The 144179-nt window shown below is 36.5% G+C and overlaps 1 protein-coding gene and 1 long non-coding RNA gene across 2 annotated transcripts; one reads left to right on the forward strand and one right to left on the reverse strand.

Annotated features, from left to right (window-relative positions):
• The first annotated feature begins 50949 nt into the window (after window positions 1–50949).
• On the forward strand, window positions 50950–94383 carry LOC144302232 (uncharacterized). Its single transcript, XR_013369072.1, has 3 exons — window positions 50950–51171; window positions 92759–92819; window positions 94243–94383. It is a non-coding gene; the product is annotated as an uncharacterized LOC144302232 (long non-coding RNA).
• Window positions 94384–94787: 404 nt separating this feature from the next.
• Window positions 94788–104745, reverse strand: GMNC (geminin coiled-coil domain containing). The gene is made up of 5 exons (XM_077879515.1): window positions 104628–104745; window positions 103921–104073; window positions 102189–102277; window positions 100607–100723; window positions 94788–98848 (listed from the first exon to the last, which is right to left on the reverse strand). The coding sequence occupies exons 1-5, from the start codon at window positions 104743–104745 to the stop codon at window positions 98228–98230; spliced, it is 1098 nt and encodes a 365-aa protein (XP_077735641.1). The 3' UTR covers window positions 94788–98227.
• Window positions 104746–144179: the final 39434 nt, after the last annotated feature.

The following is a 144179-nucleotide window of genomic DNA, read 5'->3' on the forward strand; positions in this document are numbered from 1 at the left end:
CAAATGACCAAAAATAATTGTAATTTCAGTAGTGATTTTCCTAGGAGGGTTTATTTTCTCATCTTAGTTTGAACTGAACAAGGGCACTTTATTTTTTTTTTTGAAGATTTTATTTATTTATTCATGAGAGACACACACACACAGAGAGGCAGAGACACAGGCAGAGGGAGAAGCAGGCTCCATGCAAGGAGCCCAATGTGGGACTTGATCCTGGGTCTCCAGAATCACACCCTGGGCTGAAGGCAGTGCTAAACCACTGAGCCACCTGGGCTGCCCAACAAGGGCATTTTAAATCTAGTTCTTAGAGTTAGGAGGCTATGGGTCGGTGTAATATGGAGATTGCATTTATATAATAGGATGGTGGAAACAACACTATTGAGTCAGAATATCTGATTAGAAGTCCTGAACTCTCTTAACAGCTTTCTGTGTGACCTTGAGTAAAAAATATCTATATAACAGTCTCCCAACAATAGCATACTCTGATTCCTGAAAACAAAATTTTACATTCTTGCTTCTACTTTTGGTCCCAAGTCTGTTACTTTTCTTTCATTCTAGGATATTACCTTGCTATCTAAGAGTTCCTCTCCCTGGAATCAAAACTTCAAGTTTGAAAAGAAAACAATCTAAAGGTGAAATAGCCTTTTGTGTTGTAAAGAGCTCTAGAGTCTCAGGAGATATCTAGTTGACTGTACAATAAATGGTCTTGGCAGCTTGGGTGTCAGACAGTTAACCAGGTCAAAATGGGTGATTTGGATTGATGCTATTTACCTATTTTCCTGTTGTACAATTTTATTTACTTTGGATAAGTTATTCTTAATAAAGTCACTCAAATCAGAAATTGGGTGCCTTACTCCCATCTCTACCGCTTAATTCTGTGTTATGATGGGTAAGTGACATGTTATCTTTGAACATTAGCTCCCCATGTATAAAATAAGGGTCATAATACCCACCTAATAGAATCATCATAAATCTTAAATGAACATTTATCTAAAATACTTACACCTTACTAAATATTTATTCATTCATTCATTCATTCATTCATTCATTCATTCATTCATGAGAGACAGAGAGAAAAAGAATGTTTCTGTTTCTACAGAAACATAGACCAAGAGAGAATCAGGCTCCTTGCAGGGAGCCCAGTGCAGAATGGATCCCCGGACCAGGATCATGCCCTGAGCCAAAGACAGATGCTCAACTGCTGAGCCACCCAGATGTCCCATGTTAATAATTATTTTCAAATTTGAGGGATGATAATGATGACACTTTGCAGAGAATGAACTAAAGATTTGAGGGAGATGCAGTTACTCCTTTAGATGTTTGTCCTTAAATAGATACATAGTGTTCTAAGTAAAATACCAGCAGTTCTGAAACTAAAGTAGCTTTAAAACTGTATGAGCTTATTCTTAAACTTGAACCTTCAACTAAGATTTGCCTTAATATTCACCTGAAATCATTCACCTGAAAGGAATCATTCACCTGAAAACAGCTTATTTGCTCTGTAAAAAATTATTAATACTGTTGTAACTGCTCCCACTATCATTATAATGATAATAGTAATTTTGATAATGTTGATATCATATTTCCAGAATGATCAACCTCTAAATTTTATAAACTGATGAAATCATTTTTTTCTAAGAGTCTGGCTTACTACATTGTGGGAATTTTTTTTTTTTTTTACCTCCATCTTTTCTTGAGGATGTTGTGATGTGGTCTAGGTAGAGCAGTTCCTTTTTCCATGCAAAGGACATTAAGAATAATTCAGATCAAATACATACTTATTGGGATGGGAAAAATAGAGAAGAAATATTGGTACATATGGGAAGAGAGTTCCCTTTTTAGTTTGAATGGAAAACTGTTTTCCCTCCAAAAGGAGAATCTAGCTCATGGTTTTAAACAGGAGCTTAGCTCAGAATCTGAAGTGTTATACTAGATGTTTCCATACCTGCTCAGAAATTCCACAATTTCAAGAATTAAAGTTGAGCAATAGAACCCCAGTACTAGGGACATCTGGGTGGCTCAGTGGTTAAGTGTCTCCCTTTAGCCCTGGGCGTGATCCTGGAGTCCTGGGATTGAGTTCTGCGTCAGGCTCCCTGCATGGAGCCTGTGTCTCTCTGCCTATGTCTCTGCCCCTCTCTCTCTGTGTTTCTCATGAATAAATAAATAAAATCTTTACAAAAAAAAAATACTCCAGGATTGGTATTTTTATAGCCCAGCTTGTTCAAATCCCAATACTTCTGAACCATGTACAACCAGAGAGCATGAGTCTATTGCCTATCTGGAAAGCCCAACAGTCACATCATCATAATATAGGGATTTGGCAGCAGCCTGTCTTCATGAGCAACCTTCACAACTGAAATGTGTGACTTCATTTTCAAGTCCTTTGAGAAGCAAAGCATTCAAAAATAACTAGGGATATTGAAGATATTCATTGAGGAAGAACTAATTATTTCCAATTTTCTTTTGGAGTTAGCCTGAGACATAGCCATTGGTATGTGGCTACTCTAGGGTTTGTGGTTAGAACCAGTAAGGTGCATTAACAGGAGTAAGCAATGCTCACAGGTACACACCCTGGGGTCTGTGGTGTGTATTTATGAGCTATGATTCACTGCAAAAAAATAGGGGCAGAGGAAAATTTACAGAGAAGTAAAAGATATAAAAGAAAAAAATCCAGCTACTGACTGGTAAACAAAATTATCTCATTTTACTGAGGATCTCATTTCAAAAAATAAAATGTTTTAATCTCATCAAGTTCTTTGGAGTATTTTTCATATGAACTAATTAAATCTTTAAAAATTACAGATGGCATGATGAGGTAGGGAGTTTGCCTTTATATGAAAAACTCTATGTGATTACTTATCTAACGTGAACATGCGGGGAACAAGGGGAAGAATCATCAGAATTTAAGGAGACATGTCCTAGATAATAATTGGCCAGATAGGTAGACAGTCTTATCTTTGCATTTTGTTTGTTTGTTTTAATGGGAAAATGATTTTGTCTCACCTAGCAACTTATTACATTGAATATTAGTTTTCAACTGGGTAAAACATATATTAGGATCACCTGTGAAGCAAAAACAAATGGTAGGCAAGGCTCTGCTCCACAAAACTAGGATTCAAACATTTGAAAAGACCCTAGAATTGTGCCTAGTAAAGCCAACTCTTCCTTTCACAGAAGATATATCTATGTAAAAATACATTTCTTCTGGGAACCTTGGTGGCTCAGTCAGTTAAGCGTCTGCCTTCAGCTCAGGTCATGATCCTGGGGTCCTGGGATTGAGCCCCACATGTCAGGCTCCCTGCTCAATGGGGAGCCTGCCTCTCTCTCTCCCTCTGCCTGCCTCTCCACCTACTTGTGCTCTCTCTCTCTGTCAAATAAATAAAATCTTAAAAAAATACATTTCTTCTGAATTATTCTTGACCAGATATTAATTTTAATTACCAATATTCTTTCAAAACAATTAGTTTTCACTCCCCTACTTCTCTATTAGACTATAAGAAAATCAATTGGGATCAACAAGTATTCTGAACTGAAGTTTTGTGTACAACAAGCTTTTCTGTTAATCTATTTGCAAATAATTCTAATCAATAAACATTGTCTGGATGGCAGCTAGAGGTCAGACACTGGGCTAGGTTCAAAAATTGGAAGGTTACTTGACAGGATGAGCACTGGGTGTTATACTATATGTTGACAAATCGAACAATAAAAAAATATACAAAAAATAATTGGAAGCTGAATAACACCCAGTTCCTGACCACAAGCCACTCACAGTTTAACTGCAGAGACACCGACCCAGTGTATAAGTAGTGAAAATCAATGCCTTTCTCCTTGGGCTACATTGTACTTTATCCTGACCCCATAATCTCATTGCATTTTTCTTGTGTCACTGTATCTACATACATCATTGTAAGTGGGTTAAAAGTCAGCTAAGGGTAGAGAAATACCTACAGTCCTACATGTCTGTTGGTACTTAGAATTTAACAGGAATAAATAAATAAATAAAAATAAATAAATAATTGATTTTAAAAACCCAGAAAATGGAGTAGTACAAATTTGCTTGTTGAAAATCATCAGTCAAGTTGTCTCAGTCTTGAATAATGTTGTGGAAACCACTTGTTTCCAAACTATAAAATTCAAGGTCATTTGCTTGCTCTTCACAGTCTTCACATCCAAATCCAAAAAGACTTGTACCAAAGAGCACAGAAACTGAGCGATTATATTATATTTTCACTTTGATCAATTTGCTTAGGAAAAAAAAAGATCATTTCAGGACCTCTGAAAAGAACATTACATTGAATGAAATACGTTTTCCCCTCTCTGTCTTCTGCTCTTTCACCAAAGCTATCTTCCTAAAGAGCAGATTTGGTCTCTTTTTCCTGTGCTCAACAACCTCTTTTGGCATCCCAATGCTTATAAGATAGAATCCAAACATATCAGCAAATGAGCTTATTACTTCTTTTTGCCTCAACTTCTATCTTCAGGACTATCTGCAACGATGCTCCCAAATCTACCTCAAGTATATAGGACATCTCTTCAAACAACCTTCATCTTGCCACATGTTCTTATTTTCTTTTGAGAGGTCCTCCCTTATTGATATGCCTGATAAAATCCTAATCAGGCTGCAAATCAATCTTCACACCATGTTTATGAAGCTTTCTTGAATTACCCTTCTAAAGTTAGTATTTTTCGGGGGCCTCAGTCCATTAACTATTTTCCTCCAGCTCAGGTCATGATCCGAGGGTCTTGGAATCCAGTCTCACATCCTGCTCAGCAGGGAGCCTGTTTCTTTCTCTACCCCTCCCCTCCTGCTTGTGAGCTCTCTCTCATGCTTTCTCTCTCTCAAATAAATAAACAAAATCTTAAAAAAAATAAAATTAGTATCTTTTTGGTCTATATGGTGAAGTTCACTTTTCAGACTACTACTTGGAGTCCAGTTCTAAGAATTTTGCTCCACTAGTCTTGCCTCTGGACCTAATATTTGTGAATCTTTAAAGTGAGGCCATTACAACTATGGGAATTCTTTCTAAAACATGGATAACTTTGGAAAAGCTAATACATTAACCATCCCTGGAATTTACCTAACACTTCACAATTTACAATAAATTTACATATTCAATTTCAAACCAGGAAGACAAATATTTCTACTCAATAATATTCAAACCAGAGAGCTAGCCTTTGTTTTTTTTTTTTTTTTTTTCTGCAGCTAAATGTTTTTCTAGACCTTTTGAATTTGTCAGGTGTATGTATCACTGGTTAAGTCTTCTTCTAGTAATTTCTGCTATTCTGGCTACTGAACAGACTGAGTCTCCTGAAGAGAGGCTCAGCTGAGGGTAGCAGAGGACCTCATGGAATCCAATGCTGAGAACAGTTGCTTTTCTCAGAAACACTCTGAGCTCTTTATTTTTTCAATACATGCACACACACATGTGCACACGCACACACACACGATACTTGTAGAACACTGTACTTTCAGACTAAATTTATAATATGCAGTTAATTTTTAAAGGAAGAAATAATATAGATATGAAATAATTTCCATTATCTAAGGCTAAACATTATTCTGATTGTTATCTTTACTGTCTTTTTAAATTATTATCAAAAGGTACACATGCAGATGACACGGCCTGTGTTTGTCATGAAGAGTGTACTTTGAATATTTTCATATCTTTGATACTTCTTTGTAGCTGAAATTTATAAAATTCTCATTGAAGTTTGATTGAAAACTCAGAGAATATTTACTACAGAGGTAAGGCCAACCAACCATTAGAAGGGAAAGTGGAGGATGATACCTGTCCAAGGAATTTGTGGGGAAGACAGTCTGTTCTAGACAGTTCAGTTATAATTCCCTGGGACAGCTATGCCACATGGCATGACTAAGCCTTATTTTCCTGCAGAGGATGATCTACTTTAATTCTCAATTCTTATTCTTAACTCTTAATTCCCTGTGATATATTTTGAAAATGCAACCTCTCTCTCTTTCTCTCTTTCTCTCTTTCTCTCTCCATACACCCTTAGACAAATGTCTGTAGGGCCTCAGTTTCTCCCTGTATAAGACAAATGTGTCAACCAGATGTTTTTAAAATCTTTATTCAACACTAATATTTCCCCTTTCTGAATCAATTTTCTAGGCTTCTATTTAAATATAATCAACCTGGTATCATTAGAATCACAACAGTCATTCTAGATTTTAAAAACTTTATAGTCTCATTCACTTAAATTCCCAGTAGTCTGTAGGTCTATGACTTTGCAAACACAGTGGGTAGTTCCTGACTTTCAAACAGAGCCTCAAATTCAATGCAAAGCCTAAAACTGTGTTACTTATTAATACACTCTGTTCCCTTTAACACTACATTCTTGGACACTGGTTTGTGGCCAAGTGATCTACTCTGATTTTCTTAGCTTCATTGCTAATGCAATTCAAATTGTGATCTGGCTTTGCCCAGTTCACAACTATAGAGTAGCTTCCAAACTTTCCAAGCCTATAAACTCTGACCTGAGCTGCATCTTAATTCTCACTTTTGAACGTATGAGAGGGTCGAATGTGTGGTAAGGCAGCGCTGTAGAGAGTGCCAGGTCTCCTACTTCCTACCTCAGGCCCCTTCCAACAGTATCGTGCTGCCTTTATGATGTTAGTTTGTCAGAGTGTCTCTTTTGATAAGCACTCAAAAATGTTCCTTTATTTAACACTAAAGGAAACGGTGGTGGGTAATCAGGTTGCTACCTTCCATCCTCCCGACCTTTAGATTTTATGCTAAGTGATTTCCTGGAAGTGAATCTTACCACATCAAATACATTTTTTTTTTCTTCTAAAAGTCATTAACTTGCTCTACCTTCTGAATTCATCATGACTCACAGGTGTAACGGCCCCTAGAGGAATTGCTAAATGTCTCAGACATTTCAGAGATGTTCTGGGTCAAATTACCATTTAGAAAGAGGACACTTAAATTAGAGGTGAATAAAATAGTTGAAAATCAACCGATTTACTCCCTGAAGGAAGCAGGAATGTCTCAATTATATGCAGTATCAGGTCAAGCTTCCCTGGAGATTTTACAGTGATATATGCTTCCAGTGTCCCTGAAAAATCAAACCTTTATGGATGACCTAATTTAGTTATAAAAATAATTGCTGTAAAGGGTAATATTCACCTTACAGTAGACTAAAACATATGCCTTTTAAAATTCATTACTGCATTTGATTCACTTAGAAAGAAGATTACTTATCTATTATTGGGCCTCAATTCCTCTTCCTCATTTGTTTTTTTCTTCATTCAAACTTGTTCAAGTGAGCTCACAAAATCTTCCTTAATAAAAGCTGCTCATTCTAATGCAGGAAACTTTATGGCACTTAATCTCTTTCTAGTGACACCTAGCTTTTGTTTTGAGTGGTAATAAATTATGCTTCTTTCTTTTCTCCCTTACTTTGTAAGCAATTTCATGGAAGAAACTAGGTTTATTCTCTTTCCCTAGATAAAGAGGTGTATCCCTCTTTCCCAGCATAGGTCCTGGAGTCTAGTAGGAGTTCAACAGATACCTAAATTGTGCTGAAGAAAGCTGATACGAGTTTTGTTTTACTCGCTGTGCCATGCACAGAAATGCTTGAAAATGTATGGGTTAATGGTAATTATAAAAATAAGTGTTTTCCTAAAATCTGTGGCAAGAGACTTAAAATTGTTCTATTTGTGTTCAAAAGAATAGTTTTTAGTTTTCAGTTGAAAGCCCAGAAAATAAGCTGATTTTGTATGTGAGGAAAACAAAATTCATAAGCCATTTAAACCACCCAACCGAAACACAAATAGGAGTGGGCTGTTAGGTATTTACATTAGATTTAACTTTCATTTTTTTAAAATAAGGAACTAGTGTTAGCTCAGTTTCCAAAAAGTGATAATTTACCAGCGAACGGTCAGGTTTGTCTGCATGGCAACAGGATTGGCAGTACTTAGAAAAGGGACTAAACAAAGAGAAATGAACAAATTACCCAAAGTGTCAACCCCAACCTATTTATTTGATTTAATCAATCTCACAGCACTTTAAACTTCCTCGACAAATAAAGGCACAAAAGCGGAGTTAGGTCAGTCATCCTTCTTTGAGAATTTATTCTGCTCAGAAGCAAAAGAATGTAAAGTTGGCTTTTCCAACTTATACTAAAGCATTTAACAATGTGAAGCAAATCCAAAACATCAACTGAAACTATTAACTTTAAAATGAGCCCTTTATTTAAATAAAGGCTGCATCCCCAAAGGATAACTTACATTATAGTTACAATTTAACATCTGCCAAAAAAATGCCTAGGAAACTAGGAACTGAAATAATGCAGTCATGAGAATGATGATTTACCATATTTTTTAAATATGGCATGATATTTATTCCACATTCAAGATAATCAATATGAGGGTTTTGTCTACTTCGAAATATATTCATCTCAATTATGCACTGAGATTAGGGAAATGACCAAAAAACGTGTCCATACTCTCTGTGTCTTTTTACACCCATAATGAGATGTATTTGGATCATAATTCCATTTATCACCTGTCTTCCATATGTCTATCCTAATAAGGTGGTGGAGGCAGAGTGCATTTCAGAACCCAGGATTTATTTATTTTTATTTTTTAAAGATTTTATTTATTTATTCATGAGAGACACAGAGAAAGAGGGAGAGAGGCAGAGACACAGGCGGAGGGAGAAGCAAGCTCCTTGCAGGGAGCCTGATGTGGGACTCGATCCTGGGACCCTGGGATCACACTCTGAGCCAAAGGCAGACGCTCAACCACTGAGCCACCCCGGAGTCCCAAGAATCCATGGTTTAGATCAGTTTGGCTTCTGAAACTGTTATAGAAAGATCTGGGTATTCCCTTTTTTTGAATGAATTGTTTTATTTTTGTAAATGACTATTGGTTTCTTTGGACAAAAATGAAGAAGGTATTGATATTATATACATGGGGTAGGATTGTAGAGTTCTTTCTCCACAAGATTCTACCTCTTTTTCAATGGATAGATTCTGGGTCTAAGAATTGTCTAATATAAAGAAACTGGATAAAGGATCACTATTTTCTTTTGCAATTGCTGACATAAGCTTTCTGCTCACCATTGAACTTTTTCTGGTTATACATTTATAGCCCATGTCTCATCCTTGGAATCACTATAGTCACTGGTCATCATCTCAGATCCCTAATATTCTAGATAGCCTTATTGTCATGCCAACCTTATATGTATTTACAGGTTGCCTCTGATGATTAAATGCCATCCTCTGGCCTTTCCTATATTCCCACATCCAATCATCCCTATTGAAACTAAAGATCCCATGTCCATCACCATCTCCTAATGTCAACACTGGTTTAATGAGAACAATCAGCACTGACATTCTCGCCAGGAGTCCCCGCACATAGGCATCCCTTACTGTCTTAGTGTAGACAGTGTCATCTGGGTCTTCTCAAGTTACACAAGGAAGTGGTTGGTTCTCTAGTCTCACAAATTAAATCCAATCTAACTTGTCCATCTTGCCAGACCTTCTGATCCCTTTTACAACATTCTGATAAAACAGTTCTTGTTCAAGTACTAATTGTCATGTTTATTGTGTCCAAGATCTAAAGAACCATTCCAGCAAAGAACCACCTCTGAATGTCCTTGCTGTGACGTTAAATCTTGAGTCATGGGAATGTTCTATATTAATAAATATTCTCTCATGCTGCCTTATATGCAACCCTTCCCTCCTGGCCCACCATTCTCAGGGGCCTCATATGTTGTCTTAGTTCCCTCTCATACAGATTAGCTAGAACTTAAAAACAGTTTTGAAATAAAGCTATCCACTTTCCAAGCAGAGAATATATTTCCTGCTCAGTCTATGCTGAAATCTGATCCTAGTTATTGGTCTACAGGCAATTAGGAAAGACTGGGACAGATTTTAAGAAGGAAAAGCAGCATCTTGCACGATATCCACCTCAGATAAGATCTTCATATAATCTCCAGGCAAACATCAAAGCAAGCATCTTAAATCCCAGGTTCAGAAATGGAGTGGGAAAAGTGAGACAAAGGAAGGGGAAAGTTGGTTACCATTGTGCGGAATCAGGGCTTAATTCTTCTGAGCCTAGGGACACCTGGGTGGCTCAGCAGTTGGGTGCCTGCCTTCGGCTCAGGTCATGATCCCAGGATTTGGAATCAAGTCCTGCATCAGGTGCCCTGTGAGGAGCCTGCTTCTTCCCCTGCCTGTGTCTCTGCCTCTCTCTCTCAGTCTGTGTCTCTCATGAATAAATAAATAAATCTTAAAAAAAAAATTATTCTGGGCCCAAATAAGAGCCTATGCTGAATGTACTTCAGAATTGCCCTTAATGTGGATAAAAATCCTGGGGGCATTGATTTACCCATTCCTATGATCTATTTGATAATGGTTTCCCTCAACAAATTCCCCTGTACTTTAAGGTTGGGTCTGAACATGACAGAGCAGGGAGTATTTGAGGCATATTCGTGATCAGGAGTGTAGGAAGTAACATAAATTATTCAATCACAGTCATACTGAAATCAAATGAGCAGAGGGAGGGTATCTTGGCACACCACATACATTCAGCTAAAAGTAATGACTATTATGTCAATCCCACTTTGACTCACAATTTCTGCAGGACAAACTATACTCTTAGAAAGTCATACAATTCCCTCTTTAAATTAACTTGTGTTTATTTTTCAAGACTCACACACATAGAAATCTACTCTCTAATTACCTCAGTGTCTATTCATGTAGAACTTGGTGTCTACAAATTTGTAAACATTTGTAACTTCCTCATTTTGCACATGGTATCTATTCTGTCTGACATATCATTAAATCTCACCACCCTTTCTACACAGAATAAACTAAAAGTCCTTAGTGTGGCATTCAAAGCTCTCTACAATGATTGTCTCTTCTGACTCATCAGTGTGATATTATTTTCCAAATACTTAGAAAATCTTTATTACTTATTGTTTTAAAGTCTCAGTGCAATGGTCCCATACACTATGAAGCATCATGAAACTATTCATACAACCCACCACCCACTGAGTTGACCTCATCCTCACTAAATGATTTTATATGTTACTATTATGGTACTTGTATTATTACATCATGATTATCTATCACCTGCATTAGCATGTAAGCTGCTTGAAACAAGACACATTGTCTGATTTTCTAGTACTAGCTCAGTAATTAAATATTGAATCAATAAAGCAAGTGAATGTGAGGTTTTTTAATCTTTTAAATTTTATATAAAAAGTAAAACCAGCTCTTTGGTGGCTACTCTGACTTAACAGCATTTAAAACTAAGTAAATATAGATTTTAAATACAAATTTTATTTCCATTTATACCTTAAGTTAGAGTTAACAAATGCGATTAAGTTATACTTTATAAAATATCTTACTGAAAATACAGATAAATTTAAATAGACATTTGGAGAGTAATATATATATAACTGTATTATATCTTTTTTTAAAAAGCAGGAAATTAAGTTAAGGTATTTGGATAAGGAAGCAGTAGACAGAAAGTTAAAATAGCTTTAAGAAATGAATTTCATCCATCAAAACTCATGTAGAAAATGTTATGAATAATTTAAGAATATGATCAATAAGGGCTGTTGATATTTTCATAATTTTGAAAAGACTCACTATCTGTCAAGTGCTGGTGTATTGTAGAAACATAAGATTCAGTTGGTGGAGAACAAAAGTCTTTATTTCCTGAAAGTTAACAGCAATTTTTGGCAGCTGAATTAGAAAAGAAAATTAGAACAAATCATGTCAACTTTTGGATATTTTTTTGTATTTGTAAAACAAGGAGATGGAATTTTGTAAATTGAAGTTATCATTCAGGTAAATAAAAGTTATAACTTCCCTCTGCCACTAACTTCAACTCACCTTTTATTTATTTTTTCTTTTTTAAGAAAGCTACCACACTTGGCTCCCTCACCATTTTACTGTCTCTTCTTCTATCAGGATCCATACAAAATTTGCATTAGACCAAGATATAAATTACCCAGAAAGGTAAACTTCCACGCCTACTTACATATTTATTTACTTACAGTCCATTTCTCTTCCATTAGTCTCTAAGAGTCATGAAGTTTGGTACTTGTTTTTATTCACTTCTGAATTGCTGTTACCTTGAACAGTATGTGGTAGGATGTGAAAAGCCAATAAATCTTTGTTAAATCAGTGAATAGTTTAACTTTCAGTTAATCTGGGGTTAGAACAATTTGTTCTTTTAGTTAGGACTTAATAGATATACAGTTAATTATCCTCCCAATAAAATAAAATAAACAATGGTTTTTAAAATACAAATTTTAAGTAGTCTTGCAATAAGGTAAGACATTATCAAAAGCCCAAACCAAAGGCAAGAATCAAAAGAGGTAAGAAATCTCAGGAGATAATTTTGATCCAGAGATACTTCATCTACCATTTTGAGGATTTCATGGAGTGATGGAGACATGACATGAATTCTAAAGGCTGCTTAGGTTGACACTCAAATAGGGTACATCAGTATAAGGTTAGGACTACAAATGATCATAGCTTTAAAGAAAGAGGGGAAAAGAACTTGCTTTTGTGGATCTTGAATTTTGAGAAAAAAAATCTGAAAAATTCACAAACATAAGTTGGCTCTCACATGGTTATGTGACTAAGAATTGCACACATATATGGACCAACAAAACTTAAGCTCAGATTTTTATTATAAAGGATCCCAGGTTGAAAATTCTGAGTCACCTGGCATGAAGCAAACATAAATCCTCTTTGGAAGAATACAAAATCAGAGCATGACTTTTCAATCTAAAAGTGTTCTCTCCTTTCAATTTTTTGGAAGAGCTTAAGACAAATTAGTGTTAATTCTTTTTTTCAACGTTTGGTACAATTCACAAGTGAAGACCTGGTCCTGGGCCCTTTGCTGCTAGGTTTAGATCACTGATTCAGTCTTCTTGTTATTGGTTAAGATTTTCTGTTTTTTTTATCATTCGGTCTTAATAGGTTGTAGGTTTCTAGAAATTTATCCATTTCTTCTAGATTATCCAATTTGTTTGATTTGTATGATTATTTACAGTAGTTTATATAATTCTTTGAATTTCTGTGCTATCAGATGTAATGTCTCCATTTTCATTAATACTTTTATTTGAATTTTTCTCTCTTTTCCTCAGTTCAGCTAGCTAGAGTTGTCAATTTCCTTTATCTTTTCCAAAACAAACAAACAAACAAACAAAAAACCCCCAACTTAGTTATTTTCTATTGTTTCTCTAATCTTTATTTCATTTGTTTCTGGCTCACATTTTTTTTTAGTCCCTTTTTTCTGCTAACTTTGGGCTTAGTTTCTTCTTTTCATTGTTCCTTGAGGTATACAGTTAGGCTGTTTATTTGAGATCTTTTTTTCTTAGTGTAGGCATTTCTCATGATAAACTTCCCTCTTAAAAATGCACACTGTAAAAAAAAATGCTCACTGTTCACCATTTTTTTCCTTGATAGAGACTGTTATTGACACTATAGCAATTTTTTTCTCATTCATTGTATTCTTCAGTTCCACAATTTGTTTGGTTCTTTTTTATGATTTCTTTTTGTTGAACTTCTTTGTTCATGTATTGTTTTTCTGATTTTGTTGTGTTGTTTATCTGTGTTCTTTGTAGTTTTCTGAGCTAACCTAAAACTATTGCTTTGGTTCGTTATCAGGCAATACATAGATCTCCACTTCTTTGGGGTTGGTTACTTGTAACTCTGTGTTCTTTTGATGGTGTCCTCTTTCCTTGTTTCTTTTTCCATGTTCCTTGAAGTCTCAGGTTGTTGACTTTGATATTTTGTAGCCTTTGAAGAAATAGCCACTTCCCCCAGTCTTATACTGACTGCCTTCAGGAGGGGAAGATCTTCACCACAGGTAGAGATTTTGTAGTCTTAGCTCTTTTCTATAAATGCACCTACTCTACTGTTTTCCCCTTTGGGAAGGAAGTATTTTTTCAACTCTACCAAGCCAGACTGGTTATGACCGCTTCCCATTTATTTTCTCTAGGGCAGAGCTCCAAAATGTTTGGAGTAACACACCTTCTCCCAATTCAGTAGAATTGAGCCCACTGTTTATGCTCATGTATAATCTACAGAGGCTTCTCTGTGTCATCTATAGGAGCATGCAACAGCAAGAGGGTGCTCAGAGTCCTGGGATTGCATGTGGACTAGTTTGGGGGTCCACAGGTAATGCATCCTATGAGGTTGTGGTAGCTATCTTGGTAGAGCCTGCCAGGCAGTTAGTAGAAACCATCTGCCTCTGTTGAGTTTACCCTGGCTGTTGGGAGTCCTTGTCCCCTTTCTCTGTTCCTAACGACCCTCAGACTCTTCAGCTATGCTGATGCCTTAAGTGTTCTGGGTGAAGCAATACAGGAATGGTTCCTTGAGCAGTCTCCCACATAGCTAGAGAAGCCAGGTACTCACTCCCTATGTTCTCTACTTTCCTCCATGAGAAAAATCATTGGCTAAAAAAAAAGTCTTTCTTGGTACCTGCTGCTTTGGGGGAAGAATGACACAGGTAAAGTGAAACTTGTCTTATTCTCTTCAATGCATCTATTTTTAGATATTATTGACTTTAATAGGGTGCTGGGGCCTCTCCACTGGACTTCCCAGCTTCCATAAAATCATTCTCTTGGTTGTTATCCAAATCAATGTTTCTGTGTTAGAGGTGAGTGCTGAAAATTTTTTCTTCCATCTTGCTCTACATTCATTCTCTGGTGCCATTTTTTTGTGTTGGATTCAACCCAAAGCTGGGTTCTATGGAGGTAGAAGCATTCAACTTTCAGCTACCAAATAGATTGATAATAGTAATAATTTAGAAAATGTTTTTTTAATTTATTTTTTATTGGTGTTCAATTTACCAACATACAGAATAACCCCCAGTGCCCGTCACCCATTCACTCCCACCCCCCGCCCTCCTCCCCTTCCACCACCCCTAGTTCGTTTCCCAGAGTTAGGAGTCTTTAGGTTCTGTCTCCCTTTCTGATATTTCCCACACATTTCTTCTCCCTTCCCTCATATTCCCTTTCACTATTATTTATATTCCCCACATGAATGAGACCATATAATGTTTGTCCTTCTCCGACTGACTTACTTCACTCAGCATAATACCCTCCAGTTCCATCCACGTTGAAGCAAATGGTGGGTATTTGTCATTTCTAATAGCTGAGTAATATTCCATTGTATACATAAACCACATCTTCTTTATCCATTCATCTTTCAATGGACACTGAGGCTCCTTCCACAGTTTGGCTATTGCGGCCATTGCTGCTATAAACATCGGGGTGCGGGTGTCCCTGCGTTTCATTGCATCTGTATCTTTGGGGTAAATCCCCAACAGTGCAATTGCTGGGTCGTAGGGCAGGTCTATTTTTAACTCTTTGAGGAACCTCCACATAGTTTTCCAGAGTGGCTGCACCAGTTCACATTCCCACCAACAGTGTAAGAGGGTTCCCCTTTCTCCGCATCCTCTCCAACATTTGTGGTTTCCTGCCTTGTTAATTTTCCCCATTCTCACTGGTGTGAGGTGGTATCTCATTGTGGTTTTGATTTGTATTTCCCTGATGGGAGAAAATGGTTTATTTCATTCTTGAAATACCAAAACATCCATTTTTAATAGTGAAAACAATATTTATTAAAATTTTGAGTTTAGGTCAAACATCAACCACCAGAAAGTTATAACTAATCTGAACTGTGCAGATCCAGTTAGATTTCACATGGGAACAATCCTGTTTCTCATTAAAACTAATACATAAACGATTATCCAGTGTCATCATCAGCCCAAGGAATCAGAGCTACTTCCATTCAGCCTGAAGTCATGAGGAGGGCAAATTCAGAATAAACAAAAACAGTTTTCTAGATGTGATGCATATAATATTAGATCAAGACAGGATACCTGGATGCTAATTCTAACTCTGCTTTGGACAAGTTTCTTCCCCTGCCTTGGCCACAATTTATTTCCATGTAAGTTAGTGGGTTAAAATAAAACTTAAGGATTGAAAATATGATCTAAAGGACTAATGTAATTGGGGTATGGAATCACCTGATATTTTTAGCACATCTTAGAAGTCTTAATTTGCTGGTATTGCTCACCTAATATGGAACCTGATTTGATTAAGCATTTAGGTTTTAAGTTGCTGCCTCTGAAAAGTAAAAGAAAAGAGAAAGAGCTCTAGGAATTAACATGTCTCCAAAGGAAATATGTCTTCACCTCTCATGCAACAGTATGTAGATTTCTCCCACAAAAAGAGGCTTAAAATACCATTTTTTCTTTCACAGTGGAAGTAGAATGCTGATTTTACAGTGAAGAAGTAGACAAACAGTGGTCAGATAAGAGAAACAAAGAGCCATATATGGTTCAATTAAGATGATATTATATACTAGTTGAAGTATTTTACCATTTGTAACTTGGAATATAATTATAGAAGAGGGTTGAAAATATTTCCTCAGTTAAAACAATCTCAGATTTTTAAAAATTGCTTTCCTTGTCATATAGCATAAACCAAAAAAGAAAAGCAAGATACATTCTTAGTATTTTTTTAGCTAAAGTTAGGAAGGTGATTCATTTTGGACATTTAAAAGCATCTTACATTTTAAAGTTTTAGAAAATTAAATTTATGGGTACTATTTTGTTCCCATATAATTCAGCTATTTCTGAGGGTCAAAGAAGTCAAAGACTTAAGGAACAACTTGCTCCTTAGGTTTAATTTTTGATGTTGCTTGTTTGGAATGCAAGCAAGGGCTAGGATTACTTTTGAACCAGCTCATACCAATTTCACAATCTCCTGCTCTGGCACATGTCTAACGAAAGTGGTTTTATTAGATATAAAAAAGCTACTCATCCAACTAATCATCTAAGACTTATTCCTGAAATGTAATGGGGGATGTTGAGTATGAACTTAAAAAGATTTTGAACTCCCATAACATTTTGAAATCAAAGAATATTTGTTGAAATGTTGCTTTCCTTAGAGATACAGCATTTAGGGGTTTCTTGAGGAAAAGCCGTATTTTTACTCATTTCTTTTGAGTGCAGTTTGGAAAATATGTTATTTAAATTTTTTTTTGAAAAAATTTCAAACTTGAGAGTTCCAAAAATTAAAACATTACAAAGAACATGCATATAAACTTTACTCAGATTCATCAATTAGCATTTTATCTTATTTGCTTGATGATTCTGTCTCTGTCTCTGTCTTTCTCTCCCTTGTCTCTCTCCTCCTGAAATGAGGGCTTTATTCTCTGGCTCAGATTGACTTTAGTATTATGAAAGCGACAAAGAGGGACATGGACGTTTCTGATTTAAAAAACAAAAGGACAAACCCAAGGTCTTATGTGGCAACTACCTCTGGTGTCCTTGCAGAAACTCCAGGGGATGAAACATCTTTTCTGTTTTAAGGGAGAAGGAGACTGTTTCTGGTGGGCCTGAGAACTCAGAATAATCTTGAAGTTCAAGGCCCTCAGCTCATTCAATTAAATGTCCCCATTGCAGACCTCAGATCTCATTTTTTTTTCTATTAGCACCTTGTCTTTGGCATAAAAGACCTATCAAGTTTATAGAATTAGTCATAATTGGGATCCCTGGGTGGCGCAGCGGTTTGGCGCCTGCCTTTGGCCCAGGGCGCGATCCTGGAGACCCGGGATCGAATCCCACGTCGGGCTCCCGGTGCATGGAGCCTGCTTCTCCCTCTGCCTGTGTCTCTGCCTCTCTCTCTCTCACTGTGTGCCTATCATAAATAAATAAAAATTTAAAAAAAAAAAAAAAAAAGAATTAGTCATAATTGTGCTACCTTTATAATTAAATCTTGGACCTCTGCCTTATAGCTGCAGGAGATTAGGGTCTTTTTAAATGTTGCCATGGAGGCTTTCTTATTTTCAAACTACAATTACCTGAATCTTTCATTTTAGTTTTTAAAGCTTTTGAAGCTGTAAATAAGAGTCGGCAAAGTTGCCATCTTTAGAATTACTTTTGTCCTATATAATTTAAAGGTGAACTTTTAAAAGTACCTCAGAAGTTGAAGATTCACCTTCTACCTGCACCCTATTACAATCTATTGTTGGTGAAATCTTTAGTGAGTATAAGCAAGGGTTATCACTGGCTCACTTCCCACCCACGGCACAATCCTTACAGCTAGCTTACTGGTGAGTGTTCGAGCTTTACAAAACTGTTCTGAAGGTGTGATCTCCAGGGTCTTTTCTGTTACAAACCAACTTAAGCCAGTTTGCTGAAAAAGCAAGTGTGAGATATAGGTCTCCATGCAGATAATTTATTTTTGAAAATGATCCCATGAAATAGGAAGGGGAGTGGGTAGGGTATAAAAGGGGAGAAAGGCCAGTCTAAGAGTAAATTGTCAAACCAATCACCACAGAGGGAAACTAGATATCAGTCTTATGAGATACCTTGGAGGAACCATGTAGAAAGTGTTGGTGTATTACCCCTGAATTTCAGAAAAAGGAAGTATCCTCTGGCTCCCATTGCTCATTGGCTACAAGTAGCCACAAAAGATTTAACCCTCTCAGAATTTGAGATTTTCTCCATGTCAGAATCGCTGACAATTTTCTGGCCATTCTCCCACACTGCAGTGATAGAGAAGATCAAGAAGAAAAGTGAAGCTATTCCATATAGCTGATGTGAGCTGTGGTGGATAACACTTGCACACAGTAGTTTGACACTATAAAAATGAGTAAAAAGTAGGGCTGAAAAAATGTGAAGTCAGATGTAAGTGAGTCAGTTACACTTGTCATGTAAACAAGGGAGGAGGTATTATCTAAAAGAACATGTGTTAGAATAAGAGTATTTTACTTTGGAGATAAGTATTAGTTTCCCATGGCTGCTATAACAAATTATCACAAAATTAGTGGCTTATAATAACACAAATGTATTCTTTTACAGCTCTGGTGACCAGAAATATAAAATTGGATTCACTGTGGCTAGATTCAGTGTATCAACACAGCCAACTCTACTTTCTTCCAGAAGCTTTGGAGGAGAACACGTTTCTTTGTCTTTTCCAGTTTCTAGAGGCCATCTATATTTTTGGTTTATGTCTCTTTATTATAGTTCTACAGAGAAACAAATTCAGTGTGTATGTATATATCATACATGTACATCATTGGTCTCTGACTAACGATGATTTGACTTATGATTTTTCAACTCTATAGTGGTGTGTGATATGCATTCAGTAGAAACCATACTTTAGATTTTGAATCTTGATCTTTTCCTGGGCTAGCCATATGAAGCACAACATTTCCTTGTGTTGCTGGGCTACAGCATCAAGCTACAGCTCCCATTCAGCCACTTGATCATAAACAACTATGACACTTATAACCATTTTGTATTTTACTTACAGTATAGTATTCAATAAATTACATGAAATATTCAACATTTTATTATTAAATAGGCTTTGCATTAGATGATTTTGCCTGACTGTAGTCTCATGTGAGTGTTCTGAGCACATTTAAAATAGACTAGGCTAAGCTAGGCTATTCAATAAGCTAGATGTATTAAATATATTTTCAACTTACAATATTTTCAACTTATTATATGTTTATTGGGATATAACCCCATCATAAGTCAAGGAAGATCTAGAGATCTATATCTACCTTATCTATCTATATCTATATTTGGAGAGACATAAAAGGAGATTTATTCTAAAGAATTGGCTTGTGGAATTCTGATGGCTGACAAACTTGAAACTTTCAGAGCAGGTTGGAAGGCTGAAATCCCAGGCTGAAACCCCAATGTAATGATGTTATGTTATGTCTGAAGGCCATCTAGAGGCATAATTCCTTCTCCCTTTCAGATCTTGGGCTTGTTTCTTAGACCTTCAACTGATTGGATGAGGCCTACCTCAATTATGGAAGGTGATCTGCTTTACTCAAAGTCTAACTGATATAAATCTTAATCACATCTAAGGAATACCTTTCCAGCAACATCTGGACTGGTATGTGACCACTCATCTGGGCACAGTAGCCTAGCCAAGGTGACATATAAAATTTTCCATCACAGTTCCCTTTTCCCATCTTCATTTTTTTTTAAAAGATCTTGCTTATTTATTCATGAGAGACACAAAAAGAGAGAGGCAGAGACATAGGCAGAGAGAGAAGCAGGATCCATGCAGGGAGCCCCTTGTGGGACTCAATCCTGGTACTCCAGGATTACGCCCTGAGCCAAAGCAGACATGCTTAACTGCTGAGCCACCCAGGTGTTCCCCTTCTTTCATCTTCAAAATTCCTTACTCCAATTTCTACTTCCATTATCATATGATCTCCTCTGTGGTTCAGATTCCTCCTGTATCTTTCTCATAAGGATCCTTGTTATTATATAGGGCCCATAGAGATAATCCAGGATCTTTTCTTTATCTCAAGATCATTAATTACATTATATCTGGAAAGTCTCTTTGTCATATAAAATAATATTCATGGGTCCTGGTGATTAGAGTGTGGGCTTAGTGGAATCTTATTCAGGGCATCATAGTCTTCCACATGGCCCCTGAATATTTGTGCACATCCCACACACAAAAGATATTCTAAGTCAGGTATCGTTGAGATTCTGTATATGATTTATGTGTACAACATTTCTTTCCATTTGTGGATATGTGAAACTAGAAAACAAGTTATCTGCTCTCAAAATACATTAGTGGCACAAGCATAAGACAACACTCACAGATTTTCCCATTCTAAGAGGAAGAAAATGAAAGGAAGAAGAAATGATGGCTCCTAAGAAATTTTGAAAGCAAATCATATCAACTCCATGAGGTCGCAAATCCTGGAAATAATATCCTGTGGTTTCTGGCTTCACCTTTGGAGTCATCCTTCTCTTTCTTTTTTAAAAAATAGACTTTCTAAAAAGAGCAGTTTTAGTTTCACAGTAAAATTCAGTAGGAAGTACAGTGAATTCCTATATATTTACTACTCCCAACATATGCATAGCCTTGCCACCATCAACCTGCTCTTACTGGAGTGGTCCATTAATTACAATCAATTAATGTAATTGACACATTATTATCATTAAAAGTCCATATTTTATTTAGATTTTACTGTTGGTATTGTGCATTCTACGGGTTCTCACAAACACATAATGACAAATACTCGCCATTATAGCATTATACGGAGTAATTCCACAGCCCTAAAAATCCTTTATCCACCACCTATTCATCTCTCCTTTCCTCCTAATCTCTGGCCACTACAGATCTTTCTGCTGTCTCCATAGTTTTGCCTTTTCCAGAATGTCTTATAGTTGAAATCATACAGCCTTTTCAGATTGGTTTATTTGGCTTAGTAATATGCATTTAAACTTCTCTGTGTCTTTTCATGGATTGCTAGCTCTTGTCTTTTTAAAATACTGAATAACAGTCCAATTGTTTGGATGTTCCACAGTTCATCCATTTATCTACTGAAGGACATCTTGGTTGCAAGTTTTGGCAATTATGAATAAATCTTCCGTAAACATCTGTGTGTAGTTTTTTGTGTGGACATAGATCTTGAACCAGTTAAATACCAAAGAGCCCAACTGCTGGATTATACCGTAAGAGTATGTTTAGTTTTGTAAGAAACTGCAAAGCTAGACTTCTGGTCTCTGCTTCCACATGTGAGGACCTTGGAAGTTATCATTCTATTGCAGCAAATAAAAAGCTGAATGGACTAAAAAATCAATGATATTTCTTGAAACCATAAGAAAATGGAGGACACAGGGCATACTGCTGCCCATAAAATTGGAGATACCCACCTGAGAATACAGAGAATCATACTGGAACAGACTTTCAAGAGGAAAGCACTTTGGGAACCAGTGCCAGGGTGGGGAAACCTGCACTATAATTGCCAAATTTCTGGAGGCTCATTACTGACAATTCTGAATTGGGGGGCAGGGGTAATTCAGGTAATTCAGGGGGCGTGGGGGTTGTGTTATAGGGAACTTCTCAAAGTATTGTGAGATTTATCTCCAGGAGCTTGATCACATTACCACAGTAAATATTGTAGAAAAATCTCTTTTGGGTTTTCAGCAGGGAGTAGGGGAAAGGAACCATTCTGAAACATATCAGAACACCTCTTCCACTGGGTACTTGGGTGGCTCAGTCACTTAAGTGTCTGCCTTGGGCTTAGGTCATGATGCCAACAACCTGGGATCGAGTCCCACATCAGCCTCCCTGCTTAGTGGAGTATCTGTTTACTCTTCCCTCCTGCTTGTTCTCTCTCTCTCAAACAAAAAAAAAAAAAAAAAATTCATTCTACTTAACAAGACCTGCCAGCAGAGGAAACCAGTTAACCAGAGACTAAACTGGTTAATTGGTGTACTATCAGAATCTGACTGTGAAAGGGAAATACCACTCAGTCCATTCTAGCTATTATGGCCTACCCAAAGGAGGGAAAAACAGAAACATTTGTGAACTTCACAGTGCAGAAGGCTTACTACAGGACCGAGATTTAATAATAAGGCAATAAAACTTTTTCCCTCTCCTCAGACCTTCCCACCGTTATTACTGAAGGCCTATTTACAACAGTTCCTTTTCTTAAGTATGTCATATCTGGCTGTCGAGAAAAAGTTACAAGGTATATTAGAATGTAAAAACAACATCATTTGGAGAGACAGCAAACATCAGAACTGAAATGGCAGGGATGTTGAAATTATCAGAACGGGAATTTAACATAACAATGATGAATATGCTGAGGACTCCAATGGATAAAGAAGATAGCATGAGACAACATATGGGAAATGTAAGCTGAGGGATGGAAATCCTAAGAAAACATCAAAAAATAAGTAATACCAGAGTTAAAACATACTGAATCAGAAATGAAGAATGTCTTTGGCTTATTAGCAGACTAGACCCAGCTGAGGAAGGAATCTCTGAGTTAGAAAATATATTATTAGCATCCTGAAAAAAGCAAACAAACAAACAAAAAAATTAAAGAACAAAGACTTGATGGAATATTCAAGGACTATGGGACAACTGCAAAAGGTATAACAAACATAGGAATACCGTAAGGAAAAAAAAAAGAAAAGAAGAAATATCTGAAATAATAATGAATAAGAATTTCCCCAAGATTGGTGTCAGACCACAAATCAGGAAAGCTCAGAGAACACCAAGCTGCACCAAACAACAGTAACAACAAAACCCTACACACAGGCATATGATTTAAAGTATATATACGAATGGCACCATGCAGTATTTGTCTTTCTCTGTCTTATTTCACTTAGCATAATGCCTTCAAGTTCCATCCATGTTGTTTCAAATGGCCAAATTTCCTTATTTCTCATGGCTGAATAATAATCTAATACATACACACATTATGTGTATACCATTGTACCATCATATGTGTATGTGTGTATACACACCATATCTTCTTTATCTATTCGTCTGTTGATGAATAATATGTAGTTTCCATGTCTTGGCTATTATGAATAATGCTGCAATGAATATAGGAGTACAAATATCTCTTTGATATACTATTTTCATTTCCTGTGGATATATACTGAGAAATAGAATTGATGGATTGTATGGTAGTTCTATTTTTAATTTTTCAGAAAACACCATAGTGTTTTCCATAGTGGCTGCACCATTTCACACTCTTACTAATGCCACATGAAGGTTCTCTTTTCTCCATTTCCTTGCCAACACTTGTTATTTCTTGTCTTTTTAGACAAGAATAGCCATTCTATTCACTTGCATGTAACAAGTTGTTTTTCTTTTGGTTTTAAGATTCTCTCTTTGTTTTTAACTTTTGACAATTTAATTATAATGTGCCATGGTGTGGGTCTCCTTAGATTCACTTTACTTGGATCTCTCTGGGCTTCCTGAATTTGGACATCTGTTTCTTCTTTTAGGGTAAGGAAATTTTCAGCCATTATTTCTTTGAATAAGCTTTCTGTCCCTTGCTGTCTCTTCTCCTTCTTGGACCCCAATAAGGCAAATATTTGTTGATTTGATAGTGTTCCATAAGCCTCCTAAGATATTTTTACTATTTTTCATTTTTTCCTTCTTGCTTCCACTGCCTTGTGGGACCCACAAACACAAATTCTACTGACCACCACGGCCAGGTATTCAACATATATATGCTCCGGGTAGCAGCCCCATAAGCCAGAGTGTTAGTCATATGCACGAGCTTCTTCCTGGGTGACACCAGTGACCTGGAACAGGCCAAAGGAATAACATGGAGATGGTGCCTGCTGCCTTTGCTGGTTTCCAGGAAGGATCCCAGTCAACCCCTAGATATGTGCTAAATTAGAAGCCTGATCCTCAGGCAGTGGCTTTTATTTATTTATTTATTTATTTTTGGCAGTGGCTTTTAAAGTGTTCAAATGAAGCCTCTTTCAGGAAAAGAGTGGGAGCTGGAGTTTCTTTCTGCAACATCTGCACTGAGCACTGGGGAGATAGCCATAGTGAGTCTTCATGCGACTAAGAAGCCTTTCTTTGCTATATAGTCTTGTGGGTCTTGTGTATGAAAGCCCTATTAATGTTCAAAGCTAGTGTTTGGGGGGCCCAAATCCAAGACAGAAGTCTTAAAATTTGGGATACTTGATGTTGGCTGCAAATCTTTTGCCCTCAGAGAGAAGCTGGGAATTATGTATTCTCTCCTGATTGTATGTTGCCATGGTATGAGAGGGGTCTATGGATAGAATGTGTCTCAGGCTTTCCTTTTTATTTTGTTTTGAGTAGTTTCCTGTTTGATGGATATATAGAAGTCATTTTGCTAGTTTCTGGATTTCTTTCAAAGGGAATTGCTCCATATGCAATTATAGATTTCATGTGTTCAGGGCTGGAGGTTAGTTCAGGAGCCTCCTTTTGCACCATTTTGGACTGGGTCTCCCCAAAACACCTAATACAAGTACTCACCTGTCTACTCATTTTTCCTTTTATCTTAGGTTTTGCTGGTTTTTTTTTTTTTGCACTGAATGCTTTTATAAAACATACACACTTTTTAAAACAATCCTCATTTTTTAGAAATCCACATCATAATTATATATGAATATGATGACAATAAAAAGAGATTATGCATTTCTTCTAAATTATAATTTATCATTTAATTTACAATGTAATGTGACTATGCAGCTTTTTTTAAAAAATTAAGGATAAATTTAAAATACATTTTATATTTTAGTAAAACAAAAAATCGAATACTAAATTGACAGAGAAATATATAAAAAGTCTTGTAGCCTGGGTTCCATAGAAAGCAGAGACTGAACTAAAGTGTTTATTTGAGACTGTGTTATGGGGAAGTGCAATACCAGAGAGCAGGTGTGAGGGGAAAGGTGAATGAAGCAGAAAGAAGAAAATGCCAGTTACCAGGACATGTTATTGATTTGGCTGATGCCAAGTGCAACTGACTGCTGACATCCCAGCCACCAGTAGGCTGTATAAACTTTATCCCTAGACAGCCTATCTTAGGGATGGTGGGGGAGGAGAATTACTCACTAGTTCCTGTTTCCTCTTTTTTTTTTTTCAGATTTTATTCATTTATTCATAAGAGACACACACAGAGAGAGAAAGAGAGAGAGAGAGGCAGAGACACAGGCAGAGGGAGAAGCAGGCTCCATGCAGAGAGCCCGATGTGGGACTGGATCCCTGGACTCCAGGATTACGCCCCGGGCCAAAGGCAGGTGCTAAACCTCTGAGCCACCCAGGAATCCCCTAGTTCCTGTTTCCCATTCGTCAGTATTTCACCCAAGAATGGGTAATCCACAGTTGTATTTCATGGATGCTTAGTTGGGTACCATCGCTTCCCAAGCCTTTCAGGCAACAGGAGAATCATAGGACAGGAAACAAGAGATGTATGACATAGAGAGATGGAACATAATTCATAATTCATGCAAAGCTGGTACCCACAGCAGACAATATAAACAAAAGACAAATGAGGCCAAGAAACTGTGAAGAAGTACATAAAGAGTTATCTTAAAAAAAAAAAAAAAAGAGTAATCTTTTACAGGTCTCAAAAGTACAAATATTGATTGTGGGATTTGTTCCTAATTATATAATAAAAATGTGTAAATAATTTTTAGGTGAATATTTCACATGTAGCACACGTGTTTTCTTAAATATTTACATCTCCTCACTATTGGCCAAAATCTGGAATTATTAGGTTTGTGCAAAAATTAATCATTAATCTTTTTACTTCCACTTTCCCTGCTGAACAGATATAATTAATATTTATGATAAATTATACAAAAGTACTAGCTGAAAGATTTTGGAATTCATATCTTTTCCATTTAGATGTCTAGCACCAAACAGTCTTGGCATCTGCATAAAATTTGAAGAAAAGTGATCTGAGAATTTGTTTAACTGAAAGTAAGATGGGATTTATCCCCATAGTTGGGTGGGTAGGTGGTTATGCAAATACCTTTCCATGCAGCAAAGATTATCCTTATACCACCTGAAAAAGCTGTTGATATTTACATTAATGTCTATATTCTCCTCAATCTTTTCCCTACAAGACATCACATACTTTTGCTGAATGTTCAAACAGAAAATACTTTATCTTTGAAAATAAGATTTCTACTTAAAGCTTTTACTTTGTAAATTTTTTAAAGCAGCTTGTTTTAAAAGTATTTAAACAGATCTGCAGATGGCAGAGATTTAACATTTTGGTAGATGACATATGCGGCTTTTTCAGTAGGAAAATCTTGTGATGATATAACTTGTTTTACATGTAGTATGTATGAATTTATTCTACAAAACTTGTGTGTGAGAATCACATTTACATTTTTTTTCCCCTAGGTTAACTTAATCCTAGCATGAGACCCTATCTCCCAACCAAGGAGAATATCCAGTATTACTTATTATGGTGCCTCTCAAACTTACTTGGTGTCAAGATAATGAGAAACTGTATAGTCCTTTTGCTACTGCTGTCGCTATGGTGTGCTTCTTGCCCTATAAAATGCTACTGTGAATGCTAATCTTTGGTGGAGGTTTTTATCCCCCCTCCAAAGCTAAGCCCAGAGGAACAATTATTGGAACTCTGAAGGAGTGGTATTGAAAAGGCATCCTGCAAGTGGGTTGGCCTACCTTCCCCCAGTTATCCAGCCAGTTCTCTCCACAAGCTCCTGTTACCTGTAAGTGCTCTGACACTTCCATAACTCTGCTTGGGACACCCAACTCTTCCTCCACGTCTGGCTGTCTCTGTCTCTCACTGCCCAAATACATGTCTCTTTCCTCCCTTCCCCTTTAGTGAAATCAGCTGAATTTCTTCCTCACAGAGCAGGATAGGGATTTTTCTTCAACAATTACAACCCAGAGAAAGTCATTAATTTTCCTGAAGCAAAAAGAAAGAGTCTGACATTATCATTTCAATGGAAATTCTGACACCAATGTAATTCTATGTCTTCCCCATAAAAATGTTTATGAGTTCAATTTAATGCTTAATTATAGTAACTATTGTTAATTTTTTCCATACCTGTATTCTTTCCCTAGCCTCAGCAGCCCCTTTCTCCAAATTATTTTAGTATTTAGCTTCACTGTGTAATGTATCCTTTATTATAAGATGCTTCTAACCTTTTCTGTAACAATATGGGGTACAAGGGAGGAAGGATTACTTTAAATTATTTTTTAAAACAATAGTACAACTTTTACATACATTTAGAAATTTCTCTTAAAGGTCGCCTTGCAGGAATTCTCTGAAAATGTGAATGATAACCTCTTTCATTTTCTACTTAGTCATTTTTGGCTTCCATTCTCAGTATGCACTCACACATGACCTGTTATATGTACATGAAATGATTGCATGGAACTGCACTAAGACTAGTGGGACATCCTGCATTTTGGATGAAGCCTAATGAGGTGAAGAGATTTTTAATTTCAGTTTATATTATATATTTAAGTTTCTGTTCAACCGTCATATATTTTTCTTTTGATAAAATTTGAACTCCAAACTGAGACTTCTTTGAAGCAGAGAAGGATCATTCAGTTTCAAAATGAGCAATCAACAAAAAAGAATATATACCACAGACACAGGCAGAAAAAGCTCATGGTAGTAAAATAAAAACTTTCTCATCGTCTTCAGAGACACAGCATATCACTTAGACATAGCCATTAATGTCAAGGCTTGTAGGAGAAAAACAAAGCCTCCCACAGAAATATTATTTATCCTGCAGTATAAAATCTGAGATATTGACGTTTAAGAGACAAATTCATTTATAAACTGACCTTTAACCACTAAACTGTCTTTACCTTTAGTTCCCTTACTCACTGACATTATAAGTCAGAGAGATTATAGGAATTGTCCAAACTTACACAGCTAGCTGACTGATGGAATAATGATTTAGCCTAGAATACTTCTACTCTAAAAAGTATGTCGTTTTCATTTGTAGAAGACAGAGCATTTACTTAGCACTGATATTATTACTGCATCCTTGGGAATCTTACAGTATGGGCAGCAGGACTGGGCAAGAGTGAACCTACCCTCTTCAGCTAAGGTTAAGTTATAAGTAGAAGATCTTATCTGTGTTGACATTTGGGTTTACTCCATTATTGAGAGGCAAGAAACCTTTGCTCTCTTATTAAATGATGAGTGCCTAGTGTATAAAATATGGTTAGGTGAAATAGGAGTAGAAAACATGAGGAAGACAGAAAGCCCTAAGAGAAAACCCATAAAAGAGGCTCATCAAAGGGATAAAATGTATTGCAAAATTGTATTTATTTTTCCAGTTAGTCACTATGATTTAGAGGGCTACATTTTATAGTTAAGAGACAATACGAAAAAAATCTAATCAATTATCTATCTCCTGATTTTAACTTTGTAAAAATTTAATTTAAAATGACATAACTTGAATCAATCCTGCCTATATGAGTTGTTCAGTTTGGTTTTGTTCACTTGTCATTTCCATCTGGGATTGAAATACATGCTGCCAAAGTAGGCCTAGGAAGGAGGGTTGTATGGATTTCCCATCTGGGATCTCTGATACGGGGCCAGCAGTCTCCTGGGAGACTTTGCATTGGGTCATAGCCAGATTTAGGGTTGTTATTTTGAGTATTTAATGTTAGCATGGAACCAACAGGATATTAAGTTAGGTGTAGAACATCCACAGGAAGATGGTGCCTTCTCCAGTGGGTGAGCAATATGACTAAGAGCAGAGCTTTTGAAATCAGGCACTTGACACTGGATTTAGACATTTATTGTATATTTGATCTTAGACAAGTGATTTAATTTCTCTAAATCTCATATCATATGCAGTTATTGTAAGTATTATAGAAGGAACTATTAGTAAAGCATTTACCATGATACCTGTTACATAATAGAGCTCAAAAAACTTAAGGCCAATGGTTTGAATAATCGTTAGTCATCATTTATTTTTTTCTAAATGATATTGCCTAAACAATATTGTAGAACTAACACAAATAAAAAGTGAAAAAAGTCACCTAAAATTTTACTCACTACCTTAAAAGTCAGACACCAGGTCTTCTTTTCCTTTTTAAATCTTTAATCATTAGTACATATGCGAGCAATGTTTACATGGTGAAATCACACTATAGATATAGTTTTATAAGCCAATATAATTTTAGCTCCCTAAGGAAAAGAATAGTATTTGTCTTTTTCACTGCTATATATTCACTACGTAAAATTGATTTTACTGAGTTGAATTGAATATGAATTTTAAGCATAGTCTCCATAGCCATTGCTTCAAATAAGTAGAATATAATTTACCTAACTAAATTAATTGTTTCTCTAACCATAGTTTCTAGTTTTCTAGGGATAATCCTAACACATGACTGTTACAGATCAATAAATACTTATTTATTTTTAGTGCCACTTTTCTCTCTAAATCATGTCCTGATTTGAATGAATTATATAATTTTGGTTACCAACTTTTTGACTTACTTTATAAATAATGCTATGCTAGACATCTTTCAATATATAGCTTTTTACTCCTGTGATGTTATTCCTGTAGGAAGAATTAATAAGATTAGGATTTAGTCAAGTACAGATATTTAAAAATAAGTTGTAAATCCTTCATTTTTGCATTTGGTTGACTCTTTTAGAAAAGATATTCAATTTATTTTTTATAATTTCTTATTATATAAAATTATGTAATTTCATCAGTGTTTTGATGGATTTCAACCATATGGTCATTGTTATTTCTCTACCAATAGATTTCCAGATTAATAAAAAAAAAAAAAAACCCAAATAAGACAAAAATGTTTTCTATTCTCTATAAACCTTTAAGTAATTTATAAATGGCTTCCAAACTGTGTTTTGATTAATCAATTGACTCATTAACTCTAATGGGTTTTAAATGTTCAACATTTCCTTATTTTTGTAAATCAAATGATAATTTCATATATACTCCCAACTTGTTAAGATTGGCAATAACTTGATTATCAATTTTTGATATCCCCTTTGGAACTTACATGGTCCTAACAAGTGTGTTTATGCAGAGAAGTCTTAAGAATCTGGTTGTTTCCATCAGTATTGTTTTCTTTGGTTTCTCAGTCACTGTGTTGTGGAAGACCTTGATGGTTGATGTCTTCAGAGAATAGTGAGGTTCTCAACTTTCCCAGTGCTGAAGTCCTTTGAGCATAGACTTTGAAGGAACCCATATGGCTATTTTCCATCTATTTCCAAGGAGAACATACCTTGCCAGATTCCAGGGTTACCATCTTTTTTAGTTAATTCCAACTTCTATAGCAAATCACCATGGACTGGGTAGTTTGAAAAATAAACATTTATTTCTCACAGTTCTGGAGCTGGGAAGTCCAAGATCAAGGTGCTGGCAGATCCAGTGTCTGGTGAGGGCTCGCTTCCGGGTTTGCAGATGGCCATCTCTCCATATGGTGCAACGCAAGAGAGAGGGAATGAAGTCTTCTGTCTCTTCTTTTATTTTTAAGATTTTTAAAAGATTTTATTTATTTATTTGGCACACAGAGAGATAGCGAATTAGAGAGCTCAAGCAGGGAGGGGAGAGGGAGAAGCAGGTACCCCAACAAGCAAGGAACCCAAATCAAGGCTCAGTCCAGTCCCAGGACCCCAAGACCATGACCTGAGCTGCAGGCAGATGCTTAACTGACTGAGCCACTCAGGAACCCCTCTCCTGTGCGCAATAATCACATTCATGAGGTCTCCACCTTTATGTCCTAATTACCTCCCAAAGGCTGACACCATCACATTGGAGGTTAGGACTTTAATGTATTTTGGAGGGTTGGACACAAACATTCAGTCTATGACCTTTTCCTTTTGTACAGTCTAGGGTTTCCTGGTGGATGGTTTTATCTAATCCCCTCAAAGGCCTAAGCCTTCCAAAACACTGCTTATGTATGTTGAAAATGTTTTCAGAGATACACCTCCAGTTTGAGGGCATGAAACACAAAATAGTTATTAATTACTCCTAGAGGGGAAGATAACCTAGAACTAAGGAACTTCACAGCCTATTTGGTCTCCATTCCTTGGAGGGGAAAGGATAGAAGACATGAGAGATGTTTTAATTTTTTGTTGTTGTTGAGATAACATTAATGGGACACAGTAGTTTCTTCTTATCCACAGATTTACTTTCTACTGCGTTAGTTATCCATGGTCAACTGCGGTCTGGAAGTATCATCAAAAGGTCAATAGTAGCCTAATGCTACATCACAGTACTTGTCACTCACCTCACTTCCTGTCATCACGTAGGCATTGTATCATCTCACATCATCACAAGGAGAAGTGTAGGTACAGTACATTAAGTTATTTTGAGAGAGAGAAAGGCCACATTCACATAATTTTTATCTTGGTATATTGTTATAATTGTTTTATCATTAGTTACTATTGTTAATCTCCTACTGTGCCTAATTTATGAACTAAACTTTAACATAGTGTATATGTTAAAAAAAACAGTGTATATTGAGTTTGATACTATCTATAGTTTCAAGGCATCCATTGGGGGCCATAGAACATAACCCCTTTGAGTAAGGGGGGACTACTACAATAATAATAATAATAATAATAATAATAATAATATTGTCTTCAAATGATAGTTGAAGCTTCTTTTTTCTTTTTACTTTCCACACCTTAGCTTATTTACTGGCTCTATGAAGCTCTGTGAGGTGCTACGAGGAATCGGATGTTTATGTGGGGTGGGGAATAGGATCAAGGTAGAAATTGGTGAACTGATGACAGGCAATCACTTGCTCTCAAGTAACTCAGAATCTGGTAGCAAGACTGGTAGCTCAGCACTAGTCCAGTGGTTAGGAGCAGGTACTCAGGTTCAAATCCCAGCTATGTCACTAGCTCTGGTCAAATTAGTTGATTTCTCTATACCTTAGTTCTCTCATATAGAATGGCTAATAATACTCTTCCTGGGGTTGTAGTGAAGATTATATGAGTTTATATATAATATTATAGTAACATTAATGTGATAACAAAAATGACTTAAAAGAATGCCTGATGCCTAGTGTTTAATAAATTTTAATTAAAATTGTTAAGGTAACATAGACTATAATACAATGTAAAAGACACAAATGATGTGTTAAAAAAGATATGAAAGAGAAAAATTAGATTCTCCTGGTCGGATCAGTGATGTCTTCACAGAGGAGACTTTAAACTGAGCTTTAAAGAATGAGTAGGAATCCAACAGCAGAGAGATAAGGAGAAGATCATTTCATGATGAGGAAAATGTGAGCACTTACAAAGGCTAGGAAATTTTATTTGGGAAATGTCAATTAGCTTCATGTGTGTTCCACACAGGCTGCAGGAGGTTTTCAAGTGGTGTATCATTCTATTTCATTGGAAATATGTGTTGAAGCAATACATTAAGAAGTCTTATATACAAATTAAAATATTAAAATTTTCTTCTCTTAGGCAATAAAGCATGATCAGAGGTTTTCTAAGCAAGTAATTAATTTAACTAGACTTTTTAAAAAATGTAAACAACTGATAAGAAGTCGTTAGTATGGGTTAGAAGAGACAGACTGGAGACAGGTACGTTTCTGGAAGAGTTCCTTAGTGATGATGGAGAGGGTAGAGTTAAAGATAACTGTGTCTTTTTCACAAGTGAGAGACTATTTATGCTATTAACTGAGCTAAGAAAATGCTGTACATGTTGGGAATAATCAGTAAGGGAAGTCTGGCCTTTAGGGCTGTCAATCCTGGATGTTTCTACCACTCTAAATTTGGCATGCAGATGGTACCCGTTATTATTGTTGTTGTTTAACATTTACTGAGTGTCGACAGCGAGCTAAGCCTGGAGTGGAACATTGGCAAAGCATGCATACCTCCACATTCCCACTCCCACCTCCGTCTGGTCCCTTACTTTGTTATTGTCATATTTTCTGGGCACTTGTAAGTTGGTCACTGGTTATTCATTTAACAATTATCAATTACATGATAAATAGCGAAAACATCAAAAAGTTTTGGAAGTGCATTTATTTCTCAATACTTCATGGGAAATGGGTATATGATCTTGCCTAAAACTTTGTTTAAATAAGGGTTATATGTCTTACTAGTACTTAGTGCTTTACAATGTTATGACACATTTTGCACTTACTGGCTTATTTTGATCGTAAAAAAACAGGAAATTACTGTTTTATTTCAAAATATTTAAAATCACAGAAAATGCTTAGAATGATATTATAAATATCAGTGTTTCATGCACACACAAACACACACATATTTTTAAAGTAAAGTAAGAGATCACTACAGATAAATTCAAAATCTCTTTTGTCTTCCAGCCCAGTATTGTTTACCCCTCTTGTCTCTCCCAGAGTAACCACCATGATAAATTTACTATATTTGAAATTCTTCCATCCAATGTCATTGCATTTTTATTACATCTTTATAGAATATGATATTATGGTTTTATCAGCCTCATAAAATTAGCTGCACACATTTTTTTTTGATTCTTTGCAATACTTAGTCTAAGAAATATTATATAATTATATTTTATTAATTTATGATTTTATCTTTACTATGTTTTTTCATCTATGTATTTTAGGCTTAATCTATGTTGGTTTTGTTCCTAATTCAAATTTTTAGCCCTCTAAGTTTCAATTTTTCTTATTTTTGAAAACTGATCATAGAATATCTTTGTCTGCTATCAAGGGTTTGAAAGTTATTAAAAGAATTTCTTTGTGGCCCGGTAAAAATACAATTATAAATCCTCCATGTATCATACATATGCCAAAAATATTATTCTTGGCATATGTATGATATGTATAATTATATGAACATTATAAACTATATAAATATTAAATAAAATAATATAAATGTTTGTATAATTATAATTGTTGTAGACATATTTTTATATCATTACTATCTTTATCTTTTTAAATCTACCACAGTGTGATATTGGCTTACAGATAGACCCATAAAATAATAATGAACCCAGAGGGGATCCTTGGGTGGCTAGGTGGTTTAGCACCTGCCTTTGACCCAGGGCGTGATCCTAGAGTCCCAGGATCGAGTCCCACATCAGGCTCCCTGCATGGAGCGTGCTTCTTCCTCTTCCTGTGTCTCTGCCTCTCTCTCTCTCTCTCTCTCTCTCTCTGATTCACATGAATAAATAAATAAAATCTTAAAAAAAAAAGAACCCAGAGATGGACTTAACACATATATGTTTAACTGAATTTCATTAGGAACACCAACACAGTTCAATGAGGAAAGGATAGTCATTTAAGCAAATAGGGCTGAAACTCTTGGACATTCTTATGCAACGCCTCTCAGTTTCACCTTGTACCATGCAAAGTTTAACTTGAAGTGAGTGATGCACATAAATATCAAACTTAAAATTATAAACTTTTAAAAAATTATAAATATTAAAAATTATAAAACTAAAAAAATAGAAACAATTGAGAATACCAAATACTGGCAAGAATGTGAAGGAGTTGGAATGTTTAGACATTAATAGTGGGAATTCAAAATGGTACAAATATTTCAGAAATTGGTTTGGTAATTTCTTATAAAATTAAACACTTCTGATTTGACCCAAGATATTTACCCAAAAGAAATGAAATATATGTTTACAAAACAACAACAACAAAATTGTGTGTGGGAAAGTTTATTGCAGTGTTATTGGTAATTGCCCAAAACTAGAAACAACTCAAATGTCAATCAACTGTCAATCAACTGTCAATCAAGTAAATGGAAAAGTAATGGAAAAACTAACTGGAACACTATGGAATGGGATTTTATTCAGCAATAAGATCAAGGGATTTGATGCATGCAACATCAGGGATGAATGCAAATACATGATGCTAAGTAGAAGAGGCTGATAAAAAAAAATCCCACAAATTATATTATTCTATTGATATCATGTTCTGGAAAATCCAAGACTATAAAGATATTAAAAACAAACAAACATGGTCAGCCCGGGTGGATCAGCCGTTTAGCGCCACCATCAGCTCAGGGTGTGATCCTGAAGACCCAGGGTCGAGTCCCATGTAGGGCTCCCTACATGGAGCCTGCTTCTCCCCCTGCCTGTGTCTCTGCCTCTCTCTCTGTGTCTTTATGAATAAATAAAATCTTTAAAAATTTTTTAAAAATCTTCTAAACAAACAAAAAATGGTGGTAGCCAGGGACTGGATGTGGGGAAAGTAAATGGGTAATGAAAGAACATGTGGGAATTTGAGGGAATAATGCAAATGCTATCTTGATTGTGTTAGGGGTTGCGTGACTATGTGCATTTGTTAGAAGTTATAGAACTATACTCAGAAAAATGGTAATCTTATGCTATATAAATTAAGTTATAATTTAAATGTTTTATATTTCTTTCATATGGAGATCTTATACATATTTTATGGGGCATTATTCTTAAATGCTTTATAATTTTTTAAAATGCTTTATAATTTTGATAGTATTTTAGATGGTATGTGTTTTTTTAAGTTCAGTCTTGAATTGTTTGTAAAATATTAAATTATGGTTAATTTTATTATATTGGTCAAGTTCCAACACACCTGCTGAGCAGTTTTATTAATTTTATCTTTAAAATGCTTTTGGATTTTTCTCTTTTATCCCTTTAGTGGATTATAAGCATTTTGTTTATTCCTTCAGAAAGTTTCGCAGAGCTCATGTCATTTACTCAAGTCCACAGGGTTTGAAAGTGGCAGAACCATAACTCCAACTCCACGGCATTATTTGTTCATTCTGTACTTTTATTATTTAATTGTTTTGATTATTTCTTTTTTAAGATTATTTATTTATTCATGAGAGACACACAGAGAGAGGCAGAGATTTAGGCAGAGGGAGAAGCCGGGTCTCTGTAGGGAGCCGGATGTGGGACTCGATCCTAGGACCCGGGATCACACCCTCAGCCCAAGGCAGACACTCAACCACTGAGCCACCCAGGCCTCCCTGCTTTGATCATTCCATGTAAGGTCTTTATGTTGGGTATGTATTGTTTGCAAAGCTGCAATGGATATCTCATTTATGCCAGCCCAGTATGTATTTCCTATTTTCTAGTAATAGAGTCTCAATTTCCATTAAGAAAAAAATCCAATGCCACACACTCCGGTAAATCTAGGTAGACATCCAATCAAACACCATGTATCCCACCTGTGGTAAACGAACTAAGAATCAATAATTGACTCACACCAGGTTTATCATCAGTTTATGAAATCTAACTGGATTTATTGGAGGGAGGTGCACTCTTTCCATTAGGCTTACAGTGTATAGAATGTATGTATGAGGCTTTAAGGAGCTGCTTTGTGGTGGAAGCCTCACAAGAGAACAGAATTAAGGGGCAGAAATAGAATTCTTGTATTTCTGATTCAATTTTTGATTCAATCTTCCTAAGACCCTAAGCTGGTCCTTGGACTTTTCAGTTATGTGAAATAAGTTAATTTTTTTTTTTTTTTTGCTTGAACTGGTTTGAATGTGAGAGTATCCCCTGATACTGACAAGTAGAATAGAATATGAGTCTGAAAACTATGTCTCATAGGTAAGGCAAGCATCTCACAGATCTTTAAAGAGGATAAGGAATGCACATAAATTTATTATGATAGTAGCTTTTCTATGTTGCTTCAGTGTCTGATAACCTCACTTTGAGACCATTTACAAAAAATAATTTGAATTAGATAAATGTGAGCCATTCCTTCTATCAAGCCAAGAAGCTGATAATAGTTTCAATTCCACCAAACACAGGTAAAGAGAAAACAATAAATAAAGTAAATCCTTACTTGAGTAGAAAGATGTAGTCCAAAGAAAATCAGATTTAGATTTTATTTAATGCACCTGGCAGATTTTTGGACTTTATCTTAAAGATCCAAATTCCTTAATCACTGTGAGGTTTGAAAATCAAAAGAGAAAGATGTAATTCCAAACACTTAAAAACAAATGGTTTTACCATTCATGGAAAAAAAAAAAAAAACACTTGAAGATGACCTCAATATTTACAATCAGAAGTTGGGAATAAAATCGGAGATTTGCTCAAGGTTCACCACTGTCTACCATTTCATTTATTAAACTATTGCTAAATAAAAAGTTGAATCTCAAAATCTATGCATTTAAAATATTGTCATATAACATTTTTTTAAAATACAGTAAGTAAATTGGAAATCAGTCAAAATCTACAGGCTTCTTAATCCCAAATGATATTTCATTAACATTTTCAACCTAGCAAAAAGTTAATTAAATAATTTTTAAGACATAGTAATGGGGGAAATTTAATGACATTAACAGAATTAAATTGTGGAAATTTATGTCTTTAAATACATATAAAATGTCAATCTCTGTGTACAGGTACAATATATAAAGTGCCTAATCATCAAGTATGTCTTCACACACACACACACACACTCACACACACACACACACACACACACACACATTTTAACAGGATTTCATTAAACCTGTAAACAATTTAGAGAGAACCGACATCTTTACAATGGTGACTGTTTCAATCTATGAATGCGAGTCAACGAATCATGAATCCATGAAGTTTTTATTTGATTTCTTTCATCAATATTTCATAATTTTTAGGATACAGTCCTCTATATGTTTTATCACATGATACCTAAGAATTTCATCTTGGAGTAATTGTAAATGGTATAGTGTTTTAAATTTTGATTTCCATGTGGGTTTTTAAAATTATATATATAGTAGCCTTTCAGATTTTCAATGCATTCATAACATATGTAAACAGGGACAGTTTTATTTCTTCATTTCCAATGTTTGCCTTTTCTTTTTCTCACCCTATTGCACTGATTAGAACTTCCAGTTTCATAAAAGTAGTGAGAGCAGGCATCTCTGCCTTCTTTTCAATCTTTTTTTTTAAAGATTTATTTATTTGAGAGAGGGGTCGGGGGAAGGGGCAGAGAGAGAGAGGATACCCAAGCAAACCCACTGAGTGCAGAGCCCAACATAGGGCTCCATCTCAGGAGCCATGAGATCAGGACCTAAGCTGAATCCAAGAGTCCAATGTTTAACCAGACTGAGCCACCCAGGGCAGCTCTTATTCCCAAACTTAAAGGTCAAATATTCAGTCTTTCACCCTTAGGTATGATGATAATGGAAGTTTTGGTAGATACTCTTTTTCAGGTTGAGGCAATTCCACTGTATTACGAACGTGCTTATACTTTTTATTATGAATTAATGTTGAATATTTTAAAAAGTTTTTTTCTGTGTCAATTAATATAGTCATCAGGTTTTTGTTTTGTTTTGTTGATATGGTGTTTTAAATTGATTGATTTTTCAAATGCTTCACCAGTCTTCCATATCTGGAATACATTCTATTTGGTAATGATGGATGATTCTTTTTATACATTGCTGGATTCAATTTTCTGATATTTTGCTGACAATTTTTAGGCCTGACCTCATGAGAGTTATTGGTGTGTACTTTGTTTTTGTTTTGTTTTACTTTTTACTTCTTTCTTTCCTTTTTATTTTGTACTATTCTTGCCTGTTTTGGGTGCCTTGGTAATCTGAGCCTCATACAATGTGTTGAAAAACGTTCTCTCCTCTTTTATATTCTGAAAAAGATTGTGTAAAATTGATGTAATATTTTATATTTGGTAGAATTCTTCAGTAAAACATCTAGTTCTGTCTTTTTTGTTTCTTGAAATGTGTAAATTACACATTCAACTTTGGTGAAGGTAAAGGGACTATGTAAGTTGACCATTTCATCTTTATTGGGCATTAGTAGTTTGTGGTTTTTGATAAACTTATTCATTTTTTCTAAATTGAATTTATGAATGCAGAACTGTATGTAGTGTTTTCTTATTATCTTTCTAATGCTACAAGACCTATAGTGACGTCTCTTGCCTCATTCTTTTTATTAAGATTTTATTTATTTATTTATTTATTTATTTATTTATTTATTTATTTATTTATGAGAAACAGAGAGAGTATGAATAGGGAAGAGAGGGAGAATCAGGTTATCCACTGAGTAAAGAGCCTAATGGGGGATCCATCCCAGAACCCTGGGATCATGACCTGAGCTGAAGGCAGTCACATAACTGACTGAGCCACCCAAGTGCCCTGCCTCATTCTTTTTTTGTTGTATTTGTTTTTTGTTTTTGTTTTTTGCTTTTTTTGGTCTCATTCTTGATATTGATAATTTATGTCTTTGCTTGATTTTTTTTTCTTTGCCAGTCTGAGTATAGCTTTATCAATTTTATTGTATTCTCGCCCCTCTCCCAAGGAACCAGTGGCTTGTTCCATTGGTTTTTTTTACCGGTTTTCTGTTTTCAATTCTATTGATTTCTGTTTGCATCTTTATAATTTTCTTCCTTTTTCACTTTGGGTGTTTATTTTCTTTTTTTGAAGTAGAAACAGATCAATGATTTGAGGCTTTAGTTGCATGTCATATATTTGATATGTTGTATTTTCATTTTATTCCTTTCTCTATATTTTTTATTTCCTTTGAGACTTCTTCCTTGACCCATGGATTATTAAGCATTTCTAAGTGTAAAGATTTTCCAGTGGTCTTTCTGTTACTTATTTCTAGTGTGATTCTATTATGTTCAGAGAACATACTCTAAAACTTACCAGTATCTGAAATTTGTCAAGGTTTGTTTTATGGTCCAGAATATATTCTTTTTTGGTGAATATTCCACGGAACTTAAAACTCTGCTATTGTTGAGTCAATGCATGTTTTTGAGTGACTGACAAGTCTAAATGATTTGAGGTAAATGTATATGCATAGAACTTGGTATCTATTCTTGGTAGCTAATAAATTTTTCAAGAAAATCAATGTACAAGAGTAATTACAAAATGATGAGAATCAGGGATTTCCAATTAATGGAGTTGAGAAATTTTTTAATAGAAAGAGTAGAGTCTGTCAGTCATTAAAGAATGGTAAAGCTCCAACATGTGAGATTTGAAGGACAGATATCTTGACTTTGTTTATATGGTACCTGGAGGCTGAGAGAGAGAAGAAGGGAAGGAGTTAGTTTGACTACTACATTTTTAAGATACAGAATTCCACTAATTGTATGTTAAACAAGACCACACCAAAACACTGCAGGATATAAAAGGAAGATCTCATTCCACTGGTGTTTTGTTTTTACTCCTTGGGAAGTTCTCTTCTAAGACTATTAAAAATCAGTGATTTACAGGATACTTTGGGGTATTTAGAAATCTACGTCTTGTGATTGTTTCACAACAATAAGTTAATTTTCACTTGAAACAAAAGAGAAAGGCCTGTTGCTAACTATATAAACTATAAGATGCCAGAACAGGTAAGAACTCAAAATGTAAGTCTTTGGGTTAAAAAGCAAGATATAGGACACCTGCATGGCTTATTCAGTTAAGTGTCTGCCTTAAGATCAGGTCATGATCCCAGGGTCCTGGGATTGAGCCCCATCCATATTGGGCTCCCTGCTCAGCGAGGAGCCTCTTCTCCCTTACCCTCTTATGCTCTCTTGCTCTTTCTCTCAAATAAATAAATAAAATCTTTTAAAAAATATTTCTTCTGATAAATAAAAAAGAGAAAACATAGTTGCTCTAGAAGTTAAACATGTAGTGACAAATTAAAGAGCATAATAACCATATGATGTTTTCTACTATTGCAAACACACTGAAATATGATAAATTATTAGAATTATTTACTGTAGGCAGGAGAACGGAAAAAGATAGGTGATTTTAGTCAATTGATAAAAATAAAATTTATTATTTGCACACATTTTACATGTTTATTATATTTTGCAGATGTAAAATGGAAGGTTAAAGATTTATAAATAACTTGACCAGCCTTATATAGTTGGTTAGAGGTGAATTTCTTTTATTTTAAGCCAGGTCTTTGGCCTTCGTAGTTCTTGCTCTTTTTTGTAAAACAAACCACAGCTCTCTGCTAATAATGAAAATCTTCCTGAAATGGCAAGAGGGTATGTTAAAGTTCCCAAAGAGAATGTTAACTATACATTCCCTGATAATGTTCACATCTCAATATCTCGGTTCTTCTCCTAACTCATAGGTGATTCTTTCTCAGTCTCATCAGCTGATGTTTACTCTTTTCCATATTGACTAATGTGGAAGAAACTGAAGGTGTAGTCCTTGGTCCTCTTCTCTATCTTCACTAACTCTCTTGATGATCTCATCTTGTTTCACAGATTCGAATACTATCTTAGTGCTGATGATCACCACGGGCGTTTCCCAAGCTCAACTTTGTATATGCAACTGTCTTTAACATCTCCTCTTGGGTAATAGTATTTCATGCTTGACATATTCAGGTGATTCATCCTATGTCCTAAATGTGCTCTAGCTTCGTCTTTTCCTTCCTTAATTGACAACAACTCCATCTCTTCATTTGGTCGAGCAGAAAACTTTGGAGATGTTGTTGATTCTTATCTTTGTCTCATATCCTATACTCATTCTGTAAGGAGATCCCATTGCCTCTACATTCAACATGTGTTGGTAGCTGACCACTTCTTTCCACTTGTCCTACTATCAAGCTGATCCTAGTGAACATAATCTTTTGCCTAGATTATTGCAATAACCATTAACTATTTTCTCCACATCTATGTTTGTTAAAATACAGTCCATTTTCAACATAGCAGCCAGAGTGATCATTATAAAATGTTCTCGGGAATTATCACTGGCCTGCTTCCTGCAGTGGGTCCCCTATTTCAATTTCACTCAAAATAAAGGCCAATGTTCTTTGATTGCCTAAATAACCACATAAAATCTGAATATTTTTCCATATTTTTCCCTCTGACCTCATCTGTTACTACTCTTCCTCCTTGTTCACTGTGGAGCCTCAAAAGCCTTCTTGCTGCACTTTAATGTTCCAGGTATGCTACTGACTTAGACCCTCTGCTCTAGCTATCTCTCTCCTTGAAACCCTCTTCTCCAAGTTATATAAAGCTGTAACTTTCTCTTTTCCTTCAAGTTGTTGCTTAAATATCATCTTCTCAATGAGATATTCTCTGTTACCGTATTTGACTACAACCTGTTTCCTGGCCTCAATACTCTGTATTTCCATATCCTATAAAGATAGTCCCTCTATATAAGGATATTCCTAAATATAGAGAGAGTCAAAGTTACCCCAAAACTGTTATCCCAAAACTGAAGAGCAACTGCACAGGAAAAAACTAAAAATTGTATTTTACTCAGTCTATATTAATTAATTCCAGTTCCTCTTACTCCTTCAATAAAAACATTTACAGTTAAAGAGTAGTTTCTTAAATATTCTAACAGTATTTGGGACATAGCAAATATATCACCAGAAAACAAAAATTCTCAAATTAAACTTTTTTAGTTTTGATTTTTTAATTTGGGTTTCAAATATGCTAGCTTCATTTAGTATAAGATACTATGGGACATATTATACACTATTATTGCAAAAGAAGGAAACTCCTGACAATCTGCAAGATTCAGCTCCAACAGTGCTTTTGGTATAAAACCACACCATTGCTTGTGTTCTCCCTCCCTTTTAATTGTTATTCCCCTAGTGAAATGTATTGTACTTTCTCACTTATACCAGTACCTTCCAGTACTTATTTATTATTATATTTATTTAACATCTACTCTAGGTTCTGTACTCCTTTACATACACGATTTCATGTAATTCTTATATCAATGGGAAGAAAGTTTTATGATTACTATTTTACTGGTAAGAAACTGATGATTAGAGCAGTTAAGTAAATTACTACTGATTAGGAGAACTGGGATTGGAACTCAGGCCTGAGGCCAGTCTTTCTTATAGCCATATTACCTTTAAATCATTGGTTGAAACTATTTACTGTTAATGTTCTTCTTCACATTAATCTGCCTTCCTGTAACATCCATTGATCTTGGGTTTGTTTTCCAGAGTGAAACAGCATATCTTATTTTCGTTCTGATAACAGTTTTAATTATTTCTTCTTGATAAATTAATTCATTTATCACTACAAAATGACCATCTTTATTCACTGTAATTTTCTCTGGTCCAAAGTCCACTTTATCTGATAATAATGTGGTCAGTCTAGCTTCCTTCTCTTCCTCCTTCTTCCACTTTACTTTTTTTTTTTTTTTTGATGCTGAATTCACATAATGTAAAACTAATCATTTTAATGTATACAATTCAGTGGCCCTTAGTACATTTCAATGCTGTGCAACTACCACCTCCATGTAGTTCCAAACTATTTTAATCTCCCTAAAATAAAACTACCGGCCCATTAAGCTCTTCCTCCCCTTCCCCTTGCCCCTGGAACCATCTTTAGAAATAGAAAGAAGTCTGGATTTTGCTGTTTTCTTAAAAAAGGAATGGATTGGTTTTCATGGGATCTTGATATTAAATTTAATAGATTTGATCTTAAATTTTGTCATGGCCGTTATAGAGTAACCTTTGCTATAAGAAAAATTCAGCTGGGGCACCTGCGTGGCTCAGTGGTTGGGCGTCTGCCTTTGGTTCAGGTCCTGATCTCAGTGTCCTGGGATCAAGTCCCCAGGCTCCCCACAGGGATCCTGCTTTTCCCTTTGCCTATGTCTCTGCCCCTCTCTCTCTGTCTCTCATGAATAAATAAATAAAATCTTTTAAGAAAAAAAAGAGAAAAATTCAGCGATACTGCTCTAATAATTCAGAAGGACCAACCCTATAGGGTCCTTAATGAATGTCCCAAGTGATCAACAAGATGCTTCAATCTGGATGGTGGAAATCTGGACAATTTCTGTCCTGTGAAGGCTCTTGGAAATATCTGCTCACAGCTTCTCCAACCTCTGTTTTTCAGCATTGTGGAGATTCACCCAAGACATGCATATCACTGTAAGAATCACAGGGAACCTAATTAGATTTCTAGAGCTTTTTCTGAGTAAATCCTTTTTTATTTATAATTCTGCCCTGCAAATTCCAGTTAATCCGAACTTCTCAATTCTAATGGGTGTCTTCTCAAATCAGTGATACCTTTCCTGGTACTTCCTTTTGTGATGGTTAATTTTATGTGTCAACATGGCTGGGTTAGTACCCAGATATGTGATGAAATATTTCTCTGGATGTTTCCGTGAGGGTGTTTTTGGGTAAGATTAACTTTTAAAAATATTATTTTTCATAGACATTATATATATAAAGAATTAATAAGAATTATATAAAGAATTAAGGTTCATAGCAAAATTGAATAGAAGCTGCAGAAATTTTCTGCATGCTCCTTGCTCCCATACATACATAGCCTTCTTCATTATCAACATCACTTATCAGAGTAGTGTAATTGTTACAATTGATGAGCCCTCATTGACACATACAATCACTCCAAGTTCATAGTTTTCCTTAGGGCTCATTTTGGTGGTTCACATGCTACAGGTCTGAGCAAATGTAAAATGACATGTATCCACCATTATAAGCCATGAAAAGAAATGGAAGAACCACAAATGCGTATTGTTAGGTGGAAGAAGCCAATCTGAAAGGTTCATACTATATGATATTCTGGCAAAACTATGGATGCAGTGGAAAGATTACTCATTGCTAGAGGTTAGATTCTGTACTCTGCTTATTTACCTTCCCCCTGCCAACCCCTGGCAATGAACATACTGTTGGTTCCATTCCTCTGGAAAATTCCTTTTTTTCTTAAAAAAAAAAAAGATTTTATATTTATTCATGGGAGACACAGAGAAAGGCAGAGACACAGGCAGAAGGAGAAGCAGGCTCCCTGTAAGGACCCTGATGCAAGACTTGATTCCAGGACCCTGGGGTGACGCCCTGAGTCAAAGGCATATGCTCAACCACTGAGCCACCCAGACATCCATCCCTCCTCTGGAGAATTCTAATACTCTATCCCTGCTCTATGATCTGGAAGTCTGTTGACATACTGCTGACTTTTATTTGTTTCCTTTTTCTCAAAGACCATAATTCTGTGGTGTCTGTTGTCTAATGTTTAAAAATTGTATTTTATATATTTTTACCAAGTTTTATTTTTTTCTTTCTTTTTTTCTTTTTCAGTGTGACAGTTAAATCTAGTCCCTGTTATTTTACTATGGCCAGAGCTTGAAGTCCAATATAAGTATTTAAACAGAAAACAACTCAATTTCCATGCTCTTTATAATCTCTTATTTATCTATTTTCTAAATGTTTATTAGTCCTTTATTAACTTGTCTATTAATGAAAATATGACTGATTTTTAAAAAAAGATTTATTTATTCATTGGATAGGGAGTGGCTGGTGGAGAGGGAGAGAGAGAATCTCAAGCACACTTCCTGCTGAGCATGGATCTGATATGACTCTGGGGCTCGAAATCATGACCTGAAGATCAAGACCTTAGCTGAAATCAAGAGTCAGACACTTAACTGACTGAGCTACCCAGGTATCCCAAAAACATGACGGATTTTTATTTAACTTGAAGAAAGACATAAAGATTTGTTTACAGTCAAATAAATATGAATTCAAGTGATGGTTCCAACCGCTCACTAAGTTCCATGAGCAGTTAATAACCTTTCTCAAAGCTTTAATTTCTTCATCTGATAATGTGGATAATAACTGGGACATCAAGCACCTGGAATTATGTGCCCTCAATAATTGCTAGTATACTGAGCACATTTTTTTGGACAGTTCCCTACTCTTCTCTTCCATCCAAGTGGTTACAGAAAGTTAGCATTTTATATGTATGTCTATGTTCCCCAAGTCACATTCTGCCAGAGGGGTAGACACCTGGTGGTTGTAAGATTTAAAGTTCAGAAATTGCATGCAGCAATCATGTTTCCTATTTTAAATACCAGAGACAAGTAGAAGACAGAGAAAGAGGCACAGTCAAAATTCTCAAGGTGCAAAATATTTATAATACTCAATTCCTTGGAATTGACTCTTTCTAAGACTCAGATACCAGCTGCATTCTATTCAGTGAATTCTATGAGACACCTCACTACTCTTACAATAAACTTTTATTTTGGTTTAAGTTTGATTAAATTTGGTTTTTGGCCTTTGCTACCCAAAGATTCCTTACTAGTGATATGTATCATCTCTCCAACCATGATTTTTTTTGTTGTTGTTGGTTTCCTTGGAAACATAACTTACTAGTTTTCCCTGTTGTAATGACCCATATTATGGTTCACCCTTCCACTCTCTGATATTGGATGAGATATAAAGAGAGATAGAATTTTTACAAAATATGTTGAGTTTTTAAAAATGACTTTCAGTGTAGCATGTTGCATAATTAGAAAGTGAGCAGAAAACTTCCTCAGATGAATATATTTTATAAGCCATTCAATGTCCCCACTTGTACAATACCTGTAATTATAATTGACTTTAATTATAGTCCAGCTTTTTGCATGAAGAAAGCAATGAAATATGACGTTTGGTCAAACTTACACAAATTCAGAATTGTAACAATCAGTGTAAAATATGTAAGTACAAGCAGATTTTCCATGTAACAAAAAGTGTAATAATGAATCACAGAAACAGGTGTACCTCTATTATGCCTAAATAAACATTGCAGGAAGTACTGCTCAATGTTACTTTGTGTCTTGAATATCTTACTGTAATAACAGAAAGTCCCAGGGAACCCTTTGGCATACCAGGAAGTACCTTCAGGAGAAACTCATACTGGTTTATACATTCAAAAATCCAGAAGGAATCCTCTTTTCAAATGTTAAGATTATCATCAGCCATTATTTTATACATGGACAACTTTGACCTTAAAAATGCAAGATATTGGGCGGCCTGAGTGGTTCAGCAGTTGAGAGTCTGCCTTTGGCTCAGGGCATGATCCTGGAGTCCCGGGATCGAGTCTCACATTGGGCTCCCTGCATGGAGCCTGCTTCTCCCTCTGCGTCTGTCTCTGCTTCTCTCTCTGTGTGTCTCTCATGAATAAATGAATAAAATCTTAAAAAAAAAAATACAAGGTATTTTGGTGAAGGTCACGCTGTTTTCCAAAAATAAAATCACAGCAAGAATCTACTGCTTATCTGTTCATACATTTATTCATTCAATCATTTATATAGTGAATAGTTATGTTGTGAGTACTTACTGTGTGCTAGTCTCTGCAGTAGTTGCTATGTAAAAGTCGCAAATAAACCTGACAGATTATTAGGCTTTGTAAATTTTATTTAAAAAGTTTTTTCTGTATGTATCATTTTTAAAAAAACATTTGTTTCATTTATTTATTTGTAATGGACTCATGGATTCTTATTTTAATCAATAGTTCATTATTATTATTGCTTAAATCCTCTAATTTTCATAGATTTGTCCATTAAAAGCTTGTTAAAACTGGATTTTGTGTTCTTTTGGCTTGTAATCATGATTATTGAAGAACTTCCTTACCTTCTGGCGTAACAAATTGTTCCAGAGTTATTCTGAATATTTCCAGACGCAGCGCTGAAATTAGGCATATCTCCAAGGAGACCTGGTTCATTTTAGTGGAGAATAGTTTTTAGGAACCAATATCTAGGTGATACTAGGTGTGCTGATTATGAGGTGTTTCCTGATAGGATGCACTGAGATGTATAAAGTATTGCATTTATAGTATCTTTGCCAAAATGCACATGAATCTAATCATGTTCATGAGTAAATATCAGACAAGCCCAAATTGAAGACACTCTACAAAATACATACTTAAAAATATGTCAAGCCAATGAAAGAAAAGAAAAAAGGAAGACCGAGGAATTATACTATATAAAGAAAAACTAAAGAAACATGATAACCAAATGTAATAATGTGCTTATGAATTAGATCCTACTGCAGAAATAAAGTACATAACTATTTATGTATAATTACCATTAGTGCTAATATGGAAGAGTGTGAGATGAATGTTCTAATGATATTAATATGGGAAAGAAAATATGTTTGATACGATATGGTAATATAAGGAAATGGACAAAGCTCAATTTATAGCTCTGCCAATTTACTACATCCCAGCCTCCTTATCTTTGAGTAAGTCACTTATTTACACTGACACTTACTTAATATAAGATCATTGTGTGAAAGTATTTTAAAGACTTAAAAGCATTTTACAAATAATAATCATTGTTAAACCTAAATTAGTTCAGGTTTTTTTTTTTTTCTTTCTATTTCTTTGACTTAATCCTGGTATCCTGAGGCCACAGCTCACATTGCTACCCTGTCTCACCCCCCACTGCTGCTCCATACTAACTGGTAAATATCTTCTTCATGACTTTACACTGCTCTACAAAGCTTACATTATTTTCTGTATGTCATGATGTGGACTGCAAGCAAGTTGACAGCAAGGAGTCTATCCTCATTAGCCTTATCTCTTCCCAGTCAAAGCCCAATATCTGGAACAAAAGATGGAGTTGGAAATATTTGCTGAGTGAATGAATGATCATGGATACCTAGGAAACTGCAATGGATTAGGTCTCCAAATTATGACTATCCTATTTTAGGAATGTCAACACACCACTGGATTCGGCTCTTTTTTTTTTTTTTTTTTTTACTTGTAACATCAAGACAACAGTGTACTTAAGTCACTCTTGTGAGTCAATGAAAATAATTGTCTTGAAAAAGCTTAGCAGGACACTTGGGTGGTGCAGTGGTAGAGCATCTGTCTTTGGCTCAGGTCGTGATCCCAGGGTCCTGGGATTGAGTCTCACATCCCTGCAGGGAGCCTGCTTCTCCCTCTGCCTATGTCTTTGCCTCTCTCTGTGTCTCTCATGAATAAATAAGCAAAATCTTAAAAAAAAAAAAAAGGAAGAAAAAGCTTAGCAAGTGTAACATACCAAATGTATTAGTTTTCTAGGCTGCCATAACTAATTACCACAAACTTCATGGCTTAAAACAACAGATACTTATTCTCTTATAATTATGGAGTTCAGAAGTCCAAAATCAAGGTGCTGGCAGGATTGGTTCCTTCTGGAGCCTCTAGGGGAAAATCTGTTCCATGCCTCTTGCCTCACTTGTCATAACTTCAACAATCCTTGGTGTTCCTTGCCTTGTAGATGCATCACTCCAATCTCTATGTTCATCTTCCATGGCTTTCCTTTTGTGTCTGTCTTTCTGTGTGTCTTTTTTTTTTCTGTCTCTTTATTTGATTTAGAGTTTAAAAAAATGGGGAGGGGGGGATGTAAAAGGAATTCTCCCATTTCCTGAATGGAATGGAAAGTGCCTTCTATGCTTCTATGCTTATGTATTAGCTGATGATGACAATGTCCCAAGCATTTGGATGGAGTTGATATAGTATTCAGTGCCTCTGGTGGTACCCCAGATGGGTTCTATAGATAATAGCTGGCACCCAATTCTATGTGATAGCAAACGGTGGTGCAATTGGTGGAAGTAGGTGGTGGCAGCTCTCAAATTGCAGCAAAAAAAAAAAATTATATATTGTCCGCCAGAAGAACTTAAAAATAGAACTACCATATGATCCCACAATTCCACTTCTGGATATATATCTTAACGAAATGAAATCACTATCTGCACCCCCATGTTCAAATAAAGGAAGAAAGAAGGCTAGAAGAAAAGGAGAGGAGGAGGAAGGAAGGATGAAAGGAAGAGAGGAAGGAAGAAAAAAAAAATATGTGATGTCAACACACTCTTAGTTATGCCATTAGGTGTTTTTGCTCAAATGGTGTAAATTGGAAAATCATACCATTGCTTTAGACAATACTTAAAGAAGACACAATTGACTTTAAGTAGTTTTTGTCTGAAAATACATCTATAAAACTAGGAAAGTGGAATAGTGCTAATTTTTCCTCATCTTTTTAGAGGATTCTAGCTTTGTGGTTGAAAGAAAAATCAGTGCTATTGATAAAAGAATTTCATGACATTAAAAAATGAGTTCAGACTGGTAAGAATTCATATTAAATTTCTTCTTAGGTGTTAAGTAATTAGGTTTCTTGGAAGTTGAGTCACTTTTGCTTTTGACTGATCATTTCAGCTAGTTCTTAAAAGCCTGTATATTCTGTATCTTCATATGAACACCTTTTAAGAGCTCCATTCATTTGGCAGTCACATATTGTATTAGGCTATCTCCTTCTCTGAACTTATCCTCCTGTTTCAAGGTCTTAGATGGTCATTCCAAGGCCACAATGTTGACAGTAACATTTTCCCAGACTATGTCTATGTTTTCTGTTTTCTGGCCCAAATGCTCAGCTATGTCTGCATATATACATAAATACAGACATGTATATATGTATATATACCTGTACTCATATATACCTACATATGACAAAAAGTGACATAGAAATTAAGCTTCAGTGACTCATTAAAAGAGAAAAACTTAATTTTCTTTTGTGTTTTTTTTCTTTTTTTAAGATTTTTATTTATATTTATGAGAGACACAGACAGAGAGAGAGGCAGAAACACAGGCAGAGAGAAAAGCAGGCTCCACGCAGGGAGCCTGACATGGGACTCGATCCCAGGTTTAGCGCCGCCGTCAACCCAGGGTCTGATCCCGGGACTCCAGGATCATGCCCTGGGCCAGAGGCAGATGCTCAACCGCTGAGCCACCCAGGCCTCCCAAGAAAAACTTAATTTTCTATTAGAAAAATTAATGATTCTAATACCTGCATTGAAGAGAATACAATAATTAAGATTTTTGCCATGTAAAGAAAAGAAAAACTTATCCACACTGGATTAATTTGTGTTTTATAAAGATAAAAAAAAAAACTCATACTCAGAATATTCTTTTTTTCCTAAAAAAAGACTGAGCAAAAAATATGATATTTTAATTCTTACCTGTATACTGGACATATGTTAAGTGATATCTTCAATCATGTTTTCACTGTTTTTTTCAGACTCTCTGGAATGTTGCCTTACTATCATTTCACATCTGACCTCCAAAATATTAGTACCATGAAAAAGTTGAAGCCAACAGAATGAGGAAATAGCACTCAAACCTTTCAACTCTGCCTTTACAAAGACAATGTATCTGAAAAGAAAGACCTATCACCAAGGAAACCTGAAATCACCAATCTTTCCATTTCCCAGAATGTACTTGCAAGCCAGTACCCACTTTTCAGGTTTGTTACAAAATAAGCTATTGACAATTACTAATGCAATCTTCTCTTTCAGATTTTTAGTTGGGTTGATATTCACTATTTCTTTCTATATTCTATTTTTTGATTCCCTTTAAGAAATAAATAAAAGATATGTGGATTGAATGAATGATGCCCTTTTGATCTGTATATTTATAAGAATCCAAGTATTTGTCACCCACATCATGAGGTAGGTATTTTATCATGAATACTTGCTGCAATAATATTAGTTACCCAGGGGCTGCTACATAATTTATAGTGCTGAGTGCAAAATGAAAATGTGTTTTCAAAAAGCAGGGAGAAAGTGTTATCAAAAGTACTGACATTTTTCCTTTCTTCCACAGCTTTTTTCTTGACTTGTCATATATATTTTAAAAAATTTGATATTGGGATGCCTGGGTGGCTCAGCGGTTTAGTGCCTGCCTTTGGCCCAGGGCATGATCCTGGAGTCCCAGGATCGAGTCCAACATTAGGCTCCCTGCATGGAGCCTGCTTCTTCCTCTGCCTATGTCTCTGCCTCAATCTGTGTGTGTATCTCATGAATAAATAAATAAAATTAAAAAAATTTTGATATTATGTCATTCTAAGTAAAGAAAATTAAAATTTTATATTTTTAGTATGTATTTTACTGTACATACAATTTCAATTTTTTTTTAAATTTTTAATTATTTATGATAGGCACACAGTGAGAGAGAGAGGCAGAGACACAGGCAGAGGGAGAAGCAGGCTCCATGCACCGGGAGCCTGACGTGGGATTCGATCCCGGGTCTCCAGGATCGCGCCCCAGGCCAAAGGCAGGCGCTAAACCACTGCGCCACCCAGGGATCCCTACAATTTCAATTTTAATGCCAATATATAATCATTTAGAATTGTATGTAGAATTCATTGAAATTACACAATTTGTAATTTGTAGTTTGTGCATGTGCAAATATTTCTTTCTTGCTAGGACAATGAAATGCTGCACAAAACTAACTCAAGTACTTTTATATAGCTTCTTGGTTCTTGCACATCCTGTCAACACACTCTACTTCTAGCTTACTGTTGAGTAGGGAAGGACTGAAACTGAAAAGAACTATGAGTTAACAATGTTTCTTTTTCCTTTTATTTCATTATTTTTAGGGCAATTGGCTAGTACAGGGTAGTAACATAAGTAAGAAAAATATGGTGGGGTTCTTGGTCATCTATGTGTCTTAAAACACAACAACCTGTCTTAACTTCTTTATTCATTCAAATCAAGTTTTGGTTTGATTACAAAGCAAGATTTTGGGGGGTTGTCAGTATCACTTTTACTCATTTGAAGACATAGCACATTTATCTTGTACATACTTTGGCCTTGCTAAATTCCCATGTATCTTGAGTCCACCAGAATTCTGTGCTCACACAGCATCACCAACACCCCCTGTCAATGGAAAAGAGTGCATGTGTATTCTTTATAGTTCATTGTTGCCTTAGGACATCACTTACAAGATACAAATTCAAAGTTCATAGATTATTTAGATTTTCAAGATAGTGATTACAGAACAATAAACCAAATATTGGACCACATTGAGCTTTGGGCCCTATGTGACTGCATAGTTTGTGTGTTTGTGAAGCCATCCTTGTAATGAATATTTATTGAATGCCTCCATACGCCCAGTGCTCTACATGCATTTTCTTTCTCAGTCATGATAAGATTGTTATCTTGTAGATAGCAAATATGTTACAGAGGATGAAATTAATATTTAAGAGTAATTGATCAACTTACTCTGTATGTTCCCTGCTCTACAAAAAGAATCAATTTATAATTAAGTCAAAGATCAAGCTATAACTGAACATGGTAATTTTAACTAACCCTTTCACATTACTATAATATATAGTCAATTATTGTAATTGATTTTGTTGCATGGCTTATAGAAATAATTTTAATGATTTTATAATCATACTATAGGTAGTCTTTGCTTGATGCTACATTAACTGAAACTTGTGAATATCAGTATGGTGTCATTGTCCTCCATTACCATGGAACAGTGCAAAACAAGAATTACCTTTTATAACTCATTGTGTTTGTATAGTGATTTACAGTTCACAGTCTTTTCTTTGTTTTTTTGTTTGTTTATTTTTGGTTAATTCAGTTGTTGTAAGAGTCAATTCCAGCAGACCCAGAATTGGCCTGAGCTGTGTTAGTGAAGTACTTGTATAACACTGAATTGTGATCAAGGCATGGAATATATGAATTAATACCATCATTTTATAACCAGATGTCCAAGAAGTTTAAGGATGGTTTGTACCAGTTTATCAGCATTGTTTAATCAGTAACAGTAGGTTAATAATTTTTGCCTGTTCTTGTTGAAATCCCCAGAGAGTCACCACTGGGTTTGGTTACATATCAAGAATATGCTGATGTGGTCAACAGAATATAAATCAAGACTCATCACAGATTCCATGGCTCCAAGGTGTACTGTGCATACATTAGTAGTACCTGAATCAAGAGACAAAACATCCACATAGCCCTTATACACAATCTAAGCACTCACTTGGACCTTCAGGACCTCTTGCTGGTGAGGTCTTTGGCTCTGGTGCATATTCTTACTTTCATATTTACTGATTGTACTTGGAGCACATTGCAGATTGGTATGCATTGACATTTTGGGTACTATCACCTCCTTTGACAATCAGTCCTAGCTACCATCATTAGTATATTTTCATGTAATATATTCAGTAATCTATGTGTACAATATTATGAATTTTATTATCTCTAAAAACTTGAATAAGTAACACTATAGTGAAGATATAGATCCATTTCTTATCCTAAAATGTTTCTTTGTTCCCTATTGCACCCAATCCCCACTCTAGCCAATGGGGCTTAAAAGGTCCAAGTTCACTTTTCTGCTTTAGCAAGGCAAAACAGAACATGGTTCCCAAATCATGTACCTGTGTGTTCTGGGACACTGCTGCCCATTCACAGGGGCATATAGATTCATTTTACATATTTGAGGGAAATGTAGATACCACATGAATTACAATTGTTAAATTGTTTGGCTCTAACTACTTCAATAGGTGGGGGTTCTAGATATTTCTTTGTCTAGGGCATTATGAAGAAGTCACAAACACATCAATAAGTTCTGTGAACAAAAAATGTTTGAGAACCTTTGATATGTCTCACTATGAAGAGGAAGACAGTTGTTACTGATACCTGAATGGTGGCGTCAGTAGATCAGTCACAATTATATTAGAAGAAAATGACAACAACAATAAGTAGCAATGGCTATAATAGAAGATTTTTTTTTCAAGGATCAAGAATTTCAGAAGAAAGGATTCATCACTGAAACAGCTGCTCAAGTTATCATCAGGGATCTAGACTGTCCTGATCCACCATCAGTAGTCTATGGCCTTCATTTCATGATCACAGTATGGTTGTGACATTCCCAGCATCACACCTACTATCTAGGGAAAAAAAAGGCAGAAAAGCTGAGAGGTGGACTGACACAAACATCCTAACAATTTTGTATGAATTTAAAACATAAAACAAAAAATTATAAAAACACCTTTCTTAGAAACTAGTCCAGAAACAACTTCTTGCGTCTTTGTCCAAGAGTGTTACATGGTCATGCTTAACTTCAAAGAAGCAAAGGAAATGGATTTTTTTTATTTTATAGATTTTAAAATAGAGGAAAACAATTGAAAAGGGGACCATGAATGAATGGCTTTTGAGTGCAAATCAACAGGAAATTTCAAAATCTTAGTGTTTTAAAATATTATTCCACTAAATGCTATAAGAACCTATTTGCCTCTAAATCTGCTAAGAGTCTATAAGTTAGCTGCTTTGGTGCAGTAAAGGAAGAAGCTACAAAATGTTATGCTTCTTTTGTCGGGTAGAAAACATCTAGATTTAACACTAAAATAAATTTCACCTAGAGTTAGGAGTCTTTATGTTCTGTCTCCCTTTCTGATATTTCCCACACATTTCTTCTCCCTTCCCTTATATTCCCTTTCACTATTATTTATATTCCCCAATTGAATGAGAACATATAATGTTTGTCCTTCTCCGATTGACTTATTTCACTCAGCATAATACCCTCCAGTTCCATCCACGTTGAAGCAAATCGTGGGTATTTGTTGTTTCTAATAGCTGAGGAATATTCCATTGTATACATAGACCACAGCTTCTTTCTCCATTCATCTTTCATTGAACACCGAGGCTCCTTCCACAGTTTGGCTATTGTGGACATTGCTGCTAGAAACATCGGGGTGCAGGTGTCCCGGCGTTTCACTGCATCTGAATCTTTGGGGTAAATCCCCAGCAGTGCAATTGCTGGGTCGTAGGGCAGGTCTATTTTTAACTCTTTGAGGAACCTCCACACAGTTTTCCAGAGTGGCTGCACCAGTTCACATTCCCACCAACAGTGTAAGAGGGTTCCCTTTTCTCCGCATCCTCTCCAACATTTGTGGTTTCCTGCCTTGTTAATTTTCCCCATTCTCACTGGTGTGAGGTGGTATCTCATTGTGGTTTTGATTTGTATTTCCCTGATGGCAAGTGATGCAGAGCATTTTCTCATGTGCATGTTGGCCATGTCTATGTCTTCCTCTGTGAGATTTCTAGGGGTGGTGGAAGGGGAGGAGGGCGGGGGGTGGGGGTGAATGGGTGACAGGCACTGAGAGGGGCACTTGATGGGATGAGCACTGGGTGTAATTCTGTATGTTGGTAAATTGAACACCAATAAAAAATAAATTTATTAAAAAAATAAAATAAATTTCACCTTTATATAAAGGTCTTGTGTCTTGTGATTGTATCTTATATCATCATGTAAAATCATGTTGATTCCTCCTAATAGTGTAGTAAAAACAATATCTTTGGGGGGGTAATTTTTGGAGTACTTACTAGAATGTTGTATGAACAACATCATACTCAATCATGCAGCCTGCCCCATCCTTCCTCTCTATCGTATTGGTCAGACTCCTGATATAGAAGATATTGATGGAAACTTGTCTTAATGAACATTTAATCTACAACTGGAGTTGGCAGTGCTAGCTTTGAGATAACTAATAAATTTAGAAACTACTGATAGTTGTCAGAATTTTGTAGCCAAATTCAATAATTTATAACTAAAATGTTATGAGCACACCAAATTTTATAAATATACTTGCATGTTTAATTCACTCTTTGGACATTAGATGACACCATGAAGGGAATTTAAGGCAGTGCTTATATATTAAGTTTGATGCCCAATATTTTATGGGACATTTATTATTTTGTTAGATAAATATCCTTTTAAAGAATTTGAAATAAACACTATCAAGCGCTCATTGTATGCTAGCAGCCAATAGCTGAATAGATTATATGAAAGGGAAAGTGGTAAATAGGGAAGGTACCCAATAGTTAATGTCATTTTTAACACATCATAATTTTTTAAAACATTTCTAAGGTATTTAACTTCAACCTGGAATTGAAAACAAATTTAGGTATTGAAATGCCAATAATTCTGAAAATCTTCAAGAGATTTTGAAAGTGAACTTTGATTCTAGTGAACTATATAATAATACAGGACTCATCTTCTCTACTCATTTTTTATAGTATTATTGACCAGGATACATACATGAAGTTTCAGTTCATTTTGTGTCTTTCGAATAATTTAAATGCAAGCACTATAATTGAGGCACGTTCTTTTGATCTCCTAAAGCAATGGTTTTGTCCCATATAAGCCTATTTCCGGACTCAGAGATACTTATAGATCTCAACAGTAAATAGGATACCCATTTTACTATTAATGTTGAACCTGGAGACTTGGTGTCCTAGGAAGAAAAAAGATATACAGAAATAAAAAAAATATGTCAAAAGAAAGACATATATAGCTTGACATTTCTGCCCTCATGGGATATGAAAAAAATGGAGACAGAGCTAGATGGAGGAGGTCAAATGTCAGGATCATTGCCTTCCCACACTACTTCCCTTGCAGCTAGATAGGAAGAATTCAAAAGTATATAGAAAAGTATCAGATAATCTAAAACCTGTTGGCCCACAGTAAGAAGAATAATGTGAAGAGATCAGTATTAGGAAGGGAGAGGACAAGTAGATGAACCTAGGGTAGGAACATAGGGGTTCACATAATAGCACCTGCAAGGTTCCTCATGGTCTGGTGAGAGAATAGAAAGTTACTGAAGGGGCCCGTGGGCCAGCAGATGCCAGGTTGGAGAAAGAGTGAGGGAACATAACCTTCCTGTGACTATGTGTTCAGGTGAGAATATCGTCTTCTACAACAGCTCCCTTTGCTAAAGGCATATCTTACATTGAAGGGTATATCAAACTATTGAGATACTGGTCATGATTTTGCTCCATGTGGTTACATTAGGAGCTATAGCCTCAACTACTTACCCAATAAAATGTTGTAACTGAGTCCACTGGAGGCGTGTTCTTTCCTAAAGGTTTAAAATTAACTCTATTCTAGGGAATAGTTTCCACAGAGGATTGCTGGTCTAGTATTGTCAGATTTTCTCATTTGAGCCCACCTAAAATAATTCTAAAAAGTGTTTAAATCAGTAAAAACAAAATTTACTGTAAACATGATAATATTTAGCTATTTAAAACAGCAAACAAATAAAATAAAATAAAACAGCAAACATAATAGTGACTATATAAAACAGCAAATGTAATATCTGGTTAGACTTAAATAAATGGAGAATTAAAATAATAGTATACAATGCAGTTGGGAGAAATAGAAAAAAAGGGCTTGAAGGTCCTGGTTATAAGGCAGAAGTAGTTAAAATAATCTATCAATATTAGACTTCGTTAAGAATGTATGCTGTACTTTCAAAAACTTCAAAACAGGAAGTGTACAAGATGTAATTGACAAAAAAAAGAGATGTAATTGACAAACAAAAATAGAGGAAAAATATTTTTCAATATTTAATCATTTCAGAGAAGGCAAAAAATAGAGGAAATTGGATAAGGTAGCAATAGTGAAACAGTATATATGAATAAAAATTAGAAATAATCCCATTACATACAAAAAGGACCATTGCCCCCTGTAACACACACACACATAGACAGAAGGGAGAGATGTAGTGACATAAGTGGGGACTGAGGACTGTCCATGATGGACAATGCAAGCCTAGTAGGGCCGGACTAAAGAACTACAGAGTCGAATTCTAATCAATGGAATATTTTTTTCTCTTTTCTTTCTTTCTTTTTTATGATTTTATTATTTATTCATTCAGGGAGAAAGAGAGGCAGAGACATAGGCAGAGGGAGAACCAGGCTCTCTGCTGGGGAGCCAGGACCCTGGGATCACGACCTGAGCCAAAGGCTGATGCTCAACCACTGAGCCACTCAAGTGTCCCTAGATTTTTTTTCTAAAAGTAAAAAGGATCCAATGAGTTTATTTGTTTGTTTGTTTAAACAGAAAATAGTTATGATCAGACCTGTGATTTGGAAAGATCAGTCTTGTCAGAGTGTATTGGATGCATTTAAAGGAGCTATTGCAGGCAAGGAAATGACCTACAAAGTCAAGGCAATCGTCAGGATGAGAAAATACCTGTCATTTTGATGTTTTGTGTATATCCTAAAGAGTTGTCTGTGTGTGTAAATAGAAAGGATGATAGCATATATGCAACATTGGCTTTAAATTTAAATGGAAGAATTAAATTTAAATTTAAATGGAAGAATTACAGCTATGATACAGTATAATTACCTCTGAACTTTGAAGACTCCGCGCTCCTGCTTTTTAGCTATGTAGTCTTGGCAAAGTTATTTAAAGTTTAAGTACACGGATATCAATTGTCTCATTTTACCTCATCTTTAAAATGCATGATTACTATGATAATTAAATGAAAGTAATTAAATAGCATTGCATATATTAAAAGCTCTAGTTACAGTGCTTAGTACACATAGAAAATAATTACTGAGTAATAGAGTACTGAGTAACATGCTCAACTCTGAGCCTGTTAGAACAACTTTCATGTGATGTAGAGGCTCACACATCTATGTAGCCTGATACCTTATACTAATCGTGGGCTTTTGCAAGATGTTCTTTCTTTCTCTGCTACCATGGACCTAATCATGTTACTTAACACTTTACACAGTATTGTTCACAAGGTTGATGTCGTTTTCAGAAAACTCTAACCTTCTAATTAACAAGAAATCTAATTTGAGTCAACAATTTGCAGCTATCAGGCTGCATAAATATAAGCAAAGTATTCAGAGCATAAGAGTCCTTTCTATTAGACAGAACACAGAGGACTATAACTTCAGTTCTGAGCCTTACTGTTCTACATTTTCTGCACAGTCTTGAACAAAGAAAATTAGATTTTTAAAAATATTGTTAAATACTCTGATCTAGGATCACTGGGCTGAAATAAGGATACAATTTGATCCTGACATTAGAATTTCCTAATGACTAAAGCTTCCAGACAACAGAATGAGCTGTGTTAGTATTTTTTAAAAAAAGATTTTATTTATTTATTCATGAGAGACACAAGGAGAGAGAGAGAGGCAGAGACATAGGCAGAGGGAGAAGCAGGCTCCATGCAGGGAGCCCGATGTGGCACTCAATCCCGGGACCCTAAGATCACGCCCTGGGCCGAAGGCAGATGCTCAACCGCTGAGCCACCCAGGCATCCCATGCTGTGTTAGTATTTAATGATTTCTCTGCCAATGGACTCTGCTCAGCTATAATCTGGCCTACTCTTGAGGACTGGATCAGAGGAAATATCAACCACTCTAAGGCCACTGATTTTTAGTCCTTTGATCCTCAGCAAAACTCTTCTGCCTCCTCCTCTTTGCAGATATAGATTTGAAAATTTTAAACGGAAAAACAATTTCATGTTGATTAGATTCTAATTATTAGAAATTAGCATAATATTAATGATTATCTTTGTCAAGTACCATTGTAGAAACTTCCACATTTATTTATTTAATACTTATACCAACTCTGAAAGATATTATTTTTATAATTTTACAATTTCTGAGTGACTACAGATGTATTATTGAATGAAAAAAATTATGAAATACAATGTGAAGTGTGTTACAAATTATGGAAACAGTGATTCTCCACACCTCACTTGGTGTTCAAGATACATATACTTACATCACACACATAAAAATGATCAGAATAATATACACCAAAATGATATCATGGTCTTGGCCGGGTTATGGATTATGAAAGCTTCTTAATTTCTTTCTTAGACACTTTAGCTTTTCTAAACTATCTACAAAGATAACCATTACTTTCATATTCAGACATTAATATTTGTATAGCTATTTAGAAAAATACATAACTCAAGATGACATAGAGAATAAGCAGTAGAACCTGGCCATGTTTCCTGATGTAGAAGCAGTTGAGATAAGGGAGTTCACTCTTAATTTTGAGCTGTTCTTTGTCCCGCTTTTTTTCCAGGCAAGTTTCACTGCCATTGATTTGAGGGCAGGAGGAAGAAGAATGGCCCATTCATTTAATGATGACAAATAGCAGCTTTGGTCCTTACCTGAGAGGCTGTGGTAACCTGGACCTGCCTTTTGTGTGTGCCCATGGGTGGCTAGCAGGAATTCAGTGAGGTAGCTGGAATCTGGCTGGGCTTCAACTTGGCGTGTGTCTAACATTGTTTGGGGAGCACTTTGTGCCTGCTGAGGCACACTCCTCTCCCAGGGACTGGACCTAAGAAAACAAAAGCTCCTGGTGCCAACCTACCGGTCTTATCTGTAAATCACTTATTCTTTTTTTCCTGTCTCCTCAAGGATATTTAGACCTTAGCCCAGAGCCCAAGCAGGCACAACTCATCAATTTTTCACAGACAACTTAAGAGACCAATTAGATTTAGCTTCACTAATTGCTGAAACATTGTCAGGTCTGTATTTGAGTATCTTTTTAACCTAATGGTGACTAGTACTATCAAGAATGTGTGTGAGTGTGTGTGTGTGTGTACCTATATTTACAACTATATATCCATGATCATTAATCAAAAATGTAAGTGTATGAGATTAATTTTACTTCTTGTTTTTTGAAATCATAATTCTGACCTTAGCTGTTTTAATCCTTTCTATATCTGTGCATGCCAGGGTGAAAATATTGAAACAGAGAAAAAGAGGAAAATAAGACTTTATTTCTAATGTTCATTTTTAGTGGAGAGGGCCATGAATGATTGTCTTGCTCTAGCTGCACATTTATAGAGGTGAAGATGAAGACTATGGGGTCTTCAGAGAATCCCTCAAGGTCAGAAGCTAGTTCACTGCAGAATTAGACTAAAATCTGAGTCTTCCAACTTTGATTCAGTAGTCTTTTCACCAAGTCTCTCAGGGATAGCTGGAGTAGCATCCAAGAAGCAGTTGGAAAATATAATTTATATCTCTCTCATGATAATAACTACGTGAGGAAAAATGGCTGAGAATGTTAAGAGGGATTATCTTTGTGACATGAGATTGGTGATGATTTTATTATCTGTGATGCTACTTGAATTTTCTAAAATTTCTACTTAAATAGGTGTTACCTTAAAGATATGTATTTTAACATATATATTAGCCACAGTGTTCTGAGTGCTTTGCTAGGCACTCCTCGCATCAGTTTTGTTGTTTAATTCTTACAGCTTATCTTGAGAATAGGTTCTTATAAATGTCTTTTGAGTATAATAGAATTTAAAATTAACAGTGCCCAAAGGTTATTCTAAAAAAAAAAGTAGTAGGTTTCCTCCTAGATTCTTCTTGGGATGCTTGCCTGACTTCAAGCCCAACATTATCCTTAATAACAGTGAGTGATTCCAGATCAGGCTCAAATTTTCATGTTTTCCTAAGAAGCCATTTAACAATCTAAAGAGGAAGGTTTCTATTGTGAGTGAGTTAGTCTGCTCCCAGGTCACTGACCAGGAATATTTACCCCAGCAGGGTCAACAGACAGGCAGCTGAGTCATCACTTTTAAAATCTGTGCAAATAAAGACTTAACATGATCAATTATACCCATACCCATTAAACATTAAACAAAGTCTCCAAAATGAGTAGCTGAAACAGAGGAATTTTGTGCCATGCTTCAAGCCTCCTTTTACTTATTATGATGCCCCCATCCTCCTTGGCTTGCCGTCTGACACAGGGCCCAAGGTTGTAATTTAAACAACAGTAGAAATCCACTATGCTCTGTGGGGCCCTGAGCGTGCTGCCAATGTTAATAACTAACCATGCAGACTGAGTGTCACTCATACTGACCTTTAAAAGTAATTGTCTTCATTTTGTCTAGGATAGGAAGGACCAGGACTCCCTGTGTTTGGCTCTGCTCAAGCTCATGCTTTGCAGTGGGCTCTTCTGTGTCTAGCAATCATGTGCTTTCCTTATTTCCTGTAGGTGAAATTTAGATGCCTCCATTGAATACCTTTTCTAAGTTGAATAAGATTTAAGAACACCTGAAAGAAAGAGGTTTCTTTTCCAGAATTTGCACCTGTGGCATTCAGGATGCTCAAACCTGAATGCATGTGTAAGTTACTAGCTTGTTTCTTGGTCTGCTGCTTGGCTTCTACAGCCTTTAGACTCAGAAACAGAGATGATTACAGAGAATTGAAGAAGAAAGAAGAAAAGAAGAAGAAGAAGAAGAAGAAGAAGAAGAAGAAGAAGAAGAAGAAGAAGAAGAAGAAGAGGAAGGGGAAGGGGAAGGGGAAGGGGAAGGGGAAGGGGAAGGGGAAGGGGAAAGGGAAGGAGAAAAGAAGAACTTCCAGAGACATATGAGATCATTCCCCAAAGTACCACGATCTGTTTCCCCAGCTGGAATCAGTCCAATGATGGTTTGGCCCATTGAGGGTTGAGCCCTGAGTGAAGAAGGCTGCTGCTGAACCTATAAAGGTCTTCTCTGCACCTGATCCCTGAGGACCCTAGCTTTCTTCTAGATCTTGATCAATAAAATTCCAGCTCTGCCCTCAAATAGGTCAAGTATGTCAGGGTTAGCAACCACTGTGATCATCACTGTCTGGAGCCAGAGATTGTAAGAGTTGCTCCTAGTTCAGAATCAAATTCAGGGGTCCTGCAGACTGTGTGGGGGTAGTTTGCAGAGATTAAGAGGAGATGACTCCACCTCTGATAAGCAGCCAAGATCCCCGGTCCTTCATGGAGAAGATTTTATTTATTTATTCATGAGAGACAGAGAGAGAGAGAGAGAGAGGCAGAGACATAGGAAGAGGGAGAAGCAGGCTCCATGCAGGGAGCCCGATGCGAGACTCCATCCCGGCGTCCAAGATCGTGCCCTGAGTTGAAGGCAGACGCTCAACTGCTGAGCCACCCAGGCGCCCCGGGTTGTTTGTTTTGACTTCTGCCATCATGGTTCTGGTTTTGCTGCCTAACAACTAAGAGTTCCATTGCATTCCTGGGCCCAGACCCCTGGCCACTGCCTGCTGACACACTTGGTCATTAACTGGATTATCTCTTCCTTGACTTTCATGATAGCAAACATCTATGTGGGTGGCCAACATTCATTCGCCTGTCTCTAGACTCCATTTTCAGCCTTACTGGCCTTTCTTTATTTCATGTAGCTCAGCTTACCTTTCTCTGCTGCCTCTTTCCCATGGATATCCAAGTACTTCACTGGATATTGCACCACTGACAGAACTTCTGATCCATGTTTGTGCTCTGTGTTTGTAAGCCAAGACGTAAGTATTTGGTCATCAGATGCTATCATTTTATAATGTTAACAGTCAATAATCAAAATCATTTTTGGAGTATATATAAAACGATCTACAAAGCTAGGACAATACCTGGTACTTCTAAAACCAAAACAAAGAAAATACCGTTTGGTAGTTTAATGTATCTGGGTACCTACCTATCCAGCATCTTTGTGGTGTCAGGAGGAACTTTTTGTTGTTTCTACTGTGGTTATCAGTTTTCTCATCTGTAAAAGAAAATACCTAGACTCATTATTCTCTAGAGCCCTAAGCATAAATCCTGCCCAAACCTTCATTTTTAAAAGGACAAAATGTGCATTAACAGGTAATTCTTAAAAACAGTGTGTGCAGTTGTGGCCTAGGGATGAAATGAAGAGCTGTCCCTAGTGCATCCTGTGGGACCTATCTGTATGGACATAGGGTAAAGGCAGAAGATAAAGCTGTACTGACCATGTGTGGACCCTCACATAGGATTTTTGACTACTCTGTGATGAAGCCATCTTTTTCCAGGAGAGGATAGGCTCCTTAACTGAATCGCCACCCATTCTTGTTGAATGTAGCAGTCAAGGGAATGAGAATATTATCCTTGGAGAGATGGATTGTCTGTTTTTCATCAAACCACAAGGAAACTTATGAATAATCTTTATGCTCCATTTTTCTCTATTCCATAAGACATTATAGCTGTGATCTCTGTTTGAAATGGTATCAAAGCTCAGACTGAATTGTGTCCTGAAGCTGTAACCCAATGTCAATAACTAACCATGACTATTAAATATGTCACTTCATGTGTTTATCCTTTAACTAACATTTTTCACATCAATTTCAATCACACTATATTCCCAGAACAGTACCCTAAGACAGTTGGAAGAAATTGAATAAGGAACCAGAGACTCACAAAAAAAAGAAAGCACTTGTTCAAATTCACACAGCTGAAATACAGATTTTTTTGACTCCATGTGAGTGCTTTTTCCTCAGACTCAAGTACATTTTATATTATTCCTGATGTCAGAGTAGGAGTACTATCAACATTCAGTATTTGTTGACCATATATTGCAAATGCATATATTATAACTCATTATGTATTTTGTAATGGCACACACAAAAGCAAAGGCATCACCTTCTCCATAATCCAAGTCATACAGTTACATCTCTAATAAAAGGGATGGTTTTTCCACAGTGGGTTTTGCTTGCTTTTCCTAATATCATTAAGTCAGCAAAAATCTACCCATACCAAGGGCTAAACAAGTCTTTCCACAGGAAACAAGCCTCAATCTTTGTGCAAATCTGCTGTTGGTTCCAAATTACTGCCAGAAGATGGCGCTGTGCATTAGCAAACATCCTGCTTGGGAACTCAAGGGGGAAAAGATGAATGAGAAAAGTACTGTCTGGGGAAAATGTTGAATAGCTAATACAGCAAAGAGGCACAGTCATTACTGTGATATAGAAAAAGGGGCACAAAAATGTAAGTTAACCTTCATATAAGTCATTTGAAACAACTCCTATTTAGCTTTTATCTATTAGAATAGTGCTTGTGTGTCAAGTCAAATAGAAATTCTATTCACCCCATTGGATAGTTGTTCACTAACACCGGACAATGTTTGCAAGCCGTTGACATCAACCTAGCTCTTGAAATGTTAAATAAATGTCCAATTATTTCCTAATATGAGAACTGTGTTCTCTTCCTCTTATTCTTCCCCATTCCTATATTCTGTTCCTCCTTAGAAAACCTGTATTTCTATTATTCAAGAACCAGATCTACCTCAGATTTTTCTTGGAATTACCTCTGACAGCAGTGATAGCTCAAAGGACTCTGTTTTATCTCAGCATTTCTAGCACTTGGTTATTGTTCAATAAATGTTTATTTAATGTTTTAAAATAATTGATCAGTGAACCATGCCATGGCCTAGGGATAGAGTTTTCTATACACATGTTCACTCATATTTTTGAAAAATATATTTATTGAGTACCTGTTAGGATCTTGGTCACAGAGCTGATGATCTACAACAAGAAATAAGAGGCAGTTAACTGATTAATATATGATGTGGTAAGTATACGATAGTGGGAAGATTGGGTTGGGAGATGGTTTTAGAAGTTAAGAGAAACTTCTCAAAAAAGATGAAGTCTCATTTTGTATCTGAATGATGAGTAAAGAATTGCTATTTCTTAGGAATGTTCCAGGACAAGAAAACCACATTTGAAAAAGGCCAGATAATATAGTATATATGAGTGATTGGATATATTAGTAACTTAGAAAAAAGTTCATTTTGCCTGGAAAATAGTGCAATGGAGAATGTTAAAAGATAAGGTTGGAAATTTAGGATCTGGTAGGTCTTTTGTTTTTGTTTGAGAAAAAGAAAATCATTATAAAAATTCACGCATGAGAGTGATATAATCAAATGTGTGTTTCCCAGTCATACTGGCTGAAGTATGGAAACTAAACTGTGTTTGTGTAGGTGTGCTAGGTGGTAGAAAGAAGCATGATGCCATACTGGAAGAGAGACCAGTTAGGGAGCTGTTGTGAAACTTCATGTGAAATGCTGTAGCTGCTGCCAGGATCATGGGGAGACAGGGATAAAGGGCTGGGCCAACAAGAAAGCTTTTTGGGGGATCCCTGGGTGGCGCAGTGGTTTAGCGCCTGCCTTTGGCCCAGGGCGCGATCCTGGAGACCCGGGATCGAATCCCACGTCAGGCTCCCGGTGCATGGAGCCTGCTTCTCCCTCTGCCTGTGTCTCTGCCTCTCTCTCTCTCTCTCTGTGACTATCATAAATAAATAAAAATTAAAAAAAAAAAAAAAAAAAAGAAAGCTTTTTGGGGGGAGGGGGTGCCAACCTAAAGAGGCAAATAAAGTATCACCAGGGTAACAAAACATTTTTGGAAATTTGAGAAAATATAGAAATTTATAATTATCAAAGCCTCTCTCTGGGAGAAAGTAGTATGTTTTAGGTAAAATTAGGACGATGATAGAGATCCTAAAGCAGCAAATTCAAGTGACTATGGATGAAAGACAATATGCCATTTTAGGTGGCAAATCTTGTTATCTGCTAAGATTTTGTTTTGCTGACCTGTATGTGAGTTTGTAGTCAGAGATGATAGTTTAAGAAAACAAAAGAAAGGCAAAGCTCTAGCTCCAGTGGTCCTATTTCTCTACTCTCCACTTTTCCACATAATTATTGAACAAATATATGAAGAATATCTGTCTGGATGTACAACAAATAATTAGCCTCCATCAAGAGTCCCTCAATGCTCCACTGAGACTTATTAGTGGTAGAAAGATTAAAGAGAAGTAGATGGCATCAAAGTATCTTTACAGGGTAAAAAAATCATAGTTCCCTGTAATTATTTGGATGTAAGGATAAGAGAGATAAAAGAGTCAATTATGATAATGTCCAGGATTTAGTCCTGGGAAACTGGATGATTCCATTCTGTATGATGAGAAAGAAAAAAGGGTGAGTTTTAGGTGGAATGGGGAGATAGTAGAAGAATTCAGTTTTGCATTTTTAATATCTGAAGTATTTGTGACACTCAAGTAGACAGATTAAGTAAACAAGTAAGTATGAAGCTTAAGAAAGGGATGTGGTTTAAAGATATGTGTTTGGGATATGCCTGGGGGGTTCAGTGGTTGACCACCTGCCTTTGGCTCAGGTCCTGATCCCGGGGTCCTGGGATCGAGTCTCACATTAGGCTCCCTGCAGGGAGTCTGCTTCTCCCTCTGCCTGTGTCCCTGCCTCTCTGTGTTTCTCATGAATAAATACATGAAATCTTTATATATATATATATGTTTGATAAATAAAAACATGGAAGTGGATTATATCACAAGTGAGAATATGTAGAATGACATATACTAAAGGATATGTGGATGAGGATATAGAGGAATATAATTATTAATATTGATTTAAGAGTTATATTGTTTTAAACTTAAGATACAGACATATCACATTTGTGAGTATGTGTGTAGAAAGATATAGGTTTTTTTTTAATAAAATAATTTTTTATTGGTGTTCAATTTACCAACATACAGAATAACACCCAGTGCTCATCCCGTCAAGTGTCTCCCTCAGTGCCCGTCACCGACTCACCCCCACCCCCCGCCCTCCTCCCCTTCCACCACCCCTAGTTCGTTTCCCAGAGTTAGGAGTCTTTATGTTCTGTCTCCCTTTCTGAGATTTCCCACACATTTCTTCTCCCTTCCCTTATATTCCCTTTCACTATTATTTATATTCCCCAAATGAATGAGAACACACACTGTTTGTCCTTCTCCGACTGACTTACTTCACTCAGCATAATACCCTCCAGTTCCATCCACGTTGAAGCAAATGGTGGGTATTTGTCGTTTCTTATGGCTGAGGAATATTCCATTGTATACATAAACCACATCTTCTTTACCCATTCATCTTTCGATGGACACCGAGGCTCCTTCCACAGTTTGGCTATTGTGGACATTGCTGCTAGAAACATCGGGGTGCAGGTGTTCCGGCGTTTCATTGCATCTGAATCTTTGGGGTAAATCCCCAACAGTGCAATTGCTGGGTCGTAGGGCAGGTCTATTTTTAACTCTTTGAGGAACCTCCACACAGTTTTCCAGAGTGGCTGCACCAGTTCACATTCTAGATATAGGTTTTGAATAGTTAGATGGTTGGTCACAAGGCATAACTTAGTAAATTATCATATCAGAAATTTGGGGGGGGGTATATTCTCTATGCAATGAAATAAAATTATTTGAGATGAGTTCAATTTGAGATGACTCCAGGACTCTTCCCCCAGTAGGATCTATGGTAAAACAAGACTGCAAGATCTCAAAATTGTAAGGCTTTGAGAACTTTAGACCTTAATATTTCTTTTTTTTTAAAGATTTTATTTACTTATTCATGACAGAGAGAAAGAGAGAGAGAGAGAGAGAGAGAGGCAGAGACACAGGCAGAGGGAGAAGGAGGCTTCATGCAGGGAGCCCCACATGGGACTCAATCCTGGGTCTCCAGGATCACACCCTGGGCTGAAGCCACCTGGGCTGCCCTAGACCTTAATAATTCTAAAACTTGAGATTGTGAGACCTCAAAACTGCAAATCTATAAGAATAGGACACTGAGACTGGAGACTGAAAGAATCTACAGGGCCTTGAGATTGCAAGTTTTCAAGACTCCAGGATTTTGCAACAAGATTGAAAGATTGCATGATGCTTTCTACTTTCCCATTCCACCTTTAGCCTGTTTCCTTAACAAATTCCCTATGTAAGAGAAGAATTTAGAAGAAAGGGTTATCTTTGCTCTGGGGGCTCTTCCAGAATAAATTCTATAAATTTATTTATAAATAAATAAATAAAATAATAAATAAATAAATAAATAAATAAATAAATAAATAAATTTATTCCAGAATAAATTCTGGCATATCAGAGAATAGCCAAATCAAAAGTTTGGCTGATTTCCCTTCATCTACAACACTATTCTGTGGCAAATTAGCTTCTTTGCCTAACCTCTTAGCTCCAGCCTGACACCAGGTATGAAAGCACTCTTCTATTTCTTGAGATCATCCCTCTTGAATTTATTGTTATATTTTTGAAATATTTGAGTCCATTGCTTTTCAATGAATTTAAAGAAAATTTTTGTTCTTATTTATCTGGAGATTTCATGCTCTTTCAGTGACAGTGAAGGGTTTTCATATCTTTTACTTTCTAGTGCTGCTGTCTTGCAATTTCCAAATTCTCATCAAGGCATTGAATTCTGAAACTCTAGCATTTGTATAGTTCCATACTCTCAAGGTCTTTCATTTTTGAAACTTACCATCTTGCAGTATTTATTCACAGTCCTGAGCAAATTTTCAAATAATTCATTGAATATGATTAAAAACAGATTGTTCACAACAGAAGAAAGCAAAATTTTAAAGCAACGAAAGACAAAGTTGAAATGAATCGAACTAAAGTTACAACTAAGGAAATTTCTAATAGCATAAAAAATATTGGCCTTTTTGTGACATAAGGAGTTGAGGGCTGGGCTGAAAAGAGGGAACTTCCTTAATGTCTGGAGATCTAATTCCAAGTCCTGGTAGAGGGATTAAAGTCACAGTACTCTCATAAACAGTTCAGCTTCTGCTTTAAATAATAAACTGATCAGTCTTAGTCTAACTACCTAAGAGAGGAAAGTGCACTACCTTTTGGAGAGATATGTATATTCTATATCTGTCTTTTCTTTTGCACACAATATCAACATAGAAGTCACAAAAGTTGTAAATAAACAGGAGAATATGATCCATAACATGAGAATGGTCAGGAAATTAAAAGAGAATAGCAGACAATCCATATGTTGGAATTATTAGATAAGAGCTTTGAAATAACCTGATAAATATATTGAAGAATCTACAGGAAAATATAGGTACGGTGAATGAAGAAATGAATGAAGTCTTTCAGGAGAGATTTGAGAACAGTACAAAAGAAACAAATGGAAAATCTAGAAATGATAAATACAATATTTGTGATTTTTTTTTGAAAAATAACTGATTATGACTTAAAGCAGATTGGACCCAATGGAAGAAAGTAACAATGAACTTAAAGATGAATCAATAGAAATCATCCAATCTGAAGTACGCAAATTATAGAAGAAAATGGACAAAGACTAAATGACCTTTTAGAAACTATAAAGATTCAAGCATATGTATTAATAGAATGCCATAAGAAGAGGGCAGAGAACTTGAGATAGAACAATATTTGAAGAAATAATGGATAAAAGTTTTCAAATGTAATCAAGCAAGCAATCTTCAGATTTGGAAGCTCCAAAAACTCCCAGGACAATGAGTACATTATTATAACATAAAAAGCTACACCTCAGTATTTCACATATCAACTGCTAAAAAGCAACATTTAAAAGCAACGAGAGAAAAAAAAGATTTTCCTACAGTGGAACATGAAAATAAGAAGTTCTCGTCAGATACAATGGAAGTCAGAAGACAGTGAAAAAGTCTTTAAAATGATGAAAGAAAAAGAAACTATCAAAATAGAACTTTAGGTGCAGCAAAAATGCTTTTCAAAAATAAAAGACATAAACATCTCACATAAAACTTAGAGAATATGCTGCATTAAGATTCACACAAAAATTTTAAAAAGTAAAAAAAAATTAATTTTTTTTTTAATTTAAAAAGTTCTTCAGGATGAAGAGAAATCACACCAAGTAAAAGCTTAGATTTGTAGAAATAGATGAAAATAATCATAAAGGGTACATAAAGCACAAATACAAGTGCAACATATGAAAAAGAAGCAGTGCAAATTACTGAATAAATGCTGTATTATTCAACAAACACTTTAGCAAAAGTGACTTATGATATTTCTTAGTTTCTGTACATTTAATTTTCATGCAAACATTTATTCAAATATACTGTTAATTATTTTATAGAAACAACCCCCAAGCTGCCTTTTATATGCAGAAGACGGTCTTTCATAACTCACCAAATAAATTTTAAAGCTACTGCATGAAAAAAGAAAAAGCTACTGCATGATAATTTTATCTCATTTTTCTCAAGATAAATGAATAAGTACTTGCAAAAAAAATTAAGTGTACAAATACTAAGAATTACTTGCAACTTCCTTGGAAAAGAGATATGAAAACCATTGTTTAAACTTTTGAGTAAAGTCTTCTAGTCCTCAAAATTTGCAAGTAATTTTATATTTTATACTTAATGCATATAAAACTCATACACAGCTCTGAATATATTACTTTATTTAACTTTCTAAGTATGTTTCAATGTCACATTTTTCATTTAATCTGTATTCACACTTTAGCAGCATTTTTGCATAATAAAGAATAAAATCACTCAACATTAAAAGAAATTTTTTCTTCAAAAGTAACATCACCCAAGATGCAATTCAGAAATGGAATTCTTTTTTTCCATGTGTTCACCATAGTGTTTAACAGATAGGTTTAGGGAAGAGAAATGGAGCCTTAAATTAATTGAATTCAATTTTTCTGTGGCTGAATCCTGCTGGCCCTAATTAGTGGCCAGGGACCTTAGCATATTAATACAAGGATGGTCAAAGGTTTGTCTTTACCCATTATCTCTTTTAAAATGATCTTCAGGGATTCCTGGGTGGCTCAGTGGTTGAATGTCTGCCTTCAGCTCAGGGCATGATCCCAGGATCAGGCTTTCTGCCTATGTTTTGCCTCTCTCTTTGTCCCTCATGAATAAATAAATAAAATCTTTAAAAAATAAAAAAATAAAAAAAAAGATCTTCAGAGCCAACTTGAAAGATTATTATTTTTTATTTTTTTAATTTATTTTTTATTGGTATTCAATTCACCAACATACAGAATAACCCCCAGTGCCCGTCACCCAATCATTCCCACCCCCCACCTTCCTCCCCTTCTACCACCCCTAGTTCGTTTCCCAGAGTTAGCAGTCTTTACGTTCTGTCTCCCTTTCTGATATTTCCCACACATTTCTTCTCCCTTCCCTTATATTCCCTTTCACTATTATTTATATTCCCCACATGAATGAGAACATATAATGTTTGTCCTTCACCGACTGACTTACTTCACTCAGCATAATACCCTCCAGTTCCATCCACATTGAAGCAAATCGTGGGTATTTGTCATTTCTAATGGCTGAGTAATATTCCATTGTATACATAGACCACAGCTTCTTTATCCACTCATCTTTCGATGGACACCGAGGCTCCTTCCACAGTTTGGCTATTGTGGACATTGCTGCTAGAAACATCGGGGTGCAGGTGTCCCTGCGTTTCATTGCATTTGAATCTTTGGGGTAAATCCCCAACAGTGCAATTGCTGGGTCATAGGGCAGGTCTATTTTTAACTCTTTGAGGAACCTCCACACAGTTTTCCAGAGTGGCTGCACCAGTTCACATTCCCACCAACAGTGTAAGAGGGTTCCCTTTTCTCCACATCCTCTCCAACATTTGTTGTTTCCTGCCTTGTTAATTTTCCCCATTCTCACTGGTATGAGGTGGTATCTCATTGTGGTTTTGATTTGTATTTTCCTGATGGCAAGTGATGCGGAGCATTTTCTCATATGCATGTTGGCTATGTCTATGTCTTCCTCTGTGAGATTTCTGTTCATGTCTTTTGCCCATTTCATGATTGGATTGTTTGTTTCTTTGGTGTTGAGTTTTTTTTTTTTAAACTTTTTTTTTTTTTATAAATTTTTATTTATTTATGATAGTCACACACAGAGAGAGAGAGAGAGAGAGAGAGAGGCAGAGACACAGGCAGAGGGAGAAGCAGGCTCCATGCACCGGGAGCCCGACGTGGGATTCGATCCCGGGTCTCCAGGATCACGCCCTGGGCCAAAGGCAGGCGCCAAACCGCTGCGCCACCCAGGGATCCCCTGGTGTTGAGTTTAATAAGTTCTTTATAGATCTTGGAAACTAGCCCTTTATCTGATATGTCATTTGCAAATATCTTCTCCCATTCTGTAGGTTGTCTTTGAGTTTTGTTGACTGTATCCTTTGCTGTGCAAAAGCTTCTTATCTTGATGAAGTCCCAATAGTTCATTTTTGCTTTTGTTTCATTTGCCTTCGTGGATGTATCTTGCAAGAAGTTACTGTGGCCGAGTTCAAAAAGGGTGTTGCCTGTGTTCTCCTCTAGGATTTTGATGGAATCTTGTCTCACATTTAGATCTTTCATCCATTTTGAGTTTATCTTTGTGTATGGTGAAAGAGAGTGGTCTAGTTTCATTCTTGGAAGATTATTAAGACAACTAGGAGGCACTCAAGTCTCATTCTGGGAATCCTGAAAGAGAGGAAAGAGAAATACGGCAGTCCTCCCTTATCTGTGAGAGATACATTCCAAGACCCCCAGAGGATGTCTGAAACTACAGATACTACTGAACCCTAAATACACTATTTTCCCCTATACATACACACCTAAGTTAAGTTTAATTTATAAATTAGGCACTGTAAGAGATTAACAACTAATATAAAAGAGAACAATTACAACAATATGCTGTAATAAAAGTTACAAGAACATGGTCTCATTCTCTTTCAAAATATACTGTACTGTACTCACTCCTTTGTGATCATGTGAGATAATACAATGCTCACATGGTGAGATGAAGTTGGGTGAGTAACATTGGCATTGTGATATAGCTTAGGCTCCTATTGGCTTTCTGAGCATACATCAGGGAAAGGATGGATCATCTGCTTCCTGGCTGCAGTTGATGGTAGAGAAAAAGAAAGCACAGATAAGATAGTGTGTGTGTGTGGGGGGGTGCGTGGGGGAGTGGGCACCATAGCTATACACAACTTACACATGTAAACCTAGATGTAACAGGACTAGTTGTTCGCATATATTCACATTACTTGAATCCTCCTGAAGTTCTGGAAACACTAAAAGAAGGAGAAAAATTAGTTAGGGGTGGCTGTGTGCTGGTAAATTAGACATGCAATAAAGTGACAGGAAGAGCTTTATAACTATTATTTATGGCCCCATGGAAGGGAACAAACTTCTGTCCATCTCTCTTGGAGCCTCTTTCCATGTTGGTCTCTCCCTTTCTTCACAATTTGGTGATGGACTGTTCTGTCTTAAATCTCTGTGTGTGTAGAATACAAAAACATTCACTTAGGATTTAGGAGACTTGGTTTCTGTAGCCCCCACTGCCATTCTATCTAATTGGGTCTTTCCTCCCTGGCCTACCCTTAGATTCAGAAATTTAAGTGAATGTACCTAAAAACAATATATTCTCTAGATTCCATAAGAAAAGGAATGACAAAGGGAAGATGGTTTGTACTGAGCAGAAGGATGGTTTGAAACTGCTTTCCTGGCATGACACATAAACGTTAGGGAAAAAATCAGTCACCCATATCAAAGCATGAAATGTGTAAACTCCTTTCCTACAGTATTTCTCAAAAAGCACCTGCCTTCTGAAGTCTACTATGGTTCCATTATTCCATATTTCTAAGGTTGTTTCCCACATATTTACTCACCTTGTCTGCCAAAAACCATGCTTGAGGATTACCAACAGAGTCTGGGTGACAGCCTATGGAGAGAGCCACTTGTGCCCAGTGTGTAAGAACACAGACTCTGGGGAGCCTGGGTGGCTCAGTCGGTTATGCAGCTGTCTATGGGTCAGCTCATGATCCTGAGGTCCTAGAATCAAGCCCCATATAAGGCTCCCTGCTCAGTGGGGAGTCTGCTTCTCCCTCTCCTTCTGCCCCTTCTCTCCCCTTGCTTGTGCTCTCACTCTCTCTTTCTAAAATAAATACATAAAAAAATCCATTTTTTAAAAAAAAGAACACAGACTCTGTATTCAGATTTTCTGAGTTCAGCTCCTGTATCCACCCTTTTCTACCTGTGAACTCTTGGGCAATATACTTACTTTCTCTATGACCTACTTTCTTGTCTGTAAAAGAAGGAAATAAGTAATCTCTACATCACTGTATGGTTGTGAGATGCATTCATTAAAACATGTAAAGCTTTTGGATCAGTGACTCATCTGCAATAAAGCAGTTAATAAAATGTTGCAACTTTTAATTCATTTTAATTTTTTATTTCAATTTGGAATTGTCAAAGATAGATATTTTGTATAATTCGGATTTTCTCCCTCTTCTTTCTTTCTCCTTCCTTCCTTCCTTCCTTCCTTCCTTCCTTCCTTCCTTCCTTCCTTCCTTCCTTCCTTTCTTCCTTCTTTCCTTCCTTCCTTCATTTCTGTCATTCATCTTTCTTTTCTTTTGCCTCTGTTGGCTCCTACTTTTCTAGGTAGGTGTTTTAGGAGGCCTGCTCCTCATTTACTGCATACCTTGGGCCAATCTGAGTTGATGAAGCAGGCCACAGGCCAGGGGGCTTGCTGAGCCTCTCTAGTGTCTAGGCTATGCTCATTGTAAGCTCCCTTGAGCAACAGAGAGTGCCAGACATGGATTTCATTAATCCTACCATCAGTAGGTCTGAATTCATTGCAACTAATACAATACCTTTTTCTCTAACTATGCCAACATTTTCTTGACACCGTGTTTGACCTCCTGTTATTTCTCAACAAAAGCTGGCAAGCTCGACCCGGCAGTGAAGTAAAACAGCCCAGCGGGCCACAAACTGCTGAGTGCATCCATGCTGAAATGAACAGCACATTCCAAAGAGATCCACAGCAGCTCAGAAGAAAAGTAAAAAAGAAAGAAAAATAAAAAAGAAAGAATGCAGAATCACTTAGAGGAGAGATTAATCCCCTAGGCCACCAGACTTCCATGTTTATCTTCCCTTCATTGAAAACCAGGGTAACTTCTATCCTAGAACCCATGACCATTCGGATTCTAGTGCTGTATTTTGCAATGTCATTCTCAACTGTCCCCATCAGACTTTATCCTCACACACACACAAAATCAGATGTGTCCTCCTGATGGGACAAGTTTCGAAGACCTTTGAAATTTCTACCAGCAACACCAAAAGGAAGAGCAGCATGTCATATGATGAGTAGGTTTAGTTATAGCTCAGATTTGGGATGAATAGCATAGGGAAGACTTCTACATGGTATATAAATATGTGAGGAAAGGTGAACTTGTTTAGTTTCAAAGGTTTTAACTTTTAACTTTTCCCTCATGGCTTTTGTGAGAAATTGGTACATTAAACTAATTTCCCTGTTCTATATCTAACCCTGATGGAATCTTCATTTTCTTGGCTAAAATCCAGATCTTCCTTGAACCCCTTCCTAGCAAGCTGATATAAGAAATGTTAGCAGAAGGGCAAATCACTGAGACAAACACTCTGGAAGGTCAATACAGTCATTCAACACAGTTATTGAACAGCAGTATATTCCAGTAACTGTGATAGGCCCTGAGCCAAAAGAAGATGAATAATGTTAGGAACTTGCCTGTTCTCAGAGACTTACACTCTAATAGGATAATAGACATTGCATAAGTGAATCTTTGCAAACTGTCAGAATTGCCTTAAAGAAAATACTCAGCATCTCATGGAAGAGAAAATCAGTAGATCTAGTTTAATTGGAAAAGTACAAAAAAATGTTTCTTTAAGGAAAAGGCTGCATCTGGTTGCAATCTGTAGGAAAATATAAGAAGGTCTAAAAACTGAAATGCCGTGTGGAGTTATTAATAAGTTCTTCAATGACAGTGTCTGTTTGTTTTCAAATAAAGTTAGCTGAAAAGATGAAGTAGTTAAATGGTATTGAGTACTTAATCTTCTCAAGGATTACAGGCATTTTTTTTTTTTGCTATTTATTAAACTACCAAAAATTAACTGCTACTTATTCCTAGATCTCCAGAGGCCAAAATTTTATTCCAAAATCTAATACTTCATGGTATTTGCTCAGGGCTATTAGCATATAATCCCACATACAGTGGATACTAACAAATATCTGAATGATTGTGAGAACCAGTTAGAAAGGCTTGCACAAATCTAGGAATATAAATTAAAAGTAAGAACATATGTATGTTGAGATAGGAAGAGCAGAGGGAAGAGGAATGATCAGTCAATAGATGATAGGGTTCAGAAAAGAAGTTTTCTTGGGAACTAACCCTGAATCTGACCATTCATTTGCCTGTACTCTCTAGTCAGTGAAGGAAGTGCACTCTCTAGTCAGTGAAGGAAAATCTGGGTATCTGGTCCTTGTTCCTCTTATGAATACAAACTATTCACAAATGCCTACAGTGAGCATTAAAAGAGGAAAAATTGAGGCCTTGAATGAAATGTGAAAATATGATGTTCACAGTAAAATACTATCTTCTCCACAATAACTATATGAACACAATATGTCATCAGGGGTTCGTGAAAATGACAAAAATGAGCATTGTTATAACCCATATCTGGGAGACTAGATTTCTAGCTATGGACCTTGGTCAAATAACTTAATTTCCAGAAGTGATTGGTCATCTCTGATTAGACAATCTAATCCTTGAATTATTTTTATTATTTTTATGTGAAATTTCTCAATTCTTGCCACATCATTTGATAGAGATTTTATCAATTCTCTTTACATATGTGGAAATTAAGACTCAGTGTGTTTACTTATTCAAAGTTATCTTAGCAGAAAAATTATAAAAACAGACCTCAAACATTTATCCTTTCATTCCAAATTTTATGTGCATTTCAGTACCTTGTGCATCCTCTGAGAATACAATTACATACATATATATATATAATTATATATATATATTTGAAAGTGTTTGATAAATGGTAAGATGTTGCATACACATGAGGTACTACTTAATCATTAAAGAGCCCATTAATTGGTTAATTAATGTATTTATTCTTTTGTTCTTTTAATGAACCCTTTCTGAATACCTATTGAATGTTTTCATCACTGTCCTAAATGCTAGGGGAATATGAGGAACTACTTTTATATCTAGATCTAGAGCAGATATTTCTTTGTCTTATATTGGCAGACTGATCTAGAAAATAATCTTTTGCAAGGCAATCATTCTAGAACTATTACTTTTATAATTTGCTGTAGCACAAAAGGACATTAGTATTTCAGACACTAGATTTTAGCCACTGAAATCACTCAGTTGTTGGCTTATAAGTGTCTCCTTATTTCACTGTTATGCTTGTACCATTGAAATAAAAGTAGATCACTCTACACTGGTGTGCACTGACCTGGCTAGTTATATACACATGTAAATGCCAGCTTTTTCAATGGAGTGGTTTCAAGATAAGCAGCAAACATTTATATTCTTCTAAAGTATTGTTCCAAAAATGTCAGCATTGATTCACAAAAATAAGAAGGCTATCTGAGTTAGGAGCTTTGCTTTATTACTCATGACTATAAATAACTATAACTTCACCATCTAGTGCGTTTGGAATACTAGAGTCTGTTGAAGGTCTCCAAGTGAAGACATTCATTTTTGGGGACACCTGGGTGGCTCCGCGGTTTAGCGCCACCTTCAGCCCAGGGCCTGATCCTGGAGATCCGGAATCGAGTCCCACCTCAGGCTCCCAGCATGGAGCCTTCTTCTGTCTCTGCCTGTGTCTCTGCCTCTCTCTCTCTCTCTCTCTCTGCGTCTCTCATGAATAAATAAAGTCTTTAAAAAAATAAAAAAAGAGACATTCATTTTTGTACGAAGAGGAAAGTTTTTTCATTCAATAAAATCTGAGACAGAATTTTTAAATAACAAGCAAATTGTAGGCTGGATCAGCATTTTGTAATAATTATTAGCTTTACATTTGGACTCAATTCTCAAGTATATTTAATGATTTACAAATGATCTGAATTAGTTGTCAATTTTAAGTTAAACAGCCTTATTTTACAGTCAAAGCAAGCGTTCACAGAAAAGAAATATTAATTTCAATTATATGGTGAAGTAGACACTTGTAGCTCTTTGTTTATATACTTTGTTTACCAGTTTAATTTTCTAAGTACTTTCAGATATTTTTCCATTAAAATAAATTACAGATGCCTATTCAGGTAGATTAAATTATAGGACATTGCGAATATTAGGCCATATTTGTTCAATAGAAATGGAAATTTCAGCTTAATACATGGTCCTGCTGATGAGAGCAACCTTAGTTATGCCAGCTTCTCCATATCTTATATGAAAACATTTTTTGCTAATGGAGCCACTTAAAATGAAATTAATTAAAGAGGTTTTAAAAGCACTCTTTCCTTTTATTCATTTAATGAAATCAATGTTCCTCTATTCTCAAGTGTTCTTATCAAACTGCTATAAGAACTAGCTCTTCCAACTAAACTATGCAAAAAAAATTTTTTGAAGGGAGATTTATGCTGAGGAGACAATACTGATTTCCTCAAAATGTAGAGATGGGGAAAGGCACAAGAAGAAGACTATTCTAAATTGTTAAATATGATAGATAAAATGCCAAATTGTGAAAGCAAAAGACATATTTGAATACTTACATTTATTAAAATACAGTATTTTGGCCATGGTGTCAAAAGGGAGATGAATCTCCAAAACTCTGATAATCATTAAAAAATAAGCTTAGTTTCTCAGAAGAGGTCATCAATTAGTAGTATTTGCTTTTTAAGACCTAGTCACAATCAGTTTTGCTAATTTCACATAGAAAAGCTGTTTTGAAGTTGGCAATATATCTCATCCTTGCAATAATTATTGCTTTTCTCTTGTGACCATATGACCTCATGGTGCTCTAACTTGGCCTTGGTAAGTTAGGTTCCAAAGAGTTCCAAACTTGAATTAACAATTTCTCTGTCTTCTTCCACCCACCTTATTTCTGGCAGCATAGACTATTTTATCTTAGATAACTCAGGCTTGTTATAATGGGTAATGTTCATCAACTAAAATGCAAGGTAATGGACCAGTGTTGGCAAAGGTGATCTGTGACCAGACTGTTCTGATCTTTTATAGTACTGTCTGCTGACCTATTTGGCAAGTTGAATTCACTCTTCTCATTCATGTGTAACTGGGAGCACTTAAACATTAAAGGATTGGAACTTCTTTCCCTCTCATCTCTTGACCTAGGTTAAACCTGCTGTTATATCTTGGTCCAGGATGAGGAGAATGTGTAGTATATACATATGTGCAAATGCATGAATGTGTGTGTGTGTGTGCATGCACATGTATGCTCATAGTGGCGCACATTGCAAGTGATGATCTATTAAAAACATACTAAGTTTTGTGTTTCATGTGCCCACAGAGTATAAGTGTAAAATATATGTAAATGAGGATCAACAAGTTAACGTAGAATGTCAATAGCTATCCATTGTCTCGGCAGATAATTATCATTTATAAACCCTCTTTCTGTACTTCGAATGTCTTGCCTTTTCTCTTAAAATATGCATAATGATATCTTGAGTACACATAATGAAATGGATCCTAAATGTGTTGGGTCAAAGATGAGCAGAGAGTAGATAAAGATAAGTGATTCAAGACTTATACTTTAGGAAGAACCGTGAATCATGGTATAATACACTGTTAAAATGGCTTCTGGATGCTGGAAAGAAATGATACTCTGCACAGAAGTAAAGTAGAAATGCCAGAAACACTAAGGGAAATGGTGAAGGAATGATTCATTGGGTGGGCATGCTATAGTGGATTTACTAAGTGAGACAAGAAAACACAATAGCTGAGTGTGTTACAAATGAGCCCCCATGACTCTGTTTACCAAAGGCATTAGCAATGCACTGATGAGAATGAAACTAGCACATTTGAAATACTCAGTGATGGCCATCGTCCCTCATCCAGCATAGATGGTAAGAGATGTTAAGAATTTGGCTCACTGATAGCAATGGGGATGAGATACTCTTAGGAGAAGCCAGATGATAGCAAGGTTGAAGTCATGATGGTAATGAGTGCTCATGCCAGTGAGTAGCCCAAGAACTAGGTAGATGACTCAAAGGACAGAGTGTTTCTCTGGGAAATATAGGTAGTCAGCCAACAAGGGCACAAGCAGTCACTCCAATAAAATATTCAGATCCTTTGCCCAGTTTCCAATCTGAGACAGTTCTCAAACCCCATTAATTGATTAATGGAGAGTCTGTGTCCCCTATGAGGAATGATTTTGAACATCATAGCATGTATATATAATTATAATTCCCCCAATCTCTCAAAGGACTTACAGCTATTTAATCAGATAAACATACACTGTTAAAATGTGAATGCTGTAACATTTTGAGAACCATGGAACACAGTTCAAGTCAATGTTAACACTTGGAAGCCTGAATCATTTTCATGGCCCTGCTGTTAAGATAGCTTTGTCTGAGGACTTGATAATAATGGAGTTTTGGCCCAGGGTTAGCTGACATTAAGTCTTATGGGCTCACAGAGAACCCAGAAATTATTTCTCTGGTCTTGGAATGGACATGTTTGAATGCAAAATTTCTAATCCAGAAATTATTTCTCTAGTCTTGGAACAGACATATTTGGTTCTCAGAAGAAGCACATATTGATTTCTTGGATTGTAGGACCAGAGCTATTGAAGTAAGGAAAGTAAAGTGGAAATCTCTGATTCTGTCCCCAACCCCACTCCTAGGCAAGATAGACACCAGAAAAACAAACAACAACAACAACAAAAAAAACCAAACCCTATTGGCATGAACATGAGCAATGAAGATCTTCTTATTACCAGTTAACCCCCACCCACAAAAACCTACCATGGAAGAAGCCCCATGGGCCTGTAGTGCAACACAATGGGCTCCCAAATGGAACAGTCTTGCTGGTGGGGCTTGAGGCCATGCATACATAAACCTGCCAACATGGTCTTCATCAACAGAAACCTGATTCAGCTCTAGCTGTTGCTTACTATAAACCTGCCACCAACAGAGACCAATTTGGAGCAGGAATTCTTTTCAAGGAGACCAATTAGTTACTTGGTTTCAAGATGACTACATTGGACCACTTTCATCCCAAAAAGGCACCAATTCATTTTGACTGTGGTAGATACACAGTAAAATTAGAGGCCTGCCTTCTAGTCCTCAGGGCCTACTAATCTTACTCTGTGTCTCCCTCAGTCAAAACGAGTTGCCTATTGAGGCAAATGGATCTGAGTAGTTTCAAAAAGCACATCAGAAAGATTGCTGTAGCTGATGCATCCCCCAAAATCTCTTTCAGGATCAAGGCAGCCATCCCTCAGTTCTCCAGAAATTGATTTCAGCTGAAGGAAGCTATCCTACCCAAGGTTAATCTTATTTCTAAGGTCAGGATACAAAAATTCACCTTCTTACTTCAATTTTAAAGGCCCATCTCAGCTCTGGAGCTCCCCTGGCTGAGGACACTGTTTGGACCACAATATAATTATTTTTTTTGCTCTTTTCCAAGACTTGCACATATTTTTCTTACAGGTGTTGCTCCTGAGAACATGCTCATGAATGCATGTTCTTGTATGCAAACCTCTGTATTAGAATCTATTTCTTGAAGTCACTGACTTATAGTACGAGTTTACACAAACTATAAGTGACACTTGAATTTGAACTCAGACTTCCAGACTTTTACTGCAGTATTTTTTTTCCTTTACATCATATTGCTAAATTCTGTCAATATGTTTTTTTAAAAATCTGTGATATTGTAGAGTATTATATAAGTTATATATTTATACATTGTGTCCCAAACTAGAATATAAGCTTCTTGGGGACAATGGTATGTGCCATGGGTATATTTATTCCCTAAATTGAGCAAATTTAGTGTCTTATATCAAGCACTCAATTAACATTTTATTTGTTCCATGAATAACTTTTGAATAGCTATCATAATAGATAAATATTTTCAAGTTCATTTGAAAATTATGATTATAGTGAATTAACATTCAAGTACTTTATGTGAATTGCAGTGTACTAGAGAAGTTGTTAAGAATTGATGCCATTCTTAGGAGTTTCCTCTCTGTTATTGCCACCAATACAAGGGTATGCATATAACTCCCTATTTTTCTAATTCCTCTTCATTGCCCACTACATTTATTGCTATCTTTATCTTCCTAAAATATGATCGTGAGTGAATAATTCCCTTTCTCAAAAGCCTGCATGAATCTCTGTTTTCTAAAGGGTAAGTCTAAACCTAGTAAAATTTTTCTAGTTGAATCAGAGGCTCTCTAAACTTTATTACCACTTAATTTCCCAGTTTTATTCACCATCATTTTATTTGTATGCCCTGAATTTCTTCCCTGCATGATATTATTCTCACTGTTTCTTTTCCTCTCAAATGTTCTTTCAATTTCAAATTTTAACAATCCTTCAAGGCCTGGATGAAATGCCACTTCCCCATCCTTATTTATACTCTTCCAATAACTACTTCACTCAAAGTAGAAGTAATTAATCTCTTTCTGTGGTTAGTGTCCATACCATTATTTTTTCTCTTATGGGATGTGCTATTTTAAAACATGTTTATTAAACATATTTGTATTTGTCTTATCACCCAACCTCACTGTTTTTTCTTTTCCCTCTCAATACATAGCCTGGTATGTGGTGCTAAGTAATTTTTATTGAGTGAATGAGATACAGATGAATGTTGGCAATATAATAGCTGAGTGATCAGCCATGAAAAGTAGTTGTCTCCCTTAAGATATATATGTTAAGTGTATTTAATGACACTTAGATGATAAATATGTAAACAATGAGGGAAGACTTCAGAAATAGAAAGGATTTCAACAAAAACAGAGAAGGGAGATACTTGGGAAAGCAAAGACATTGGCACAAAATTGGACCTTGCTTCTTGCCGAAATTTGATACTAAATTCAGTGGTAAAACTGAGAAAATATAGCATAATATGTTTTCATAAATTCACTGCCTTGTTTAGTATGACATTAAGATTAGATAATTCTAATGTATATACTGGAATTATCTATTTGTAACTTCTCTTGTGTATATATATTTGTGTTATGATCTCTTCAATGTGTCATTCAAATTTGCTTGTTTTCCAAACATCAGTATTTTTAAATAAGCTATGGCAGGTCTTTGATAGTAATCTTCAGCTGTTATTTTGGCAATAGTAGCTTACTTTTCTTTGCCTGATTGGGGGAACGTTGATGTTGAGAATTATTTAGTACCTTGCTATATACTTCATTTGTATGTGTTAGAAATACAATGGAAAAAAATTACTCCTTTCTTATGCCTTTTGACAGTTGGGATGCAATTTCAGGGGTCCGTTTCAGCACCTTGGTCAGAGCAATAGGATTAAGAACATTTTTATTTCTACAAGTTGACTTCAACAGGGCAATTATTGTTTCTCTATACCAATAAACACATATGCAAAAATTATTTGCAAAAGTATGTAACATCTTACTATAATCATTCTATAAGTATCCACTAAAGCCTTCAGGCAGCTTTACATTAATAAACATCTTTGTAAAAAACCAATCATAGTCCTCAGGATGGAAACAATCCCATGAAGATGATCTATTCCAAAATTCCTACCTCCTTTTGTATATGAACAAGTACTTCTACTGAAGTTATTTTTAAGTATACAATTTTACATAAAAAAGAAAAGAAATAATACTTTGATTTTTTTTTCTTTTAGTAAATTATACACATCTGTGTGTAGAAAGAAAGAGGAGAGGGATACAGGAATGTATATAGTGGTTTCAGAATTGTGCTTGTTTTTTCCTTATCTTTGTTTTCTGTTATTTCTCTTATAAGCATGTGTCATTTTAAGAATAATACACGTTTTTGATAAAAAAAAATAAATCATTAGCTTACTGTCACAATGCTAAGGTGAAACAAGAGCCTTATCAGTGATCATAGATTTAAGTAAGTTATATACCTCATGGGTCTAACTTATTGATAGCCACAGTGACAAGAAAGGTAAAGAAACCAAACTAAGAGCATGATGATATGGTTGAGAATGACTCAAAGCAATTTGGTTGACCATCCTTCCAAATCACAAAGTCCTTGTCCATTTCTAAATTATCGACTTTCTGTTTATAGTTGTAATAGGAGCTATATACAGTTGTTCTAAATGGTTTTGAAAATATCTTCCATTTCTCATAATTTGTACTTCCAAGCTTTCATATTCTATGCTGATGCTTTTCTTTATAGATCATGAAAGTGATAATGATAATTAATATTTCTGTGTACTTACTATGTGTCAGAAGCAATGTTAAATATTTCAATATTATCCATTTACTACTTGCCTCAAAACTTTGAGTTAAGCACTATTATACTGCCAATATTATAAATGATCCAAAGTCCTGAAAAGCTTAAGTAATGTGCCTAAAGTCACACAACTGTTAAGAAGAAAATGATAATCCATTCTAAGTTGTGAAGAAATCAGCCTTTTTGAAACTTACCAATTAATAGTTTTAATAGGTTCTAGACATTATGTGAAGATTGTTTTAACTGGCCTTAGGAGAATTGGAGACTCGATGTTCAAAAAAAGTCATCCAATATGTCAATATTTCTCAGTGTTGATTATAGTAGATCCCCAAAAGCCTATTGATCAGATTACAAAAATCCATGGGATAATAAAGATACACTGAACATTTTCTTAGTTCTTCTAGATTTAAGAAAGTTAATGCTATTTTATGGAGAATAATATGCTTTTTATTTCATATTTTCTGCACACTGTGTCTCTAGATAAGCTGAGTCATCGGTCTCTGGCTTGGTAGAAGGTCCAAACTGTCATAGTAATAATACAAAAGGAAAAATAGTGTTGGAATTCAGCTTTGATTTTAAAAATGATATTGCAGAAAGATCATAAGATTGACAGTCACACTTTAGGGAGAAAAATTAGTTCTTTGGCAGGGTTTTAGAACTTGATCATAGACAAGTTGGAAGAGAAATAAAGGGAAAGGAGAGGAAAAGTAGGTGGTCACATATTTGTTACAATCTTCTCTCTCCAACTGAAAAACCATATTAAAAGAAGAGGGTGAATGGCAACAACATAAATGACAAAGGTTTCTGCTCTAGAAGGAAATTGCATCCCAGACCCCCTCCCACACAGCAATGTAAACTTAATTCCTTTTCCTTCAAAATTTTTTCCTCAAAACACATTTTTTTAAAATCCACAAACATGTACAAATGAGTTTTTAATCACTGTACATGGAAACAATGGCTGCTTTTTAGTTTAATCAATTAACATAAGTGATATTTAAAATTTAATGAACAGTGATAGTAAATGCAATTTAGTAAATTAATAATATGAATCTTAGTAGTGGTATTATTTTATTAAAAATTATGATGAATTAAGAATACATAATTGGATAGCTAAAAGAATGATTTAAGCAATTAAAAATCAGGAATGCTTCCCTTTCATTGCTTAGAAATCATTGTCTCATCTAGGAACAAAATGGCTCAAGTATTTATTTGTTGCTTAAATATCTAATTCAGTCACATAACTTTTTTTTTTTCACTTTTCATTGTATCTACTTGATTCATTGCTTTGGGAGGATGGAAATTCATCACATGCGCATCACCATGACATCTATTCATTATCTTTGGTTATTATCTCTCTTTAGCTTTTCTGTAGAATGTTTTTGTTTAGGTAGTAACAAATATAAATTTTTTAAAAAACTTCATACAAAGTTCTTTTCTCCACTTGTTTCCACCCAACACTCTATCTATCTATCTATCTATCTATCTATCTATCTATCTATCTATTTTAAAGGTTTGTTTAATTATTTGAGAGAGAGAGTGTGTGTCCACAAGTGGGGGAAGGAGCAGAGGGAGAGAGAGAAGCAGATTCCCCGCTGAGCAGGGAACCTGATGTGGGACTTTATCCCAGGACCCTGGGATCATGACTTGAGCTGAAGGCAGACCCTTAACCAACTGATCCACACAGACACCCAAAAACACTTTTAAAAAAAGATATATTTATTTTTTTTATAATAAATTTATTTTTTATTGGTGTTCAATTTACCAACATACAGAATAACACCCAGTGAGATATATTTATTTGAAAGAGAGAGAGTGAATAGAGGGAAGGGCAAAAGGATAGGGAGAGAATCTCCAGCAGAGTCCTCTCTCATAGTGATGCCCAATCAGGGTTCGTTGGATCTCACAAATCTAAGATCATGATCTTAGTTGAAATCAAGAGTTGGTCACTCTACCTAGGAACTCCCACCCAAACATTCTTTATTGTTGATCTCATTTCCATTTCTTGCTTTGTTATACATTTTTATTAAATTTTTCCATGTAATGAAGTTACAGTTATGTTTTTTTTTTTTTTTTTTATGATAGTCACAGAGAGAGAGAGAGAGAGGCAGAGACACAGGCAAGGGAGAAGCAGGCTCCATGCACCGGGAGCCCAACGTGGGATTCGATCCCGGGTCTCCAGGATCGCGCCCTGGGCCAAAGGCAGGCGCCAAACCGCTGCGCCACCCAGGGATCCCTACAGTTATGTTTATGCCTTTATCTTTTAGCATATATTTCATGACTCATTTCCCTTGTGTATAAAAAGTGGAATTTAAAGTTTGTCAATGCATATGCATATATAAAAATGCAGTAAATTATCAGGGGAATGTTTATAAAACTATAATTTGATGGTAAATTAATGGTACCAGAAAACCTATTTATCAATATTTTGCATGGAAGCAATTTTTGACATTCTGTATCTTTCATCAAGCTAAAAAAATTAATAATCTGCAAGTGACAATAGTAGAGTCTTGGAGAAAAACTAATTGACATGGCCTCAGACTTTTATATATTTTTTAAGGATTTTATTTATTTATTCATGAGATAGAGAGAGAGGCAGATACATAGGCAGAGGGAAAATCAGGCTCTCTGTGGGGAGTCCGATGCAGAACTCAATCCTAGGACTCTGGGATCAGGACCTGAGCCAAAAGCAGACGCTCAAACCCTGAGCCACCCAGGTGCCCCAACATTGTCTCAGAATTTTAGATGGGCCATAATTTTCTAAAATTTTAAGCAAATACAGAAAACACAAAAGAAAACCTTAAAACATCACATATGTAAAGTGAAGTTAAATACCCTTAAAGTAACATCACTACTCTTTACACTGTCTAATATTTTGTAGGGAAAAGAAGAAAAAGTGGGGTTGATAAGTTAATTTACTTTATTATCCACACTATGTAAGAGATTCTTTTCTTCATTCAATAATAAATTATCTCATAAAATATGGTCCTTGAAGAAAATGAGCCCAGGTCGCATCTATAATCAGATATTAATGTAGATTATTTTCAAAATTAACAACTCTTGATTAAACCTGGTACTCTTGGATCCTGACCTGAGACTAGTTTGATTATTGTCAGATGGAGAGTAAATCTCTCCATACCTAAAACCCGTGAGTAAGGAAGAACTACAAGTGAGGCAATATGATACTACAATAAAAGGAAAGCCTAACTCCTCCAAAAGATAATGTATGTATAAAGTCGTAGTTTGGAGAGGAGGGAACAGGAGGATTTGGATCAGGGGTACAAAGGTTGGGCCAGAATGAAGGGCATGGATTGCATCTATAATCAGAAGAACATGTAGCTTATTTTCACAAACATCCCCTCAGAACTCAAAATTTGAAACTTGTTAATTGACATATCTAGAGCATTTAAAATCAGAACTTAAAAAAAAAACAAAAAACAAAAAACAAGAAACAATCGGAACTTTTAGCAAAGAAAATAAAGTGTTAGTCCTATTGATTGACATAATTGCATTGAATTAAACTTCTAAACAATACCTGAAATTTTCATGTCCATCAGAATTTTTTGAGTGTCATTTCAATATATGAGGTCCACAACAACTGCAGATACACAAATCTGTAATAATAGACACAAGACTTTGCCTCATAAGACAACAAATACTTCATGGGCAAAATACTGGGGAATTTCTTTCTGGTCCTTCACAACTAGGAAGCTTAAATTGGGGCTTTCTTCATCCCTCTGATTCCAACATAAGGCTGGGAGCTTTCTTGCTGTTTATCTTCAAATCCTTAAAAGTGTAAATATTAGTTCATAAAGCAACTACAATTCCAAGAAATGAACTGGGGAAATATGTTTCCACAGAATATACATTCTTACGTTATAAATAAAGAAAATAAAAAGCTGTCTTCATACCTAGGTAGTTAGATATGTTACAGTATATTCATACAGTAGCCATCCTAAATATTAGCTGAAGATCATATTGCACAAAAGTTCAATAATCAGAAAAAAGTTAATATTTCATAAGAAAGGTTATAACACTACATGTATGTATATATATATATATACATATCATTTAGTGTATATAACATTTTATTACATATTTTTCAATGCATAGTTTTTTTTTTGTTTTTTGTTTTTGTTTTTGTTTTTTTCAATGCATAGTTTAAATGAAATGTGTATTTCTCTGTTCAACTACTTTTCACTCCCCACAACCACTTGCAAATGACTTATTGGGAGACATGAACTCATTGAAGTATTAAAATGAACTAGCTTCATTTTTCCCTTTTGCTGGTTTCAGCTTTGTGCTGAATTATCTTTTGCATTTGGGAGTAGATATCACAAGTTTTAGGTCATTTTTGTCCATGAAAGTAAGTCCAGGTGAGTTTTAAACTTTAATCTTATAACCGATTGCTCCCCTTAATGTGGAAAACTTCAAGGCACTTTAGGGAGAGTTGCTTCTGCTTTCTTCTTTTGATTTGGGTACCTATCTACATAACCAGATGAGGTTTAGCCTATCTCATAATTATTGCTGCTTTCCTGGATAATATGACTGGCTCTTGTCCTCTAAGTGGCAGACATCCAAATGTTGATTTTGCTATTTCAGACATATGTCTGCTTTGGTTTCAATAGAGTAAAGTTATGTCTATTGTTCCAATATTCCTTCTAGGCTAGTATTTATCACTCTAAAGAAGTCACAGCTGGACAGTAAATTGTATGATCATGCTCCCTGTGGGATATATTTATGTGGACTTTCTAGGGGATAAGACCTTCTACACAACTTTGGCTTAATCCCTTCTAACAATCTGCACCGTCCCCTAACTTCAGCTCATACCACCAGATGGCTACCCTAGAGTCTCTCTCTCTCTCTCTCTTTTTTCTTTTAAAGATTTTATTTATTTATTCATGAGAGACACAGAGAGAGAGACAGAGATACAGGGAGAGGGAGAAGCAGGTTCCATGCAGGGAGCCCAACATGGGACTCGATTCCAGGTCTCCAGGATCAGGCCCTGGGTTGGCGGTGGCACTAAACTGCTGAGCCACCTGGGTTGCCCTGTACCCTAGAATCTCTTGCCACTCATGTCCATTGCCTAGAAGATATTTTCACCCAGCAGCTTCTGATGTGGATCTACCACAATGACTCCCTTTCCTTTGAACAACATTGGGATTCCAGTTGCTCTGCTGCCTCTTCTTTCATTCCCTGTTATGCAAGATCATACTGCTGCATGTTGCAGCCAGTGTCTATCTGAGAAGCAAAAGTTCACATTCCTTTTCTCATTGTGTCCTGTAATCTTTACATGATTCTCTTGCATAATTAGCTCCAAGGGGGAAATTCTCTTACCTTATTCTAATGGGAAAGTGCTTGTGATAAGCACTCTTATCAGTGAAGATTCCAAAAATGTAATGACTATTTCACTCTATTTTCTCACTAGTCCTCATGTTATATATGCAGTGCTTTTAAGATCTTCAAAGAAATATTAGAGTAGCCTGTTAAACAAAAAATGTGGGCTTTTTAAATGAAACTAGTCGATATGAATCAGGGACAAGTGGTATTTTCTACTACCTATATCCCTATACCTTTGTCTGTGAAGGGTCAACCCGACTCAGTCTTAAGAAATTGAGAGCATTTTAAAATAAATCTATAAAAGTTGACACTAGTTACCATACTAATACCATTGTAACTAAGCATGAAAGGTGATGACCAAATCAATTTTAAGGATGCAAATAATATGCCTAAGTTATTGTCCTTACCCCTTTGGATTTTATAGGTGTCACCTTACTTTTATTATTAATAGAACATGCTTAGAGTCTACAGTGTGTTTCATTGTACAGAAATTTTCACTGGATTCCAAAAGGATACTTTATTTTGTAAAAATTTACCTTGCAGTTACCTGGGTTAGTCATCCTTTCTTGAATATTCCTCATATTTTGCCTGTTGAGATTTTCTTCTCCTTTTTTTCCTCCTACTTCTACCTCTACTGATGCAATTCTAACTTTATACCCAATGAATGTCTCTGGTCTCAAGTGTTCACTGAATCCTTTCCTAGTTTCCCTCCACTACCAACTTGTAAACTCTAATACATGGGCCATGGTCCATAGAACATAAAATTGTACTTTGAACATAGTGGGAAAACAGTATTTACTGAATTGAATCAGTAGAAATATGTATAACTGATTTTTAGTGTTACATTTTATGAAGTATGAAGCTTTCCACTCAAAAATTAAATGGAAATGGACTTTTATTCTGTGTGAAGTTTGTGATAAATGGCTGAATCTTAGTTTACACATGCTCCTTTAATATTACAAGATAATCTCAAAAACTTGTGGGATAGAGCAAACATTATCTGCATTCTACAGACGGATAGTTTGACCTTTGAACAACATGGGGGTTAAGGGTACTGGCCTTCTGCACGGTTGAAAATCCATGTGTAACTTTTGACTCCTCAAAAACTTTACTAATAGCCTACTATTGCCCTGAAGTTTTACAAATAACATAGTCAATTAATACATATCGTGTGTGTTATATGTATTATGTACTGTATTATTGCAATATAGTAGCTAGAGAAACGAAAATGTTATTAAGAAAATCATAAGGAGAAACACATTTTAACACTTTACTGTATTTATATTTTTAAAAATATCTGCTATAAGTGGACCTGTGAACTTTCCGCCCATGTTGTCTAAGGGTCAACTATACATTGAAACTAAGGAAGATTGAATTAATTTCTGAGGTCAAACAGCTGTAAGTGAAGGAATCCGATTTGTAGAGTAGAGTTCTTTGTTCATGACATCACTGCACTGTAAGAAAGGGGAGTGTGAATCTTTGTCTGTATTCTGATCTATTAACATGAATAAATTTGAAGAATTATCTTAGATATTAAACAATCTCCTAAGAGCTCATTCCAAAGTCCTTGAAAGGATACTATTTGCGTCCTTTTTGTTCTATTGTTGCTAGCAGGATGGTTCACAAGAAGCCCCCATCCATCCTTGGTCATTTCAAAAGAAAGCAGCATATTCATTAAAACTATTGTAGAAATGTGGAGTGAGGACCCTAGGATGGGCCAGGTGAACTACTTATAATCCTTAAAAGAAGAGAAAGAGAGGCTAAGGCCCTGGCAGTATGGTGCTCCACTGCTGAAGGAGGCTGAAATTCCTGGGGTGCACACCCAGCTCTAGTAATGGCTGTGGGCTGCACTGCGCAGATGCCACTTTCCTGTTCCACCCATCACAATTCCCCTGGGGGCCAGGATGGAAGAAGAATGACTTTGTGGTTTCTGTAAGGTAGCAAATCTCAAGAGACCAAATGAAAAGAGGGGTGTTTTTTGGATTTTTGCCTGACTGTAACAAGGGGATCTGACTTCTGCTCACTTAATTAAAGGGCTTTTCCTGCTCTCAGCTTCAGAGCAACTGGGGGGCGCTGAAGAAACATTACCTTTAGAAAGCTCCTGGTTATAGATCTGAAATCCTGGGTCTCATCCCAGAGGGACTAGCCACTGGGTATTAAGAAATCACCTTGAAACACCCTTTCTATGCCTTATTATTTCAGATTACAAGCTTGGGAGAGGAGGAAAGAGAAAACCAAAAACATCTGCTGTGTCCCTGAAAAGGTATTATTTAACTCCTGATTTCCAAAGTGAGTGGATTGAATGCCCTGTGTGTGTTAGGAGTAGGATCAGCATTGTAAATATGCTTCTTTATTTTACTGTCCCTCAGAGCTGTACTTAAAAGGATTGCCGGGAAAGGGAGTAAGGACATTACTCAAACAGGTCTAAAATCTATTTCCTATACAAAAGAAGAAGAGAGAGCCTACATGAGGATTTTTTATGAAGTGCTACATTAAGCCTTTCTATTAGCAGAAGCAATTGGAAGAGCAAATTTTTTTATTCCCATTTCATTTATCCAACTTCTTTCATTTAAGATGCACACCATGCTTTTTTTTTTACCATGAATAGTCTACTCTTCCCTTCCTACTCTTTTTATCCCAAAATTCTGCAATAATTTTCGATTTATTCACTTATCTCTTTTGAAATGATAGAGGATGAATTAGGTGTCTTGTGAACAATCCCTTTTAGCAGTGATAGGATTAAGAGACTTAGACCCAGGTGAGCCCTCCAGTGAATGTAAGTAAGCAAAGATGCCAGAGCCCCTCTATACTTCCAGACCTCTGGCTCTGAAATCTACAAAAGTTTGTAACAGAAAAGACTATAAGCCCATGTTCCCAAACATCATCATTGTGTGCTATAGTAGAAAAAGAATTGGACCCAAAGTCAGTGCCAGGGTTTACCTTGGGTCTCAACTACTTATTATAACATAATCCCTAAAATATTTAGAGCCAATTTTCTCATCTGTAAAATGGGAGTCAAGATACCTACCTCTTCCTGATAAGATGTTTCCAATAGACTGTTCTGATGACAAGGGTCATTTAAAGTGAATGAGGCTTAAGTGTAGTGTTCTCCACATTGGGAAAAAAAAAATCCAGTACCCTATAAGGACGCTAAATAAAAGCCAGGTTATCCATGACTGGTAACAGGAGAATCTCCATGTAGTAGTGGGTTCCTGGACTGATATGCAAGTCTCAAGTCATTTTCTCTTGATATTAATCTTCCTCCTAGGGATGTAGGGCCTATCTAGTGAACTCAGGGAAAATCTGCCCATGATTTTCATATGCCACAGTCTGTAACTAGAATATTTAACTGAGGCCTTATTCATTTTGGGGAATTACAATGTGAAAGACAAGGAGAAGGTCACAAAACTAGAGGACATCTTATGGGACATAGTTTGCTCCTCTTCAAATTTACATTGCCTATCCCATCCTGGGTCCTGTCATGCTTTTGTGTGGCAAGTACTATCTCAACACCCTTCCAGAATCCATTCCTATTCACCAGCCTTCTTTTAGATCCCAAATCAGATTCCTGACAATATTCCTTGAGCGCCTAGATCCAGCCACAGCTGAAGCATAGACTTGTTAGTTATGAGAGCCAATTATTCCCTTGCTTTGATTAAGCATGTTTATGTTTCTCTCATTTATAGGCAAGTTTGAACACATATTTTATCCTTTATCTCCTGTGGAAGCTGGACCCAGCCTACTATCTGTTGAATAAGTACGTCAATTATTAATCTTACTATTATTTAGAAATGAAAGTATATATTGTTTCTATGCATATTTGTGACATAAATGAGAAAAGAAAATATTTTGTTAGTCTGTTGTTCAATTCATTGAAAAATATTACTTTTCTTAAAAAATATTTATTTAAGAGAGGGAGTGAGCAAGAGAGAGAGCATGAGCAGGAGCACAGAGAGAGTGAGAAAACAGACTCCATGGCTGAGCAAGGAGCTGACACAGGGCTCTATCCCAGGACCCTAGGATCATGACTTTGGCCAAAGGCAGACACTTAATCGACTGAGCCACCCAGGTGCCTCTTGAAAAACATTTCTAAATAAGGGACAAAAGTAGGAATAAGTTTTTGCCATTTATTTATTTATTATAGATGAACTCATTACAAACTTGACTCACATATAATTAGAAATATTTAAAATCACAAACAAATCAAAATCACAAACAAGTCAAAGCCATTTCAAATATTAAGTGTTAAATTATATTTTACATTTATAGAACATCCATCATAAGAATCATAACTGGATGTCTGGTTTTGTTCATGTAACAAAAGTGTAGATAAAAATATGACAAATATGTTAAGAAATATACTTACATCATGCATCTGTAGCTTGTAAACCAATTTTATTTGGTTTCATGAAAAATAAAGAAAAAATGATGCACCTGATATTTGCTCATGTGAATCTTTTGATAAACTGAAACAAGGGTAAATTTACACAAGGGTAAATTTGTGTATCCCAACTTTCTAGACAAGAAGTAAACTTATAAAAAATTATCACTGGTTGTCTAAATTCTACACTTTCCTTGAAACCTGTGTTGTAGGTTGGTTGTTGAATTCATTTGTCACACTGAAAAAGAAATTGTTTTTTTGAAATGGATAAAACAGAAGAGTTTTTTCCATTGATTCACAGGGTATTTTTCTTCCAGTTTTTCAAGATTATAGTTTAGCATCACTGCAGGTTTAAATTAATCTCATTCATTAAATGTCACCTGCATAACTGGGGCTTTCCAAGTGCCTTTATTTTCCAGATATTAGCAAGATACAAGTAGGATTTATTTTCAGATGATCAGAGAACATAGGAAATGTCATAAAAATTTAAAAATTGATGCCAGATACTAGTTTTTATGAGACGTTAAGTTGCTGTGCCCGCAAAGAACTTGACTCTTTAGTCCACTTAACATCCAAAAGCCTAATTAATGTTTCCTGGATAAAGAAAGAACTGCTAAACTCTAAAGGCTGAAGATTGGTCTGACCATATATATCATACAAAAGAGATGCAAATCGACATAATTATGGCTAAGACCTAGGAGAAGAAAATCCATGACTAGAAAATGTTACACACAATATAAAGGTATTCATCACAATCAAAAGTATTTAGTTTTTATTTCTCATTTTACATTAATAAAATATTAACTGTGGTTTACTGGAATGGCATGGCAAAACCATAATAGAACATACTCAGGTGAGAGAAATTACCAGTTTCTCAAACATCAAAAAATAATTTTTTATACATAATGCAAATGAATATCAAATTCTGTAGCTTTGGTCACAAGTAGGTGTGGCATTTTTCTGTCATCCGTGGCATATGCCAGAGCAAATTACCATCATTTATCACAAGCATGCTGTAATTTCTTTAAACAAGGCTGAGACCAAGTTTCATTTAAAAATGATTACATTTTATGAGGCTCTGTTTTATCAGCCAAATGCATCCCGTTAAGCCTGGGTGTTTCCTCATGAGACATAATATATGATAAAGCACCCAAAAATGCAAACTAAATATTTGTTGACTAATCAATTTTGTTTTACAACTTGATCATTTAGACTTTTAAATTAGTTTGCTGCTTTCTTGATTCCTAGTGTATTAAAGTAAAATCAATTTTAATTCTTTAGACTTTATTCTTAAATTTGTTATTTTAAAAAGACAAATTTTACCCACCAGGGCACAGATATTGCAATGTAAAAGGCACTTCTTTGTTACTGTCTTTTTTTGTTTATTTGTTTTGTTTTTGTTTTTGTTTGTGTTTTGTTTTTTTGTCATTTGTTTGTTTTTAGGAAATAGAACATGTTCTATCTCTTCCTAAGTCATGAAAATACTCTGGAGAATAATATTAGTTAATATCTTAGATTTTTCTTATGGATTATAAACAAAACCAGGTGGTAACAAAACTTTATTAAACAGATTACTTGCCTGCAATGACCAAAATAAAGCAAAAACCAGAGTGCAACAACGACAAAAGTCATGTCTTGGGTACAAAGAATTCCGAAGGGCACACTCATGTTCTCAGGTATTGATGGTACAACTTGACTTACTGAGGCGTGGAAAAAAGAAAAACAGGAAAGAGGCAAAGATGGTAGATTTTATCTCTAACTGACTTTTTTTTCCAAAAACACAGAGGTGCTCATCTTTAATATGTAAATTATTCAGGGAAGCATAGGATGCTTGCGGAGAACTAACATGAGCACTAAGAATATTTTTTTTATTTAGAAAAAGAGAAATCTTTGATGTTAACATTTACATTAAATTTATGCACACATTTAAAAATCAATGACTCTATTTGTTAGATGCAAGTTACTCTCACATAGTCTGAATCAACCTACAAAATGGGCTCATACCAGAAAAAGAATACTGTGATCAGAGCAGTGATTTCTTGGGTTAACTACAAATGGCTCATCTTTAAAAAAGCATGTATGTAAAGCTCACCCAATGTACCTATGGTACTATCAAAACTAAAGAGAAGGGTGAGCTGGGATGGCAGCATTGGAGTAAAGCTGGTGGACCCAGCCTCAATTTATAGAATGCTAGTGATTATCTCATCTAGCTTCTGTATTCTGCAGCCAGGAAAACTGAATCTTCACACTTGGGAAGTAGGTTTCTCAAGGACACAGCAGAAAAGTGGCTCTAAGTCTCATGAGGGTGACCACAAGGTCTAACTTGCTCACATCACTACCCCATTGCACAGCTCCTGTACATGGCAGGTGTTGTACAAATATTTTGTGCAGGCCAATGAATGAAAAAATGATTATATAAATAAGCAAATGAATGAGGGAGACAATGGCAGAGCTGGGCTAGCCTATACTTGCAGGACCAGAAGTTTGACAGCATCTGGGCAATTAGGATCATGAGTAGTTACCTAGTCCCTCAAACATGCTCTAGTTGGAGTCATGGGGGTTAAAGAGGCAATGCCAGGTGCCTATAGAAGCTGATCCACCATGGAACATTTAATTCTCTTTAATCTTTTAATTTATCCGTGGTATTGCTTATTCAGTAGAGTTACAGCTCTTTGAAGAGACTCTGTCAACTCCACCACGGCATGCTTAACTTACTGAATTGCACTACACATAACACTGCTCCCATCTACATTACGTCTTTGGGTTCGATGATGAGCAAAGACACTTGTTTCTACCTCACCCTCACTACCTGAACACTCAATAACAGGCACTTGGAACAATAATAGCGTTCACTCTAAAGGCTGAGTTTTCAGAAATGCAGGGGAGCAGGACAGGGTAAAAGTGAGAGGGGTGGAGGCTGTGAACATTTAAACTGCTTGATGAAAGAAGAAAAGCTGTTAGACTTGTTGTAATTGGAACAGCATGTGTAGGCCTCAAAGGAATACTCAGGCAATTGGAAAGTACCTTTTCAGGTACAGGGCAAAGGGAGGAAGTCAACAGCAGGTGTTGGTGTGCAAACAAGTCAAATTTAGGTGAAAGAAGGGTAGGCATGTTTCATTATGGATTCTTGGGAGCTGTTCTCTGCAGATTTAAGTGGGTAATTGAGAGTGACATTTAAAGTGGCAGGAGACAGTCTGGGCAAGAGCTTCTGTATTCCAAATAGGTTCAAGTGCAAGAGAAGTCTTTGTAAACAGAGTTTATGGCAGTCTTTTGTGATAGAAGAGGGGTCACTAAGACTGCTTAGGGACCCAGGTAAACTTCCAACCTCCCTCCTCATCTCGACAAACAAAGGCTTGTCCCTGGTGGAAGGAATGAGTTTTCACATTACAGTGAGGGCTCAGGGATGTGGAAAAGGCCATCTCTGTTTTATTGGGTGACACATCAGAAGTATAGTAAGGAGGAGTTTGCAGCCCTCCTGGAGGGTTTGAAAGTTGAGAAAGGAAGTGGAAATCTTCCCTGGGCCTGGCAGTGCTATGTGAGGGGGTTGCTCCATCACCTCCATAGTTAATTGGCAGATCCTCCCTGGGGATATTTTCATAATCAACTGCACCATCCAGAAATGAGGGAAATGTGCTGGCAGTTCTTCTGGGATGAGAAAAGAAGGCACTGTAGTTAGCTGATAAAGTGTCATCGATGGTGTTGAGGTCTTTTAACCCAAGTGTCTGAAGAACCCAGGGATCCACAGGGGGCCCAGGTTGTTCTTCACAGTTAGCAAATTCACTAGAGAGGTTTCTCTTGGCATTTTTGTGATGGGGGATCTCAGGAGGAAAATATCTTTGCTCTCTGGGTTTCCTCTTTCTCTTTCTGAATTGTCCACATGCTTTGGAGAACTCATCTGATGACAGCAATTTCTAGGGAAGTAGCATTTGAAAATATATGGTCAGATAGTCAACCAAGATAATTTTCTTTACATTGTCTGCTTAAAACTCCTCCAAATACTTACTAGTCCCCTTAATTCCTTAGAAAATGTGATTAAAATTCTATTCTCTCTCTCTCTCTCTCATGTGTGCACATGAGAGAGCGAGCGAGCAAAAGTGATTAGATTAGCTTGTTTCTAAATTAACATCTATAATGACAAGTTACTACCTAGAAACCATAACTCATGTTTTACTAATCATATAAAACTTGAAAGAAAGAAAGAATGTCTTTAAATTTTCAATTCAGAGAAGTAATTATTATAATAATGACAATAATAGCAACTATCATGTATTGAACACCTACTATATGCATAATATTCTCATTTTATAAAATCCCCTTTAGTGAGGAAACTGAGACACAGGCATATTAGCGACTTACTAAGGGTCATGCAGCCTTGATTAAATGTAAGCCATCTGAATCTAGACAGAGTAACTGATTGAAACAATATCTAACACTGCTTCTTCTTATTTCATTAACTTTCATAGTACTCTCAAGTGACATGTATTATTCTACATCTTAAACAATTGGGAAAAGAGAGAGAAACTGCTAATCAAGATAATTTACTAATTTAATAAATGTCTCTTTTTTTTTTTTTTTTTTTTTTTTACAAAATGGTGGTTGGAGTTAGGAGCCCAAGCTTGTAACTGGGAGATATGCTCCTTTTCTTAAAAAGGTGACTGGATTGTAACTAAATTACAGAGGAATCAGATATGGTACCCTTTCTTCTTTGAACTATTATTTCCAGTGAAAATGGTAAGGAACATCATCAATTTAAATTAAATTGAGTTTATTTAAATAATATCAAATAATGGAGCTTGTCTAGCAGCAAGGTAAAGATTGATGACGAAAGAAATAATGATAGCAGAAGGGCAAAAAGATAACAAAAATACAAAACCCAGAGAAAGGAAGAACAGAAAGAGACTATGGACAAGCTATTTGTCCTTGAGTCAGAAATAGTCCCTTTGAAAAGTAAGAAAAAATGTTCACTGAAAGATGATGTCATCAGCAATATATAATGGCCAATCAAAAGATCTGGGCTCTAACCCTATTCATAACATTTTAGAGCTGGGGAGATTCTTAAAGGATCTTTTAGCCTCTGCATTTACAGAGGTAGGTGAGTGAGGCTAAGTGAAAGAGCAATTTACCAAAAGCCCAGCAGATAATTAAAAGAACCGAGTGTCTTTCAGATCTGATTCCCACTGCAATGTTCCATCCATTTAACTCTGTCTTTTGATTAACCTCTGTTGTCTTAGCAATTCCCTTGACTGATTTTTGATCCTGAAGCAACTCTTTTTGTAATATATGGCTAAAATCTACAGTCTAGAAACTTCCAAGAAATGATACATAAGAAGTCTTGTGAAAGTGCCATATTGGAACGCCTGGGTGGCTCAGTGGTTGAGTGTCTGCCTTTGGCTCAGGTCATGATCCTGGGGTTCTGGGATTGAGTCCTGCATCGGGCTCCCCGCAGGGAGCCTGTGTCTCTGCCCCTCTGTGTCTCTCATGAATAAATAAATAAAATATATATTTTTAAGAAAGTGCTGTATTTCTTTCAGAAAAATCCATTTAGCCTATGAATGCCTTTGAAGCCATGCTTCAAGTACACCTTCTCTACTTTGGTCAAGTCAGTTTTACCCCAATGATCTCCATTCTCAAATCACTGCTCTGCTCTTAGGAACAGGATGGTTACATACCTTGGCCTTTTCCTCAAGACATTTAACCACAGCAGAATTCAGGTATTGTCTGAGATGATTATTCTCTTCGTGTAACCTAGCGAGTTCTTCTTCCTTCTGCACTAGAGTGTCTTGGAGCTGCGAAAAGCACACAGTGGTGAAGGCCCCTCTACTCTATTGACTTTGTAACTGTATAATCATGCCACTGATCCTTAACCTGCTTAAACTTTATTATTATTCTATTTGTTTTATGAACGCAACCTCAGGGAGCCCTCGTCCTCTCAGGCCTAAATTCAATCTACACCCACCCACCACCTCATTGTTCAGTTTTGTGCTCTGAACCTTTTATTCACTGCAAAGTATTTGAAGAGATTATATGACTTTCAAAGTTGTAACCACAAGGGAATTGGGAAGGTATGTAGGAAAATGAGCTGCGTGCAACTGTTTAAATATAGAAAAAGGTGTTTAGAAAGGTTTCACTAGACTCCTTCCTTGCATGTTAAGAAAAGATGAAAAACAAGGGTGGTGGTGGTTTGGCTTCCCTCATCCTCAGGCTAATCTGTTTGTATATCCACTAGATTAAATTACTCTCTCGGGAACAACAGCAAATAAAACATGGAAAATGAAGCAATCTTTGCAAAAATTTTATAATCATCATCCCTTCTCCAAGTGATAAGCTATGTTTATGTTTTAAAAATATTGTCACACTCAATATATCATTTGGTCTTTCCAACAGCCCTTTTTATGTTCCAACAGCATAAATATTTCAATGTCCTAGGCAAGGTAGAAAAGAAGATTCAAGAGGTCATATAACTAAGATGTGTGAAGTCAGGCCTGACTGTAAATCCTCCTAGAGGATCTTATATGTTGTTGTTGACTTTGTTGTTGCTTGTTTTTCTTTTCTTTCTTTCTTTCTTTTTTTTTTTTTTTTTTTTGTTGCTTGTTTTTCTTTGAGACATTGATCACCTGTCTTCATGTCCATCTCTGTGGACATATATCCACTTTGGTTCCAAACTGAAAGTCAACATATGAATTTAACAAGGGAAAAGAAGCAAAGTGACATTAAGGGATGAGGTTAAAAACAAACTACATGAAATGAAGTAAGTCACACTGAGAATGAAAAATACCATGTGATCTCACTCATAGGTGGAATCTAAAAAAAAAAAAAAAAAAAAAAAAAAAAAAAAAAAAAAAAGAATAAGCAAAGGGTAGGATCAGACCTATAAATACAGAGAACAAATTGATGGCTGCCAGAGGGATGAGGGTAGGAGGAGCAAGATGGGTGAAGACTAGTGGCAGATACCAACTTCTAGTTATGGAATAAATAAGTTAGGGGAGTGAAAGGTACGGCATGGAGAATAGAGTTAATGATATTGCATAGCATTGTTATGGTGACAGATGGTACCCATACTTGTGGTGAATATAGGATAACGGACAGAGCAGTTGAATCACTATATTGTGCACCTGAAACTAATGTAACGTTGAGAGTCAACTCTACTCAGATGAGGAAAAAAACAAAAAGAAAGTCAAAGGAAAAAGGAAAAAGAATAGACTGCGTGGAGCATGTCGATCCAGTCTCAATATTCTGACGATCTACACATACCTGCTTATTTCTGTAGAGCTGAGAGGAAAGCTGAGCCTCTTCCCACGAACATGAGTTAGGAACAGGGTAATTGGAGTCACTGGATGATTCTTTGTGAAAATACCAAATGGATAACTGAGAAAAGACACTTGTAGTTTTTGTGTAATACAGAGTTTACTGAAGGATTTCAGACAGTTTAGTAGATTCAATTACCTTTCTAAAAATAGCTATTGCCTTCATAGAGGAAACAACATATTTAAAGCTTTCAGAAGGGATAAACATGCTGTGAGAGACAAATGTTTATAGATTATACGCTTAAGTGGCTGACGGGGTAAATCTTTAGGAGCTAAGAGGTCACATTTCTTCCTAATATATAAATTCCTGCCAGCAAAATTTATAAGAATGGGCCCATCTGCACTACAAATTCACTCAAATATGTATTGATCCTTCCCCTCCTTGGCATAGCATTGCAATTCCACCGTGTTTTCCAAATTTCTATCTTATCTTCTAAGGTGCAGTGCTCGATAACATGGTGTTTGGCTCCAGAATCGAATGCTATTCTTGATGCTACCATTTTTTCCCCAGATGAAAATCTCTGCCTGTTTGCTTGCCAGTTAAAGCTCACGGCGAGTGTTCAGAATTATAAGTGGTAGCGCTTCCTACTTTAAAATAATCTGGGCTTTGCCTCTCTGAAGACCTTGATGACAATCTCAAAACTGTACCCTGAACTCATGTAGTTCAAATGCCATCATTTGTATGTCTTTTATGCTTTTGTGAAGAGTTTTCTTCTCCATAGTTGATAGCAAACTCTACCTGCAAGTAAAACCCATGCTTGGACATGCTATATTGGTTTAGTTTTATTTTATTTTCTTCATCTAGTACAGTCTGACTCTTGCCCTTCTTTACAGAAACTGACATATTACTGAAATATTTTTGACTAAAGTAGAATGATGGATCAGGAGACAGGCATCAAATTCTATACAGTTTGGTTTCATATTCTTGGACTTTCTGTCTTCTCTACTGCTTGTGGTAGAAAGCTACAACTGAGCAACTCTCTTCCTGACACTTAAGTGTGTTTCAATATTTCTGAGCTTTTTGTTTATTTCTTCTTAAATTCATACACACACACACACACACACTCACACTAATGTGGCAGGATGAGGAGTACAGATACTTAATTCTGAAGTGTCGACCAGTTTTTCTAGAAACCAGAGTGTTAGCTGTGAATTCCTTTAATATTTAGAAATACTGTTTACTCAACCCCAGGTGAAAATTGATACGCAATTTCCCATCACAAAGTTATTTTTCCCTCCAAAGTTGAAGCCTTCTTTGAGCAAAAGGGAATTTTTTTTTCCCACTTATAAGACTCCACTCATAGGACTTCCTTAGGAAATAAAAGAGTCAGTTGGTCGTCTTCCTTGCTTCTCTTTTATACCCGGGGCAACTTTCCTGAACTCCAAAAGAAATGCTCCGCCTGGTATCTTGACTCCAAAAGCATCTCACTAGTGCTGTTCATAAAACTTTGACCCAACCCCAAATCCCTCAGTGGGCTGGATGTCTCCAAGAACTGTAAAGTGGGGAGACACATACTGTCCAGTGGACAAGGGGCAGAGTCCCATTCTCACTATGTGGCAAGTATAGAAAAGCAGATTAGTTCTCTTCCTCTACAGAGTTCCTGCCCATGATGCTTTGCAACCATGGGTGCTGAGAAAGGGCTTCAGACCCACCAGGAAAGCAGAAGAGCAGAACTTACCCTGTGCCTGTGGTGCTTGTTGGGGCTCTCTGTCGTCCAGGAGACCAGCAGCCCAGAAAGAGACCCAAGTCTCCGTGGAAACGTCAACACTAGATTCTGACGTTGTAGTGGAATACGGGCAATTATAGCTCTGGCCTCCTACAAAGTACTGGTCTTGGCAAGGCAGAACGGAGTTCTGTGGAAGTCAGTATGAGGGATGGGGTGGGGGTGGGGAGGGTCCCAGGGGATGGGGTGAATGGGATTTGGAGGGGACGAAGGGTGGGAGAAAGAGGCACAAATTACATGCAATGAATCAAAACCAGTACAGGTGTTACGCATAGATTAGATTCCAGATTAATTCAAGTGGCCAAAATACATAATTGCTAAAAGGGAATCAGCTCCTCGGTTTACCCAGGACTTTCCTTAGGACCTCTCGGCAAAGAACAGGCTAGTATTGGATGGACCAAATTTGTAAATATCCAGGAGTAGTTTCTGTTGCCATGACTGAGTCATCTAACAGGCTGTCCAGGATCTAAGTAAAAGGAATTCTACTTAATGATTGAGAGACATGAGAACTATTTGGCTCTTTCTAGCAAACACCTTAGTTATGTTTCTAATAACCTTGAATGACGAAGAGCCCAGAATGCTAAGGCTGAAATGGAGTGAATATGACATGTGAGAAAATCTCTTTATTTTAGCTCCTTAGTTTCTGAATTATATAAACTTGCCCCATTCCTTCCTTTCTCCTTCCTCTGGCTTTAAAGGCTGCTGGATCCTGGGGTGGTCCAAATGGTTTGGGATGGATGTACGGATATATGGATACATTCCAGAGATAACTAAGTACATTTTGCTCCTAACTCTGAGCACAGGCACATATGGTCACTCCAAGTAACCGTATATCAAAGTTGAAGTAGGTTAGTCAGCCGAGAGAGCAGGCTCTAGGTCTCTCCAGCACTAGGTCTCTATGCCCTTCCAGAGTTATCTTGCCACTACTAACTGCCTGGCATGTATTCTCCACTGTGTTCTGAGCCAGTGAACACCCTCCTGCCCCCGACTCCTCAAACTTCAAACACACACTCTTTCCAAATATCCAAGCAGGGGCAGGTATGCAGCCTTCCTGGGTTAATTTGTACAACAGCCCATTCTTAATTATTTGTCAATGTTTAATCAGGTAAAAGCCATTCATTTCAGCAGAACCCAGCTTTGGACAAACTCTTTTTGACCACTACAAGTCTTTTGCTGACTTGAGGACTTTCTTGGGCATAACATAAACAGAGCGACAGCAAATGAGAAGAAGAGAGAGAGACACAGAGAGAAAATAATAATAATAATAATTAAGTCACAATTTGTTAACATATTCCCAGTAAGTCAAGTTTCGAAAAAGTCCAGTCTTGAAGCAAGTCCAGCTTGGACAGTGCAGACCAAAGAATTTCAGCCCGAAGTTTATCAAGGACTATTTTCTTTTATTCTAAAAGCATGTTCCTAGGCTCTTTCCCTGAAGTTATTATTGAAATCAGAGCTGAACTATTATGCAACTGACACCTGAGAAGAAAACACATCTCAGATACCCCTAGAGCAGCTCAAATCCAAGTGTCTGCAAATGTGTGCATAATCTAGGGGAAGAAGTGCTCAGGAAAGTGAGTGCTGGTATCGATGGAAAGAAAGTTGGGAGAAAGTACAGAGTGGAAATAACACAGCGGGTGAAAGGATGAGAGAGATGGGGAGGGAGAGCGCGCGACGGGGAGAGAGGATGGGGCGCGGTGAGAGCAGGTGGGGCGGCGGCGAGGGCCCCTGGTCCTGGGCAGGTAGCAGAGAAATCTTGCGTCCAGGGTGGAAGGCATCCTAAAAGCAAAGCTCGCCAGCTCCCCTAAACGCCAGCTCCTCACTTACCATCTTGCCGGGGAAGAAGGCGCTGCAGAGGCTGAGCCCTCAGTTTTTCAGTAAAGCGGGTGGAAGCGCTCAATGGGACGGAGGGGAGGAGCCTGGGGAGGCGAGTTCTAATCTGCGGGAGCCCCGGGGGCGCTGGGGACTCCCGGCGGGCGCCGCCCCCAGGTGGTGCGAGGCCGTCAAGCCCGCGACGGGCCGCCCGAGGCGGGGGCGCGGGGAGCCCAGGTCCCGCACTCGCCGGCCGCCGCCGCCCCCGGGGCCCCGACACCTGCGGCGGCGCTCCCGGCCCCGGGCTGCGCGGCTTCGGAACAGCTGTCCGTCCCGCTGTCCGTCCCGCTGTCCGTCCCGCTGTCCGCCCCCTGTCCGTCCCGCTGTCCGCCCCCCGTCCGTCTAGCTGTCCGCCCCGCTGTCCGCCCCGCTGACCGCCCCCTGTCCGCACCCCGGTCGGCCCGCTGTCCGTCCCCCTGTCCGCCCCGCTGTCCGCCCCGCTGTCCGTCCCTCTGTCGGCCCCGCCGTCCGCCCGGCCGTCCGCTCCGCCGTCCGTCCCTCTGTCCGTCCTTCTGTCCGCCCCGCCGTCTGTCCCTCTGTCCGCCCCGCCGTCCGTCCCGCTGTCCACCCCGCTGTCCGTCCCGCTGTCCGCCCGCGGGCGGCGGGGAGTCGGGGTGGGCGGGGACCGCGCTGCCCGCCCGACGGGCGAACCCGGCTCCCCGCGCAGGGTGGGGGTGGGGGGAGCGGACGGGGCCTCGGGTCGGCGGAAAGCCCCAGCGGGGGGCCCGGGGTGAGAGCGGCGCCCGGGGGCAGGGGGGCAGGGGGGGCAGCTCCGCACCTGCTGCTGCTGCTCGCGCGGGCTTCCTGCCCCCGTGATGGGTACCAGCCCACGGAGAGATGCTGTGAAGGGACGGCCTTTCCCCCTTCTAACGCCTGAAGTGGGTGTGAGATGCGCAGGGCACCTCTTATCCATTCTAGAATGAAAGTTTCGGGGAGGGGGGAGAGCTGCTCCTGCCCATTGTGTTCTCTGCTGTCTCCCAAGTACCCGCAACAACCCCTAACCTGTCACTGTCACGGGGGCTCAAGAAAGAATTAATGAAGCTGCAAAATTAAGAACCTAAAGTGTCTCTCTCTGTCTTGGTCCTATCTCCGCAACTCCTATTATGTAGAATAAGGTATTACAATTAAGAAAAAAATATTTCCCAAAGTATTTTATCCCCCCCATCTTTTTTTTTTCCTCTTGCGTTTTATTCTCACAATTCCTATGGTGTTATAGTCCACAGGAGAAAAAGGAGTAATACCATTTTCAAAGCAGTCTGTCTACCACCACCGGCCAATTCTTGTTTCAAGGGGCAATAACCCAGGGGGCAGGTCCTCCTATTGTCCCTATTTCACAGGATGATGAATGAAGCATTGAAGAAAATGGACCAATGATTACACAGTTAGGATGTAGCAGACTTTGGATTTGAACCTCTGGCTCCAGCATCCTTGCTCCTAACTATCTGAATTCTGGTTTTGACTCATTGCACTTTATAGCAATTTATGTAATGGGCATTTTTGGACTGAATAACGTTATCTCAGGATTTGTATGTTGAATCTCCAACCCTTAATGTGACTGTATTCGCAAATAGGGCCTCACAAGAGAGAATCAAGGTTAAGAGATCATAAAGGTGATACCCTAATCTAGTAAGAAGAGGAAGAGACACCAGGAGGAGATGGTGTGCACAGAGAAAGGCCACGAGAGGGCAGGGCCAGAAGGTGGCCATTTGCAAGTCAAGGAGAGAGGCCTCAGGAGAAACTGAGAACCCTGCTGACAGCTTGGGTCTGGGACTTCCAGCCTATGGAAACGTGAGAAAATAAATTTGTTATTTGTTATTTCCAGAGCCACAGCCATCTGTCTGTGGCTCTGGAAGCCCCAGCAAACTAATCCAGGCGTGTTGCACGGATGGAGAAAACATCAGATTCTGGCTTTGCATAGTCCTTTCTCTAAACCAGTTTTGGCCTCTATTCATTTTGCATTGGATTGTACTCATTGTACTCATCATCCAAAGCACTTAGCAATGGCTAACACCCAACAAATGCTCCTGAAGTGGTCTGTGTCCGACACTAAGGAAGCAATGGAAGAGGAAGCGGAGGAAGGCACCAGATTTGGTAGATAGCTTTTCTCCCATTCCATACTGTTTGTTCACAAGCTTTTTTAAATAAATAATACCAGGTTTGGGGATCACTGCCTGGAAGACTCATGGGTTACAGGGTTACAGGACATGATTCATTTCAGTGAGTGACTACTCTCACGACGCAAAGGATGGGGACACTCTGGCAATATGACCCTGAGATGATGGGGGAAACAGATTAAAACCCGTTTGGGTTATGAGAATTGATGATCTCATTCAGGGCAAAGAAAATCCTAATTAGTTTTGTGATGAGAACCAGGGGAAGAGAAAGGACGAGATTGAGTTATATTGTTTTCGGAAATTCATAAATTGGGTATGTGAGCCTCTGGAAAATATGATTTCTTGACTCTGAAAATGGCACTACAATGGACAATTAAGCAAGCATGACATGAAACAAAAGGACATAGGCTTTGGGTCCAAATATATCTGCATACCGATTCTTGTTCTACTCTCTGAGCCTGAAACACTTGGGGCTGTATTATCATGGTCTCTAAATTCTCAGCTCCTCTGGTATATTAAGAAATATGTACCTGAGAAGCTTATTAAAAGGCTGACCACTAATGCTTGGAAACTCCAAATTCACTGCCTAAGTCATGAATAGGAGCTATTATTGGTATGTGTAGAGTGCTCTTTGAACATATATGCTGCTGTGCCTTGCCTGTTAAAAATAACTGAAAATAAAAGCTACATTTATTAAACAGATTTTTTGAAGGCTGGATATGTTTTTTAAAAGTCTTTGATGGATTTTAGCACAGAGACGTTTCACAAATCATTAGCTACTTTAGCTTAGTGGGAGTGGGAGTGTATGTGGTGTTAGAGGATCTGTAAAGTTAAACCATGAAGACCTATTGACAATTGAACATAAGTCCCAAGATAAAGCTTACCTGAAATCATAAACCAATGGAAAATTTTCCAATTCCTTAAGGTCTGACTTTAGCATATCTTTTTATTTAAGATTTACTGCTTGGGTATAAACCTTATTTTTTTGTGTGTTTGAAGGACTTTTTAAAAATGAATTAAGTAAACAATAATGTGAACTTCTTTGGCCAATTTTTATTCACAGTTTTTTTATTTTTATTTATTTATTTTTATTTATTTTTTTTAAAGAGATGTAACTTCTTTGGTGATTTTTTTTTCCTCTATAAACAATAAGATCAGTTAAAAACTGTCTTTTGTATTGTGGCTGAAGAGATGGTGTTAAAAGGGAGGTACCTAATAACAGTCCAATTGTTGAATTGGGGTACTACCTCCTGCCAGGGCAAAGAAATAGTAAAATAGAAGGTAATCTGACCTGCACACAAACCAAATCTGCAGACAGGACAGGGTAGTGTTTGATCAATGGTAGGCCAAGGAAATAAACAGATTGGCATATGGAATGTTCTTTTATTTCACCCCTGGAGGACACTTTATTTGATTACCTCATTAGTGAATACAGTAGCATATATAATAAAAGAACAATTTAAAAATTCTCTTTACAAATATAGCCTTTTCCTATAGCTTCAACAGCTGAATCTCCAGGCAATAATAAGATTGTATTTCTGCTTTCATATGCAGGGAAGGAAAAGCATAAGCCTTAGAGAAAATTCAGTTCAGTAGATGATTTACATTGGGAGACTTACCCTTGGATATTTTATTTTAGCATGTCTGGAGAATCATGACATGTTTAGTAGGTTGAGGCGTAGTTTTGAGTTTCACCCTTCTGGAATAATGTGTGGAAATCAATCATACTGATATGCGTAGAGTCTTGCCTATTACCTACCATCCACATGTCAGCTGAGCTTCTAGCAACTACACATATGCAATAACTTATACCATGGTAAAGACTGTTTCTCCATCAATAAAGGCATTTTATACAAAAGTAAGTCAACTGTTAATGCTGGCAACAGAAGAGAAAAAAAATAAGTCTAAGAAAATTATATCAGGGTATTAGCCAGAAAAGAGAAAGGCCTTGGACAAATTAAAGAGAGAAATGTTTAATTAGGGCCTAACTAGGTTTGTGCCATATAGAACTAAGAGGGGGACAAGGATGAAGATTTATGATACCACTTTATTGAGTGTTCCAGCCTGAATTTATTTCAATAGTTTTGTGACCAGCTTTAACCGTTTATTTATCGACTCATTAAGTGGTTGCTTAATTTTTCAGTTGTATTTGATTGTATCACATTAAGGCCAATCATACACTATAAAAATATTCACAGATTTGAAGATTCTCAAGTCTAAGGATGTATCTTTCAAATATTAACTAAACTATTTACATCAGAGTTGAGGGATAACTAGCAAAAGGATGCAGATTTGTATTCATTGTACAAAGAGAGGCAAGCCTACCCTGCACTCTGTAGCATTGCTTTCTTGCTTTTCTCCTAAAATGACACATGAAAGTAATATTTGTGGGCATGTTGAGATAAATAGTTGAGGCTTATCCTGGCAGTTGACAGGCTTAGAGGTTTTCATTTCTTCTAGACCCTATCAGGCCACCCTGAGGACAGGGCACCGATATCTCTCTGGGCTTTAACTCATTGTGCTGTGGTGCACTGGTAGGCAAACTGCTCTCTGATAACCTATCTGGCCAAACAGGAATAAAATAATCTCACTACTACCCTAAAAATGCATATAAAACAATGAAATTAATTTTTCATTACCACAAAGTTTAGAGATGTGGAATCCCAAACAAAAAACCAAATACAACTCTATCTCTATTCCTCATTACTCCAACCACATTAGAAAAAATGAAAATTATGATGTATAATTAATACACATCACAGATATGTCCATCCAGCTGTGATTTAAAGTATAAGGGATTTCTGGGGTGCCTAGGTGGCTCAGTTGGCTAAGCCTCCAACTCTTGGTTTTGGCTCAGGTCATGAAATCAGGGTTCTGAGATTAAGTCCTAAATTGGGCTCCATGCTCAGCCAGGAGTCTCCTTGAGATTTTTTTCTCCCTCTGCTCTTCCCAACTCCTTGTGCTCATGCTGTCTCTCTCTCTCTCTCAAATAAATAAATAAATCTTAAAAAATAAAAAAAGGAATCTCTGCTTCAGAAACATTAGTATTTTCATAAAGTAGTCTTCAGTGCCTTTATAGATCCTAAAATCCCTCTTAAAGATTTTTGATCTAGAGGTTAGTGGATGGATTGCTGATGAGGCACTAAAAACCAGAAAGGTGACTTGGCAGTGACCATGGTATCCACTTTTATCCTGAAGATAACAGAAATAAGGATGTCACTGCCTGGCTTCTTCAAAAAGCTTACTTCGGGGTGTAACTGCAAAACAGGGTAGTGGGGACTGAATTCCTTCTAGCCCTGGAAATGTCAGAGAATCTGAAATAATGTGACATCTTTCATGAACAAAAGACAGAAAAATATATTCAGGTACAAAATTTTAAGCTACAGTGAATTTATGATTCATATTTTGAAATCCAATAAATGCTACATATATAGATATAGATATATATAGATATAGATATATATAATGTTAACTTTCTTATCAACCCAATAATTTGTGACAAAATCACCTTATTTGTAGTCAAGTCAAAGAAACTTGAAGTTGGAAATAATGAAATTTGAGTGTTTCTAGACAAACTTTGTTTTGCACATTTCTTTTTCACAAAATGAAAGCATTATGCCAACCTCTAGTCGGTAGAAGCATTTATACATTCAAAAACAGTCTGAGACATTAAAGACATTCAAATTGGGAAAGAAGAAGTCAAACTCTCCCTCTTCGCCGATGACATGATACTCTACATAGAAAACCCAAAAGACTCCACCCTAGAACTCATACAGCAATTTGGCAGTGTGGCAGGATACAAAATCAATGCCCGGAAGTCAGTGGCATTTCTATACACTAACAATGAGACTGAAGAAAGAGAAATTAAGGAGTCAATCCCATTTACAATTACACCCAAAAGCATAAGATACCCAGGAATAAACCTAACTAAAGAGGTAAAGGATCTATACCCTAAAAACTATAGAACACTTCTGAAAGAAATTGAGGAAGACACAAAGAGATGGAAAAATATTCCATGCTCATGGATTGGCAGAATTAATATTGTGAAAATGTCAATGTTGCCCAGGGCAATATACACGTTTAATGCAATCCCTATCAAAATACCATGGACTTTCTTCAGAGAGTTAGAACAAATTATTTTAAGATTTGTGTGGAATCAGAAAAGACCCCGAATAGCCAGGGGAATTTTAAAAAAGAAAACCATATCTGGAGGCATCACAATGCCAGATTTTAGGTTGTACTACAAAGCTGTGGTCATCAAGACAGTGTGGTACTGGCACAAAACCAGGCACACAGATTAATGAAACAGAATAGAGAATCCCGGAGTGGACCCTCAACTTTATGGTCAACTAATATTCGATAAAGGAGGAAAGACTATCCACTGGAAGAAAGACAGTCTCTTCAATAAATGGTGCTGGGAAAATTGGACATCCACATGCAGAAGAATGAAACTAGACCACTCTCTTTCACCATACACAAAGATAAACTCAAAATGGATGAAAGATCTAAATGTGAGACAAGATTCCATCAAAATCCTAGAGGAGAACACAGGCAACACCCTTTCTGAACTCGGCCACAGTAACTTCTTGCAAGATACATCCACGAAGGCAAAAGAAACAAAAGCAAAAATGAACTATTGGGACTTCATCAAGATAAGAAGCTTTTGCACAGCAAAGGATACAGTCAACAAAACTCAAAGACAACCTACAGAATGGGAGAAGATATTTGCAAATGACCTATCAGGTTAAGGGCTAGTTTCCAAGATCTATAAAGAACTTATTAAACTCAACACCAAAGAAACAAACAATCCAATCATGAAATGGGCAAAAGACATGAACAGAAATCTCACAGAGGAAGACATAGACATGGCCAACATGCACATGAGAAAATGCTCTGCATCACTTGCCATCAGGGAAATACAAATCAAAACCACAGTGAGATACCACCTCACACCAGTGAGAATGGGGAAAATTAACAAGGCAGGAAACCACAAATGTTGGAGAGGATGCGGAGAAAAGGGAACCCTCTTACACTGTTGGTGGGAATGTGAACTGGTGCAGCCACTCTGGAAAACTGTGTGGAGGTTCCTCAAAGAGTTAAAAATAGACCTGCCCTACGACCCAGCAATTGCACTGTTGGGGATTTACCCCAAAGATACAGATGCAGTGAAACGCCGGGACACCAGCACCCCGATGTTTATAGCAGCAATGTCCACAATAGCCAAACTGTGGAAGGAGCCTCGGTGTCCATCGAAAGATGAGTGGATAAAGAAGCTGTGGTCTATGTATACAATGGAATATTCCTCAGCCATTAGAAACGACAAATACCCACCATTTGCTTCGACATGGATGGAACTGGAGGGCATTATGCTGAGTGAAATAAGTCAATTGGAAAACGACAAACATTATATGGTCTCATTCATTTGGGGAATATAAATAAATAGTGAAAGGGAAGAGAAGGGAAGGGAGAAGAAATGGGTAGGAAATATCAGAAAGGGAGACAGAACATGAAGACTCCTAACTCTGGGAAACGAACAAGGGGTGGTGGAAGGGGAGGAGGGCGGGGGGTGGCGGTGACTGGGTGATGGGCACTGAGAGGGGCACTTGATGGGATGAGCACTGGGTGTTATTCTGTATCTTGGCAAATTGAACACCAATAAAAATAAATTTATTATTAAAAAAAAACAAAAACAAACAAACAAAAAAAACAGTCTGAGAAAATACGGAGAATTGTAACTGCTTGAAATTAATAACGCGAAATGCCATTAGAATGAATACAGAGAAGTATTAAAATATGAATAGAGTACCATGCCGGCAATAAAGTAAAACTCCAAAATGTTTAGAGGGCAATCAATGGTGAACACAATTTTTGCTTCATCCAACCAGAAGCTTTACGGGCTGCCACCTCTGTAACAGCAGGGTTAGCACTGCATGACCAAACCACAGCCAATCTTAAACATACAAATATTGTAGAAATTCCATCTTTTAAAAAATTTTATTAGCAATTATTCTTTGCATACTAGTTACTCTCTAAAAGTGTGTAAATGCACATGTTTTTATATTTGCATATGTATATACACATGTATCTAGAGGAATCTATAAAGCCCACTTCTTTGAAATAGTTACAGGTGGCAGAGTAAACATGTTGGGAAACAAAGACTCATTCTCCACTCTTGTCTTTTCTATAAAGGGGCAATGATTCCCATGAAAACAAACTTATTTGATTGATGAAATTAGAAGAAAAGGAAATGTATTTTCCACATTAATGTCAGCATCTACATGACACATACTTTCTCTGCTTCTCCTGAAGAATGCTTTCAGGGAAAGATGTGTCCCAGTTAGACAGTGTCATCTGGGTGTGGGTGCCAGTGTCACCTGTGAGAGGGCAATTAAATCTATATTATTCAGAAATGCACATTAGGAAGCCTATTAAAACTACAAATGTAAGTCATGCTTGACAAACGAACTTTTTTTAAGTGATAAAGTTAACTTTTATTTACATGAGACTATCTTTTGTGTCTGTTGCTTATTTGTTTCTTAACATAGTCCAGAAAGAAAGACGCGCTATTATATGTGAAGAAATATTTGTATGCTTTGTTGTAAAACATAAGTAATCAGGAGAAAAAAATATACATAAAATTCAGCCATATGCAAATATATTTTGAGAACTTTAAAGTATTCATATTTTTTGTCAGCAAGCACAAAAATTGTTTTATAAAAGCAATAAATTTGATCAAAAATCATCTGTAAAAACTTTCTAAATGCCCAAAACTAAGAAACTCTTTAAATTACAGTATGTCCATAGCATTAATTGTGTATCCATAGAATCTTTTTGGGAAAAGTTAAAGACATGGACAAATAATATTAACCCTATTAAAATGCTTATGGTATATTTATATAAATGAAATAAAGAGAAAATATACTAACATATCAGTGATGTTTTTGTTTTTTGTAAGGGAAGTGTAACTATCATTCTATTTTCACCTTCCTGCATATTCCTGAAATTCTATAAGAAACATGATTTGCTTTCATAATCTACAAAGTGACCCAAATACATATGAAATCATACAGATGATCATTAGTGATATATTTTTGTAAAATAACATCACATTTATTTTAATTAATTATTTTTTTTTTATTTGAGAGAGAGAGCAAGAAAGAGAGCACAGAGCGAGAAGCAGCTGAGCAGGAAGCCAGACTCAGGGCTTCATCAGAGGACCCTGAGATCATGACCTGAGCCAAAGGCAGAAACTTAACTAACTGAGCCATCAAGGTGCCCCATAACATCACATTTAAAATTGAAATACCCTGAACAGTAGTGATAGATGTCTGTGTGTATGTTACATAAGACAAGTATTCCATGTTTTTACTTTTACCCAAATTTAAAGTGTGAGGGGTGAGGTGGATGCAGAAAAAATGCTTTATTTCTTCCCCAAAACTTCAAAACTGTTTTAAAAATTGTACAACTCTACAGAGAGGAGAAAAAAATTTTTACAACAAAATAGCCACTTTATTTAAATATTGCACTGCTCCAAGACACCAGAAATAACAAAGTCTTAGTGGGACTTTGACACCAAGAGAAAAATACAATAAAATACAGGAAGGATTTGGTCCATTTTTTTAACATATAGAAGAAAAAAATAACTAGGTGTGATTATAATCTTCAAATGAAAAGTAGTGAAGAGATTAAAGGGAACTAGTGTCAACAGGTAGAATTAATAAGTTGCCAGATAACTAGTTTAAAAACAAAAGACATTTTAAACCCTCAGTACTATGCAAAGAAAGAACTCCATACTCTGTGAGCAGTGAGTTCTTGGTCACTAGAGGAATTCGCAAAGAGGCTCGGAAACCAGTAACTCAAATGTTTTCTGTATCATTCATCCACTGGTGATACCAAGATACCCTGTGCTCCTTACAATTATTTCCAACAATAAGAACTCAGAATTCAACATGATTTTGAGATTTGAAGTCTATCTTTGTAATTAATTTTGTATGCATATTTTTAAAGAGATGAAGAATAATTTTTTTATATGCCCTTTCTTATATGGACACAGTTTTGCTGAGATTTAGTAGAACTTCCATGAGAGGAAGGGTGATTTGGAAGATAGGAAGAGGCAGCAGTGGGTGAGAACGTTGGCAATAGGACAGGATCACTGTTAATTCTCATTCCTAGAACATCTTTTCCTCCATTCTTAGGGTCACATAGGTCCTTAGAGATAGTCGTGAGTAGGAGGAGCACACTTAGAGGATAAACTGAGTCCAGTCTCTGGGGCTTAAGCTTTAGGGACAAAAGAGAGAGAAAGAGAGAAAGAGAGAGAGAGAGAGAGAGGGAGAGAGAGAGAGTTTGGATTCAGGACCTCTGTGGATCACATTACAGTAAGTCATAACTTCTCAGGGTTCAAGTGAAAGTTAAAGGTCACCAAACTGAGCTTCCTCCCACATTGATGGGAGGAATTGTGAGCAGAACAGGATTTCCAGAAAATTAAAAAAATACCATTAAAGTAAATGACAATATCTTGTCTAAAACAAAATTTTAAAGATAAATTAAAAGAATATAAGGAGAAAATGGGACCCAAAAGTGGGCAATCAAAGTGAAGGAAAATGTGAAAACTGGTTCACTAAATTTTATATTTTATTGAGGTTAATAAACTATGAGATAAGTATGTTGCATTTGCTGCTTGTGGAACAAAGTTTGGTCTCCTCTTTGCTCTTCAGTTAGCCATTTCCTGCAGACAAGATGCTTGCATTATTTCTTTTGCATTGGAAATATGACTATGTTCTATCTGAAAATGTATGAATGGAACAGAAAAAGTCCTACGTAGTTGATGACCCTCAAGAATCACTTTTTCTATGTAGAGACATAAGTCAAAACAGAAACATGAGGTAGAAATTACAGGGATATAGCTTTATGTTCAATATAGCTCCTTGTACTAGAGTTGTCAAAAAAGAAATAGTTCTTAGGCAGTGGTGGGTTCTCCATTCCTGGAGGTATTCCTTGAAAGCTCAGAAAGCAGGGAGGTTATTTAGTGAATCCAAGAATCCAGTGAGCTCCTCTTCCATTTTATGCTATATTACATTAGTACTGGGGAGAAAGCACTGAACAAAACACACATAGTCTCTGTCTTAATGATGTTTATACCAGTGGAGGAAAATTGCACATATATTGACATCAATAAAAACTGTGATAAGCACAATAAGGGGGAAATAATAAAGTGCCATAGGAGTGTTGAACCATGTTCCTAATGCATTTGTTTTTGGGGAAAAAAGCTGGGAGTAGACTGAGGTGTCTAGGTACATTTTCCTAAGGAAATAACAGGTAGCGAAACTTTAGAAAGAGTAGGAACTGAACGGGTGGAGAAGAAAAGGTAACTATGCAACCAGGAAAACTCCAGAGCACTTGCTAAAGCCCTGAAACACATACCGGAAATAGAAATACTGGTGAGTAATGGGGCTGAAGAGGTAGGTTGAGACTGGGTTGTATAGGCATCATGCTCTATCCTAACAGCAGTGGGAAGTTACTGAAGGGTTTTAACTACATGAGTGCAGTCAAATTTGTTACTAAACCTTCAAATACTGGATGAAAGAATGGCCTTCCAAATTTGAGGGTCTATAAAATTGAGGTGCTTCCTTCAACCAGCTACATCTTAGACAATACAGATCCCCAAACCCATGTGTAGAACTAAAAACAAAACAAAAATATCCTTTTTCATTGTTCTTGCATTATTCCCAAGGTTTAAGATATATAGATTCATAATTTTTAGAATAAAAAGGGGCTTTAGACATCATCTCATCTGATCTCTCATCTCCTAAGATACACCCAAAGAGTTTTAACGAGTTGCCCAAGGCTACCTATTGTTAAATGCAATGCTAGAACCAGAACCCGATTCTCCAAAGGCCCTCCAAATCTTGCTATTAATCAATGTTATTTTATGAATGATAAGCAATTATAATAATTCTGCAGTGTTTATTAGGCAGTCACATTTTAAATATCAAGTCTTGGGCTATTGTGTTTTTATTTTATAATTATTTAGAACTGTTAATAAGTTACTCTAATGAGTATTCTAAATAACATGAAAAGAACTTACATAACATCCTGAAATTAAAGTGCGGTTACTTTAGTCATATTATGCCACTTGTTTAAGCATCATTATTTAGGTTACTTATAACACAAAAAGCACTGTATTCTTAATATTAATCTTGGGATCCCTGGGTGGCTCAGCGGTTTAGCGTCTGCCTTCAGCCCAGGGCGTGATCCTGGAGTCCCGGGATCGAGTCCCACATTGGGCTCCCTACATGGAGCCTGCTTCTCCCTCTGCCTGTGTCTCTGCCTCTCTCTCTCTGCCTCTCATGAATAAATAAATAAAATCTTTAAAAAATATATTAATCTGAACTCCAGTTGTCAGAAGGACTTTCTAAGCATAAATACATTTATTTTCCATTTTAGATCTACCCTTTATCTATTTTCAAATGTGCAATACAGAATTACTAACTATAGTCACCATGCTAGACATTACATCCCCATGATTTACTTGTCTTATAACTGGACTTTTGTACCTTTTGATAATCTTTAATCATTTGTTCACCTTCCCCCAACCTCTCCTTCCCCACCTCTGGCAACTACCAGTCTGTTCTCTGTATCTATGAGTTTGGTTTTTTGTTTGTTTTTATTTTTGTTTTTTAAACATTTTATTCATTTACGTGAGAGTGATAATGAGAGCACAAGAGCAGGGGAAGGGAGAAGCAGACACCTTGCTGAGCAGGGAGCACAATGTGGGGCTTGATCCCAGAACGTTGGGATCATGACTTGAGCAGAAGACAGACACTTAACCAACTGAGCTACCAGATGCCCCTATTGTTTGTTTTTAGATTCCTCAGGTAAGTGAGCTTATACAGTATTTTACTTTCTCTCTCTGACTTATTTCACTTAGCATAATGTCCTCAAAGTCCATTCATGTTGTCACAAATGGCAAGATTTCCTTTTTATGGCTGAATAATATTCCATAAATAACATTATGAACAAAGGGCAGGCATCCAGTATTGCAAAGGCTTGGTTTCCAATTCCATAGTAAGAGCACCTGTGAAGCTTGTAATTTCATTGAAATCATTGTATTTCATTAAATATTGTATTATTTTCTCTAAAAGAGAAAAGATGTTTGGTTTGGTTCCCTAAACATCCCCTGGCCAATTTTGTTCTTTATAATTTTTTTTTAATTTTTATTTATTTATGATAGTCACAGAGAGAGAGAGAGAGGCAGAGACACAGGCAGAGGGAGAAGCAGGCTCCATGCACCGGGAGCCTGATGTGGGATTCGATCCCGGGTCTCCAGGATCGTGCCCTGGGCCAAAGGCAGGTGCCAAACCGCTGCGCCACCCAGGGATCCCCCAATTTTGTTCTTTATATCAAAATAAATATGTATATTGAGAATTTTGTCCAGATTTCCCTCCTTCCATTGGCTGTGTAATTGTAGAGTAAGTGTAGAGTAGGTAGACAAAGGTTTTTACCACACTAATTTTTACCCTTATTCTGGTCTTCTTTGATGTCTTTGCATTTCTTTAATTTCTTCTGTCTCTCCTATTTTTTCTATGCCAGTTTCTTGTATTTTTCTATCCCTTTAAGAAGTTTATATGTTTTCTGGAAGAGCTAGAGGAAAATTTATAATAAAAGCATATATACAAATAAATAAGGAAACTCTAAAATCACAATAGAAAAATGTGCAGAAGATATGAATACTCATGGAAGAAAATAACAAATCATTACTGATGTATAAAATTGCTAACCTTACCAGGAATCTCAAATGTCCACAGGCATGTTTACAGATAATTTTACAGAAGTAATTTCATTTTATTTTTTTAAAGATTTTATTTATTTATTTGAGAAAGAAAGAGAGAGGGAGTAGTAGCAGCGGGGAGAGGCAGAGGGAAAAACAGGCTCCTGGGCTCTATCCCAGCACCTGTGATTATGACCAGAGCTAAAGGCAGACACTTAGCCAACTGAACCACCCAGGATCTGCTTATAGAAGTAATTTTAAAAATATGTAGATTTATATGTTGCTTGTATGGCAGATTATATTTTTCAAAAACGGACACAGCAGTATTTCCATTCCCATATGTGCTTTTAGAAACTTGCCACTCCCATAAAGATGTAGGTATTGTTTCCCTTTCTCTTGAGATTGCATGGGCTTTGGGACTGTCTCAAACAAATAAACATCATAAGATGTTATGACTTCTTTCTCAATCTCTCTCTCTGTCTCTTCCTCTCAATATTCTTGGAACCCAGCCATATTGCCACAAGAAAGAGGAGGCTACAGGAGATAGGCATTCCAGTTGACTGTCTCAGGTCCCAACCTATAGTCAGTATCAAAACCAAACCACATGAGTGAGAGCATCACATGATTTCAGCCTGGTCTTCTAGCCTGACACTGGGTAGATCAGAAGTGAGCCATTCTTCTGAGCTCTGTCCTGCCCAAATTGCAGATTTCTGAGCAAAATAAACATTCTCATTTCTTTAAGCCAGGGTTTCTCAGCTTCACCCTATTGATATTTCGGCAGAACAATTCTTGTTGTGAAGGGTTGTTATGTGCATTGTAGGACATTTATGAGCATCCCTGGCCTCTTGCCTATAGCAACCCCCTTGTAAATCATGACAATCAAAATCTGTTGGGGGGTGGGAAAATCACCCTCAATTCAGAATCACTGCTTTAAGACATTAGGTTTTAAGGTTATTTGTTATATACCATAGTGATCACTTGTCTCTCCTTGTCCTGTACATTGTCTCCAACCAACATCCCCCACTTAAGTAACTTATCCATGCCCACATAATTAAACATACATAGACATCTATGTATAATACATGCACATAAATTATGTATGGCTATTTTTAACAACATTTTCCATGTTGACATCATTTCACAAAAGAATAGAAAGACATTTTATAGATTTGTCCATATAATATTTCTTTTCTTACTGATACTTTGTAGAAATGAAATAAACTGGAATAATTTTAATATATTTTATTTTGTTGGCTATAAAATAATATATTGGCTAAGTTATTATATTGGTTATATAATACTACACAATATATTCAATAATTTCTCTCAATAGATATTCAGATTATTTCCATATTTCCCCATAAATATTATATAATAAACTTTTCTCATGGATATATCCTTATGTAGGAATGATTTATTTCTTAGGGATAGATTTTCAGGAGAGTATTTGCTGGGTCAAAGTGTTTATAATTTTAATAGATATTGCTGGATTGCTTCTTTTAAGTTGGGTACAATACTTCACATTTCAATTAGCAGCTTTCACCTGTTTTCATTTTTTCCATAATATTTTATGTACTTCACAATTTCTAATTTCTATATAAATATACATCTATATTTAATACATATATTTCATGTAGGTACTAGTCTACTCTGCTAATTTCTAAGTACTTTCAGTTGTGTATGTATGTGTGCAGTTACGACTATGAGGGATTTTTTTCTCTTTCCATTCCTACATGCTTTAGTGCTAAAGAGAAAACCACTGTTTGTGTGTGTGTGTGTGTGTGTGTGTGTGTGTGAAATGTATGTCTTGCATCCAGACTTTTTACAAACTCTCATATTAATATTAATAGATTTTTCTAAAATCTCCTTGGATGGACACAACCATCTAAAACAGCAGAAAGAAGTGAAACTCTCTTTTCCAATATTTTTTTCTCTTTTCCAATATTAATACTAATGTGTTTCCTTACCCTATTGCTTTCAGTACACCTCCAGCCAATATTGAAAACTCATGTTAAAAGCAGGCTTCCCTAGCCAGTCTGTTACCTTACATAAAATAATGGGAAGCTTTGCTATTTATAGGAATATGCATTGTTTTACTTGCATAGTTAAGTGTTAAATCTAGTAGTTTCTTCTAATTTTATTTGGTGTATTAGAATAACCACTTAATTTTATGAAATTCCTTTTTAATATTTCTATCAAATCTACTCCTTCAAATTTTTTCAGTTACTAGTAATAATTTAAAAATTTCCACTTTTTTTTCATTCACTTGTGTAATATGTAATTTGCCAAAGGATCATTCATTTCTTTAGGTTCTCAAATGTATTGCCACATAATTACATATGATAACATTTTATTATTCCTTTAATATCTTCTGCAATTAAGTCTTATCTCTAATCTCATGTGTTTTACTCCCATTCTTTTGTCCTTCAACAGGCTTAGGGAGGCTTTATCATTTTGTATTGGGCTTCTTGAAAAACTAGTTTGATTTATTTATCTTTTGTATTTTTTCTCAAATGCAAATAGAGATTATGATTGTGTCCACTTCACAGGGTTTTATTAGGGTGAGGATTAAATGAGTGAATGTTCGCCAAGTGCTTAGATTTACTCAAATTTAAAAAGAAACATATTGAAGGTTCTTATTGGGAGTGTATTTTCATCAAGTTACCAATATTCTAATGTGCACAACTTCATATATTTAGCTACTATATTGTTTATCGTATAAAGATCTATGACTGCTCTCTTCCTTACAAAACGTGTCTTCTTAAAAAGATTTTGTTTGTTTGTTTATTTGTTTATTTAAGAGAGAGAGCACATAAGTGGGCAGAGGGAGAGACAGAGAATCTTAAGTAGACTCCATACTGAGCCTGGAGCCTGAGGTGGGGTTTTATCTCCTGGCTCTGAGATCTGAAATCAAGAGCTGGTCGCTTAACTGACTGAGCCACCCACGCACGCTGTGTCTTTTGTTAATACAGGCTAGCCCACTTTATATCTTATTTAGTGCTTTCACCATAAAATTCCCTTTCTGACATTGTTATTCCTTCTCTCTGTCTCGATTGCATTTGCTTTAAGATTTTCATTAATTTTCATTCTGATTCTTATAGATAGCATAGAGCTAGATTTTTAAAAATCCAGCTTAAAATCATAAGTATTTTAATGGGAGACTGTAGTCCATCTCCAATTTAAGTAATAACTGACAAAATTTTGTACATTTCATTTTGTTTTACAATTTTGCCAATTCACTGTTTTTAGCAGAATAATGTTCATTTTATTTTCATATTGATGAACACTGATCTTTCCAAGATCCAAGAAATCAGAAGAATGTCTTTATTTTTACTTTGTTTTAACTTGCTTGTTCTGTAAAGTTCACCACTTTTTAATCCATAAAGCATAAATACCTATTCTTGCTCATCATTTAGGATTACTGAAATTACATATATATAATTATATATATATAAACTGAAATGATATATATGTGTGTGTGCATGCTTAAAACATCATTTACTGCTTATTTAAAAATTATATTTACTTTGGTATATTCCAAAGATTTTACAATGATTATATGTAACTTAATAAGTAGAAGTCTTGTGCCCTTCACCCTTTCATTTTTTTGAAGAAAGAGTTATAACATTCTTTACAATGAAATAGAATTTAATACTGTGTCAGCTAAAACCATACTGCCCTCTATGGGATTTTGGCTGATTCACATGCTATTTGTGTGTGTATGTATGCATACGTGCATATGTGTATGTATGCATATATGTGGTCCAGAGATTTGCACAGTGGTATTTATCTACATAAAAGAAACCTAAGGTGTACATGCCAAAGAAGTTATATGTTAAAATGGCCAAGATAATCATATAGGCCGCTAAATCAGTATCATTGTCCTAATACTGAACTCAATACAATTTAATATAAAACACATGTCTAGGAGAAGTGAAACCAGAAGTTCATAGGGGAAAAAAGCATTGTGATTTAAATAAATTCAATTCTTTAAAGCACTGACTTAAATATGACTAATCAATAATTTTGAAAACTAAATGGAAAAGAAAAGCATCAGTTGTAGACAAATTTGGTTTATTTTGCAATGGCTATGTATGTTCTTTGCCTTATGTGCAGCACTTGGTACACACATGCAGATTCATTTAATACCAGAGATGCAAAGAACATTTGAGAACCTTTGGTCCATATTTCTCACATTGGAGACAAAGAATTTACTAGGAAAGGGATCATGGGACTTTATCAGGCCCACACTTGAGACCCTAGCACAGCTCTTTCTTGCATACATTTCTCAATATCTCTAGGCTAGTACAGCCTTTCTGTTACACAGAAATATCACTTTCCTGTTTCTGGGATATATAATGTATTCCTGTTCATTTATATGCCTTTTTACATCAAAGCTTTTTTTGGATCCCCTTTTCTTCTCTTTCCCTGATGTTTTCCTTTCTCAAATTTCTTTCTATTTAGAATTTAAGAAATACTATATTTGTGAAGTGGGTCACACAGAATATGCACACATCTACATATTGAATAAAGTCAACCAAGATACATTATAGAGAATTCGGATGTTGAATTCCAACTGTGGCTAAAATCATAGCTCTGTTTCCTACTAGAAGTAAGCGTGAACAAATTAGTAAATCCTTTTGAGTATTAATTTCTTTATAAATATATTACCACATAGTTTGCATGGTTGTGATTTGGAATAAATGAAATAATATGTGTTAAGATTCCAGTACACTGCTGCTGGCATTTTGTAGGCACTTAATAGTTTCCAAAGTAATCAAATATTTAATAAGAACACAAAAATCCATCTGTCATACATTAATCCAATCAAAAGTTAATAGAGCATTTGCTTCACTATAAACAAAAATATCTTCACCTATGCAGTGTGTTACTTTTGCACTATAATTGATATTTTCTGATGTCCTGAAATTCCGAATTTTAAAATTGTTTAATTGATCAAAATTTCCTTTATGATAATTATTTTGTTCCTGTTTTTAAAATCTTGGCCTCCTCAAACTTTTGGCTGCCTGTATCTTTTCTTCTGAAGATTTTGTTGTCTTACCTTGTACATTTATATCTGAAGTCTATCAGATGTAACATTTTATTGTGTTAGGTAAAGGTTAAGATTCATCTTTCTCCACAGAGATATCCACTTGATTCAATATTTTTGTCAAGACAATTGTACTTTTTCTATACTCACTTCAGTGTTGTTTTCACAAGTCATAAATCAAGTAATCATATATTTGAGTTTAGCTTGTACTTCCTATTCTGTCCAATTCATCTTGTTCTTTGTTTGCTTGTTTTTCCTCCAGTAACACACTGCCTTAATCATTATAATTTTATTCTAGGTCCTGAAATCTTATCTTTTGTTCTTCTCAAAAGATATCAGAGCTAGGTGGCTGGGTGGCTCAGTCACTTAAGGGTTTGACTCTTGATTTCAGCTCAGGTTGGGATCTTAGGGTCATGAGATAGAGCCCATGCCCAGCTTCATCTGGGGTGTGATTCTCTCTCTCTCTCTCTCTCTCTCTCTCTCTCTCTCCCTTTGCCTTCCCACTGCTCATTCTCGCTCCCCCAATCTCTCCTTTTCTTAAAAAAAAAAAAAATATATATATATATATATATATATATATATATATATATATATATATATATATCTGGGCTATTCTTAGCTATTTATATTTCAATGCCAGCTTGTCTGTTTCCTGTAGACTTCTGGATTTTAGTTGGGATTATATTGAATCTATTAATCATTTTTGGAAGAATTATTATCATAATAATATTGTGTCTTCTAAACATAAACATAGTATATCTAAATGAAAAATTCAAGACAAAAAGGATATATAGGACTCAAGATCCAGAAAAAGCATAGAGGTTAGAACTTCAATAAGAAAAGGGACTAATTAGTGATAAAACAGTATGGAATATTGATGTGACACAACATTTGGTAGGAGATTAAGAAAGTATCTACTTGAAGATTTCTATTTTTCTTTGCAAAGAAGGAAACCACAAACCCAGAGAGATAGGTTTGTGGAAAGCTATGAAGGTTAAAAATTACCATAGGAGTGAAAGAAAGAGAAAATAATCAGCTCTAGGGTTCAGATAAAGAGAAAAATCATGGATGGGTAGTAACTAAATTATGTGATCAGTAACATAGAAGTAGAGACAGGTAAAAAGGATGTTTGGATTGATCTGTGTTTGAGGGTTTTCTGAAAAGTTTTGTAAGAACTTCAATATAGTGACAGATTTGAAGGTTTTAGTATAGGAGTGGTGGAAATGTTGGATCATAAAGAAAAATATCTCAAGTGGACTGAAAGAATTGGGGAGAACAGTCAAGAAATTAAATGCCTTATGGAAGGCAGAGATCAGGCATAAAATGCTGGAAGGATGTGGATTATTGTCAGATAATAGGACATGATGAAGTTATGAAATATCCCAAAGCTACTTAAATGTATTTTGATCTTTTCCTCTTGAATACAGTATAGGACTTACTTTAGACATCCCTTCAGAGTACTCATTTGTGGAATAATTTGCTAGGCTAAATGAATGCCCTTCATATTATTAATGTCTTTCAATAATTTTCTAGGCTAAATGAATAATTTGCTAGACTAAATGAATGTCCTTGGGTAGGATTCTGAATGTTGGGGAAGAAAGGGAAGTTGTAGCAAGGGGTGAAATCAATCAACTATATTTGATGTAATTAGAGCTTTTATGAGGTGCTTTTAAAAAAGATTTTATTTATTTATTCATGAGAGGCACAGAGAAAGAAAGCAGAGACACAGGCAGAGGGAGAAACAGGTTCCATGCAGGGAGCCCGATGTGAGACTCGATCCCAGGACTCCGGGATCATACCCTGTGTCAAAGGCAGATGCTCAAACACTGAACCACTCAGGCATCTCTATAATGTGCTTTAGAGATGAGCTGGGTATCATTAGTACTTGGCAATATTGGGAACACATCACCAGAGTGCTCCAGCATCACATTCCATATTTCTAAGAGATAGAAAAGGCTGGAATTAAAAGGTGCTAGACATGCTAGGTTTCCATCTTCTCTTCTGTACTTTTGTGCTTTCCCCATGAGACTATAAGCTCCCTGGTGCACATCTCTACCCCTACAGAACACTATCATATACAGTATTTATTAACAAGAAATGAACTATTTTATACAGACTAATACTAGCAATAGTATGTAGACAAAAGCCATACTGTCAGAGATAAAGTAACAAGGGTGTTTCAAACTGACATTTTAGGAGGTAATTCTTGGAGTATTTTCCAGAGGAGCTTTGCCTTTTTACATTTTCAGGGAAGGATGGAGCGACCAAAAGTTTCCCATTCTATTCAAGAATAATATATGAGGACTGTTTTTAGCTTAGCTCACACCACCACTGCCACTCATCATGAACTGGAGTGGGGTGGAAGATCAAGATTTCTTGCCTTGTTATGAGATTTGCATGTTCTGCATTATCACTAAACTATTGAGACAGGTGACAAGAATAAGAGAATAATTGCTAGATAACAAAATTTTTTAGGTGACAACTTTTTAAAAAGATTTTATTTATTTATTCATGAGAGATATATAGAGAGACAGACACATAGGTAGAGGGAGAAGCAGGCTCCCTGCAGGGAGTTCAATATGGGACTTGATCCCAGGATCCTGGGATCATGACCCTAGTCAAAGGCAGATGCTCAAGCTGAGCCACACAAGTGCCCCAGGTGACAACTTTTAATAAGTGGGAAGTGAGTAGCTAAACTTCATTAGTGATCTTAGAACCATGAATAAAATCCGCATTTTGCCTATGCTCATTTTAAGAATATTTCCAATCACCTATTAATAAACTCTGAGGTATGTTATATCCTAACCCATCATCTTTCTCCCACATTCCTGGGTTCCTATTCTTTAAAGAACTATGGTTCCCTTACCTTGTCTGCTAACTTTCTCTTCTTCTCCTTTTTCCCCAATGACTCTTCCCTCATTTCTATATCCTTTCCACTTATAAGAAATTTCACATCCCCAAAATTCCTTACTTTTATTTCACTAGGGGCCTGCTTGACCCAAATCCAAGTCCACAGGCCAGAATAGATTTTTCTGTGAATTCAAGAGTCAGGAGACCTGAGCTCTACTACTAGATAAATACAGTTGGCTTTCAGTCTGATCTTAGATGAGTCACTTTTTTCCTGGACATTTTGTTTTCCTATTTGTAAACAGAATGGATATTCCAGTTGGTGATCCTTATGATCCCTTCCAGCCAAGTTAGAGGAGACAATCTAAAATTCTCCCAACCTTGTCTCTCAAATTCTTTACTAGTGAGCTGTTGCATCCTTCAGACACTAGAGGGGGCTTCCTGAAGACTTTTCTAATAGAGCCAAATTTAAATAAGGGAGTTGTGTCTCTTAATGATAGCCGACATCCTGATTGAGAAATGTGATTTCACTTTTACTTTAAAGTAAATATGAAAAAAAAAATGTTGCAGCAAATATAACACTTTGTATTAATAGGACTTTCTAGCATGAGGCTAATTTAATTTGTTTTAAATACTAACCAGGTCTAGAATTCTCTATCCTTTAAACTTAGGAACATATGAGGAAGCACTTTTAGAAGCCAATGGAAGAGAAGTACAGTCATAAGAGTAGGATTCTGAAAGCCATTATTCACAACTAAGATTTTTTTTTGTTTGTTTGATGGTTTCATCAAAGGAGAGTTATGATGTCCCTGTGTACTGTTTGAAGAACATCCTATTTTTAAAAGTGCTATTTGATATTCCTTTTTAAATTAAAATATTATGAGCTCATTTCCTAAATCCCCCCAAAAAGCAGTTTTGGGAAGCTTGTAAAGAACAAATAAAGATCTACCCATCCTCCTGAGCCCTAGGTGGCACAGTCAGTTGTGCTACTGACTCTTGGTTTGGCTCAGGCCTGATCTCAAGGTTGTAGATTTGCTTGCTTCTGGCTCCACCCAGAGTCTGCTTGGGTTTCTCTCTTTCTCTCCCTCTGCCTCTACCTCTCACCCTCAGGCTCTCACTCTCTCAAATAAGTAAATATATCCTTTTTTTAAAAAAAAAAAGAGGGAGCAATCTATTCATCTTCCTATAGATAATATAGGTTAAGATGAAAAGTTAATTAGCATTTGTATTATTACTTTTATTAAGAAATAATCCAAAATATCTGTAGATCATGAAGAGCTAACATGAATCTAATTCTCTGCGGCTTTTTAAAACTATTTTCTCGGGGATCCCTGGGTGGCTCCGCAATTTAGCTCCTGCCTTCACGCCCAGGGCCTGATCCTGGAGTCCTGGGATCTAGCCCCATATCGGTCTCCCTGCAGGGAGCCTGCCTCTCCCTCTGCCTGTGTCTCTGCCTCCTCTCTCTCTCTCTCTCTCTCTCTCTCTCTCTCTCTCTCGGTCTCTCATGAATAAATGAATAAAATCTTTAAAAAAATAAAACTACTTTCTTACTGTCTTAGAGTCTGTTAGATTTTACCTTTGATATGCTTATGTATCAGTATGTCTTCAAGGTGTTGAGATTTTCTTCTCTTTAAGGCTTAGAACTCTACCAAGCTTCTTAGTCTAACTTCCTTGTCAATATGAGGAATCCTGTTATTCTTTTAATTTATTGCTTTCTTTACATTATTTTCCTTCATTCCTTGTATTCCTAATATGAAAGCACTGACATGTCTGAGCCTAACATCCATATTTATATTCGGCTCTAACATTCTCTTATCTCATTCTTTCAGTTTTTTAGTTCAGCTATTATATTTTTGACAACCAATATCTCTAACTAATTCTTGCTTCTTGTTTTTCAATATCCTCCCATAGAACACTAAGAATATTTATATTCATGTTTAAATATTTGGTTTCTTTCTGTTCCATTTGCTCTATATTCTCTAGTATCAGATGTTCCATTTTTTTTATTTCCCAGAATGTTTACACTTCTCAGAAAGTGCATAGATTTTTACTGTGAACTCATTATCATTCACATGAAGCTATTAGTTGCCATTTCTGACTATAATATTTCAAGGTTGAGATGGTTATAGTTTTGTTCCATTTATTAAGTGTGACTCTGCATTTGTTCTCTTTCTCTGTCTTTTCTGATCTGTAAAAGTTTTGATGTGGGAACATCAGCCAGAGCCCCATATCTTGATAATGCGTATGTAAAGATGACAAGCCAGTGACTTATAGGATAATATTTCATTGCCTATTCAGGTATGGAAATTATTTTAACATCTAATGCTTGTTCTCTCCTCTCTCTCACTCTAGCTCCCATTTTCAAAATGCTGTTCCTCTAGTTTGGCACACTATTTTTTTCCCCTGAAATCCATATATTATTGGGTGTTGGTAAAATAGATAATATATTTGAATTATTGGTGAATAAAAAGATAAAAGATCTTATATAAGAAAGCAAAAATCCCATGTAAATTTTGATTAATCAAATTCAACTAATTACATAATGTCTGTGTGAATAAATACTGATTACGTATAAGAAAACTAAAGGTAAACTGGAAAGATCTGGATTTAAATACTAGGTTTGTTTTTTTATTAATAATTTGACCGTGGTTAAGTTCTAAGACCTTGAGACTTCGTTTTTAAATTTTTAATACGTGAATAATAATTCATTTCTTGAGTTTACTTGCTCAGGGAGTGTATATGCACACTAAAATAATATGTCAATGAGGAAAAGAATGTGTGTGTGTTTGTGTGTGTGTGTGTGTGTGCACATGAGCATGTGCTAATATGAGTGTTCACCTGATAGCCCCCAGGACAGGGTTCCTCTGGTAAATAATGATGAAAAAATGCACTTGGGACTGGATGTCTAACTGAGATTTCTTTAAATCTAGAATGGCTATTTTCTGGAACAACTCTGATTTACTCAACTAGTCATATGACCATTTATGGCTGCTCTACTTCACCTTGTAGCACAGAGCAGGGTAAATGTAGGACCTGACCTGCAAAGTTAGACCCCGACGGCCGTGTGACTAGGTGTGTTTTCACATGGGAATAGGAAGCATGAAGATTTCAGTACCTGATTTCAAGAGGTTAAAAAGAAAGCAGGGCATTTGCCTGCTTCTTACAGGAAAGAAATTTTACCTACCAGCAACACATGGGCTGATTCACATTCAGTACAGTCAGTGACCAGCCCTCTTCTCATGGGTGGAAACCAGAAAGGGACTGAAGAAAGAATTGTCCACAGAAGTGTCCTTTTCTAGGGTTAAGGTAGGGACATGAAGAGAAGAGGGATCTCTTTTTTTCTTTCAACAACAGTGAAAATTAAATGAAATAACATGAAAAAAATGCTTGGCAAACTAGAAATCACATAGCAAAATTGAGAAATTTACTCTTAAAGAAGGCATTTATTTATTTATTTTTCTTTTTTTTAATTTTTATTTATTTATGATAGTCACACAGAGAGAGAGAGAGCGAGAGAGGCAGAGACACAGGCTGAGGGAGAAGCAGGCTCCATGCACCGGGAGCCCAATGTGGGATTCGATCCCAGGTCTCCAGGATCACGCCCTGGACCAAAGGCAGGAGCCAAACCGCTGCGCCACCCAGGGATCCCAGAAGGCATTTATTTAAAGCCATTTTGTGTTCCAGAAATGACAAATTTTTCGAAGTTGTTTTGTATAAAGTGATGATCACTCTTGTGGAAGCGTGGTAGGCACTCACTACATGGCATTTTGTTAGAATTTCTACTAGACTTAATGATCTGACAGCTCCATTTAATCCTGTCAACAAAATATGTGCAATTTGCAGGACTTTCTTTCTCGGCGTCCTGGGATGGTGGTGGGTCGGGCTCTGCACTCAGAGGCCAGTCTGCTTCTCTCTCTGCCCCTCCCCCTGCTCATGTACTCTCTCTCTCTCTCTCTCAAATCAGATCTTTAAAAAAAGAGAAGTCTCTCTCCCACTCCTTCTGCTCCTTTACCCCCACATGCTGTCTCTCAAATTAATAAATAAATCTTTAAAAAAAATCATACTATGAATTTCTTAATGCAAATATCTTTGGAAACAGAAAGAGTGAACACTCTTTTAGAAATATGAATTAATAAAATGACTTGAGAGAAAAATAACTCAAAATATTGTATTAACTTTTAAAGAAACTAAATGCATAGTCGAAAATCCCCTTCGAACACATAAATTGGGGCTCAGATGGTTTTATACATGAGTTTTTAATCTAACTTTCAAAAAACTGATCATCTCAGTTTATTGCAAATAGTGGCAAAGAGAAAAAGAGAACACATACCCCCATTCATCTTATCACATTAAGTATAACTGCCTTATCCAAAATGGAGTAAGAACAGGACAAGAATGAATCGTTGACCCATTGCCTTAATAAGCATGGTTATAAACTACTAAATAATGCATTATAAAATCTTGCCTCTCTGTGTACCACTAACTCCACACTAGCTCTCATACTTGAAAAGTGGAATTTGAAAACTTCCAGTGAGGTTTAATGAGATTTAATTGGATGTTTAGCCATTTTCTTTAATGCTCCACAAAATGTTTTTATCCTTTATTTGCTTTTTAGGAATTCACTAATTCTAGTAGTTTCTGTTACCAGACTCTTTTCAGCTCTCTTCCTATGTTTTCATTCCTTACTTCTTTCCCTTCTGCCCCTCTATCCTGGGAGTTAACACGTAGGGCCTGGCCTATTGCTCCTCTTGGTTTCTATCTACTCCCTCGAAGAACACACCATTAATACATGTCCAGGAATCCTCATCGTATAGGTAACTCTCAGACTGAAATGTTCCTCCTTTACTGATCAGAATGCAGACCTGTCAAATACTTATTCTCATTGTCTCAAGTCTAATTTGACTAAAACTAAACTCACTATTTCCTCTGTCAAAAAACTGACTTTCAGTATCCTTGTCTTCATTCACATCACTTTTGTCACTGTCATGGTTTCTGCTACCCAGGTTGCCAAATTGGCATTATTATCTTGAATTTCTCCTTTCATTAGCCACAGCCATCTGATTCAGTTCTTAATAATATATCTCATATTTGTCTCCTTCCATCCAGTCCTATTTCCACTATCCTTGCCCAAGGGCCTGTCACGAATACAGAGCACAGCATCTTCAACAATCCTATTGCTTTCCTCCCACCTGCACTGCTCACTATTGCCAGTCTTTTGTAAAGCATCCCATTCATCATTGCATCACCATTTTCTGTTCTCCATTATTTCTTATTGTAACAGGGCTGTGAGATTTTAAAATTCCTCAAAATCAATTCTTAAAATCTAACAATCATTTCCCATTTCTAGTCTTATATCTTCATGTCCCATAGTACAATAATCATCATAAATTAAATCATTGTAAGTCAATTACATTGAAAGCTAAAATAAAGACCTCTTACTATGGAATTATAAATGATATCCTTGGCTGTGAAATCGATATTATATTTTTAGTCACACCATGCTTTATTTTACTTAAAATACATCAGAATTGAAAATTTGGAGAGATTAAACTGAAAAAGGAGTTTATTAATGTATGGGCATTTTTTAGCAAATGATTTTCTTGTTTTTTTTAAAGCGTTAACTTAATGACAAATAAGTTGTAAAATATATATATATATTCTTTTTTTCTGATGGTGGCTCATCTTTGAAAGGAAGCATTTGGCTGTGATTGTTAATTTGTCTAGCAATTTGCCTACAATTTGTTAATTTGTAGAGGATAGGGAAGACGCTTGACGTGTCTTGTCTGACATTACCATAAAGGGGTTTATTAAGAAAATTGCCTGTAACTTGTACCAATCTGTGGTTTCTGCATTTTCCCTTTGGCTTATGCTTTTTAATTCCCTGGTCCCAAACCACATCAGTTGTTTCTTAATTTACTTTAAGCCACATATCATCATGACAATGTCTGTTACTCAAACCCCTGAGTCCCTTGCCAACCTTAGTGGTTATTTAATATAATGGCAGAAATTATGTGATTGACAATGAAATTAGATCTCAAGCTGATACCAAAAACAGTGACCTATCCGAGGTAGATGTCTAGATCTTGGGTTTGTTCTGCCCCTGTTCTTTACATTGTTCAAAATTCTTAGATTACTTTAAGAAAGGATTTCCTAATAATTACATCAAGTACAGCCTCAAAATTACAATAGTCTAAGAGTTGCATTACTTAAATAATAAACTGGTTTCTCTTTTATAATTCATTGTAACCAAATTATTTAATCTTATTTTTTAAGTTTTACTATTCTATCTTATATGTTTATATCCACAATTTTGGTCTCAGGAGTATTATTTGTAAAAATATAAATATTGTTTACTTGTTTACCCAATTGCATTTTGTCACTCAATCTTATGGCAATCTTTAAGTGTATACACTAAGAATATGTATTTTTACTTAATTGATATTTTATTCCATTTTGGATAATTACATTGGTTTGTATAAACTTAAAAAAAATTTATGATATTTAACTTTTAAAAAAGTATCCTTAAGTTTTTTCAAGTTTAGAGATTTATTCCCCATGTCCTTGAAAGCTTCAAAACAAGAAATGAGATTGTCAAATTTTGGCTATTAAAACTCAGGATCAAATATGCCTTTAGTATTAATTTTTAATCCTTTAAGCAAATTTATATTGATAAATTTATTGGAGTATCTGGATAAATAATGTTGGAAGTAGATTAATTTATCAGTGATCCTCATTTAAAGAAATTTAATGAAAATGTACACTTTCATCAAATATTATTTTTTCCTTGATCAATGGGAACAAAAACTACTTCACAAATATTTCCCTAGAACTTTTTGAAAAATATTTGCCAATTCTTTTTCATAAAGAAAATCACACACTCAAACATTTATAGCGTCAAAGAGTAGATTGCAAATATAATTTTACATGTAGCACTTACCTTGAGATGAGATTTCTTAGCCAGCATCGTATACTGCTCTTTCTAACATTAATTTCTCATTGCCCGGTAACCTCACTACTACCTAAAAATGTGTTCCACTGGCTCATAAACAATTATATCATCAATCCCCTCTGTGTGTAACAAGAGACCTTAACCACAGAACTGGGAAATAAAAGGAAGAATTATGCCAGAAGTAACAACGGTGCCAGAAACCTGCTTTGCAGTGATTGGCTAAATGGGGCCAACCAGTTGAGTTTCATTCATCAGACTTGTTGAGTTAACCTTTACAAGCATTTTTTTTTTTTCTCATTTTCTCTATTTTTCTTTTCTGGAGTCTCCTTTGATTTCATGCTGGCTTTTTAAATTGAGGATAAAGTTAATTCACTTAACAATGCCACAGCTGGAATTAAGTATGCCTCTTCTCCTACCGCCGAGGGGAGGGGCCGTTGCTAGTTGGTGGTGTCTTATTGGATGCCCAACACCCTTGAGGGCTGTTGCTGAATCAGTGGAGCCTCTAGCGACAGACAAGAAGTTAACTAATTATGAACATATGGTTTGGCAGACACCTTGTTAGCTTGCTGCTGCGTAGGTGTTTGGAAGGAGGTAAAGGGGAAAGTTTGAGGTAGAAGGTGTGGTTAAAAGTCCCACTGACAAGCCTGGGGGAGGTTTGATTGATCCTAATCTATTCTTTTTGTCAGGAATCAGCATGCTTCTGGCAGCAACAGCTTGGTAATAACAGAGATTTGTGGCCCTTAAGCTCTTGTGGTGATAGTCGGCACACGACCAGTCAACTGGCTCCTTACAAGGCCCCCATTTAATTGGCCACAGTGGTGGGAAGAGAAATGAGATGTTAGGTCAAGGTACAACACATGGCCTACCTGAAATGGCTCACAATGATTTGAGGCACAGATGTCATCTTTTATTGGCGTGATTCTCTTATGGCCTGATTGCCATAGGAGAAGCCTTGAGAAGGGGCTGCGGGAGAGCCTTCCGTAAATAAGCCATGCAAGTACACTATTTATACTTGGATTACCTAGAGAAAAAGGCAGATGTATAAAGGATAGGGAGGAGACATAGTTTGTGAGTAGGTCTGATGAAGAGCAAAGTGGATTTTCTACTGTATGAAAAGGAATATTCCTTGGGAAATGAATGGTGGATAGCTTGAATATTCTTTAAATGTCAGATAAATTGGAAAATCACTTACCTCTAGTATTCAACTGCATAGCTGTACCCCAAAAAATAACTTTTCCATTATCTACAAATTTGTATACCATACCTGTACTTGGTATCCATCACTTAAACCCAAATATTTGGGGCACTATAGTCTCTGTATCATACAGGCTTCCACTCAAAACCAGCCATGATCAATGGGGATGCCATTGGTTTTTGTTCATCAACTCAGACCTGTTGTCTGACTTTTTTTTTTTTAATTTTTATTTACTTATGAGAGAGAGAGAGAGAGAGAGAGAGAGAGAGGCAGAGACACAGGCAGAGGGAGAAGCAGGCTCCATGCAGGGAGCCCGACGTGGGACTCCATCTCAGGTCTCCAAGATCACACCCTGGGCTGAAAGCGGCGCTAAATCGTTGAGCCACTGGGGCTGCCCTATTTACTGATTTTCTTATGTTAATTGTTCAGGGTACATAGATGATTATATAAAAGTGATCATGTAGCCTCCCTTAATAGACTGTCACTGACAACTTTACCATGTTTATTAGTGAACTGATAGATGGCAGGAGAGTTACAGATGTCGAGTAGACTCATTTCTATGTCCTGCCATTACACAGAAGACACTGGACCAGTGTTGTGTGTGGGTGAATATAATTATTGTTTGTTTCACTGAGAATGGTTTATACAGACTTTCTTCTTTACATTAGCTATAATTCATTTTAAACACCCCCAATTCTACATCTTGGTGAAAATACAACCAGAGGAAACTGGGAATAAGGAGGACAAGAAGTAGGACAGTATAGAGCATGGGATCTGTAGTCAGCTAGTTTGGGGCAAGACTGTAATAATTAGCGACATTGCGACCTTGAGAAAATTGTTAACTTCTTTAGGTTATGGTTTCCTCATCTATGGGTAGCACCTGTCCTACCTGATCTAATACAGGGGGTTGGTATAAGGATTAATTAGGTTAATGTACATAAAGATTTTAGCATCAAGCCTGGCACAATTTTTGTGCAAATATATGTTGCTAAAAAATGAGAGAGTGATGTGCAGTATTCTCATATAGTTCTGTCTTTAGGCAGCTTGATATCTTGGGGGCATAGTTCACAGAAACAGGTGAGGATCTATTATGTCTAAAAACAGAACTCCTTTAGGTCATTAGGTAAAGAAATTACACAGAGCGTTAGAGGTCAATAGGGTCTCTTTGATGAAGGCAGTGTTGCCTCAAGCACCATACTGAGAGGTGACACTTGAACTCACATATCAGTGCTCTATCTCCTTAGAGCTTCTAATTTTTTAAAAACATCTGTAACGGGGATCCCTGGGTGGCGCAGCAGTTTGGCGACTGCCTTTGGCCCAGGGCGCGATCCTGGAGACCCGGGGTCGAGTCCCACGTCGGGCTCCTGGTGCATGGAGCCTGCTTCTCCCTCTGCCTGTGTCTCTGCCTCTCTCTCTCTCTCTCTGTGACTATCATAAATAAATAAAAAAATAAAATAAAATAAAAAAATAAAACACCTGTAACGGGGCCATAAAAGGGTGGCTTTTCATCAGACTACCTGTGTGATTGGTCTGACTAGCTGACTGGTGCCATTTAATCATGGTGCCTTACATACAGGAGATGTTATATACTTGCTTGTAAAAAGAATCCAATTTTCTAGAGCCTTCATTTCAGCTGATGGAAGTTATTGAGCAGATAAGTAATAAGATCAGACCCAAAAGAGTCCTAATTCCTTAGTATTGAACTACCATTAAGTCACTTCTGTTTGCTTATTTTGTTATGAACTGTGACCTAGGAGTGCCTGCAATGTGTTGTTTTAAGACCTAGGTGCGTAAATCAGTTCACTGCTTCTTATTTATATAAATATCTATTACTCACCTACATGCTGGTAGTTTTCTTTTTTGTTTGATCTTTTATATTAAGCCATTTAAATCATTAAGATTATTTATTTTAAAGGAGAAAATATCTATTTGAAACTTGTATAAAGTTTCTATCAATATTAAAAACACCTGTGTGTTTTCTATGGCCTCATGTGTAATATTTGGACTATATATTTTGCTTTTAACAGACAAATTTAAAAATACCCTTTCCTGAATATTAGCCCATGTATTTTTATTCATTTAAAACATATCCTCTGGGTGTCTAGGTGGCTCAGTCAGTGAAGCATCTGACTTCTGATTCCATCTCTGGTCATTATGTCAGGGTTGTCAGCGCTCCATGTCAGGCTCCACATTGGGTGTGGAGCCTGCTTAAGATTTTCTCTCTGTCTCCTTCTGCAAACCTCCCCCCCAACACACTGTACTCTCCCCCCAACCTCTTTCTCTCTCAAACACACACACACACACACACACACACACACACACACCATATATCCTCTATTTGTCACCTTAGAAATAACAACTTATAGCTTTTATAGTTTCCCAGGACTTACTTTAAACTAGAAGTGGGAATTCTAGGACCAAGAACTATTTGCACCAAAGAGCATTTAGATCACTTAATTCAGCAACATATTTTGTTTTATTTTTACAGAAGAGAACCAGATTGATTAAAGTGAGGTGATGCTGAAGCTCATAAAATTGAGACCAAAACCCAGAATGTTCATCACATGTTTCTTATGTGAAAAGTTCTATATATGTATATTTAAAATTTTAGAATAATTGGATAGAAATATACCATATACTTAGGGAAAAAATCAAGTTGTTATTGCTGCAATTTTATAGAAATAAGAGAACCTAATCTTGCTTAGGGAATGTTTTGTTGTTTTAATGATTAGCATAAGGAGCCATACTTAAATCAAACTTCCTACATTTATCTCAAAATGCAAGAATTCATGAGTAATAGAACTTTTTATTAAACTTAAGACTAGGGCAGCCCCGGTGGCGCAGCGGTTTAGCGCTGCCTGCAGCCTGGGGTGTGATCCTAGAGACCCAGGATCGAGTCCACATCAGGCTTCCTGCATGGAGCCTGCTTCTCCCTCTGCCTGTCTCTGCCTCTCTCTTCGCTCTCTCTGAATGAATAAATAAATAAATCTTAAAAAAAATAAATAAATAAAAATAAACTTAAGACTAAACATGGGATGCCTGAATGGCTCAGTGGTTGAGCATCTGCCTTTGGCTCAGGGCATGATCCTGGGGTCCTGGGATCGAGTCCCATATCAGGCTCCTCACAGGGATCCTTCTTCTCCCTCTGCTATGTCTCTACCTCTCTCTGTGTCTCCCATGAATAAATAAATAAAACCTTTTTAAAAAATGAAGACTAAACAGACCTAGGATCCTCCAATTATACTTTAGAAAATATCTGTGTTTAAAGTCTTTCTCAGTAAAATTTTACCAGAATTCATAAAAATAGTTATCTACATTAAGGTAGATGAAGAACATCATCATTTACTTGCACCTACAACATTTTCTGCATTAAGAATTATCTAGGCTATGGTTTTAAGCTCTTTTTTGAGGGAGCCTCGTATTTCCACAGGGAAAGCCTAAAGAGGTAGTGGGGAAAAAAGCAGTGAGTGAGCACCCATGGGAAGGTTTCTGAGTTTCTTCACTCATATTCAAAAGGACAGTATGGTGGTTTAAAAATATGTTCACGACTTCTCTGACACTCTTCTCTTCAAGAGATGGAGCCTAATGCTTCTCCCCTTGAGTGGGGACTAGACTTACTGACTCCCTCAGAATGAATAGGTTATGCCAGACATGTGGGTCACTTGAAGACTTCCTCATGAAAAACATCATGGCTTCTGCCTTCCCATCTCTCTGGGATCACTCATTGTGGAGGAAGCCAACAGCCATGTGTTGAGGACACTCGGGCAGCCAGGTGAAGAGGCCCATGTGAAGATGTACCAAGGCCTCTGTGAACAGCCATGTGGAAGCTGATCCATGCTGTCCCAGTCAAGTTTTAGGACAACTGCAGCCCTATCCCATGATTTTAACAAAAGTAGGGCCACAGATTCCATAGTTTCATTAAATATTAGTAAGTACTTAATGATAAAAATGGCTCAGGGCTCAGATAAGTTGATGAAGTCAGAATAAACAGAATTTGGAAGACTTCTTTCCTGCAGAATTTCAAAAATTCTTTAATATGATATATACTTTGTGGCTCTGCATGATTCTAGACCTAAGAAGACTTGACTGCCTTAATTTGACCTTAAGTCTAAGTAGCATGCCTTTCTAAAATTTGTAGACCTGATTAGTAGGAAAGAGCTCTCTATCACTAATTTGGTGGCAAGATATTCTCACCAATGGTTACATGTTAGAGCAGCTCAGTCTTCCAATATAGTAATGGATTATACACATGCAAGTGATAGATATAAACAGGGTTGTCATACGGGTATTCAGTGTAAGACAGATGTCTTAATGTGTTTTAATAATACATGTTTTCCTGTGCTATATACTCTCCTAAATGCTTCTGCATAATAAAATCTATTTTACAGTTCAACAAACTAAGTTTCAGGAGAATGGTTAATTGCTCAAGGTAGAAAACTGTCAAAATGGCCCAGTGAGGAATTCAGTGTATTTCTCAACTTCTCTACTCACTCCAGTTATTCACAGCTTTGGACATACCTCTCTCCTCAGTCTTATCTTGTACTTTAACTCTTTCTTTGACAACTATCGACAATTTCCCATCCTTTAAGAATCTTTTTCTACGGGTGTTGAACCAGCCTTGTGTCCCAGGGATAAATCCTACTTGGTCATGGTGAATAATTTTCTTAATGTAATGTTGGATCCTATTGGCTAGTATCTTGTTGAGAATTTTTGCATCCATGTTCATCAGGGATATTGGTCTGTAATTCTCCTTTTTGGTGGGGTCTTTGTCTGGTTTTGGAATTAAGGTGATGCTGGCCTCATAGAACGAATTTGGAAGTACTCCATCTCTTTCTATCTTTCCAAACAGCTTTAGGAGAATAGGTATGGTTTCTTCTTTAAACATTTGATAAAATTCCCCTGGGAAGCCATCTGGCCCTGGACTCTTGTGTCTTGGGAGGTTTTTGATGACTGCTTCAATTTCCTCCCTGATTATTGGTTCATCATATCAGCAAGAGAAAAACCAAGAACCATATGATCCTCTCATTAGATGCAGAGAAAGCATTTGACAAAATACAGCATCCATTCCTGATCAAAACTCTTCAGAGTGTAGGGATAGAGGGAACATTCCTCGACATCTTAAAAGCCATCTATGAAAAGCCCACAGCAAATATCATTCTCAATGGGGAAGCACTGGGAGCCTTTCCCCTAAAATCAGGAACAAGACAAGGATGTCCACTCTCACCACTGCTATTCAACATAGTACTGGAAGCCCTAGCCTCAGCAATCAGACAACAAAAAGACATTAAAGGCATTCAAATTGGCAAAGAAGAAGTCAAACTCTCCCTCTTTGCCGATGACATGATACTCTACATAGAAAACCCAAAAGTCTCCACCCCAAGATTGCTAGAACTCATACAGCAATTCGGTAGCGTGGCAGGATACAAAATCAATGCCCAGAAATCAGTGGCATTTCTATACACTAACAATGAGACTGAAGAAAGAGAAATTAAGGAGTCAATCCCATTTACAATTGCACCCAAAAGCATAAGATACCTAGGAATAAACCTAACCAAAGATGTAAAGGATCTATACCCTCAAAACTATAGAACACTTCTGAAAGAAATTGAGGAAGACACAAAGAGATGGAAAAATATTCCATGCTCATGGATTGGCAGAATTAATATTGTGAAAATGTCAATGTAACCCAGGGCAATATACACGTTTAATGCAATCCCTATCAAAACACCATGGACTTTCTTCAGAGAGTTAGAACAAATTATTTTAAGATTTGTGTGGAATCAGAAAAGACCCCGAATAGCCAGGGGAATTTTAAAAAAGAAAACCATATCTGGGGGCATCACAATGCCAGATTTCAGGTTGTACTACAAAGCTGTGGTCATCAAGACAGTGTGGTACTGGCACAAAAACAGACACATAGATCAGTGGAACAGAATAGAGAACCCAGAAGTGGACCCTGAATTTTATGGTCAACTAATATTCGATAAAGGAGGAAAGACTATCCATTGGAAGAAAGACAGTCTCTTCAATAAATGGTGCTGGGGAAATTGGACATCCACATGCAGAAGAATGAAACTAGACCACTCTCTTTCACCATACACAAAGATAAACTCAAAATGGATGAAAGATCTAAATGTGAGACAAGATTCCATCAAAATCCTAGAGAAGAACACAGGCAACACCCTTTTTGAACTCGGCCACAGTAACTTCTTGCAAGATACATCCACGAAGGCAAAAGAAACAAAAGCAAAAATGAACTATTGGGACTTCATCAAGATAAGAAGCTTTTGCACAGCAAAGGATACAGTCAACAAAACTAAAAGACAACCTACAGAATGGGAGAAGATATTTGCAAATGACATATCAGATATAGGGCTAGTTTCCAAGATCTATAAAGAACTTATTAAACTCAACACCAAAGAAACAAACAATCCAATCATGAAATGGGCAAAAGACATGAACAGAAATCTCACAGAGGAAGACATAGACATGGCCAACATGCATATGAGAAAATGCTCTGCATCACTTGCCATCAGGGAAATACAAATCAAAACCACAATGAGATACCACCTCACACCTGTGAGAATGGGGCAAATTAACAAGGCAGGAAACAACAAATGTTGGAGGGGATGCGGAGAAAAGGGAACCCTCTTACACTGTTGGTGGGAATGTGAACTGGTGCAGCCACTCTGGAAAACTGTGTGGAGGTTCCTCAAAGAGTTAAAAATAGACCTGCCCTACGACCCAGCAATTGCACTATTGGGGATTTACCCCAAAGATACAGATGCAGTGAAACGCCGGGACACCTGCACCCCGATGTTTATAGCAGCAATGGCCACGATAGCCAAACTGTGGAAGGAGCCTCGGTGTCCACTGAAAGATGAGTGGATAAAGAAGATGTGGTTTATGTATACAATGGAATATTACTCAGCCATTAGAAATGACAAATACCCACCATTTGCTTCAACGTGGATGGAACTGGAGGGTATTATGCTGAGTGAAGTAAGTCAGTCGGAGAAGGACAAACATTATATGTTCTCATTCATGTGGGGAATATAAATAATAGTGAAAGGGAATATAAGGGAAGGGAGAAGAAATGTGTGGGAAATATCAGAAAGGGAGACAGAACGTAAAGACTGCTAACTCTGGGAAACGAACTAGGGGTGGTGGAAGGGGAGGAGGGCGGGGGGTGGGAGTGAATGGGTGACGGGCACTGGGGGTTATTCTGTATGTTAGTAAATTGAACACCAATAAAAAATAAAAAAAAAAGAATCTTTTTCTAATAATATTTTTGATAATTTATTACATTTTAAGCACTGTATTTAGTATAATTGCTAATTATGCAAAAACTAAAAGATAAGTAATTTATTTAAGGTCACAAAAATTTCAAAGTTATTTGGGTTAGAACTTAGATCTGATTCTAGTACCCATGCTCTTCACCACTTTGCATATTTCCATGACCTATTTCATTCAGAGCTTGCTCCTGCATCTGAATTAATGTAGCTCATATATTTTCCGTACCATGGAGGGTCCTAACATACAGGATCATATTTCACTTATTAATGTTATATAAATGTCACTTTTTGTTTCATAAAATTTATGTATACTGGATAGTTTCATTTTAAACATCATATATACATACTTTTATGTATTTTAAACATTATATATATAACATTATATATTCTTCTCAACTACATTATACACTAGTTAAAGAGTAGGAATCACATCCTGGGGAGATACAATTCCTGGCAAATTTAAGTAAGCTGGTTGATGTGATGTGATTCTGGTGGAGACATTGTAAGCAAAATGAACCAAAGAAAGCACTTTTAATATTTACTGCAGTTTCCATTAAACCTCTTTGATAGTTATGCTCAGAAAAAGTGAAACCAGGATTTACATTGCTTTGTAATGTGTACACGAATCTTTATGATCTCGCTCTCACTTCCATTTCAAGCTTTGGCTTGTATTTCCATCATTGACAGGCTTGGAGATTCTCTATACACTCCATGCTCTCTAAGGAAAACCACACTTTCCTCTTCTTCACTGTTGCACGTGTAGGTTTTGTTTGCTTGCCCGCCTGAAAATCTTCTACTCATTCTTCCAAACCCAGATCCATAGTTCTTTTGGGACGAAAGCAAGCATTCTTTTCTCTGTGAACTCTGTTGGTGTATTTAAAGCATTGCTTAATGCTAGCTCTAAGTGATTTTATATATATCTTTAAGCAACTTCAACCCTCAGGATAGAAATGATTTTACAATTATTAAGAACATGAGCTTTGAACGTAGATAAAACTGGATTCAAATTCTGACTGTCTCTAAAAATGCTATAGGACCTTGGTAAAATTGCTTAACTTTTTAGTCTGTCTCTTTCCACATAAAATAACAATGTTAGTAATTTTACAGATTCTTGCAAGAATGATGTGA

This window comes from Canis aureus, chromosome 31 (genome assembly GCF_053574225.1).
Source record: "Canis aureus isolate CA01 chromosome 31, VMU_Caureus_v.1.0, whole genome shotgun sequence".
NCBI classification, from domain to species: domain Eukaryota; kingdom Metazoa; phylum Chordata; class Mammalia; order Carnivora; family Canidae; genus Canis; species Canis aureus.

Bases quoted from the DNA above. Each gene is read 5' to 3' on its own strand.
- GMNC (XM_077879515.1), bottom strand. From the start codon at position 104,745: ATGTACTTAGTTATCTCTGGAATGTATCCATATATCCGTACATCCATC. The intron at 104,074-104,627 runs GCAAGTTTATAT...TGCCTTGCCAAG, and splicing joins AGGAGAAAGGAAGGAATGGG to ACCAGTACTTTGTAGGAGGC. The intron at 100,724-102,188 runs GTATGTGTAGAT...TGCTTTTCGCAG, and splicing joins AGCTCTACAGAAATAAGCAG to CTCCAAGACACTCTAGTGCA.